Here is a 137,010-nt window from a genome sequence, read left to right on the forward strand (position 1 = left end):
ATGGCTACCCGGCCAGCCTCTCCGCTTACAGGGGGGACGGGGAGGCCGCGCGAGGCTGAAGGACTCGCCCGAGGTTACCCGAACAATTCGAGACCGCGTTCGGGACACGGGACAGCTCTGCGTCTCAAACCTCTAGGTCCCCCGGTATACCCGACGGCCGCCTCCGCGGCGTGGCTTTCAGGGCACAGGGTTCTCCAGAGAGAGTGGAAGGGAAAGATTTTTAACGGAGAAGTTTGTAGCGAAGGGGAGAAGGCTCCCATGTGTGCGCGCGCGCACACACACGTGGAACAGAGAAACTGATACAGTGTCCCATCCCACGTTGCCTCATCATGTTGATGCTACAGCCATACGACCTTTTTTTGCAGGGTACAGAGCAGTTTTAAAGGACGCCCCGCTACGTCCCTGGGAAAACCATGTGGGGAGAGATGCAGGGGGGACAGTTACCATCTTTCAAGGGAAGAAGCCGTGAGATCTGTGCGGGTTGAAGGACTTGCTGTAAACACCTGGGCAGGGGCGTCCCTGGGGGCCACGGGCACAGCCCCCGTTTCCCCCCGCAAGGCTCCTCCCCTCGCCCCGCTCCGCCCGCGTCCCTGTCGGAGCGCCCGCCTCAGCCCCCGCCCGCCGCACCCCACCGCCAGGGGCGCTGCGCAGCCTGCCCTCGGCTCAGCGGCCGTGAATTCTCCTTGCGGGTTCTATGCCTTGTTGATTAAATGCTCTCTTAGGGATTGCATGGCTTTCTCCTCCTGTTGTGAGTGGAATTTTCTGTCTGTTTCTACTTGAAATTGGATATTTCTGAAAACCACATTCTTGTTAATCTACCTTCTCCTCCAGTTACGTTCCCACCCTTGTGTGTCGTTTTCATCGTGTTTCTGTGCAGTCTTTCTGGTTTTCTAGGAACGTGATCTCAGCACTGGCCACACGTATGAGTCCTGTCTGTATCGTTCAATACGTTTCTGTGTCAATTATATGTTTAATAACATTCCGACAGATGCCTAATGGGGTATTTTGGGGAACCCGCCAAAGTGATTTAAACTGCACACAACAGATAGACCCTAATGAGTGCCATTTTTTAAGTAAAGTGTAAAGAGCTCCTTCAATGAGAACAGTGTGACATTTTCACAGACCGACCGACAGGCTACCGGGGCGTGCGGACACAGGCAGAACCAGCCTCTCCGACGGTCAGCGGCGCGTCCACTTGGCCGGGCCGCGGCGCCCAGCTGTCGCACCGAGCGGCGACTCGGGGCTGCTGTGTAGGCACCTCGTCAGCGGGGCTGACGCCCGCGGTCGGTCCACCCTGAGTCGGGGAGGTGAGTGCGGATGGGCCCCACCTGGTCCCCTGAGGGGCTTGACAGCCGGGTCGGGGGTGGGGTCTGGGGAAGAGGAAGCCCTGACTCGCAATGCCAGCGTCAGCGCCTGTCCTGCGGGGTGCGGACCCGCCACCCCCGGCGTGTTTCCTGTTTGGTGTGTTTCTCTGCGCAGCCCTGACTGAAACGGCGGTTCCTGGAGGAACAGACCCTAAGGGCAGTTCTCGGAGTTGGTTCCTGACTGCGGTGTGACGTGGAAGCGGGGGTCCCCACCAACCGCCCCTGGGTACTCCTGACCTCGCCTGCACGAGACGCGGCACTGCGGTGGCCACGGATTTAACACTTCGGGACCTCGGTGTCCAGCTAACGATGACAATAAGGACTCAGCCGAGTGGGCACCACGCTCAGGACCGGAAAACTCGTCTGCCCTGCAAGGGACCCTCGCCCACTGCCGCCAAACTGGGATTTCCGGAACTCACACTAAGAGCCTCCCCTGCCCGGGCCTGACGAGACCAGCTGGGCAGGGACACGCACACTGAAAGGTGGTCTCGCTTCAGGGAGGCTGAACGGCCAGGCCCTCCGTGGTGTTGGGGGAGGACTGGATCCAGGCCTGCGAGGCCGGAGGGTTGGAGCGGGCTGACCGCGTCAGGCCTGCTCGCTCTTCCCGGGGGGCCCCGGAGAGCACCCCTGCCCCCGCAGCTGTGGTGAGCAGAAAATGCGTTCTCCCAGCCTCGGGGCAGCTGGTTTATATAGACAAAAGTCCCCGCCCCCGGTCCCCGATTGGTCCACCCTAATGCAAATGAAGACTCCAATCTTCACAGCTTGATTGGTCCAAAGGGTATTATTTCCCTAATAGGTCAGAATAGAGCCGTTCTGATTGGTTGGTGAAGATGTTGATTAGGGAGGGGGGGGAGAGAGAGAGAGAGAGAGAGAGAGAGAGAGAGAGAGAGATAGCTGCCCAGCTCTGATTGGCTGGGAGCAGCCCTCGAGCTATTGGCTGAGACGGGATCCGGGGACTCCTCTACCCTGGCTGCCCTGCTAGCAGGACGCAGTGCTGGAGGGCGGCTCAGGGCCAGCGGCTCCCGGGCGGCAGGTTGGAGCAGCTGTTTGCCTGGGCCGTTGCTGACCTCTGACAGGGGCCAGAACAACACGAAGACCGTCCGGTGCCCTTTCTAGGATGACCGAGAGGGGCGAGGGGGCGGGGCTTGCTCGTGGGAGCAGCGATGAGGAAGGCGGACCCCTCCGGCGGAGTCCGCCGAGGCTGGCGGTTCTGGTCCGGGAGCAGACTCCGCTCGTCGGGCGCGGGCCATCACCCTAAGTGGACGCCGGGGGGCTGATTTCATCTTTACGTTTTATTGGAGATTCTTGCGTCTAGATTTGGCAAGGAAACTCGCATATGCTTTTTCCTGCCTCTGCTCATACTGTCGAGGCCGGGCGTCATGTTTCCCACTTTGCGTGGGACCTGGGATAGTGTCAGTGCCCTAGGAAGTCAAGAATAGCTACCATACCCTTCACAGTCACTCACTCAAGGGTCACTCTCATTAGGCAATACTTAAACCATTCCTGAGCTCCCATAGTGTGTCAACAGGGCCGAAATCTTCCAGATGAAGGGACCGAATTCTGGATGCAGAGTTGGCGTCAGCTGTTGCCTTAGGGAGGGACTGGGAGAAAGAAGCGGGGCCACAGAGCACACGAAACGTTCACTTCCTGTCTTGCCTACCTATTTATTTCCTCGTTTCAATTATTTCCAATGTGAGACAAGAACCCAGCAGGAGAAGAGCGCTTCTTGTAGCCTCAGCTGCGGGTCCCGCGACCTCGCGCTGCCCAACAGTGAAGACAGGAAAGGGCGCAGGGCCTTCTGGGTTTTTGGGAGCAAAACACACCCATGTAACCAAAACTCCAATCAGGAAGCAAGACACGACCGTCCCCCAGGAGGCCCCGTGTCTGCTTCACATCGCTGCTCCACTCTTGACGGGCACCCGCCATGCAATCCAGCCGGTGACGGCACGAACGTCCCACCCATTTTACACGCTCTGTGGATGGACCCAACACGTGCCACTGCGTCCTGCTTCTGCTCCCTCCACGGCACGTTTGTGAGGTTCCTCGTGTGTTCCCTGAAGCCGAGTCCCGGCCGTGCCGGGCGCCCTCCGGATTCCTCTGTGTGACTCTGCGTGTCTGTGCTCCCAGCCTGCGGTGAGTGTGTGCGCCTCCTGGGGGCGCCTCTGTGACTATCCCAGGCCGTGGCTCTTGGCGAACACGCGTCCCCACGTCCAGGGGTCCGTACTGGGAATGCAGTAGTTGCCTCGCCAATGGCGCCGGGCTGGGCTTCGCTAGACACTGCCCAGGGGCGTCCCACGGGGGGCCGCGTGCGTCTCCGCCGGCAGCGGTTATGAGGTGGGCTTGCGCCATCGCCGCACCCGTTTGGGGCGCCTCCCCAGCCTGTCCCCATTCTCACACACAGTGAGAGCCCCCTGAAGTGGCACGTGGGCTGCTTCCAGGCCATCTGCAAATCCCTCTTGCCCTTCCTTCCCGAGAATCAGCCCCTGGTGCCGCGGCCTTTGTAGAAGAGGGGCCGTCTCAGCTGATGCGTTAACGGTGAGCCCAGGAGGTCAGCGATCCGACAGGCTGGCTCACATTTCCTGACTTTTGAAAACACGACTGATCCCTCAGTCCGGGGGCCACCTCCCTCTGTTTCTTAGAAAACGAGTTCCATCCACGTGTCTGTTGTTCGCAGTCTTTTAACTTTTTGTTTTGTTTTTGTCCTGTTTTGCCCCCGTCGGTCCCCTGACCGGGCCAGCCGGGGGCAGATAGCCAGCCCACTGCCTGGGAGAGGCCGGCATCTGCCGACGGACGCCCCTGTTTTGTGAAGGGTTTGCTCAGGTGTTTTGCCCACGTTCTGTTGGGTTGTCTTTTCTCCCTTGTTGACGGGAAGGTTTTTTACAGGGTTTGACTCTGCGTCCCATGCTGGACACACGTGCAGTGCATGTCTCTTCTCTGTCAGTCGCCTGTCCTTCCCCGAAGGGTGTCTCCTGGTAAAGGGAGGCTCTGAATTCTCTGCGACCCGATTCCCCCCTCCCCCAGCGGGAGCCTTGTGTGGGGAGCCTGCCCCCACGCCGGCTGCGCAGCAGTGTCCCCGAGCCTCGGCTCACGGCTCTCTCGTTTCCGCCGGGAGCCCCGTAATCCACCTGAAACGGGTTTCTGTGGGAGGGAGGAGCGGGGCCGCGTACCCCGCCCCGATGCCCACCCACCTGCCGCCCCGGGCGCCGCCGGCTCCTCGCGGCCCTGTGGCGTCCGCTGGCCTCACGTCCGTTTCTACCGACGGCACCCCGGCCTCGTCACCGGTGTGCCAGGGACGCCCCTCTCTGTTCCGGGATCTGGTCCGGGGCCCCACGTCCCCGTCGGCCATCGTGTCTCCTGCCTGCTCGGGGCGCCCGCGGTTTCCCAGCCCTTTCCGTGTGTCGTGGCCTCGAAAGCCGAGGAGTCTGCCGGAGGCCGCTGCGCCTGGCCTTCTCGGCTGCGTTTGTCTCAGCGGCACTGTGGTTACAGGCCTGGACACAAAACCGCGGAGGGGCCGCGCCGGGCTCGTGGCATCGCCTTGGCAGCGGTGACGCGCACCCGGGGAGGGCGGCCCCCGCCGCCCGCGCGACGCGGCGTGTGTTCGCCGGGTTCCCCGCCGTAGAGTGGCCGCTCTTCCTCGTCAAGCCTATTCTTCGGAATCCCGTCCTGGAACCTCGCGCCCCCCCGCCCCCCGTTGGGACAAATTGTCGCCCCTGGAGGGAGGGCAGCCACACACAGGCTCCAGAACCCCTCCCCAGCGGGGACCGGCTCCTCCGTCCCTCTGGCCTCTTTATCCAGCCGTTCCTTCATATCCGCACGGGCCCATGCGTCTTCGTTCTCCACACTGTCAGAGCCTTTTAAAAATTCAGCATTCGACACAGAAGTGATGTTCACGCTGACAGAGATGAAGACGAAGGGGCCGAGTTTTGTCTCTTGCCTGAAACAACGACGACGACAGGCAAAGTGCGTGAAAAATGAAAAATAAAGGTGATTTTAAGACACTGGACATCAGGCAGTGAAGGACCAGGAGCCCCGAGGTGGGGACCAGCGAGGTGACTCCTGTGACCGCTGCCGCGGCGGCCGGAGCACCCCAGCCGCACACAGGCTCGGGGCTGGGGACCGGCAGGCACCGGAGCTGGGCGGGCAGAGCGGGGGCGGGGCAGAGCGGGGGGGGGGGGTCCAGGCCGGCCGAACGGCGGGCGTGCGCAGGACAGAGTGTTTGAGAGAGGGCTGCAGGGTCCCGGAGGCGCCTGCAGGGAGGGCACCCCCCACTCAGGAAAGAATGACCCCCAAATAATAGAGGGAGCAACACGCCCCGCGCGCACAGGGCTGGGAGCCCATGCTGGCCGGCCCAGTGAAAGTCTCCGTGAGCCACGGGACGTCGGGCAGGCTGCGCCCAAGGTCGTGCCTCAGTGCCACGGGAAAATGCGCCCTGATCGGACGTTGCTCAGGTCCTAATAAACGTGGAAACGTCCCTAAAAGGGTGAAAGTGTTCCCAAGTAGCATAGTTGCATGTCAAAACAAAGCTCAAAAACATTTTATGAGCATAAAAATATTCAACACCCAACACAGTAAAACTAACGATGCCTGGCATCTATTCAAAAACTGCCAGGCGTGCAAACAAGCAGGAGATTTCAGCCCAAAATAAAAGGGGAAATCAATTAAAACCAACCGATACCTGACACTCGGGGTCAGCAGAAAAGGACTTGAAAATAGTAGTGTCCTGCACATCCTAGTTCCGAATACTAACGACCAGGGGTATTAGGTAGAAATGGGGGAGATCATTTTTTAAAAAACCACACATGTAAAGATGAAAACTACACTACATGGGGTTAGTGGCAGATTAGACCTTGTAGAAGAAAATATTAAGGAACTTGAAAATAGAGCAATGCAGTCCACGCTGAAATGGACGGAGAAAAGAACAGAAAAAGTTAACAGAGCGTCGCTGGCCTGTAGGAGAACTTTGAGTGGCCTGAGACCATGTGCCTGGGGTCCCCGGAGGGGCAGGGTGGCAGGAAGGCGCGCCGGAAGAAACAGTGACCGAAATTTGCGCACGTGTCATGGAAACTATAAACTCACAGGTCTAGGAAGCCCCAAGGAATAGGAATAGAACTACAAGATGAATCCTGCTACAATGGCTCAAAACTACTGATAAAGAGAAAGTCTTAAAAGCAGCTACAAATAGTCATACACAGAAGAACCGCGGTGGCGATGACAGGGGATTCATCATTGGAAGCCGTCCCGGCGAGAGTCGGTAGAACAGCATCTTTAAAGCAGCAAAGGAAAGAACTCTCCGCCTTGATTTCTATATCAAGTGAAGATGGATTTCAAAAATAAAAACAAAATGTATTTTTATCAGATGCACTAAAGCTTGAAAGAATTCATCATCACCATGAAATGCATTGATGAAACACCCCCCGAGCAGCAGTGAGCTTAGCCGGGTTGCCGACCCCAAGGCACACACGCACAAAACCACCAGCAGCGACCGAGTGTAAACGGAAATTTTCAGGTACCATTTACAAAAAAACCAAAAATACACACTCCTCAGGCAGAGCGATGTATGTGAACCGCTGCGTTCTCAGAACTATATCATCCTGGTTAAAGGGACCTAAATAAATGGACAGACACACGTTGTTCCTGGACTGAAAGAGACGTCACTCTCCCCAAAATGACCAAGAGTTTTAGGTGCGCTTTCTAGTTCTATGCCCGCAATTTCTGTCTATACATTTTTGTAGCAAACAAAGGGATCAGGCTAGTTAAAATTCTTTGGAAAACGATAAAATGAGAGGAACCGCACTGCCTGGCCTTGTTGCGGACTCGCTCTGGGGCTGCGGGCGAAGACAGCGTCCTAGTGGCAGAGGAGCTCCAGGACCCCCAGGACGGAGCGGAGCCCAGGGGCAGGCCCGCACGCGCAGGCGCAGAGCGCGGCGGCGGAGGGGCCGTGAGGGGGAGGGCTTCCGTTCATTTTCACCACAGAGAAATTTAACCTTTTTTCAAAATAAAAAATGTCAGAAAGGATGACAAACACAGTAAGAGTGGTACGTCTTTTACAAAATATATAACAAACAAATGGCCGTCCCTTAACTTACAAGGAGCTGGTACAAGTGAAAAGCCAAAAATAACCCAGAAGCAAACCAGACAAAGAAAGGCAACAGTATGTAGATAAAAGAGATACAAATGTCCACGGACCATGTGACAGGATATGTTGCCATAAACAGACATCTTCTAAAATATTTAAAATTTTGCTTTTTAATATTTTGTTTTCAACCCGCCTGGATATTATTTTTGAGTATGACATGAAATAATGCTACATTTTTCTATCGATAAGCAGTTCTCCATACAGCAGTCAGTGACTCGCAATCTCCGCCTCTCTCCCCGTGGCCGCGGCCAGCCCTGCTCTCCCTGGGAGCCGCGGAAGCTGGGTCCGCCCTGGCGCGTCTGTCTCTCGCCGTGTCCCCGACACCCTGTCTGGACTCTCCGGCTCGCTCACGCAGTCTGAGCGGGGCCTGCGGAGCTTCGCTGAGTTGCGGGTGATTTCCTGTGCACTTTTGTCCGCTCCGCCACCTCCCGTTCTGACTGTGTCCAAGCAGATGACGGCGGAACCCCTGTCTTGCTTGAGTGTGACCTTTGTTTAGATGACTCTTTAAAGTCATGTTTAAGTCTCCAACTAGTTCTTTTTTGCTAAAAGGGGTTCCGATAGTATTCTGTCCGTTTTTTTCCATTTTTTTTTATTCAGTTGTAAATGAAACTGTACCTTCAATTATTTCTTTAAACGCTTTGAACGCTTATTTTGCTGCTTCTGTTTGTCTTTATTTAAAGGCATGAATAATTTCACCTAGAGTCAAATTATATTCCAGAAGTTAATTTCCTTGGCTAGATTTCTTAAGGATTACGTTTTTATGTGGATAAATGACTCTTTGATTTTTATTTTAACTACAATGACAATAATCAACAGTATATAATAGTTTGATAGATTGAAGAGACAGAAGAATAAATTAATAATTGTATTTAATAACTAGGCGATTTTCTTAGCTGCAAGAAATAGGTCAAGCTACAGGCAGCTGGGGCACCGATGAGAAGAAGCATAGCATTCATAATGGGGGAAAAAAACGAAGTAAATAAAAACATTAGCATTTGAAATGGAAAAGCTTTCTGAACAAAGGAGTCGATGAAGGCACAGGGGCCCTGGGGGGCTGCTGGGGGGCGCAGCTCAGCCCCAGGGGGGCAGCCACTCCCCGAGAAGGGGACCGAGGAGGGCGGCCCAAGGTCACAAAGGGCAGAGCAAAAGCGGGCTGATGGCTGATGGAAGGTGGGGGGCAGGGCCTTGGGCGGAGGGTCGTGAATAAAGTCCCTCGCTTCTGCCGCGGGGCAGAAGCCAGAAGGCCACTGGACACTCAGGGGGCATTCCGGGCGGCGAGGCGGGCAGAACGCCGTCCTCTCGGTGGCCGGTGGCCGCCCCCTGCCTGATGCCCCCGGCCTTCGGACGGGTATCGGTGGGACCCTCTGCCCGTGGTGAGGGTGCGTCAGGGCCGCCGCACGGGCAGTGGCCAGGGGAGGCTTTGCCTGCCTCCGCACATGCTGGTGGCAGGGCCTTTGGCCCCTCACCCACGGCCTCCCCAGGCCCCACTGGCGTCCGCGCTGCCTGCCGGCGATGGAGGGAGGGGCCCGAGAAGGACCACGGTTCTCGGCAGGCCACGCACGCGCCGGGGCCGCGAATCTCCCCGGTCCCGTCCCCGTGTCGGTCTGTGTGTGGCCCGCGTGAGCGGCTGCTCTGAGCACCAGGGATCGGCGGGCAGTATACCCGAGGGTCGCCTCCCACAGGCCGCGTCGCCTGGCTCTCCGCAGGCCCCGGCTGCACCGCAAGCCCGGGTCTCCGGTCTCTGAGGGGCTGTCGCCTCCGGCTCAGCCTGTCCCGGGGCGGCCGCCCACCCTCGGGCTGGCCTCGGCCAGGCCTGGCCAGCGCACGGGCGGTTCTCGGCGTGCATTTCGCCGAGCATCTCCGCTCGGGCCTTGGTTAAGAAGCTGCGCTCTGGGCTGGGTGGAGCGGCAGTGGGGGACCCGCAAGGCCCCCGAAAGGAAGGGCGGCGGTTATTTCACTCCGAAGGAAATGGGTTCCAAGTAGAAGACTTCCCCACAATTTATTCGCACACAAAACATTAGCGAGCATTACTAAATTCCTTTCCAATGTAACAAAAAAAAGGTGCAAACAGTGATTTAAGGAAAGATTTTGCTCTCAAGGCTATTTTCCTCCGTAACAAAGAGGACAGTCTTACCACCCAGGAAGCAGTCGGACCTGGCAGGGAGGCTCTGTAACAGCCAGCGGCGCCTCAATTCTGTGATCATTCAGAACACAGCTGTCCTGGAAAGGGCTTTGGCCCATCAGTCTCCTGGTCTCAAAGTCCGAGAAGTGAGGCCGACTTGGGGGCTGTTCCAGGCCCGGCCGAGGTCCCGGGATCGGCCTTCCCGGCCGGGGAAGGTCTGGGCAGCCGCAGCCCAGCCCAGGAGGGGCCTGACGGGAGGGCCCGGGCTGAGCACCAGGCAGGCAGGCAGGCACCCCGGGCCCTCGGCCGGGACGGGTTCTCTGGGTGCCACCCTCTGTCCTGGAGAAATCCTGGGATCGATGGCCTTGTCAGGCCAGAACCTTCCGTAGGAGGTGACAGAGCTCACTCAGCGTCCTCGGCCTTGGGCTTCTCTTCTGGCAAAAGCTCAGGGAAAACAGGGTGAAACCGACTGATGCGGCCTCCCCCAGCGGGCACGCACACAGCCGCGACTGTGGGGGCGGCCGCCCCAGTCCGTGGCCGGATAAAAGCGCCTGCAGCCTGGGTCCCGGGGACGCTCGCCGCCGACCCCGCGAGCGGCCCCAGCGGCCGCCAGTGCGCCCCGGCCCCCGGCTGCGTGCGGCCTGCCCGCCCACGACGGGTCGGGGGCCCACCCTGGCGTGCCGAGGGACAACGCGGGCAGCCTGCCCTCTGCGCCCGTGGCCGGCTCCTCCTGACCCCGCGTGCCGGGGAGATCACAGGGGTTTCTCCCGCGGACCCACCTGTCCAGCACGGCGGCCTCAGGGGCCGCCACCCAGCTGGGGGCGCGTGGCAGCCTTCGCCTGTTCCCCGGGCTGGGTGACGGTCGGGCTGTGTGCAGACCACGTTTCCTGTCCTGTCCGGCTACCCGTGCGTGGACGCCTCGGCGGCCCCTGTGGCCTGGCTGCTGGGAACGGCGCTCCGGGGATCGCGGGGTGGGGGGCTCCCCCCGGTTCCGGCCCCTTCGCTCTGCGCCCCGGGGTCAGTGGCTGCATCAGGGTGGCCCCACTTTGAAGTTTCTGAGGAGCCTCCATGTTAAGAGATCTTAGCATGATAATCATTTTTAATGTATATGTACATAAATCTCTACGTTGTACGCCTTAAACGTACACGTTGTATGGTGATTAGAGCTCATAAAGTTGGGAAAAAGCTGGCAGAAAGCAGAACTTCCTCTGCAGGGAGGCTGCCCAGCCTGTCTGAGGGGTCGGCCAGCCGCGGCCCCCGGGGCTGCCCCGACTCACTCGGCCGCGAGGCCCCAGGTCGCCGCCCCCTCGCACCGCCGCCCTGCTCGGAGCCGGAGCACAGGGAAGGTGCCTGAGGAGGGCGCAGGGTCGGGCGCGACGCCCGCTGCGGGGAGGGTGTGGCGGCAGCCGGGCCGGGGCGTCCGTGGTCCATTCAAGCGAGGAAACCCACCAGAGCCATTAAATCCCCCCGCCGCGTAGAGACCCGGAGTCCACACTGGCGTAAACCATGGGCTGGGAAAGGAAGAGGGAGAAGGGGCAAGTGCCCCGTGCGGAGGAAACCGAAATGACTGGCAGACGCCCGGCTCCAGGCGTGGGGCCGGGCCGTCCTTCCCAAGGGGACAGGTGGCCAGGCCTCAGCCCGGCGGCCACGGTCGACACTGCGGCCCCCAGTCTGGCCGAGAGCACGTGCCCTGATGGGACGTGAGGCGGGGAGGGTGTCGCTTCGTGTCTGTGACCTTCTACCCCAACCGTGCGTGACCCGTGCGTCCGTCCCGAGAAAAGCATCCGACGAATCCCAAGACCCCGGCTGCTCCCCCCGCAGCTGCCGGGCGCCCAGACAAGCCGCGTCCGAGTGGCCGGCGCAGCCCGGGGGGCTCAGGAGACCCAGTGACACAGTGTCGTGGGCTCTGAGGACAAGGAAGTAAGAAAAGGGCACCGTCGACGACAAAGGAGGCAGAAGAAAGCAGGGTTCGCGCCCAACATGAGGGGTCAGGGCGAGGGCCAGCGCGCCCCGCGTGTTTCGACGCCGTGATGGGCACAGCGGGCAGGGTGGGCGGGGACGCTCGGGAACAGTCTCACCATCGCTCTGCAACTCAAACCGTCCGAGAGGAAAAGTCGATTTTGAAAAATGGGTCACGAGAGCGATTTGGGGGAGAAAGTTCTCGCGGAGCCAGCCGGCCCGCAGCTTCCAGCACCCCCGTCCCGCGGCGGCCCACGCCTTCAGCACGGTGGAGCCATGGGTGCAGACGCGTGCCACCGCCCGGCGCGGGGGCCGCCGCCCGGCGCGGGGGCCTCAGGGAAGGCCGGCGGGGTCATTGCAGCGCCGCGTCTGTGTACCCGCGGGAATGTGCCCGCTGAGAAAGGACGAAAACCAGAAGAAACGTCCGTCGCCCCCTGGGGCTCCGAGGTGACCCGCCGTGGAGGCCCGGGCACCTGAGGCTGTGGGAGTCTCGGCCCGCGGCTGCGACTCGGAATGTGTGCGGTGGGCTGGGTGGGGGCTGGGGGCGGCTCCCCCCGGGGAGGCACGGCAAGGCCCGCCCAGAGAGCAGGGCTTCGGGCGGAGCGGGCGGCCCTCAGGGCCCTCGTCCCCCAACGCAGGACTGGCTGCAAGCCCCCCGGGGGGCCTGGCCCGTGGCGGGGACCGGCCCGTTCTGGCCAGGCCCAAGGTGCCCGGAGTGGCACGACCCACCCCGCAGCGTGGCCAGCAGTGGGCGGGCCTTCCCGTGGCCTGGGGTCCCCCTGGGGCTGGGCCATCTGGCCTGGGCTGGACTCAAGAGCCATCAACCTGTCTATTCCCATCTGCTTGTTTGTTTGTTCGCTTGTTTATGTGTTTATTGGCTTTATTTTCCCCTGGAGTACTTTCTGTGAAATCTCAGGTGGCGTGTTAATTTACCCCTAATCAATTCAGCGGGCCTCAAAGGTCATGATGTATTTATAACAAAAGGAGAATAAAACCAGGCACCCCCCCACCCCCTTGACAGAAGGAGCAACCATCCCAGAATATCATGCCATACCTGTCGAGACAGAGGCTCCCCAGTTATCTAAGAATTGCCTTTTGGCTGCTGGCTTAGGGGGCCCTCGGCGGGGAGAGCCCCGCGCCTGAGCCCCTGCAGCTCCCTGCTCCGTCCCGCGTCCCCTCGGCTGGGACCCCGACACGGCCTTCTGCCTGCGGGTGGGCGCCCAGAGAGAGCCACCGGCTTCCAGGACGCCCCCGCCCGACGTGAACCACAGGCGCGTTGCAGCCCCGAGCCCTGCCCTCCCTCCCAGACGCGCTGAGCCCGGTCTTGCCCCGCGGTTTGCCTTCTCTGGACGCCCCTCTGCCCCTGGGCCTTCGCTCCGCTGCCGCTTCGCCCTTCTCTGCCCACCCAGCTCCTGACGGGCTGGGGAAAAACTCGCCCGCTCCGGGGCCGCCCCGTGCAGCTGCTCTGGGGCCCTCCCCCTGCGGACGTGGCAATGCCCGCAGACTCCTGTTCCCGTCCTCACAGCCGGGACTGTCCCCAGCTCGGCGGGCGGAGACCCCGGGGCTGGGGGCTGGGCTGGCCGAGCCTCCTCCGCCGGGGCCGCTCGGGAAAGGCCGTGGCGGGGTCCCGACCTTTGAGTTTTGAGTAACTGAAGGGATGGCTATTTCCTCACCTATTTTACAGAGTCAAACAGTTTTAACTATAAAAAAAATCCAAAGAGAAAAAGAATTTTGCTTTTAAAGATGTTGGCATAACAGTGACTGACTATACCCTCCCGCCTGAATCAGCCAAACATGGGTGAAGTGTATGAAGGATAGTTTGAAGGACACTGGACATCAGGCAGCAAAGGACAGCGGCCCCCGAAGAGCCGGAACGCGACCCGGGGACCCTGGCCATCTCCCTGCCGAGAGGCCCGGCCGCAGTGCAGGGCGGCGGTGCCGCCACAGCCCCGCGGGCCTCGGGGCTGAGGCTGCAGCCGGCACGCGGGGAGGCCGCGCTGGCGAGAGGTCGCCTGCAGGCGCCCGAGAGGCAAGACCCGTGTTGTGTGAGGGCGCCGAGGCCCGCAGGGGACCAGTCAGGGCATGCGGGGACCTCTGCCCGAGCCAGAGCGAGCGGCCCCCGGGACGAGGGGGCGTCCTGTGGTTTGCACACGGCCGGGCAGCCCGCCTGCTCCCGCCGCCCGGGAGACAGGGCCGCCAGGGCCGCGAGCGCAGGCAGGGACTCAGACGCGGGGGGCCCCCTCGGGGGCGGGAGGCGGGCCGCCCTGTACCGCACACGGCTCCTGTCCCGCGACAAACACCTCGGACAGCAAGGCCCCGCGACCAAGCCGCGTCCGTGTCAGTTCATCGTGACCTAGAACGAGGCTCAAGAACATTTGGAGCCGTCACAACACCCGGCAAGGAAGACCCACCGTGTGTCCGCTGCCCAATCAAAACCCCCAGGACTCCTGAGTGGCAGGACACCTATCGCGTGACAAGGGGCTACAGGAGCCGGTGGAGGCCGGGCCAGCGCGGACACAGGTGTTCGAAGGAGCAGACACAGGAACTTTAAAAGCTGCTAAAATGGTGTTCCAGGGGTTCCCGGAGCTGGCTGGAGACAATGGAAGACATTTTTTAAAGGCCCACATTAAAATTCTGGAGATAAATCTATAACGTCTGAGATGAAAACTGCACTGATAGGTTTAATAGCAGATTAAAAATTACAGAAGAAAAGATTGATGAATTTGAAGACGGCAATAGAAACTATTCAAAAGGAAACAGCGTTAAAAATAGAGCATTATTAAGCTGTGGGATAATTTTAAGCAGCGTGTAATGGCAGCCTGCAAGGAATATAAAAAGGGAAAGTATTTGAAGAAATAATGGCTTAAGTATTTCAAATTTTATGGAAGTATTGTGAACCCACAGATCCAAGGAGCTCAAAGAACACCAGTCACAGGAACCTGCACCCAGACACACGGGATTGATCTCCCGGAACCGCCGATGAAGACAAACGGTAAAAGTGGCCCGGGAGTCGGGACACGTAACACACAGAGGAACACGGAGACTCACGTAGGAGACACGGAGACACACGGGTTTGCGCCGCGGACGTAGCAGAACGCGGACACGCCGGCGGGGCGGAGGGCCGGTTCCGGGGGCGCGTGTGTAAGGAATGTGGCGGACCCCTGCTGAGAAGAACGCGGGGTGGGGGTGCAGGGGGGCGGCGGTGATGCACCGTCCCCAAAGCCCCGGAAGAGAAAAGCAGCGCAGACCTGTCACCCTGGAGCTCCATGCTTAGGACAAGTCGGTCCCCAAAATGGAGGCAAAGGAAACACCCGTAAGGGCAGCCAACAGGTGCAAGTTCTCATTGCCCGCACACCGGGGCCTGGAGAACTGCTGCAGGCGGCCCTTCGAGCAGGAGGGAGTTGACGCTGACTGGAACGACGGACCTGCCGCCCCAGCGACGTCAGAAGCAGCGGGGGCGCGGGCGACTCAGGCTGCGGCCACCCGGCAGGGCAGTGCGCCCGCCGCACGGGCTGGAGCGAGGCCGCGAGGGGCGGGCGCCCAGGAGGTTGCAGCGGAGACGGAGGCGGCAGGAGGGAGTGCCCCGTAGCACGTTCCGTTAAACCACGGGAAGGCGGGAAAAGAAGGAAACGGGGAGAGGCAGGCGGGACGAGCAGAAAACATTTAGGGCCGCGGGAGATTTCAATCCAGCCAGCCAAATAATCCCATTCCAGGTAAACTCTCTACACACCCCGGTAAAAAGCAGAGCCGGTCAGATTGGATAAAAAAAAAAGAGTCCCAACTGGCTGCCTTTTAAAGTAATTCACCTCAATAATAAAGACACAAATTGGTTAAATGTAAAAGAATGGGAAAGTTACGCTATATTAGTGGAGTGGATATATTACCATCAGGCAAAGTTGATTTCATAGAAAAGTATGGCCGGTTATAAATGTGGTCATTTTGTAACAATACAAGGAGCAATTCATCAGGAGAACGCAACAGTCCTGAATAACAGAGTTTCAAGATACGTGGAGCAAAACAGGATACAACGGCAAGAATAAATAGAGAAACCCACAGTCACAGCCAGGGAGTGCACGGCTCTCCAGAACTGACGGGACCGGCAGGCCGAGCGCCCAGGGCGCAGGTGAGGCGCCTGGCGAGGTCGACCGGCTCGCAGTCAGAGCTCATGGAGCGCCCTGCCCCCGGCAGACGCGCTCAACCTCTTCCCCAGCGCACGCGGGACCCTGCCGCGGAAGGCCGTCCTCCGGGCGTTAAACACGTCTCAGGCAATTTTATTTTTATTTTTTCATTTTAAAAAAGATTTTATTTATTTACTTTAGAGAGGGGAAGGGAGGGAAACATCCATGTGTGGTTGCCTCGTGCGCCCCCTGCTGGGGACCTGGCCGTCAACCTGGGCCTGAGCCCTGACTGGGAATCGAACTGGTGACCCTTTGGTTCTCAGGCAGACACTCAATCTACTGAGCCACACCAGCCAGGGCTTTCGTGATTTTTTTTTAAATCCTCCAAAAGTGAGGTGCATCGGGAACTTCCTCAGCCTCAAGCAGCGCCTGTGCAAGACCAGGTGCCATCACGCATAACAGCGAGAGATGGAAAGTTTTCCTCCTGAGATCAGAAATGAGACAATGATGTTGTTCCCCACCACTAATATTGAACACTGCGCCAATGCAACAAGGCAAGAAAAAAATGTATCCAGATTCGAAAGGAGAAATGAAACTGTCTTTACTCACAAACGTCAGGCCTACTTATGTAGGAAATTTGATGGAATCAACAAAAAAGGTACTATATCTAGCTTATCAAGTTTCTGGGTTACAAGGTCAGTATAAAAATCAAATGGAATTTTCTATTCTAGGAGCAAACAATCAAAATTGAGATAAAAATTATTTAAAACAATACATAAAATACCATTTAACATAGTACCAACATATAATACATATGGCGAAGATGAGAAATACCTATCCACTGAAAACTACAAACTGTTGCTCAGGGAAATTAAATAAGACCAAAGTGGAGAGAGATACGGAGTCCGTGGGTCAGAAGACTCAATGCTGTTAAGTGACAGTTATCCCCCAAATTGATTTATATAAGACATTAAACTCCAATGAAAACTCCACAGTCTGGGAATGGACAGACTGATTCTAAAATTTATATGGAAATACAAATGATTGAGAAAAGTCAAAACATTTTTAATAGAAAAAATGTCTGGCTACCACCACCAGATTTCCAGACTTACAGCGACAGCAGCTGGGACAGTGTGTGTAGACGGCCAGACAGACCGGCGGCCTAGCGCCCGGAAGGAGACCCCCGGATAGGCCCGCTGGTTTTTGACCAAGGTGCAGGGAAAATTCAGCAGGGAAAGGGCACTCTTTTTAACACAGGGCACCAGAACAACTGATACCCATATTGACAAAAAATCAAACCGGTCTCTACAACTCATAGCAGGTACAAAAATGAACTTCAGATAAATCAAGATCGAAATGTAAAACCTAACACTGTAAAACTTCTAGGAGAAGACATACCTGAAAAATTTATGGTCTGGGACTAGGCAAAAATTTCTTGACTCTGACACCAAACGAGGGAACTTGTAGAAGAACTAATTGATGAACTGGAGTTGGAAACTCCGGCGCTTCAGACGGCGCCGCCGGCAGCGGGAAGACCGGCTGCAGCCGGGAGGGAACGCTGCGCACTCCCGGCCGCGCGGCGACCTGCGCCTGGGACGAGCAAAGATCCCCCGAAAATTAAAAAGAACTCGGTGAAACACTCGGGGCACTTCACCATAAAAGTGCCATTTGCATATGCAAATAAGCACATGAACAGATTCTTAACATCATTAGTCATTATAAAATGCAAATTACAGTCCCCTGGATACCACTTCACACCCGTCAGGAGGACGATCGTTAGAAAGGCCCTGACCGAGCCTCGGGGGCCATGGCAACGGCGGAGCCGCGCACGCGGCGCGGCGCGCGCACCTCGGCGAAGAGTCCCCGCGCGGCTCGGGGGACCGGCGCACATTCGGGCGGACGCCCCGCTGCTCGACGCTCGCCCCCGGCAAGGGGCACGTGCGCTCCCTCAGCGGCTCCGGCCCGGATGTGCGCCCCGGCTTCATTCGTGGCCGCCCCAACGGCCCACCCCCCAAAGCCCACCAAGAGGCCGAACTCGTGCCCGAACTGTGGCGCCCACGCACTGGACCCCTGCCAGCAGCAGAAAGAAATGGCCGCGCGGGGAGACGTGGGGTGACAGGGGTGGACCGCCGAGCTGTTTCCCCGCGGGGCTCGCCCAGAGCGGGGGTGGGGGGCGGCCGGCCGGCCTGCCTCCGCGGGCGCCCAGCTCCGGGCAGCGCAGGCTAAAGCGCCGTGACTGGAGCCGCAGGGGCGCGGCCACGGGGCAGGCAGGAGGGCGGGGGGTGGGCAGGGCTACACGGGGCCGTGGCTGCGGCTGGAGGTGACGGGTATGGTCATCCTCTCGGGGGTGGTCCTGGGTTCACAGGTGCAGACGTGCCCATGCTTAGGAAACGGCCCCCCTGCAATGTGTGCCGTCTGTGACAGGCAGTCCCGTCTCTCCCGCGGGGGACATGCTGTGTGTCCACTCGCCGGGGCCGCGGTGCCCCGCTCCTCGGTCCAGCATCCGTTTACATGTTGCTGTGAACGTATTTTTAGACACGACTAATATTTAAACCGGTAGACTTTGAGTAAAACTGATTAACTTTCACGAGGTGGACAGGCCCCCTCTTCTCCACGGATGGCCTTCAGAGAAAACAGGTCCCCAAGAATTGGGAATTCGGCCTCCAGAGCGCCCTCCACACCCCTTTCCCTCCTTCCTGTTGCTTCTGCTTCCCTGGAGAACCCCGAGGAGCCCCCGCACAGCCGCTGCAGGCAACGGCGCGGGCGCCGGCCCCCGCCCACAGGCCCGCCGCCCGTGGCGGCGTGTGTAATGCCACGGAAGGAACACTTGGCCCGGGATGCACGCGACAGCCGGGAGGATGAGATGCACGGTATGTGAGGGATTGTTAGCACCTGTTGTTGTCTTATTTACACCTTTCTGTATTTTTTACACTTCGAGAAGTGAAAAGGAATTAATTCCAAAATTTAAGAGTTCTTACTAATCAATAGTACCAAGACAAACAAACATACCAGGAGGAAACTGTGAAAGCATAGAAACGGTCGGTCCACAGACGTTAAGGGACATCGTGCACCCTCATTAGATCAGACAAATGCAAACAGACAACACCGACAACCAGGCGTCGTCGGAACAATTGTCCACCACGCCGCGGTCCTGCCCAGACGGCGCCCGCGGCAGGCGCTCTCCGCGCGGGGGGCGGGGCGGGGGGACTTTAGGGTGACGCTTTTGAGAACTTCGTTGGGCTATTCACAGCAACGCCCTCGAATTGTGTCCTTATGTTGACTTAACAATTCTAGTTCCATAATTTTATTTTTACACAGCACTGTAACTACAGAAAAAGGTTTAGGTACCCGCATGTTCCCTGCTTTAATGTTTAAAAGGGAAAAATAAAACACTGGGAATAGTCTCAATGTCCAAAAAATAAGACGTGATTGATTAAGCGAACGGTGGCCGTAGGCGTCACCCACCTCGGCCCACGGCCCACGGAGCAGGGCTCGCCCCAGCTGGGCCGGCCGCTGCGGGCGGGCGGGGCTCATGGGCGGCGGGGATGTGAACGCCGCTGCCCCACGCCGGGCGTGGGTGACGCCGGGTGGCAGGGTGAAGGGACGTTTTGTTTTTTCTTGTCTCTCCACTTTACAAAATTCTCTCTCCATGGACTTAATGTAGCGACGGGAGGCAGGGCCGCGGCGGTGACTCAGGGCACCCCGTCCTCCCTCAGCCGCCCCGAGTTGGCGTGACCTCCTGGAGCAGGTCCCGACCCCTCCCCTCAGCCTGCGCACCGGTGACGGACGACAGGTGCTGAGTGTCCTTGAGGCTCCTTGTGAAGATGGGGAGCCACCTCTCCGCGCCAAGAACTTGGAGTCAGCCTGCACGCAGCATGGAGTCCGTACGCACTGCGGCCATTACTCGGGCCGCGTCCATGGTGTGGGCCCCTGTGCTTGGAAACGGCGCTCTGCTCAGACCGGCCCCGCCGGGCGCGGCTCAGCTCGGCCAGGGCGCTCCTGTCCTCACGCACCCCCGCCGGGCGTGGCTCCCCTGCCCCCGCACCGCCTCGGGGCCGCCGTCTGCCCCCGCCAGCCCCAAAGCCCCCTCAGGGAGCGGCCGGCCTCCCGGCTTCGAGGTCCGTCCCTTGCCCCTGTGGGTGTCACTGCCGCCTTCCCGTTTCCAGCCAGAAGCCCGGAGCCCTCCGGCCGCCTCTGCCGTGGTCCGCAGCGTCCCAGTTCCCGGCTGGCCAGTCCCACCCCCCAGGAGCTCCGGGACGCCCAGGCGCGCCTCCACCCTCACGGCTGCCCCGCAGAGAAGCGGCCGGCCCGTGTCCCCCTGGGCCGCGGCGCCTGTGGGCAGCTGCTGTCCTGCCTTCCCCACCCCTGCGGCCCTGCCTGGCCCCGCGCGCGGCAGGCAGCACCGAGGCCGGTGGCGGCCCCTGGAAGGGGGGCCTGCGACTGTCTCCGGGGGGATGGCAGGGCCCGCGACAGTCCTCCCTCCCGCTGCCTCCCGTGCAGAGATGAGGGCAGATCTTCAAGCAACAGTGGCTGCCTTGTCCAGAGACGCACGTCCCCGCCCATGGCCCTGCAGCGGCCCCAACGTCTGCCCCCAGTGAAACACTTGCTTGGGACTCTGGGTGCCCGGGAGCCCCAGTCAGTGCGGGAGCCCACCCCTACGGGACTCGGTGCCCGGTGACGCCGCGCGGAGGAGCGGGAGGCCAGGAAGACCACGCCAACGCGCCGGAGGTGAAGGCGGAGCAGGCAGAGAGATGCCCATGTCCTGGGAGGGGGAGCTGGGAGACCCCTGCCCAGACTGGGACTGAGGGCCTGGATGGCCACCCCAGGGGCCGCGCCTCCTCCTCCGAGGACACCCCTTCCGCGGGCCGGGTCTCCGCCGCCAGTGACTGGCGTCTGGGTGTGGGGCAACACTCACAGGCTTTCTCAGCGGTTGACTCAGTATCGTCCCTTGTCTGCTCAGCTCGGAGCGAAGGTGGCGCTGTGTGTCCCTCGTAAACTTACACAGGTTTCAAAACTGAACGTCCTGCCTGTTCTGGCGCGTAACCAAAACCAGCCATCAACAGCAACACATTGTCAGTCCGCGGTTCGGCGGGGATCCAGGACTCGGCTTTCTGTTTCCTAGCAACGGCATCCAGCGCTCAGCGGCCCACCCCCCACCCCTCAGTTTCCATCTGCATCTCTTCCCAGCCCCTAGGAGCCACCTGCAGCCCCAGCCTCCGGCCGCACCCTGGCTGTGCTTTGGCAACGGGCAGGGTGGCCAGCGTCCCCCGTCTTACCCCTCACCCCAGCCCCGCCCCTCCCCGTCCTCCCCGCCGCCCCGGGCTCCGAGTTGGAAGCGCCCAGGAGTTTTCAGTGCACAGCGCGAACCGGCCAGCCTTCCCCGACTTCTCCCCAAAGGGAGACTTGCGCGATGCCCCTCCTGGGCTCCTGGGCCTTCTCCGCAGCCCACCTGTGCCCGTGCCCCTTCGGTTCGGTTTTAGCAAGAACCGCGCTGCGTCCGTTTCACCAGAACGCCCAGCCTCAATCTCTGATCTGGCTTGTACCCCCCCCCCCCCGCGCCTGGTGACATTTTGGGCAGGGGGCAGCTACCCTGGCAGGCCGGTTCAGCCCGAGCCTCCCTCTCCCTGCCGCACCCTCCCACCCCACCCATGCCCGGCAGCCCCCCGCGGCCTCCCTGCGGCGCCCAGAGCGGGCGCGAGCTCTCTGCCCCCGTGTGGCCACCGCCGTGGTCCCTGCGCCTGTGCTGATGCCCTCGGTAACATCTCTCATCAGTATCATTGATTTTTTTCCCTTTAACATGTCAAACCCCTAACGTTGCAACGCCAGAATCTCATGGTCCGAGCTCCGAGATTGAGTCACTGGCCATCGAAGCGGCCATGCCCGCCCCGGGCCGGGGCCCCCCCAGCCTCCGGCCCCCCTCCAGCCTCCGGCCCGTAGCCCCGGCCCACTCTCCCAAATTCCACACTGAGCCCACAAAGAACAAGGCAGTAAACAAAAGGGTTGGGGGGCACCTGCAATTTTAAGAAGTGAGTTAGGAGAGTGTGGAACGGCAGGGACAGTCGAGAGAGAAGTGTGGTCCGTAGCGACTTCTGTTTCAGTTGCACGCGTGTGCATGTGTGTGTCGGGGGTGGGGGGCGCCAGGAATGTCCGGAAAGCGCCGTCCCAGAAGCACGTTCGTGCACCCCACAGCCGGACTCGGGGCCACACGCTCCCCCCGCCTCCTGCCCCGGGGGGCCCCGTGCCCCCGCCCACCGCGGCGCTGGCCACGCTGGCCCCGGACTCCCACCTTCCCCGTGGCCCCCGACCGCCCTCACGACCTGTGGCCAGAACGCGCGGCCTGCTCCCTCCCTGGCCCAGCCCCCCCGCATCCCGCAGGCGCTCAGCGAGCAGAGGCTCAGGGAGGTGAGCCCAGGACGCGGTGGCGCCTGCCGCGGCCCGAGCGCGGGGACGGGTCCAGCGCCGCGCCATTTGCAGTGGAGGGGGGGGCAGGAGTCAAAGCAGGGGCCGAGGTTCGGCCCGGGGCTCCCCGCCCGCGGCCCCGCCGGCAAGGGAGGCGGGAGGCTGGTCCGGGTGCAGCCCAGGCGGGGAGTCAGAGCTCGGATTGGACAGAAATAGAATGTTCTGGAAAACACCAGCCTGCGCACAGTCACGTTACGGCAGGGATGCCCCCTGGCCCGGGCCCGCTCCCCTTGGCCCTGGCCCGCCTGGGGCCTCCGTGTGTGCGGTGTGCGGCATGTGTGGAAGGGCGTGCTGAGTGCTTGTGCTATGTGTAGATACACGCGAATGATGTGTGCGTGCATGTGTACATGTGTGGTGCGTGGAGGGGCTGTGCATGGTGTATATGCATGGGTGGCATGTATATAGTGTGTGGCATGTAAGTGTGTACATGTGTGTGGTGTGTGGCGTCTGGGTGGTTGCCGTGTGGGTGTGTTGCATGAATGGTGCGTGCCTGTACACACGTGTGTGTGTGGCATGTGCACGCAGTGGACATGGGCAAGTCCGGGGCAGCTGCCCGCCCGCCCGCAGCAGGCCGGGAACAGCTCTCCCGGCAGCCACGTGGCCCCTCGGAGGCCAGGCCACCAGCGTTCACAGCGAAGGGGCGATGCTGTGACCGTCTTTGTCTCTCCCCAGTGTTAGTCCCCGGCTCGGACCCTCCAGTGGCTCCTGCGAGGGGTTCCGGGCCCCCTCACGGCGGGGCTTCAGGGCTCCCCCGCCTCACGCAGGCCCGGGAGGCCCTCCGAGGCGAGTTTCCTTCCGCGCGCCGGTTCACCTGAAGGCCCCGCAGAGGCCGAGCCCCCGGAGCCGGAGCCCGAGCGGGAGCAGGAGGTCTGGGAGCACGTGGCCAGCAGGCGGTCTCGCTGAGGACACAGGACAGGGAGGGCGGCGCTGGGCTGCTGGCTGGGTAAAAGCCCTGTCCCCACCCTCTGCGTCCTCAGAGAAGTCATTGTTACCCTGCTCAGGAAGCCTACCCCGGAGAGACAGCCCTGGACTGGGAGCTACAGCCACAAGACCGGGGCCCGACCAGGCCATGCGCAAGGGACAGCTCGCCAAGTCCAAGCAGGGAGCAGAGGGACAAGGGACAAGTGTGTCCCTGCCTGGCAGCGCCCGGCCTCGGGAGGGGACAGCCCACGGCGCCAGCTGGTCCAGGTGTTCTCCACAGGGTCACCAACGCACAACCAGGGAGAGGGTGACCGGATCCAAAGCTCCCTGTCCAGGGACTGACTCTGGGGGTCCCCACCCCGCGCGCGATGTCATGTCTCCACTTTGCAGGCCCTGCAGGGGTAAAATGGGGGGCTGGCTTCGAGGGCCGCGGGCCCCGGAGCCCAAGACCATAAACTTCCGGCTGCCCTGGCCCGGCTCCCTGAGAGGTGCCCAGGCTGGGGGTGCGCCGGGCCACCGCGGTCACCATCCTGAAGCACGGCTCGGGCGCGGCGTCCCTCCGCCTGCCTCCCCCGCCAGTCCCGGGGTTCGCGTGGGGCCCCCGCCGCGCGCCCGCGGCTCCAAGCACGCGCGTCGGGCGCCCCGCTCGCATTGGTAGCAGGCGCGCCGAGCCTGGGCGCTTAGCGACGCCCAGGGCGGCGGGGCCGGCGTCCCCGGGCTCGGCGGGCGCGGGCGCGGGCGCGGGCACGGGCACGGGCACGGGCGCGACGCGGGGTGGGCCGGCGCGGGGCGCGTTGGGCCGGAGCCCGGGCGCGGCGGCGGCGGCGGCGGCGGCGGCGGCGGCGGCGGCGGCGGAGGATGGCGCGCGCGGGGCCCGCACGTGGAGGCCGGCGCGGGGGCGCGGGCAGGGCCGGCTGCTGAGACGCGCTGCTGCCCCCCGCGCGGGCGCCGCGGCTTCAATGGCGCCATCGCCCAGGACCAGCAGCCGGCAAGATGCGACCGCCCTGCCCAGCATGTCCTCAACTTTTTGGGCGTTCATGATCCTGGCCAGCCTGCTCATCGCCTACTGCAGTGAGTACCGCGCGGCCGGGCCGAGCGGCCCCCGGCCCCGGCCCCGGCTCCGGCCCCGGCCCGGCGCTGGCCCGGGCCCGGCCGGCGCCTCGCGGGCCGCCCAGAGTCTGCGTGGAGTTGCGATCTCGGGGCGCACCGTCCCCCGCCTCCAGCCGGTGCCCCGCGGGGCCGGGGGGGTGAGGGTCCGCCCGGCCTCCCAGCGCTCGGGCACTTCGGAGGCGGGCGCAGCTGCCCGAGCCTCCCTCCCCCGATTCCGGGGCAGGGCCCGGGCACCAGGCCCCGGGTGGCGCGGCGCGTCCCTGAGCAGCGATGCCAGCGGCTGCCCGGCACGCTGCCGCCGCCCCAGCCGAGGCTGGCGATCCGAGACGAGCCAGAGAGGTCCCGGCCGCGCCCCGCGCTCAGGAGGCGGCGGCAGGTCCGAGGAGGGCGGCCAGCGGAGCGCCCTGCCCCGCGCTGTCCTCCGGCTGCTCTCCCGCCGGGAAGGGGGGGCGGTGGCCGGGCCCCGTGCCGGGCGCCTCGGGCGGGAGCGGGGCTCGGCCGGGACGCGGGCGGGAGCTCCCGCCTTCCTGGGAAGCGGGCTCTGCGCGGCGGGGAGGGGGGCGCGGGGGTTCCTTACAAAATGCGAAGTGAGGGGTGGGCGGCCTGGGAAGGGGGCGCCGCCACCGCGGGCATTTCTTGAGTTGCCTCCGAGCGTCTGAGTAGGTGACCCCGCGGGCCCGCGAGGGGCGGCCGGCTCAGGGCTGGCGTCGCGGGGACTCAGGCGGGGGTGCGAGGTGCGCAGGGCCATGGCGACCCGGAACCAGGCTCGGGTCAGCGGGGGTGAGTGGGGCGAGCGGGTACCGGCTTCCATCTGGGAGAAGCGGGGGGGGGTCCGGGACACTGTCCCAAGGCTGGAGTGCAGTGGGCGCCAGTGCCCCAGTCTCCCGGCGGCAGCGGGTGGGGCGGGGGGTGGGGAGCGGTCAGCGCCCCCAGCACAGGCTTGCCCGGATGGCGCAGGCTGCTGGGCCCCCGGCTGGCCGCCTGGCACCGGCTCCTGGTGGCCTCGCATCGCAGTGGGACGGAAGGAGGGTTCTGGGGAACACCTGTCGTGGGCATGGGCGAGGGAGGCGGTGGGGAAATATGGATTCTTTTAAAATGAGGGAAAAAAATAAGGCGAGCGCCCAGCCTCCCTCCGCAGCCAGCACCTCGCAGCCCGGGCGTCCTGGCTCGCAGTCTGTGCCTCCCTCTTTCCCGCAAATGAGACGGCCGCAGGCCCTCACGCCGGGCCCAGGCTCAGCCGCCGGGGCAGCCCGCCCTCCGGGTCCGCGAGGTAAGCCGGCGCCCGTGGCTGGGACCGTCCCGCGCGGTCCGGGGTGGAGGTGCGCTTCCCTGCAATTGCCGGGCACCGCGCGGGGAGGGTCACGGAGCGGGAAGGTCCCCAGCGGCCGTACCGGGAACCCCAGTGAGCACCGTCCCGCCCCGGGGTGCATGCTGTGTCCCTGGGAAAGCGCTCCCAGCCCGAGTGCCTTGAGCGACGTTTGCTCCCGCTCCCCAGCCCCGGTGCCCGAGCTCTGCGCTCAGGGGTTTGGAGCGGAGTCTTGGCCGACGGAAAGGGTTAACAGCAGGTAAACTGCCGCTGCATGGAGGAGGTGCCATTTGGACGCCCTTCCTGGTGGCGTCCTGGGAGGGGGCTCCTTCCTCGGTGCTCCGGGAGGCCGCTGTGGCTCGCTGTCCATGGCCAGCCCTGGCGGGGGCAATGTCCTTGGGGCCCAGTGGGGGACCTGAGACAGCAGGCAGGCGGCAGGCTGCCCACCAGGTGGGAAAAGAGCAGCTGGTGGTCGTTGTTAAGTACAGGACAGCCATCTCCCCCGCCCCACCCCCGCCCTGTGGCTTCTACACTCCACCACCCCAGCAGGCCAGCCCGGCCCCCCATCCCCACCTCCTCGGGGGGAGCGCCTGCTCTCTCATCTCCCAGGAAGCCGCCAGGCCGCTCCCTGTGAGGGGTCTGAGCCAGCAGGGACCTGCCAGCCGCTCAGGTGAGGTGTGGAGCCTGAGGAGGCCTCGCCGGCTTTCTGGAAATGGCTCTCCCGCCAGGACAAGGACATTTGGCAGCAGCCGTGTCCAGAGGAGCCGAGACCGCTACCGACCGGAGCACGGGCCACGCGCCCTTGATCGGTGCCTTCCGATCCACGCCCTGGGGTGCGCGGCGCACCCCTCGCTCCAGACACACACTTGGAGAGATTAACATGTTTCACTAAAACGGAAAATAGACATAATAGTGATTTACAGCTTGGAGCGGCAGTGCTGGGGGAAAAAAATACTTTTTTTTTAAAAAAAGCATTGATAAAGCCAATAAAACGCAGCTGAACCGGTTCCTGTGATTCCCATTCTCTCTCCTAGGGTATCTGGGATGAAGAATAGACAGCACCCTTGTTTGTAAATTGTTTTTGTTATCAGTCGGGATTTTTATTGCTGGCAGGGAGCAGATACATTTGTATCATATTAATGAGGGAAAGTGATCTGTCTCCTTCAGGATTCAGTCGCTGGGCCTAGGCAGCCTGCGCCTGTCTGCAGCGCGGAAGGCGCGCGCTTCCCGGGGCGGCGGAGAGAAAACCGGATTATTCTCGGCCTGGTGTTCGGGAGCGGGTGGTGTTCGGTTCTGGGCCCAGGGACAGGCCTCCCTCCCCTGCCGGCGGGGCTCCGTCGGGAAGGCGCTGGGCTCCACCTGCTGGCCGGAGAAGGACCTGCAGGCCTCTGATTAGGCCGGTTGCTATAGTGACATCGCCTTGTCATTTTCTCCAATTGGGGAAGAATTGCCAGGAAAAGCAGAAGCAAGGTGCGGGGCGGGGGCGGGGGACAGCTTTCTTCAAGACGCGTCCTCCATCCCTGGACGCATCCCCGTGGCAGCGGGGATGGGCGCTGGGTGGAGCCGGCGCGGGCAGCGGTGAGCGCGCCGCCGGAGGCGTCCCGGCCGCGTCCTCCTGGTCCGGGACAGCCTCCGCTGCGGTGGCTGGGCGGCGCGGACTGGGGCCCCGTCCCGTCGGCGTGGCTCGCGTGGCGCAGGCATCGGGGACGTGGCCTTGGGGGCGGTGGGGCCGCGCTGGCGCCCTGGGCTCTTCACTCAGGCCTCCGACGGGTGGGCTGTGACGAGGCCCGGGGCACGGGCAGCGATGGGAGGGCAGAAGCCGCTCCCACTCGGCCGTGGTCCGGACAGTCCCGCGCCGCGTTCACCTCGAAAGCGGAGACACAGGGCTTCGGGGTAGGCGGTGCGTCCCCTGTTGGGAACGGCCGGGGGAACGATGTCCCTTCAGAACGGAGTAGCGTCTTTCCATCGAATCTCACGCCCTCGGCAGCAGCTCCGAGAAGAAATTACAAACAACTTCAAAATTGTCTTCATTCATTAGAATACTAACCGAGCGTAGGCCCCCGATGTCGCATAGCCTTTATAAATACAATTTATTGCATGTTTAGGAGAGATTAGGGTTCGTCACTTCCCTGCTGTTCCCTTCGGATTCCTGGGGCTCTCGGGGAGCTGGGACGGGGCGCGCGGACGCTTAATGGAGGGGCACCACGGACCACTGTTTCTCATCTTGTTCTTTTCCTCCCACTGTGTTCCTATTGAAGGAGGCACGGGCGCTGCCTGGGTCCCCAGCCACGAGGAGACGCGCCGCTACCCCTGCTGCCGTTGGGTGGCGGGGGTGTCCCTGCGGGCAGGACTCTGTGGCCGGGACCAGTGGGCAGAGGCCCTTGGGGAGGCTTCCAGGGCGCGTCTGGAACAACATTCTCTAGGCGACGGCCCCAGGCAGGCCGCCTGCCCTCCACTGTCCCCTCCCTGGTCCCGCTCTGTCCCCTTCCCTGGAGCTGCCACGGGAGAGCCCGCGCACTGGCAGAGCCGGAGGGTGGCGTACTCACAGCGTGGCCGGCGCGCCCGCCTCCTGCTGGCTCCTGCCCGGGAACTCCCCACTGAGGACCCGCCATCCACAGCCACGGATGAAATACGTAGATCAGCTCGTGTGGCCTGGAGTATTTTCAGGTGATTTTTATGGCGTAATTATGGGAAAATGTTATGATAATGTGGCCCTAGAAAAGGGCACAAAAGCGGAACATTAAAGCCCCCGTTCCTTCACAGAGCTCCACAGCCGTGCTGACTTAGAAGGACTCGCTCTTCGCACTAAAGTGCGGCGCTCTGGAGTTCATAGCCTCTCGGGGACGCCACCGGTCTCCCAGGGCGCCGCGGGCGACCGCGGGTGATGGGGAGGGGACTCGCGAGGTGGACCCCGATCGGCTGTGCACCAGGGCACTGGGCGCTGAGGACCCAGAGGGCGGGAGGCCCGCCGGCTGCGGGCGTTGCCGGTATGGGGCGGCCGCGGCTGTGCTCGCGGCGCCGCACATGCGGGCGACTGTGTGGAGTTCCTCTAAATGCTGCCTTGCCCGCCGTTCACGGACCCGCCACCTGGGGCCTGGGTGGCTGCCCCAGCCGCCGGTGGCTTCTGCGAGGCCCCAGGCTGGCCCGCCCGCCCGCCGCGGCACAGCGGCCTGGGTGGTGCGGCTTCCCAGAGCTGGCGAGCAGCTGGCCGCGGACCGGGCTCTTCTGGTCTCTCTGATGCCCGCGGGTGGGGTGGGGTCCCCCGAGGCTCTGTAACGTGTACGTATTTATTAGCGTGGTTGGCGGGAACTGAGCGTGGAATCGCTTCAGCCTCGAACGAGGGGAGCAGAGCCCCGGAGTCCCCGCCCCGTGGCTCGCGGGCGGCCCGGCTCCAGCTTCGTGTGCCCGCGGCGTCCAGGGAAGGCGGCCTGGGCCTGGGGGCCGGGTCCCCTGGGAGAGTATCCCTGGAGGGGCCTCTCTCATCTCCCACAGCCCCTGCCCCTGCCCCCATGTGTCACCCGCGGGGGCTCCACCAGCGTGGGGTAGAGGACCTCGCCTGGGCACCTTCCCTGGCCGGCGTCCCCCGCCTGACTTCCCTCCGCCCAGACACGCTCCCGCTGTCTGCGGCCGCTCCCGGGCCGTGGGCCGTGCCGTGTGCTGGGCGCGGAGGCCGTCTCCGCACGTGGCCATGCGCTTCTTGTCGCGGAGGTGGCCTGCGGGCCGGCGGGCGGCCCCTCCTCTGCACCTTCGTGTCTCCTCTCTCACACGGGCTGTGCTGCTGGTGGCGACCCTGCCTTTTAGGGGCCTGAGAAGCCACTCAGGGCGCGGGCCTGGGGCGCACTGCGTTTGCATGGGTGCAGCCCCTGAAGACGTGCACCCCGGGGTCAGCCGCACCCCTGCAGGCGCGCACGTGCAGACACGCGCCCACATGCTGGCGGTGGGGGCCCTGCAGCCCGGAGCAGCCTGCACACAGCTGTGCGCCCCCAGACCGTGCGCGTGTCCGCCAGCCCCCTCGTCTGCACCCCGAAGCCAGCGGCCCTGGGAAGCCCCGCGTGGCACCGGAGGGGAGGCCCGGACTCGGTTACCCCCATGGGCTCCCTCCCTGGCTGGGTCGTCCCCCGCGGGGCAGGCGCACAGGTGCGGCCTGGCTCCCTTGGCCGATGGGGTGGGGCACGCCCGGCGCGGGGGACGGGTTGGGGCCACTGCTCGGTTTCCCTCTCTGTGCCGGTGCCTCCGCTGCCTGTTCTTTCGAGCCGCGTCTGCGTTTTGCGCAAACACGGACGTGCACACGCCAGACACACACCCTCTGCCTCCCGTGCGTGGGCCTCGGTTTCCCCACCAGAAGTCGATGGGGCCTGTGGCGATGCCAAGAGGATAAATACAGGCCTGAGTCTCGCGGGCGCCCGGGGTCTCAGCTCCGCGATCCCCACGTGAGACGCAAGGCCGCAGGCGGCAGCCCGTGCCCGAGACCCCGCCCCGTCGGCGGCCCCGGTGTAGTGGCGCCTGCTCTCTCCGCTCGGATCGTGAGCTCTGGAGCCCGCGGGGTCTCCCTGCGGTTCACACGATGAAGCGGAACCCCCCTCACAGACCCTTCAAGAGTGTTTCAAACAAGGGGCGGAGCCCTCGGCGGCCGGGCGCCGCGCGGGCCGGCAGGGCGAACGGCGGGCGGGGTCCTGGAGCGCACAGCGGCGGCCTCCTCGGGCAGGCCCTCCGGCGGGCGGGGGCAGCAGGGCGGCAGCGCAGCCCCGCCCGGCTGGGCTGGAGGGCGACCCTGTGACTGTGCCGCAGACTCACAGGGCGCTGCTTGGCAGGTGCCCCCCACCCCCGCTGACCCTGGGCCGGCAGGCACGCCTCCCGCGAGGGCACAGCTCCTTGGAAGTAAGTCGTCGGTGGTCTGGCCGGGGGTCGCCCTCGGGCCGGGTCCCAGCTCCCTGCAGCCCTTCCCGTGGGTGGCCCCGCCTCGGGGCTCCCGCTGCACAGACAGGGCTCGGGCCCGGGGAGGGGGGCCTGGGCCGGGCTGGCTGGTGTCCGGTGTGGCCCACCCACCCTGGGGCCCGGGCTTGCGGTCCTGGCCGGAAGGTCCAGCCACACCGTCCCGGGCCGCTAGCTGCCCAAAGCCCCTCCTGCGGGGCATTGTTGCTCTGACCTGTGGCCTCTGCCCTGGGCTCATCTGGCTGCAGCCAGCCAGCCCCCTGGGGCCCCTGGTCCCGCCTCCCTTACAGGCCCCTCTCGGTCACACGCCACCCTCATGCCCACCCGCCGGGCATTCCGAGCAACTGGTTCCTTGGGCCGCTGCCCCATCCCACCCAGGCCTCCTGTGAGCCTGCAGCCCTCGCCTGGCGGCTGTCCCGCCTCCTGACACGGCCCCGCCCCCGGGGCTCCACTCACGTGCCGCTGGGTGGGTGACACGCGGCGGTGGTCAGGACCCGAGACCTGGGGCGTGTCTGGTGTTATCGATGCTGAGGGCCGCGGTCGCGTGAGGCCTGCCCGGAGCCGGAAGCCTGGGCGCTCACCTCGGGGGGAGGCGGAGCTGCTTCCTGGAGAGCTCTCACGTCCCCGTGTTGCAGCGCCTGAAATGCTGATGTCTCGGGGGCTGTCTGAGGTGGCTGGACGTGGGGAAGACACCGTGGCTCTATTTTTCACTGGCTTTTGCCCTGCAGCATCGCCTTGCCTGATGGCACTTCTGGAACACAGCTGACGACGACCGTGAACAGGCGGCATGGACGCGTGCCGCGGAGCCGGCGCCCGTCGGTGTCCTGGGCGGCAGGGCCGCCGCATCCTGCCTCCCGGGCGGAGGCCCGGGTCCCACCCCCCCGGTCCCCCCAGGCCACACGGGCCCTGCGCAGGTCTCAAGATGCAGAGCCCAAACACGCGTGTAACAGTGAACTCCCAAGGCTTCTGAGCACCCCCCCTTGCGAGTCACGGGCCCTCAGGCTCAGAACAAAACTCATCACCAAAGATCGGGACATCGGCGGTGGGCAGCCAGTGGCCTCTGCAGCCCCGCTCGGCACGCTCAGGTTTGGGGACGAGCCACTGCCACATGGCAAACCACGTGTCTGTCTGAAAGGGCTGCACTTTAATCAAGACAGACGTGGGGCACGCTGGGAACGCATTGCGCCGGCTGGTGGAGGCCGGCCTTCATGCCGGCTCCGCTCTCGGCTCCATCTCAAAGTCCCGGGGGTGAGGGCCCCGTGCCCGCGGACGGCAGTGGCTGGAGCCCACGCCGCACAGCCGGCGGCCCAGCGGCCCGGGGAGACGACGTAGCGTCCGATGCTGTCCTCGTGGAGACTGTGACAGGCCCCTGGCTGCCCCACCGGCTCCGGTGGGCCGACGGCTCCTGTCCACCCGGGGAAGCAAGCGGCCAGGACACCAGAGACGAGGGGTCTCTGTCCGCCCTGCACACCAGCGCCGCCCTCCGGGACCTGGGGGTTGTGGGCAGTGCCCACGCTAGGGGCCGCCCAGCATCCAGCGGTCCCCACGCCGGGCTGGGGACCTCCCTCGGGTGTCACCCGACGCCCGGTTTGGCCCCCGCGACGATGGGGGGAGCATCCCAGAAACGAAGGGGTGGGGGCTGAGCGCCATCGAGGGGACACGCGTGGGAGGCTACGCCGGCGGGGGGTCCGCGGCAGCCAGGCCCCCGGAGGCTGCGGACGCGCCGCACAGCCCCGACCCGCCCCCCCTCGCCGCTCTGCGCCGTGTGTCCCCGGAGCCTTCACAGTCTCCGCGTGTGACCCTCGGGCGGACGTGCTGAGCTGACCCGCAGTGGGGGCCAGTCCTGCCGGCCCCATGGCCCTGCGTTCTCTGGGCTGCCCTGCGGTCAGCGGGGCCCACGCCCGTCCCTGTTGCCCGTGCCCACATGAACCCCCCCGGGGAGGCGGGGCCCTGCCCTTCTGTCTCCTGCCTCCGCGTTGGCTCAGGTCAGCTGCCCTGTCAGTCATTTACACTTGAGTACGAACAAGGCTCCGACGCTGGTTTAGCTGACGAGGGCGGTATGTCCACAGGGTGCGGACACGGGCTGGCGTGACCCTGACTTTGAAGACCAGCTGTGTCCGGTGGCTCCACCTGGGTGTTCGAAGGCCCCCAGCCGCTGTGGCCAGTGCGGGCGCCCCCTGGGCGCCGGCGTGGGGTTGGAGGTCTCCCGAGCACAGTGCCGCGTGAGATGCGCAGCAGCGATCTCGCATCCCCTGGGAGCGCGCTGGAGTCAAGGGGGCGCGCGGCCCACTGTCGTCCCGACGACCTGGCCCAGCTCCTCGGGGCACGGTGGCGAGGGTTCCTGATTCCCCGGTGGCTTCGTGCTGGGCCCGTCCCCTCGCCGTTGTCAGGCGGGGGACTCATCCCGGGCGAGACGCATCAGCCAGGGCTCAGGGAGCTCCTGGAACCAAGCACAAAGCTCGGCCCTGAGCCTCCCGGCAGACGCCGCGACATGGGAAACGCGCTCGGAGGGCGGCTTTGCCCACGGAGGGCCGTCCGAGAGCCTTAGACGGCCGTCGCGGGGCTGTGGTGGCGCCTGGGCCGTCGCCTCTCACCGGCACACCGTGCGAGGCCGGCCCTGCTATTTCCACTTTCAGGGGTTCAGTGGGGTCTGCCCCAGCCCCCGATCCAGCGTGTCCGCCCTGCGCTGAGCACGGGCATCGGCATATGGAGGGAGAAGTGACCCCTGCCAAACCGGACAGGCCCGGGCTCCCCGGGGCTCCCCGGGGCTCCCGTCCCAGCGCCCCAGCCCGGGCACCTGAGGCCCCCATCAGCCTTTGTGGGCGGCACCCTTCCTGCGGGGGGGTTCGAGCATCGAGACCCTCACCCTGCCCCGGCCCCCCGGCCGCCGCCCTGCCGCCCCCACCACGCCCCGTCCGTCCGCCGGGAGACAACCTTGGAGAACGCCGGCGCTGCGGCAGCCGCTCCGCGGCGGCCCGTTACCGTGGTGGCTGCTACCCGAGGACTAATTAAACCAGATGGCGGCGGAACCCGAGTGCAGGCACGGAGACGTTTTACATCTAAGTTGATCAAAATTAGGTGGAACAGCATATGCTCGCGGAGATTAAGAATTTTTTAACTGCGTATTAACGGCTTTTCCTAACGCCCTTCCCGGGGCTCCCAGCCCCGCGCGCCCCGCTGGAGTCTCGCTGTCCCCACCGCCCGTCCCTGGGACCTCGGCCGTGCGGCGCGGTGTAATTTCAGTGAGTGTGATCCTCCACGCAGGCAGCACGCCGTGGGGCGGCGTGGGCGGCATGGGAAGGGGCAGCCCCTGCCCCCTGCCCCGCGCCCCCGCTCCCGGCAGGACCCCCGGCGCGCCGGCGGCTCTTCCTCAGCCTGGGCGCAGCGCCTGGAGCTTCTGTTGTCCTGCTTTGCCTCCGTGGCTCCGGGGCTTCGGGCCAGAGGCAGAGCGGGCCGCTCAGGGATGCCGACCCCCACGGTGGCCGGCGTTTCCTGGGGGACGGCGGCCGCCTCGCAGGCCAGACCCCGGCATGGAATGCGGGACAGGCTGGGGCAGGCGGCCATCGGGACACACCCCCCGCCCCCATCCCTGCCAGAGTCTGGCTGCGGAAGAAACTGCATGTTGAGAGGAGCTTCACACAACACAGCTGCCCTTTTTAAAGCGTGCGTTTTGGAAGCACTTAGCACATTCACCGTGTGACGTGGCTGCCGTCTTGGTCATGTTCTGGAAGGTATTCGTCAACCCAAAGGCGCCCTGTGCCTAGGAAGCACGCGGTCACTGCCTGTCACCTCTTCTGCCGGCCGCGGAAGCCCCCCGGAAGCCCCCCACCTCACAGCTTTTTTAGAAGCAAAGGCCAAGAGACCACCTGGACCAGGCGTGGGCACATCTAGAGAAGATTCTGGAACATGTCAACAAACGCACGGTTGTCTCTTCTCACCCTGTGCAGGAAAACAGACCACGGTGCTGCTGCAGGCCGGGCCCAGCCGCCCGGCCCCCCAGGTGTCCTGGCCTTGGGGGCCCGCTGGGCCCAGGGAGGTAGTGCTCCCCGACCAACCCCCCGCCTCTGGGGACGTGCTCAGCCGGCCCTGCCTCCCCCCGCCTCCCTCCGGGGCTCTGAGGGCCCACGGCCTCACAGCCCGTGGCTGCGCCCAGAAGGCTGGTGGCTGCCGTGACGGCACAGACCTCCGGGGCTCCTGCCGGGCTTGGCGTGGGGCCCCTGCGGCCGTGCACTGTGTCCCCGCGGGAGGCAGCCCCTCGCTGGGGGCGGCCCCTCCTGCCGCCCAACACCCGGGTCCCTGCGCCCAGCGGCAGCAGGGAGGCCGGAGGGTGTCATTGCCCGGCGGGCCCGGCCGCCTCCCTCCCCCGCTGCCCGCCCCGGCCCTTTCTTCCCTGCCCCTCGTCCCTGGGCAGGCCCCGCGGGGGGAGGCCCCGGCAAAGCCCACTGTGTTTGCAGCCCAGTAGCGCTCACATGTGGCAGCGCGGGGGACAGCCCTCGTGAAAAGCCCCTTTGTCTCCTCACCTCATTAAGAAATAGCAGCAGGCCTCCGAAGGGGCCCAGGCCCCGCGTCCTCTCTGGACGGCGGCCACGGCTCTCCGGGGCCGGGCGGGCGCATCCTGCGGTTGAATAGGACTCCGGGACGACCTCCCAGGCCGCGCACCGCGTCCTGCCGCTCCCCGCGGCCCGCGCTGCGGCCTTCCTGTCCTCCGGAGCCCGAAGCTGGGCCGGCCCGGGGACCGGCTCTGATCTGGGCACTGAGGACACGGATTTCAGACCCACCACCGGGAAGCCCGGGGGAGGGGGCGGGGGGGCGGCTCCCTGGGGCTGCTCTCTTCTCCGCGAAAGGGGGCCGCGGAGCCGCTGAGCGTGCTGGGCTCGGGGCTGAGGGGCCGCGGGGCCCTCTGAGCAGACAGTGTCCGGGCCCACACATCGGGGCCCCAGGCTCCGCGCCTCCTGGGGGCGCCCTGACGTGGCGCGTTGAGCCGTGCCCCTCCGGTCCGGCTGGGGTGCCCCGTGTCCCCCCGCCCAGCTGCGTGAGCGCTCGGGCTCGGGACGCGGCCCGGCGGCCCTCGGGGGCTCCCACGGAGTGAAAGGCCCTCTCTTGGTGACGGTGGCCGGGCGCCCGCCCCTCCTGCCCGGGGCCGTCGGGAGCAGCCGCAGGCGGAGGGGGGCAGAGGGCCGCTTCCCTGGGGCCTCGGGGCTCAGTGCAGCCGAGTGGCACGGTCAGAGGGCTGCCGGGCGCTGTCACCGTCCGTCCCCATCGCCCTCATCGCCACCTGTGACCTCACGGGGACGTGGGGTCCCAGTAGTGACCCTGGTCGTGGGCAGGGCGGCCCAGGCACCTCAGCACCCCCATAGCGCCCCGCCCAGGCGCGCCCACAGCCTCAGGGCGCCCATGGGGGGCTGGCTGCCCTGGGGGCCACAGCAGTTTACAGGTGAGGAAAGTAAGGCCCTGAAGATGTTCGTCTGAGGACCCGTGAGGTGAAGGGGGCCCCCCGGCCCCCCCAAGCAGGGCGTGGACGGTCCCGGGGGAGGGGAGAGCGCTCCCACTCCTCACGGGGCGCGGGAGGCCCTGCCTGCACCCCCGGGACGAGGAGAGCCCCGCGCTGCTGCCCTCTGTGGGGAGGGGGCCGGCAGCCGGTCCCCCGACACCCGGCCGGGGCCCGGGGGGAGGCCCGCGGCCCGCAGTGCAGGCCAGGGGCTCCGGGACGGCTCGGACCTCCGCCGTCCACCGGCCCCTGGGGGCTGACCCACGCCGAGGGCCCTGGGGTCCTTTAAATTTGAAAATTAACACAAAATCAAAAGAGACAGAGTAATTTTTCATTCTGCTTGAAAGGTTATTTGGTTTCCCAGCCGATGCGTAGTGTACTGATACACGATGTCAAAAGGTAAATGATTTTAAACCAGATTCAATTTAAATTTCATTACGTGTTTGTGGGGGACAGAGCCTCCGCGAATCCTCCACCTTCTCCTGGAAGATTTTTCACTTTTAATAACTCTGGTCCTAATGCCCTGATCCACTTGTTACGCGATCGCAGGGCGGGCGGCGCTGCTCGCGGCCCCGGGCCCAGCTCGGAGTGTCCGGGACGCTGTGGCCCCTGGCCCCGCCACGGGAGGCCAGGGGGAAGCCGGGTCCCGGACACGGTGTGACCGCGGCGCGCCCCACCCTCCTGAGGCCTCTGTCCCCCACCGGCCACATGACTGGCCCGCAACCTAATCCCCGCGGGCCTTTCCAGACAGTGAGGTGGCCGGAGCCGGAGCCGGTGCCTGCCCGAGGCCAGCCTTGGCCCGAGCGCATCACCGCTATGCATACTGGGACCAACCTCCCTGTGCGTGGCTGCTTCCCGGAAACGGGCGACGGACGACTCTGTCCCCCTCGGGCCGCAGACGCGACCGTATTTGGAAATACGGTCTTTGCCCGGCTGACACCTCGACCTTGGACTTTCAGCTCCAGGCCCAGAGCGAACTCCGGCTGCGGGAACCGCCCAGCGTGAGCCTGGGTCCGGTGGACGGGGAGCTGCTAGGCTGCGCCGGTGTGGGGTGAGGGCCCCGAGCGGCCGTCTCTGTGGCCGCAGACCGTGCCCTGCCCCGGCGGCGCCGTGCCTCGCGGGGGACAGGGTGGGGGCGCATCCACCCTTCCTTTTCCTGACTCACCACGTCCGCGCCTTCCTGCCGCGGCCACGGCCGGCCAGCTCCTCTCGGACCCCCGTGTCCCCGGCACGTGCGAACGCCGCGGGGCCGCAGGCGGGCGAGGTCACGCCGGCGAGCACAGCCTCGGGTCTGCGCGGCAACATGGCCGCTGGCGGCCCGGCTCTGCGGGGTGAGAGGCACGTCACAAGGAGGAGTTCGTGAAGAGCCCGGGTGCGCGGCGACGAGGGCCGGAGAGGCCGGGGCGCCGGGGGGCAGGTTTCCCCGACGGGGAGCGGGGCGGGCGGCCGGAAGGTGCCGGCGCATCGTCCTGTCAGCTGGGGGCCTGCGGCCTGCGCTTGCGGAGGACGCTGCGCGGCTCCTGAGGTTCTGCTTCAGAGAGCGCCCGTCACCCCGCTGGACCACGCCGACCGCGGCGGCCCCCCAGGCGGAGGCAGCCCCGGCCTGCGCGTGGGCAGCGGGCGGAGGGCCAGCCCCGCTCCGGGTCGCCGGGTTTTCAGCCAGGCTGTGGGGGGGCCGCTGCGGGGGCCTACGGGGCCGGCAGAGCTCCCAAGGACGGGGGAGCAGAGAGCGCCGCGGCCCGGGTCTGGAAGGTTCTGTCGGTGGGACCGCGCCCGTGGGGCGGAGCTGGGCGGGGTCTGCAGCGGGAGCACCCGGGGGCGCGCCGGCCCGGCGGGTGTGAGGACGCGGGGCCCAGGGTGGGGAGGCCGCTGTCCTGGGCCCTTCTCCAGCCGTCGCCTCCTCGTCGTCTGCGGGCTTCACTTCCCCGGAACCACGGTGCCCGTGAGTGCACGTCCTGGCACTTTGAACAAATGGTGTCAGTGCCCCGGGGGCTCTCTGCCCCGCCCCCCGTGTGGGCTTCTTTTATTTTGACAGTCAAGCGGTGGGGGATGGGAGGTTTCAGACCAGGGACGGCCTGCAGGCCGGGGTCGGGGTGGCGGCTCCCCCAGGCGCACGTCCCGTCCGTCCACCTCTGCCCCCCGCCCCCGTCTGCGGTGCCCCGGCAGGTCTGTCCCCGCGCCGCCTGCGCAGAGCCCAGGGCGGTCGCCAGGCGCTGGCCATCCCCGAGCCAGGGGCTCGTCACCAGCCCAGGCGTCAGCAGCTGACGAGTGGCCCGCCTGTATTGCACTTGTCACTGGAGCGCCCTGTCCCTGCCTGGGTGGCCTCGGTCCTCAGGGGCACGTCTGGGAGCCCAGGCGGGGCACCGGGCGTGTGAAGCGTGGTCACTTGTGAGACGCCGCGGCCGCTGCTGGGGGCGGGGTGCGGCGCGGCCGGGGAAGGCAGAGAGGGCACGGGGGGGCCCTTCACGCTGCTGTCCCCGCCATGTGTCCCTGCGGAAGGGCCAGTCACAGACCCGAGGGGAGTGGGGCTGGCGTGAGCAGCTGATTCTTTTCCCGGGAAGGCGCTGGAAGGGGGCAGCCCAGGGCTGACCGGTGACCGGGACGCTGACCCTGGTCTCCACGCCCCGCTGGGCGCCGGGAGGCGCACGCGCAGCTCCGGGGGGCTGGACCCGCAGAAACGGTGGGGGCGTCCCAGAGGCCGCGCCCTGCCCCCTCCGCGGGCCCCCCACCGTGAGTCTTTTGGGGAGGGGGGCCTCGTCTCTCCCCGCCCTCCCTCCTCTCTCATTACCATCTTCGTTTCCATCGCTTCCAGCCCACGTCCTCCACAGAGCGGAGAAGGCCCTCCAGACTCCCACCCCCGCCGGCTACCTCCCTGGGGCTCCCTCCAGGCCCGGGTGACACCTGGCACTTCTCACGCTGCGGCCCGTGACCCCTGGTGGACATAAAATCAATTTGGTGGGTCGGGAGCACTTCTAATAACGTAGAAACACTCACCCACAGTGCAGTTCCCCCTTGTGGGGTTCCCTGCGGTTTGACACCCGCGCAGACTCCTGCGGACACCGCGGGCACACGGCCCCCCCGCCCCGAGAGCCCCCTCCCGCGGCCCCTCTGCCGCCCGGCCACCCCGCCCTGCTCGTTGTCTCCTGAGCAGCGGCCCCGCGAGGCCATTTCCAAAGACGTGAGATGCAGCTGGAGGCCTCAAAGCGGCCGAGCCCACGCGGCCCGAGGCTGCCCCTCGTCACCACGGGTCCATCGAGACCGCGCCCCCGTCCCTCAGGCCTGAACTGGCAGGAGAACTCGAGTCTGAACCCGGAGCTGTGGACTTGGCGTCATCGCAGGATCGGAGATCAGAGGCTCGCGGGGTCCAGGGCCAGCGTCACCAAGACCTGCATCCGCCCGCCCTCCCCGCTCTGAGCCTGTCCTCCTGCCTGCTCCGCCGACCGGCGCCTGCCCGCCCGCCTTGGCTCCCCTGGGCGTGGCCTGGACCCTCTCAGGCCCGCGAGCTGCACTCTGACCCCGTGTGCTACATCCCCGCAGGGCTGGGCGGGCACAGCGTCACCTGCCGGGGTTTCTGATGCAGCAGGTCCGGCTGGGGGCTGCGAATGCGCGTCTCTGTCGTGATCCCACGGCCGTGGCGGCGGGGTCCCCGTGGAAGCAGCCTCCAGGCTGCACCCCGACTCGCCCTCCTGACGCCCGGCCGCCTGCTGCCTTGCTCACCCCACAGCGCCGCCCACTGGAGGGCTCGCGTTCCTGCGGCGTGCCCTCCCGGGTCACAGCCGGGCTGGGCGGCCTCCAGGTGGCCCTGGATAGGCGTGGAGGGCGCCCTCGGTGAGCCCCTGCCGCGGGGCCCGCAGTGCACGTGAACAGCTGACTCCAAAATCCTTCTCAACGGGCACAGTGGAGCCAGGTCCTGTGGGCACCCAGCCCCCAGCCGCACTGTGCGGCGATCACCTGAAGTCCGGAGCCCCAGGTCCTGGGCCTTTGTCCTGCTGAGCTCACCGGCTTTCACAGCTGGCCGTGGGGGAGCCCCCTGGGAGGCCTCTCTTTCTTCCCCTTCCTGGCCCTCCCGAGAAGGCCAGGCCCCCTGAGCACGTCGGCCCCTGTCGATCACGCCGCCCTTGTGAGCCTGCGAGCCTCGTCCGGAGAAGGGCCGCCACGGTGCGCACTGCACGGTGCAGAGGGGCGGCCCGGCGCACGTGCCGGGGAAGAGGGGGACTCGTTTAAAAATACGCTGTCACAATGTGTCGCTGCAAATGCTGAGTCGATGGTTACTTTGTTTTGCTTTGTTTCTTGAATGTGTCATTAGGAGACAGTAACAATGGCATCAGCTGCAAGCGCTGGGGGAAGAAGCTGAGGGTCCTCAGAATTTTTGAAAAGGACTCCTCTGCCTTTAAATTTTATTTCGCTCATTCCGAAGCCCGGCCTAACTTTGTTTTTCTTTGTTTGTTTGTTTGTTTGTTTTCTGTTTTGTGAATGTCAGATGTGCACGTTTGGAGGAATCAGACATAAAACGCAACGAGGTGGCGGTCGGCCCCGGGGTCCCTCCTCAGACCCTGCCAGCCTCCCACCTGCTCCCCATGCAGGGGACCAGCCCGGCCGGGTGGGACTTGGGGCGGGAGGCGGCAGGTCCACGGCCGCTGTGGGGCTGCTGTGTCTCGGGGCCCAGCGGAGCCCTGCCCTGGGTAAGCGCGGACGCTTACCCAACGAGGCAGTGCGGACGGACACCGTGGGTGAACAAACGAAGGAAGGAAGGAACGGTCGCCGAGGCGGCCTGGGAGCTGCGGCTCTGCGGGTCCGGGGGCCCCCCTGCGGAGCCCAGGCTGGGCCTTTGCCCCCCAATGTTTCACCGCCTCCTGAGAAACCACTTGGGTGTCCAGGTCTCCGGCTGGAATGGAGCTTCGCGCTCACGGGCATGGGGCTCACTCCTCCTGTGTCCGGGCACAGGGCAGCCGGAGAAGCGCGGAGGGAGGGCGGCCTGCCGAAGGCTTTCCCTGCCTGGAACCAGGGAACGCGTGGCCTCCTTTGCTCGCCAGCGAGTTCCGTGTCCCTAGAAGGAGTCAGGAGCCGCTGCCCCTGCGCCCCGACAGCTGGCTCACAGTGTGGCTTGGGCCAGGCCGCTGGGCCAGGCTGTCAGAAAGCTGTGGCCGAGCCTGTGTGGCCAGACATTTCACCGCAGAGCCCAGGGCCTCTGGCCTGGCATTAAAACCTGCCGCCGTGAGCTGGCCCAAGGGGCCGTCAATGTCCAGGTTCCCGCGTCGGCTGCAAGTCAGCCTTCACGGAGCTCGGCTCCCGCCACCGTGGCAGGCGGCCGGTGTGTCCTCGGTGACAGGCACATCGGCGGGGTGCGCATGCAGGGCATGGCACCACGTCCTGATTTGGGGACGGCGCAGGCCACATCAAGGCTCTCCACAGTGGAGGGGGCGTCTCAGGGACCCACTCCGCAGTTTGGGGACGCCTGGGGTGGGGGAGGGTGGCCGGTGGGGAACGGCCCCCCCCACTGGCTCCACCTGGGACCCCCTGGTGGGCACGTGCCCTGGAGAGGCGTCAGGGGGCTCGGGAGCAGCGCCGCCCCGTGGGGCCCCGCCTGGCGGGAACCGGGTTCCCATGTCCTGTGTCTGAGTCAGCCAGTGGGGCTGGGGCGGGGGTGCCCCCGGGGCCCTGTGGCCGGAGGACACTGGCTCCCGCCCTGTCTCCCCGCCGCGCCTCCCTCTGTGTGACTCCAGGAGGGACCAGCATGAGTGTGAAGTGGCGTCTGGCTGTGGGGACCCTGGCTGTGAACACCCTCCCTTCAGGGCTGTGGGTCTCGTATGGGGACGGCCCCGCCAGAGCCGAGACCATCCACTCCCGGGCACCGGGGACACTGTGGGGCGGAGGGGGGATCGTAGGGTCAGATCCTGGCCGGCCCCTTCCCGGCGGTGTGGCCAGGCCAGCGTGGCCTCTCAACCTTCGCCGGCTGCGATCACGATGGAAACCAGACACCTGGCTCTCCTTGGGTGTGAACTGAAGGTTCGCAGCCTCTTCCTTGTTCAAGGAGAAGTGCTGAGCAGGGGTGCTTCTCTCGCTGCCCCCCAGGTTCCCCCGAGGGAGAGCCATGGCCTGCACTGCACCCACCGAGGGCAGGGCCTGCTCACCGTCGCATGCCCAGAGCGGAGCCGCCGCCCGCTGGTGAGCGTGGGGGGTGCTGGGTTGGGCCGACAGGACGCGGGGAGTCGGAGACACGGCCCCCGCCCCCCTCGTGGGTCCTTCTGTGGGTCGGGGCCCGGCGGGCGTGGCCCTCGGGGGCAGACCTGCGGGGCGCACGGGGAGCAGGGGAGCAGGGAGGGCGCAGGCGCGGCGCGGCCCACGATGCCATCGTCCCCCCCTGCGGGGCACCCCCTGCCGTGGGCTGGTTCTGTATTTACAGGGAGTTGAGTGTTGTTTTCATGTTCTTAGAGGGTTCTGACAACAGGAAGGAACGGCACGACGTGGCGGCGACCTCTGTGGCCGGCCCAGCCTCGCTCGGGGGGGACGGAGATGGACGGGGTCCCAGGCCGAGCAGGCCACGGGGGAAGACCCTCGGTGCGGGGCCGCCGGGCCGGCGCGGTGTGACCATCCAGGCACCCGCTCTCCGGCGCAGGGCGATTTGCGTCATCACAGAGCGGCTGCTGGACATTCCCTCTCCTGAGCTTCTTGACGTTCACAGTGTCCTTCATGGGCGTCGTGGAGGGGGTGGCATGGGCTGGCCGCAGGCTGACCGGTGGCCGAGGCCAGCGCAGCAGCGAGCCCACGCTGTGGCAACGCGCTGACCCTCGGTGCTCGCTCGGCCTGCAGGCCGGCGGGGCGCCGGGCAGCTGGGCTCCAAGCAGCGGGCGGGGTCAGGTCCTCCTCCCTGGTCTGCGCCTGTTCTCCTTGGTGACTTCCCAGCACGTCTTCCTCGCCAAACACAAGCATGTGTGCTCAGGTCGGGCTCCTGCCGCGGTCACACCTGCCACCCGCCAAAGGGACCCTCCTGGCCCGCCCCGACGTCCGTGGGACAGAGAGGCAGCGTCCGTCTGCTGCGCGGTCGTGGGCGGTGGACGGCAGCCTCCCGTCCAACCGCAGCAGCCGCCGCGGCCCCGGGGGACACAGGCCCAGCCGCTGGGGCGCCACAGGAGGCGTGAGCTCTGCTGTTTTATGGCCTCCTCCTCTCGAGGGCCCTTCAGCACGCGCTGTACAAGATGTGCGGCTCCTGCATGCGCTCGGGCGCGGACAGACGCGTCCTCGGGGGCACTCGCACGGGCCTGTCACCGAGCTGCTCCTCCAAGGCCCCGGGGCGTGAAGCATCGCAGCGTCTTCCAGCGTCTTCCAGCGCCGCTCGCTCGGCCTGGCCGGCTTCCGGGGCGGGGACACCTCAGGGCCTTCCGGGGACCTGCCGAGTAATTGCCGTTCCCGACCTCGCTCTCTTGGTAAATAATGACATTTCCCCGTCTCGCAGAGGGGGCCGGCTCCGCGGAATGGAGTCGCGGCCGCTCAGTCAGGGCCTGGAGGGGTGGCCACAGAGGCCCTGGCGGGCCCCGAAATCTGTTTGTTTGCCAAGTAATCAGAGGCAAAGGCGGCACTGGGTAGGGCATGGGCTCCCGGGGACCCCGCGTGTGGCCGAGCCCTGTGGGTGAGCTCAGGTGGGGGGGCGCCGCTCGGCCAGGCTGGCCCCGCCTCCCAGTCAGGAGCTGCGGCCTGATTTCCCCGTCAGCACAGGGTGTGAGACAGAGAGTTACTGTCTCGGCTTCTCCGGGAGACGCGTCGCCTGTGGCTGGGCACCCTTTGTCTGTGCGGCACTTCTCCCGGCTGCTGGTCTGGCTTGTCGGGAACAGGCGGAGCCCCGGGGCCGCCGCAGGTGCGGAGATGGCCACGCGGAGGCGGCTGCTCGGCGCTGCCAGCCTTGCCATCGCCGGCGGCCGAGGTGGGCAGAGCCTGGGAGCCCACGCACCTCGTGATGAAGGCACCAGCTGCCCAGCCGCTCCGCTCCTGTGTCCCCCACGCCAAACAGGCACTCGCACGGTGGAGCCACCGGTCTCCTCCAGCTCCGGCGAAGCTGAGCAGTCCCCCTCACCCCGGCCGCCCGGGGACAGGTCTGCACGGCGCCGCCTCGGGCAGGCCTTTGCTCCCTGTGTGACACCGAGTCCCGGCTCCCTTCCCTTCGTCCCTTCTCAAGTGACTGTTGTGCTGAAGTGACCCATCATCCACGGATTCTTCCTTCTTTACCAAACAGCAGTATTCAGAATTTAGTCACCGAGGTGCTGCGAAGCACATGACCCCGCCCCCGCGCCCGCTTTTGGGGGGACCTGTGCGCTCACTGCCGCCGGTTTGTTCTCCATCGGCCTGGGACCATTTTCCTCATCAATAAGGAAAGCCGCCGTTTGTGACGCGCGGCCGGGCAGCGCCTGCCGACGGGCGGCTTATGTGTGGACGTGCCTCGAGCCCCCTCAAGAACCCCGGGAAGGGGCTCGACCCAGCCGGGGACGCGCCCGAGGACGCTTGGCCAGGGAGAGGCAGGGCGAGCCCTCGCGCCCCAGCGCGTCTGAGGCCCAGCTGCCGCCCTTCCCGCGGCCCGAGCCTCCTGGCCTTGGGCCCCGGCTCCCACCCCAGGCTCGGTGTTGGCAGAGGGCACCTCCCACGGCGGAGAAAGGCTGGCGCCGGACGAGGAGCTCAGGGCCCCTGCCTGCCGTCCGTGGGCTGGACTGTGCTGTGGGTCAGGCGGCCCCCTAAGAGGAGGGGGGAGCTCAGAGAACAGGACCCTCTTTGGAAACAGGGAGGCTGCGGATGTAATCAGCGAAGACGAGGTCACACGGGGTAGGCGGAGCCCTGGTCCAACCCGATGGGGTCCTCACCGGAAGAGGAGATGGGACAGACAGGTGAACCCTGAGGGGACAGAGGCAGGGACTGGGGCGACGCAGCCACCGCCCGCGAGCCCGGACGGGGGCGGCCCCAAGCCCTCGGGCCTCGTTATGGCAGCCCCAGGCCCCCAGCACGGGCTGGGCGGGGGGGCCCCGGGGGGGTGGCACACTTGGCCCAGGCGCCTCCAGGCCCACACCAGGTGGCCTGGGACCCCAGAGCCACCCTCGGAGCCAGCCGGGCGGCCCCGCCCCGCCCCCGCCCCCCGCCGGCCCTGTCCCGGCAGCCGGCACCCCCCCCCCCCCCGCCGGGTCTGGTATTCACAAGGAAGCGATCAAGGTCATTTCTGCCTGTGCTTAATGTCTCCTTCAGCCTCCTGAACGTGCGGGCTTGTGAGCGGCGTTCGCCTTATTCCCAAACACCCGCTGGTCGAGGGGAGCCCCTTTCCCGGGCAGGAGACGGGCCTCAGTCGTGTTTTGCAAAAACATTTGTAGAGTTTAAAGAAAAACCTTCATCAAAGGGTGATAAAACGTAATCACGGCTGTGCTGCCGGCCCCAGGACGGGGCGACCTTCCCGGACAGTTTGGAGGAAACGTCACCAGGAGAGGAGAGCCCTGGGCCAGGCAGCACCGCCCGGCGCCCCCTCCTGCGGGGACCGTGTCCGAGGCCGCCCCTGGGGCTGAGAGCAGCGGGGGGCGGGCCGGGCTCACTTGGACCTGGGCTCTCGGTCGGGGCCCAGGGGGGCACTTCCGGGCACTGGGTGTGTCCTGGCTACTGGGCTTCCCCCCGGGAGGGGCCGGGAGCCCCCAGGACTCCGCAGACCTGGGGCTGGGTGCACACGGGGGCCGGTCCCCGACAGCAGCTACCCAGGCTGGCCTCGAACCTCACAGGGACCTGACCCTTGAGGGCTCTGGGCTCTGACCAGGGGTGTCTGGGGTAGGGGAAGCCCCCGCCCAGGGGGCACACGCCAGCGGGCGTCCGACAGGGACGGCCTGGCCGGTCCTCGACAGGATCGGCGGCTCGGGGCCCCGTGCACCAGACCGGTCGGCCGGGGCTTGTGGTGGTCTCTCCTGCCAGCCCTGGGGGGGAGATCTCCTCCAGGAAGTGCCCTCGTGGGTCCCACAGCTTCCCCAGAATCCCCAGCCCTGGACCCTGGGCGATGGGTGGGAAGCCCCCCGCTGGCCGACGGGGTCCCCAGCCTCCCTGCCCCCTTGCTGTCTGCCCACTCATGGGGGGACGGCCGGCACAGGGCAGCGGACAGCACGGGCTCCGGGACGTCCGAGCCCCCCGACGGTGTGTGGGGGCGGCGCCTGAGAGGCGGGGCACCAGTGCACCGCGCAGACCTGTGCGCCGCAGGCTCCCTTGGGTTTAATTCACGTGAGCAGCGCCCGGAGGGGTTGGCAACAGCACCAAGGACACTAACTCCACGCGGCCTCCTCGGCGGCCTCCTTCCCCCACATTCCCGCCTGCGAGCGTCCGGCGTCGGCTGGGAGGGTGTGCGGCGTCTGGTGGGGCCGTCACGTCTCCCCGCCGTCCCGTGTTGTGCCCCCTGCAGTGAGGACGCCCGTGGGTCTCGGAGCCTCGGACGAGCCACCTGCCAGACTCACCGAGTCCCCGCTGTGATGGCATCAGCACCCCGGACGGGGCGAGGCCGGACACAGGCATAGCCGGCGGGGGGGCTGTGTTGAAACCGGGGTTCAGAGAGCTGGGCGGGGGCAGCTTCCAGAAGGGCCAGGCTCGGTGCTGAAGTCCCGCACCCGCCTCCGTCTCTCCCAGTCCCTGGAGGGTCAGGCCAGACGTGCCGACCGCGCAGCGTGGCGGCGGGCGGGCCCCAGGAGGCAGAGGGACCGGGCACTGCCGGCGCCTGTTCTCGGCGCTTCTGTGCGCCGGCCCGCGCTGCTGGGCACCCGGCCCGCGGCAATCAGGCGCCCCTCCGTGGTTCCGGAAAGGCCCTGGTGCCGGTGCGGGGCCAGCCCCAGAGCTCTGGCTCCGGGGGCCCCGCCTCGGGGCGGCGGTGGGGCGGCCGCCCTCCAAGCGGCTGTGCCCGCCACCCGCCTCTGCGAGGTTGGCCGAGGACGGCCCGGAGCCAGCTGGCCAGTCTCCGTCTTGGTCTTGTTTTAAAGGAGTTTGTTTTCCCAGACTCCGTCCAAGTCTGTTTCAATTCACCAAAAGAGGAGCTCAGTTTGATAAATAAACGAAGATTAAAAATGGTAGAGAAAGACGCGTTTCCCGGCTCCCAGGAGGGCGCTGCCAAAACCGGGCGCATCAACGCAGACGGGAACTGATGGCAGCGTCTGAGGGGGGCTCCATTGGCAGAGGGGATGGCCCACGGCCCGGCCACCCCCGGCTCCGCCCCCGCCCTCCCCACCTCCCGGGGCCTCCGTGGGGGAGCCGCCCCCGCCCTCTTGTCCACGGAGGGCGGGACTCCACCCTGCCCCTCGGCCCCGGAGCCAAGCCCGGGGACCCCTGAGCCGTCAGCAGCGGATGGCAGGACCCTGCGGTTTGGGCCCGCGCGGGGAGCTTCCTGGGCTCCAGGTGCCCCCGGGGCCAGCCCTGCCCCCGGCATTTCCATCACCTTGCCTTTCAAGAGGTGCCTTGTGGGCAGGCGAGGACCAGGTGCCTGTGGCGTTCTGGAACCTGAGCGGCCAGGCGAGAGGCGGGGGGCCGGGGGGTGTCCTTGGACTCAGCCCGGATCGCGGGGCCAGCGTTGGGACAGCCGGGGGCTTTAATCAGGGGGCAACAGTACAGAAGCCGACGGCACCTTGCGCGTGGAGACACCGCGCCCTGTGGGGGCCCTGCGGGCCGGCTCGCAGGCCATCTCTCCTGTGATCCTCACGGCTCCTCTCGAGCCGGCCGCCCTCGGCCTGGGCTCCCGGGACCAGCAGCCTGTGCGTGGGCCGGGGGCGCGTCAGCAACACAGGCTCCGGCCCCCCCACCGACCCCCGCGCCCAGCTCCCGACTCTGAAATTCCTGGTGGGCACAGGGCTCCCTTCTCCCTCCCGGGGCCCGGGCTTCGCTCGGGTGCGGAAACCGCGGCTGTGGCGTGGCCGTGTGGCCCTGCCCCGTGGAATTGAGAAAGGGGATGTGACCAGGCCCCTGCGTTGGGTGGCGCTTCTGTGACTGCACCGTAGCCAAAACGAGGTGAATTCAATCAGAAACTCGCCCGCACCCCCGCCCGGGCCCGTGCGTGCTCGTCCCGCACGGTCCGCCTGTGTCCTAGCAGACATGGGGACCCTGAGGTCCCCGGGGCTGGGGACGTGGCCCCAGGCGCTGTGTGTGTTGGGGGGTGACAGCGTCCCGGCCCAGGACGTCCAACCCCTGAGCCGGGCTGGGCTCCCGCGCCCCGGGATGGGGCCCCCGGTGGGCCGTCCCTTCCACACGTAAACCAGACGGGGCTGTGGTGGGCGTGGCAGGCGCCTGGAGACACCACCTGCCACCAGGGTCCTGAGGGTGTCCCCACCTCCAGCCGCCCTCCCCGCCTCCATCTGGAGGGCCCGGGCGGCGAGGCCCAGCCTGCTCGCCCCTGCTCCAGGCTGGCCGCCCGCACGTGACGTGAGCGTCCGTTTCGGCCGGCCACCGCCTCTGTGGTGCGGGGCTCAGCGGCTCACTAGCCTTCACGTCGGTGCGGAGCCGGTGCCTCAGCCGCGGGCCCCTGTGTCGGCCACGGTGGGCACCAGGCTCCAGGGCAGCCGGGGGTCTGGGCGGCGGGTGGGTTCTTCATTCTTTCAGGACAGCAGGCGGGAGGGTCCGGGACCCTGGAGTGCACCCTGGAGCCCGACGAGGCCACCCAGGCTGTGTGGGGAGGGGTGTGGGGGCCCTGATCCCCGAGAGCTGGGAGCTGCCCTCGGGGGGGCCCTGCTAGCTGGAGGGAGGGGCTCACGTCACGGGAAGGAAGGTGTCGGGTGGGGCCTCCTTTCACCTGCAGAGCGGTGGCCGGACCGGTGAGGAAGGACGGGGTCCTGCAGCGCGAGCCCCGCCTTCCCTGGGTCAAGGTGGGACTCCCCATCCCCGTCCGCATGTGCTACTGGAAGGCGGCGTACGTTGTGCCTAAGGAGCCCGCCGTGGGGACTTCCCACCCAGACTCACAGACCCAGCCCGGCGGTGGCGTCTCTCCCCGTTCCCCCACGGCCGGCCGCCCGGACCCGCCTGCGCTCCCTGGGCCCCTGGGGGGGTCGGCGCCGCGCACGGGCGGCTCAGCCAGCGGGACGCGGGGGGCGGACGGCTGGGTCCCGGTCCAGGGCTCTGTCCTCTGACCGGCCCATCCGGAATTCCGCTCCAGAACTCTTTGGTGTTGGGCGTAAAGTTCGGCTCTGAACAGGACCCCCAGGCCCCGTCACCCGGTGTTTCCTTTGGGGTGCGGGCGAGGCGTGCGGCACAGTCGCAGGCCGGACAGCGCCCCTGCACCTTCCTCACCTCTGCGGTGCTCCGGACGGGGGGCCCGGCGTGCGGGGGAGACACGGGCGGTGGCTCGCCCCGCCCCCCGCCCTCCTGAAGACCCTTGTCCACTGGAGCCAGGCCACCGCTCCCCGCTCCCCGGGCCGCTGTTGGCGGCAGACTTGCCACACCAGAGGAGGGGCCTTCCGGGCCAGCTGAGGGTCCAGGGGCACAGTGGCAGCAGTAATGAAGGACAGGGGGCCGGGGCACAGCGCCACTCGGCATGGCCCGCCGTGGCCCGGGTTCTGTCCCTGCCCACCCCGCCCCGGAGGGTCCCCGTCTGAGGGCAGCTGGTCTAGCGGGGCGTGGGATGAGGCTGAGCTGCCCCAATGGGGGACTGTGTCCCTGTCTGTCCTTTCCAAAGCCCCCGCCGTGACCGGGTCTCCGTTCCGGGGCACCTGCCCGCGCCCGGCGCCATCCCGGGCCCTGTCCCTCTGCCCTCCCCCGGCCCGTGGCGGGGACGCGCAGTCTCTGGCCTAGCGGCCTGCGCCCTGGCTCACCTTCAACCCCTCCCGGAGCGCCGAGGGGCAGGCAGCGCGGACGCGCCCTCGGGGGGCTCCTGTAGATGAGCCTGGCTCGCCCGACTCACCGATTTCTGTCAGGGGTCTGTGTATCACGCGGGCAACTGGGGAACCTCAAATAAATACTCCTCACGTGTGGAGGGCCCGGCCGGGCTCCTGGGCGCGGGGGAGCAGCTGGGTCGCAGCAGGCGCGGCTCCCCGCCCGCCCGCCCGCCCATCCAGCCACTCCACATCCCCCGGGCGCCGCGCGAGCCCGGCTCGGCGCTGGGGCGTGACAGGGGTCCAGGGGCGCCCTGTGGGTGGGGAGCGGGGAGAGAGACCCTGTGCACACGCTGGAGAGGCCCTTGGCCAGCGCCGGCAGGGCCTGGCCGCCCCTCCCAGGTGACGGCGGCACACAGATCGTCCCAGGGCCTGCGCGGGGAGGGTGCCGGGGCCTGGGGGCGAGGCGGGGGCCCCTCTTCAGCCGCCCCGGTTGGGATCCCCGCGGCGTCTCGGGGGCGTGGGCTGAGGCTGTGAATGTGTGGAAGTTTGATGGGCCAGTTTAGTTCATCATTTTGTTTCCATTAATAAAAATTAGGATGGGAGGGAAATTATCCTAACCCAACATCGACAATGAAGCTTTCGATTTACTTTTCGTTCTGTGAGTTTTTTTTTTTAATCAAAATGATTTATGATTAATACAGTGCCTATTAAAACTTTTAACCCGGTACCTTCGTAAAGTAAAAAATGTTCCCAACATATTACATTTTTAATCACACGCGTTAATTACTCTTCAGGGAGGCTTTGGAAGGGCTGGGAAGGAGAGCGTTTCGGATTTCCAAGAATGAGGCAGAAACTGCCACTTTAATGAGAATGCAAACGAGAACGGCTGAGGTTCGGTGAAGGTCACCGCAGCCTAATCGTCACATTGTTACGGCCGTTTATTGCCGGTAACAAATGAATATTAAAAGCTATTGTTTCAACACATTAGGCCCCCCACACTGCCATTGTCTCCAGCCTCCCCAGGTGTCTGACGCGCCGGCTCCGGGTCACTAAATGCTGAGCCAGCGCCCTCCCCTGCGCCCCGGTGACGGTGCGTGTTTCACAGACGGGCAGCCGTGCCGCTCCCCAAGTGCGGGGCTGGGAGGCGTCTCTGCGAAGGCCGTGTGGTTGGGGGTCCGTCCACCGGGGTCCCTTTTGCCGGGGACACAGGGCAGCTGCTCTGCGTCCGAGGACAGTGCCGCCGGTGGGGCCGTGGGCCCCGCGTGACCCCGAGGCCAGGATTCCCGGCAGGAGGGCCCCGTGTGGGGGGCGGCATCGGCGGGGAGCGGGAGTCGCGGAGGACCCCCGTCCGGGGGCCACGGAGCCCTGGGGCAGCCCCGCGCCCCGCACACGGGGCAGGGGGGCGGGGAGGATGGCAGGACAGGGCCGGCCGCGCTGGTGACTGACCGTGCCCCGGCGCCCGGTCCCTTCTCGTCCCTCCCCGGCCGGCCCTGCTCGTTCTCCCTGCTGGTCGCCAAGCGGGCCCTTCCCGCCCCGGCACAGCCCCCTGGCTTGGTCTCGCCCCCTGCATTTCACGCGCCTCTGTGTCCTCGGCAGTAGGCTCTTCATTGGAGACAGAGAAGGAGACCTGGACAGGAGGAAACGGTGGACCCCCGAAGTGCCCGGGGACCGCGGGAGCCTCGCCATGAGCAGACGGCCAGGAGCCGGGGGTGTCCTGCAGCCGGGCGGCCCCCGCCCTCCTGAAGGGTCCAGGGAAGGAGGTGACTTTGCCGGGGCGCCCTTGTCTAAGCCCCCTGCCCCAGCCAAGGAAGCCAGGCCCTCGGGGTCCCCCCGACAGGATGTATGGCAAAGCAGGGGGCTGGGGCTGAGCCACAGGCTGCGGCCCCACCCACTGGGAGCAGCGCCTGAGGCCGGGGAGGGCCTGGCCTCCTCTCCGCACCCTCAGCGCCTGACGCTGCGGTGGGGCCCACAGTGAGCGTGGGGCCCAGGAGCCTGGCTGAGGCCCTGGACTCTGACGTCGGCTCCTGGAAGGTTCGGCCGGGGGACGGGCAGGTTTGGAAAGGGGACCATGGCACCGCCCCCGGGAGGTGGCGTCCCCCTGAGCCGCGGGGTGGCACGGTGGGGGTTTGGGCAGAGGAGCTGAGTCTGCCCTGGGCGCTCAGCTCCCAGGGGGACCTCGAGGGCCGGGGGAGGCGCCCAGCCCGTGGGCTCCATGGAGGTCGGGGAGAGCGGCCGCCCTGCAGAGCAGCCCTGGGGGCCCAGGCTCTGGGGCCGCGCTGGGACCTCTGCGCGTCGGCCCCGCACAGCGCAGGCAGGAGCGAGGACGTGTCACAGGTGTCGAGCTTCCGAAATTGCGTTATTCAGGGGCTGCAGCTCACACGCACGCACGCTGAGCTGCGGGTCGTTAATGGATTCATTTCGGTCGGCCCGTGCCACCTGCGTCCGTCGGGGGCCTGCGTCCCAGGCAGGCCCGCGCGCAAGGCCCCCGGTCTGGAGAGGGAAGGGGCCTTTGGCCCGAAGCGGCCAGCTCAGGGCTCTTTCTGCGCCCAGGCCCCAGAGCCCGTGAGCCCGCCGGGGCCCGTGTGTCCCGGGACGGCCGGCCGGGGACCCTGCAGTCCGTGGAGCCCCCTCCCTGACTGAGGCTCAGTCGCGCCCCTGCGCGGTCCTGGCAGAAGAGACAGAGGACCACCCACGCGGCGCATGACAGCGGCCGGCAGGGCCCGGCGGGGTCCAGGCATCCCCGGCCCCGGCTCACGGGGGACGGGTGCCAGGTCTGTGGCCGCAGCCAGTGGCAACAGCCGCGAGAGCCCTGGGGGGGCGCCTGGGTCGACTGCGTCCCCAGACGCGTCTGCTGACGCCCCCAGCACCTCCGTGTGACTGGGTTTGAAACAAGGGCTTTGAAGCGGGGATGTTGTGGCGATGAGGGCGCTGGCGCAGCCCTGACCCAGCACGACCCGCGTCCTCATAGGACGAGGGGTCAGGACGCAGACGGACACACAGGGACCGTGTGGGGACGCGGGCGGCCGTCCGCACACCCCGGAGGGAGGCCTCGGAGGAGCCCGCCGTGTGGACGCCCAGCCCGGGACCTCTGGCCTCCGGGACGGAGGGGGCGTGAGTGTCCGCGGCGCTCGCCCTGGTCCCCAGCCGGGGCCCGCCGGTGCCTGGCAGTCGGGGGACAGCGCGGGCGGCCGGGGGAGCCTCGCCAAGTCACTGCGCTGCTTGTGCACGTCCCGACCGGCAGGCCTGGCCCCCGCAGTCACGGGCGCCGCACAGACGACGGCCCCACGCCACCCGCGGGCCCAGACGGGCGAGGCCCCTCCAGAAGCTGGCAGCAAAGGCCCAGCGGCTGCAGTGGCCGGTCTCTGCCCCTCCCCCGTGGGCAGAGGGCGGAGGGGACCGTCTGTGTTTCCTCGCCCCCCATCCCCCCAGACTCTGCACGGCAGGCCAGCCCCACCCCTGGCAGAGGGACACTGGCAGGCTCCCCGGGGGACAAGACCAGGCCGGAGCCCGTGCGTGCGCCTCCGGGGTCGCCCGCGCCACATCCCAATGCGGCCATTACCGCACAGCCCCTCTCTGCGGCTGCATCGTAATGCGCGCTTATGTTCAATTTGCGGGCAGCCGGCAAATCGCCGCCCGCGTCTCCGCGGCACACACTCATCCGCCGCCGGCCCGGGGGTCTCCCGGACGCCCGCCGCTCGCTTGTAGACAGACTGAACCCGCTCCAGATGCACCCCCGCCTGGCCTGCCCGGTGTTTTAACAGCCTGGGCCCCTCTCGGGGTCCTGGGCCTGGGAGCGTCTGCATTTCCAGGAGGCAGATCACAGGCAGGGCCGCGCCCTCAAGGACAACAGTGACCTTATATAATGGGGTCAGGCCACGCGGGTCCTCGCACGCTCTCTCCTGCTACCTGTCGTCTGCAGCGGCCATTGGGAGAGACGCTGCTGCTTGCCCTGGGTTCGTCGATCCATTGGGCCGACCGGGAAGCGTGTCCGGAGCAGCGTCTGTGCGCCGCCGCTGGGGGACGTGGGCAGGACACGTGGACCGGGACACGCGGCCCAGGCGCTGCAGACATGGGGACCGGACCGTGAGGAGCCCAGCGCAGGGGCGCGCACGGAGGGCTGACCATTCGGGAGGTCCAGAAAGGCGCCCCGAGTGCCCCCGTGGGCCAGACGGGCGGGCGAAGCATGTCCGCCTCTGGGCGTCCGCTCGCAGCCCGCAAGCGCCCCGAGGGTGCACGTGGCCCGGGGCTGTGGGCTGCCTACCCCCAGGTTCCCGTGTGGGGACAGCGAGCCCCCGTCAGCACATCGGAAACACGGCCTCCGGGGGATCAGAGTGGGGCCCCGCGGCAGCGTGAGTGGTGGTGGAAGAAGAGACGCGGGGCAGGCGATGTCTCCGCCGCGTGGGAGCCTCTGCACCCGGGGCTGCCGACTCCTGCAGGCCGAGGGGGCCCGCGTCTGTCTTCAGGCCCCGCCGCGGTGCGTGCCGCGCCCGCCCGCCCGCCTGGGGCCCCGGCAGGGCGTCTTCTTAGATGCCGGTGGCACGTGGGTGGCCTCTCCGGACTCGGGCCGCAGGGCGGGGACTGACCCGGGCCCCAGGCGGACAGCGAGGTCTTCAGGCAGCGGCCCTGGGCCTCGGCGCCCCGTCCCCAGCCGACCCCTCCAGACTGTGTCCTTCCTGACGTCTTACGGTGGCTGCCCCGACGCTCCTGTCCGTGAGTGTGGCACACGTGTGACGGCGGTGACAGAAGACCCCCCGCCCCGTGCCGGTGCCTCAGGACAGCGGCCAGCGCTGCGGCCCTGGGGCTGCTGGGCGGATGAGGCCCTGCCGGTCAGGGCTGCTCGGTGGCTCTGGGGGCCCGGGGGCCGGAGCCATGGGCAGCACTCAGAGGACCCCCCCCTGCGCGGGGACAGATGACGCGACTCGACGGCACCTTCCGTCCGTGGGCTGCGGGACGCCCTCAAAGGTGACACGGCTCCACCACGTGACGCCGCGACCATCCAGCCGCCTGGAGGACAGGGCGGCCGATCGGAGTGCGTGCGAGGCTGCGGGCGTGTCTCCCCTCGTGCGGTGGTGGGAAAATGCACCCAAAGGCGTGGTGGGCATCGGGGCCAGGCCCGGGGCCGAGTGGATGGAAGGCACTTGGCAGCCACCTTCTTCGCCCGCCTGCCGAGGACGCCAGCGTGGGTCCCCGGCGCAGGGATGATTGACTTTTGTTATTATTGAGGTGGCTTCGGCCACAGAGACCTGCCAACCCTGTTAGAACGTTCCAGGCGCCGGCCCTGGTCATCAACCGCTTTCACAAACAGCGCTCCCCCCCGTTTTTAAAATCAATAAGCCATTTCTGATGTTCTGGCTAGGGCTGCGACCTTATTTAGAAGTTGATGTTCTCGGCGCTCGGCGCGGCTGCTCGGGGTCGGGCCCCAGGCCACACGCGCTCGGGAAGGTGGCACAGGACCAACGTCGCTTCTGTCCCGTGGCCGGGGGCCTGCGGGGGCGGTGGGCGGGGCTTCCGGCGGGATGCCCCCGGGGTCAGGCCCGGGCGGGGCTCAGGCTCGGCGACCCAGGCTTCGTCCTCAGGAATGAGCGACAGTCACCCCTCCGAGGGCCCTCCTGGGGACAGGGCCAGCCCCTGGCGCCGAACAAACGTCCGCTGCCACCATCGTCACTAGTGTTCCGAACCCTCACTCCCCTGGCCCTTTGTAGAAAGGGGGCGGGTGGAGTGCAGGGGGCTCTCGGGGCAGCCTCGACGCAGCAGCCGGGTCGGCCGCACGGGAGCCAGCAGCCCAGCCCCCCGCAGGCCGGCCCCCGCGGGGGAGGCGTGGCCTGGACCCTGGACGGGGCCCCCAGGGCCAGCCCCACTCTGGACGCCGCGGCACCCACACTGCCCGTCCCTCCGCGGTGCCGCCCTGGGCTCACGGCCTAGTCTCAGGGCAGCGGGGGGCGGGGGGCGGGAGCCCAGGAGAGAGGCGGGCAGAACCCCGACGGCACCGCGTGGAGCCACGGCCGCCGGGACCGCCTCCTCTCCTGCCCCGGCCTCGTCCTCCCGCGATGCGTGGCGGGGGGGCGGGGGGCTGCAGCATAGCACGCCGCCCGCCCCGGCGGCTCCTGATCTGCCTGCCTCCGGCTCCCCGAGCAGCCTACGGGCAGGGACGCTCCTGCCGGCGGCCTGAGGGACCACTGGGAGGACTGAGACCGGCGAGAGGGCGTCCACAGCGCGGTGGCCACTGGTCACTGCGGGGGCAGCTGGACCCCGCCCCAGGGCACAGAGGGAGCCGCCTGCCCAGTGGGAGCAGCCGGGCTGTCAGCTGGAGCTCGGGGTTGGGGGGCGGGGAGCATGTGCAGGAGGAGGCGGGGCTTGGGCCGTGCAGCGGGGGCAGCCCGCAGGTGCGCGTGGGCCAGGGTGGGGTGTGCTGGACTCTCTGGCTGATGCTGAGTGGGAAGTGGGGGCGGAAATGCTGCCACGGACACTGTGGTCACCTGGGGCCAGGTCCGTGGTGGTTCACGCCCGCCGTCGCCGACGTTGCCTCTGCGGGGCAGCCGGGGGCCGGGCGCCCGCATCTGCACAGCCTCCGAAGCCCTCTCAGCGATGGCGGCCTCGGGAGGGAGGCAAACGGGGGAAACTGAGGCCGAAAGAGCCTGAGCATGAGTCCCCAGCCGGGCAGGGCGCAGACGAAAATCCGAGTGCAACAGGCCGCCGGCCCCACCTGCCCCCCGTCGGCCACACTGCCTCCCCCTGGCCGGGCAGAGGGGGCGGCGGAGGAGCAGGAGCCAGACCCTCCTGGGTGGGGCTTCCCCGCGGGCCTCCGGCCACAGCCAGGGGCAGGTGGGAGGCTGGGCCGGGCTCCGGGAAGGGCACGCGGGCTCCGGCCTGGGGTGGCCCAGCGCACAGGTGAGGACCTGGGCCATGGCCGAGCGCCCGGAAGGCGGTGCGGGCGGGCACTGCTCAGGGCGGTGGCGGCCGGGCGGTGGCTCTCTGTTGCGGGCCGCCGACCCTTGGGCTGCACAGACAGAGCGAGTTTCCCGTCACGGCAGCTGCGGGGCGCGGGGCGGGGGGGCCTGCAGCTTTGCCAGTGCGTGACGCCGGTCCCCCCGGCCTGCCACCTCGTCCTGCCCTGCTCGGCCCCGCCTCACCGACGGCGCCTGCCTGGAGCAGAGCCCGGCTTCCTCTCCCTCCCTCGGGTGGGCGCCTGCGAGGGCGGCCCGGGAGCCGCGTCATCCCCAGACGCGCGCCCCGAGGGGCCCCCGGCACGTTGGGCCCCTGGCCTGCGCCCTCGCAGCCCCGCGCGCGGCTCTCGGGAAGCCTGTGTCGGCCCCAAACACGGCTCTGGCCTCCCGGGCAGATGGGTGGATGAAGGGAAGGATGGATGGACGGATGGACGGATGAGCGAACGGACGGACGGACAGACGGACGGATGGGTGGGTGGGTGGGTGGGTGGATGAAGAACGGGCGATGGGTGGATGATGGATGGTGGACGGCGGCTGAGTGAGCAGCCGGGTGACGGATGGTGGACGGATGGAGGGATGGACGGATGGGTGGACGGGTGACTGATGGGTGGACGGGTGGGTGGATGGATGTGTGACGGCTGGGTGGCTGATGGATGGCCGGCTGGACGAATGGGTGAACAACAGACGCATGATGGATGGGTGGATGGACGGATGGACGGCGGGCGGGTGGATGGACGGACGGGGGCCTCTGAGGACACAGCTCCTCCCCGGGGGCAGCAAGGGCGGCCCCGGTGGACGTGGCACCAGCCCAGCGGCTCCGGCGCGGCCGCGGCCGCTTCCTGACGCCCCTGGGCCGCAGCGCCCTCTGCAGTACGGGTCCGGTTCACGTGTCCTCCTCTGCTGCGGGGGGCCCTTCCCCCGCTGTTTCCGAGGCTTTTCTGCAGAGAAGCTGCTCTGCGTCTCGGGGGGCACAGGCTCCGCTCTGGGGGATGCTCTGAGGACTGTGGCTTCCAGGCTCGGGGGTGGGGGGACGTCTTCGGTGATCACATTTCCGCAGCGAGGCTGGAAGGGAAAATAATTGTTTTTAAACAAAGAGAAAATCTCAGTGTCTGTTTCCAGGGTGGGGGGCGTTGGGGAGCCGGCTGCGTCCCATCAGGGCCGGCTGCGGGGCAGGCCCGCGCCCCCCCCTCCCCGCCCCATGCCAGCTCACAGGACGCGCACCAGGAGCCCTGCGGCCCCACGGCCCCCTCACAGGCCCCTCACAGGAGAGGCAGCCCCCACTGTGTGCGGCACAGAGACACTCAGTCCCGGTGAAGTATGAGCCACTGCGCGCAGGGCAGGAGAGAGGAGCACTTCGCGGTCGGGGGCGGGGCAGAGCGGAGCAGATGCTGCGGGAGTGGCCGGCGGGGCGCAAGCCCGGGGACTCGCGTGTCACGTCTCTGAGCTCCCTGGGGCGCTCAGCACGGCCGCGTCCGCAGGGTGCGAAGCTCCGCTCCGAGGCCTCGGCCGTGGCCGCCGTGGGGCACAGGTGGCCCCGTGCAGGGGTCTCGGGGGGCAGGCCAGTCGGGAGTCCCTGCTGAGTGTGGCAGGCTGGCGGCCTTGGGGAGCCGCACAGGTGCTGGGGGGCTGCAGGGCCCGCGCATCCCCGGCCAGGAACGGGCAGAGCCCGTCGTGGGGAGATCTGAGTGCTGCGACGTCATAGCGTCTATTTTCTGGGGGTGTGAGAGGGGCCCCAGAGAAGCGAGAGTGACGAAGGGAAAACTGCAGGGCGGCCCAAAGCCCGCCTTCCTCCGTGGGGCTCCGCCCCCGGGGCCCCCGCGGCCTCTGCCCAGCCGTGTGCAAGCACCGCCGACAGGCGGGCGCACCCGAGGCCCCCCGCCCCACGCCGGCCTGAGCCTCACACGCCCCATGCGCCTCCTCATGGAGTGGCCTGTCCCTCCCCTTCTCTCCGCCACTGCCCTCCGAGGGTGGGGACCCACTCTCCCCGGGGCACACAGGACTGACGACAGCTCGGGAGACTGGCCGGGGACCTGGCCCTTCCCGCGGAACCCGGCCTTGCGCGCGGACCGACAGGTGCCCTGCGGGGCTTTCCCCGGCCCAGTGCTGCCGGCCGGGGTGTCGCCGGGGACTCCCACACCCGCCGTGTGCCCCCGCTGTCCCAGGGATGACGAGAAGACCTCACTTCGGGGCCAGCTGTGTGCGGCGCTCTCTGCCCGGTGACTCCGATCACTGCCCCCCGCACAGGGGGCGCCCAGGTGAAGAGACACCCACAGTGGCCGCGGCTGGTCGCACAGCAGGCCCGTCACAAGGCAGCTGGGCCCGCGGCTGCGCCTCCCACGGGGGCCGGGCCCTGTGCCTCGTTCCGCGCTGTCCAGCCCCCGCCCCGCCGCCTCCCGCTGCGTGCGGACCCGTCGTCCTGTTCGAAGTGGCGTCTGGCTGGTGGGGGCCGCCGTGGCCGGGCGGGGAGGCCCCGCCTTGGGCACAAGTCTAGGAGGCGCCGGAACCCTCCGTCATCGAGATGAGTAAGATCTTCACACAACATTTACAAACACTCCAGCACATGGTGGCCCCCGGCCGAGCCTGTGTGTGTAAGCGAAGCGTGATTGTGACCCAGCTGTCGCCCGGCTGCCTGGCTCCGCCCTCGGGGGGCGGGGGGAGCACCGAGGTGACTGGCCCTGCGTCCAGCGTCTCCCCGGGCCCTCGGGTGTGTTTACGCCAGAGCGTAGTCCCAGCTGCGCGCTCTGCCAGCCCCGTGGGCCGCAGCCCGGGCAACGCGGCCCCCCAAACGGGTAGGCGGGGCTTGTTCCCCCTACTCTTCGGTCGGGGGCACTGGGGTGTCCCCCGCGGTGGCCTTCGGGGCCCAGCGGAGGCGGAGCTCCAGCGGCGCACAGCCCACGACCCCCGCTCCTCAGAAGAAGTCGCCTTGGAGTGTAGCCCAGCCTCCTCCAGTTCAGCCCAGCTGGGAAGGCTTCAGCCTGCGAGACAGACTTCAAAGCGCAAGAGCTGGACCCCGCCCCCGGGAAGCTCCCCTGCGGTGTGGTGGGGCTGGGGGGGGGCCTGGCCCCTGCGCCGCTTGCCAAGCGCCCATCCTGTGCCACCTGAGAGTCAGTGCCGCCACGAGGCCCCGTCTCAGAGGCGGGAAAACGGGGTCTCCGGGGGCTCAGCACTCAGCCCAGCTCTCATGCGGGTGGGGTACAGGGTCCGCGCCCATGGGGGCCAGCTCGGTGCTGCCCAAGGGGCCGCGAGGTCGCCCGCCCCGAGCCGCCGGCGGCCACGGACAGGACGCCGCCACGCTGGCCCGAGCTCCAGGAGGAGGGGACCTGTCGCGCCCCACGAGGCCCAGGGGGCAGGCTACGTGATGCCGGGTCTGCCGTGTCCCCACTGCAGCCGGGGTGCCCAGCGCCCTGAGGGAGGACCCTGCCGTGCGCAGGCCCTGTGTGCACGTCTGCCACGTGCGTGTGCTCAGCAGCAGCAGGGGTTCCCCGGGACTGATGTTGACAAACGGTCTGAGACTTGAGGCGTCAGGAGCACCCACGGAGCCCTGGGGACGCGTCTTTGCTTTGAAAGGACCTTCTGAGCATGACCGCAGGCAGACACACAGCCGGCGCCCCGCCCCTGGTGAGCTCAGAAGCACATGCACACGCAGCACACACTGTGCACACGCACACAGCACACACGTGTCCAGGACCTAACCTTTTCAGTCACTGTGGCCATCTGTCACCCCCATAAAATGCTTACACGCCTCTTGCTTATTTCTGAGACGCATGTCACATGCCCCCTCCTGTTGCACACGTCAGCTGCCCTCCTGCCATGCACACTGCGTGTCTCCCTGTCAAGGTGGTATGTGCATCATCTGCCATGCATTTACATGCGCCATCACACACATTACATGTGCTTGACATGTGTGCACCACATATGTCTGTGCCATGTGTTCTATGTGCCCTTGCCACACATGTTACATGTCTCACCACATGGCGCCAATGTCGCAACTGCCCATCATGTTACGTGTGCCTCCTTTGTGCACGTGTGATATGTGCTCCTGTCTCGATGCTGCATGTGCCCAATCGATGTGTCATGTGATCGCAATGTTCCTTGTGGCACTAACATGTATTGCATGTACCCGGCCATAGGTCTCGGTGCCCAATCACATGCACCATGTGCCCTGTCTGTTGTGCCCGTGTTCCGATCACACATCACATGAGGCCCCTGGGCTCAGGCTGCCGCTGCACAGACGTGAACAAGCAGGACACGTGAGGGTGCTGAGCGACCGTGACCCCCGGGCTCTGACAATCACGCCCGGGCCTCTCCCGGCTCGCGACATCACCCCCGGGGCGGCCCCGCGCGGGGCGGCCACTGCCTCTCCCCGCCCCGCCCCTCTGCCCTCTGCCAGCTCTGCGCGTCGGCTCGGTCTCCGCAGCCTGGCGGGTGCGGCTCCGCGGTCCGGGCTGCCCAGCTCCTCCACGCCGCACGGGCGGGTGGGGCGCTCGGTGCCGCCGCCGAAGGCCTGGGGCGCCAGCAGGGGGCTGCTCGATGAGGGCCTGCGGGAAGCTGCCTGCCATGTCCCGGCGGCGGAGGCCCCCGAGGCTGGAGCCCACCCGCACCTCCGGCTCCGGGGCGACTGAGGCACCAGGGCAGCGTGTCCGTGCGGGTCTGCATGTGTGTGTGTATGTGTGTGTATGCGTTCGTGTGAGTGCATGTGTGTAGTCAGCACGCGTGCAGGCATGTGCAAATGCTTGTCTGTGCCTGTGCACGCACGGCTTTCCGCAGGCAGATTCCATGCCCTGGCTGTGCAGATGGCACCCAGGAGGCGATCCCGCTCCGAGTCCTGGCTTCTGCCTGGGCAGCCAGGGACCTGGAGCCCTGCAGGGAGGCCGGAGAGGCGGCCGCCCTGGGTCACCCTCTGGAGCCTGTCCCCAGGCCGGGCCAGGGCACAGGTGCCCCGCCTGCCCCCCCCGGCCTTCTCCAGCCCAGGTCAGTTCAAGCCCAGCCTCACGGCATGTTATTTTCATGATGCTGGTTTTTCTCAAATCGCAGAAAATGGTAAGACTCACATGTTCATAAATTCCAATAGCAAAGGGAGCCTCAGAGTGAGAAGCAAGGCTCCGCCGCCCTGCCTGCACCCCAACTCCCTCCCCAGGGACAAGCTCCTCGCAGACCCCCCCCACCGGGGCCTCAGCTCCTGCATTGTCGCAGGGACACCCCGACCCGGCGTGGCGACCGGAGGGGCTCCGTCAGGCTCCCTCCCGACGCGCCGCTCTGGCCAGTCCCGCCGCGGCCTGAGCCGCGAGGCACCCACCCGCCCTCACCCCGACTCGTGCCCCGTCTCCTGCACTGAAAAAATAATGGAGCTGGAAGTATCTTTCATCCTTTTTTTATTTTTTTGCTTTTAATCTTATTTTTCATTCTAGTTTTCCTTTTACCCCGGAGTCTCCCGCGCCCAGCTCACTGTGGCCCTGTCCTTGAGCCCTTTTCCTCTTTGGCTCAGTCTCGCCCCCCCGCCCCACCCCCCACTGGCTGCCACCTGCTCTCCAGCTAGGAGTCTGTCCCCATTTTCCTTGATAGTCCAGTTTGTTCATTAGATTCCACATACGAGTGAGATCATAGGGTATTTGTCTTTCTCTGCCCGGCGTACTTCCCTCAGCACGATGCTCCCCAGGCCCACCCACGCCGCCGCAAAGGGGGAGGCTTTCTTTTCGCACTGACGACGACCCCATCGGGTGGAAACATCCCACCGCGGTTTTATCCGCTCGTCCACCGATGGGCACCGCGGCCGCTTCCGTTCCCTGGGGTTTGGAGATGGCCCTGCCGTGAACACGGGGCGCTTCTGTGCTTCCGAATTCGTCTCTGGGTTCCTTCGGATGTATTCCCTGCAGTGGGATCGCTGGGTCCAAAGGCGGATCCATTTTTAATTCTGGGAGGTGACCCCACACTGCTCTCCACAGCGGCTGCACCGCCTGCGCTCCCGCCACGGTGCACGAGGGTCCCTGTTCGCCACGTCTGCACCGGCCCTTGCTGTTCCTTCCTTTATGGGTGGCAGCCATTCTGACCGGTGTGAGTGATGTCTCACTGCGGTTTGTATTTTTTCTGTAACTGTTTTTCTGACCTTTGTCCACATGCTCGTTTTAAAACGTGAGATGCAATAGGTGGCGTCTACAGCATGAACCCGGGCATGCGGTTTTCCGGAGACGTCAGGCTTGTGACCAGGACGATGGGGAGGTCGGCGGGCCATCCAGGCCTTGCCAGCTGAGGGGGAGTCTGCCCGGTGCGCTCAGAGCAGCGGGGGCGCCAAGGGGCCCTTTACGGCACAGCCCGTGCCGGCCTCCTCGCCGGCCTCTGCTGGAGCGTCGTTCGGGGCCTGTGCCTAGTGAACCGCACCAGGAGTGCCCGCGTGGCAGGCTTAGCTGACAGCGCAGCTGGGTATGCAATTCCAGGTGCCCTGTTTCTTCCCCGAGAACTTAGAGCCCCGGCCCCCGCGTCCGCCAGGAGTCAGCGTTGCCCCCGCGACGTCCAGACGCAGCTCACGGCTGAGGTCGGAGGCCACGGCTGGCGTGCGGGCGCCGGTCCCGTGTTCCCCCGGCCTGTTCTGCGTGCCTGGGGCTGGGCCTGTCGTCCGACCTGTCCGGGACGCCGTGGGCCCGGCGGCGGCGTGGGACGTGCGTCCCTTTCTCGGGCTGTTTCCTCCTCCTTGTGGCCTTTCAGTTTCTCCTTTGGAATTTCTAACAAGCGGAAGGTGGACACCCACACTTCCCTCTCATCTCCCTTTCCATGTCTCTTCCCCCAGTTCTCCATTCGGGGGGCCGTCCTGGCATCTTATTCCGCAGCCTGGTTTTCGGTCACGCTAACGTCACCCCTCAATCCCTCGTCCATCGCTTAAAACTAGTCAGTCATGTTAATTTCGACAAGTTCCCTCTTCTCTCCTCGTGTTTTCCTTTTTATCTTGGTGGCCTTTCGCTGGTACTGCTTTCTCTTGAGTTTCTTTGAGAAGAGCACCATTTAGAAGTTTTATTATTACTACCATTAAATAAGTAATTAGTATTATCGTTGCGCTTGCCCCTGAATCATTTCTGGGTTTTGCACCACAGGGTCACATGTAAGGTGCACCTGTCCCGCCGCGCCTGCTCTCCCCACCGCGGCCTCTGCACGTTCCTGGGGGTCCTGCCTGCCAGGCCCCTCCCTCGGGAGGCAGGGTGAGGCAGGGCGCTGGCTGGTCAGGGGCCCGGCGGGCCCTCTGGGGACGGGCAGGGCGTGGGACAAGCGGGCCTCCCTGGGCGAGGCGACGGCCCGGAGGGCAGCCGCTGCGCCGGCACATCGTGCGCGCCGCCTGGGTGCTGTCCTGCCTCCAGTCCCCCGACCCCCGTCGCCGACCCTCCCTCTCTCCATCGCGCGGGGCCCCCGGCCGGTCCGGCGCGAGCCGGTGGGGCCCCGGGACCCTTCGCAGACGAGAATACAATGTATGGGATAACTGAGAAAACCCCTTATATCGGAAGCAGTTTCATCAAATGTTGAAAAATCTTTTCTGATAAGGTAATACACTTGCTTCTTTATCAAAACATTGCACAGAATGTCTCGTGGGGGGACGGGGGGACGGGAAGTGAGGGGCACGGGAGTGCTGTTCCGAGATGGTCACGAGAGCTGTCACCGGGCACAGAGGTTCCTGCCACGTCTGCTGTTAGTGACACAGTCTCACTCACACCCGAACCACGACGCTCGCTGTCTGTGTGCTCCGTGGCCGTAACGTCGGGGACACGTAAACAAGAGGCCATCTCCGCGCTCCTCGCTGCCCGCCGGGCCTCTGGGCGCCGACCGCACGGCTCCCGCCCGCCCCCCGCGCCCCACGCCGAGAGCGCCAGTCATGCCGCGGGCACGCCCCAGCAGAAGCTGTCGGTGCCGGAGGGAGGGTGCCCTGGGCCCCCAGCGCGGACAGAGGCCCCGCCCAGCCCCACCTGGGGAAGGTACATCGGGCTGTGCTTCTCTGTGTGAAAGTTCTTTTTTTTTTTCCAATTCCCTTTTTGGAGGATCCCCCACACGGTTACTTTTGGAAAGTTCTGGTAGTGAAATTTTCAAAATCTCACATCATCTGCACTTGACCAGGGACACAGCAATGTCAGAGACAGGCTCCGTGTCCGGGCTGGCTGGGCCCCACCGGGGTGCTGGGCGGGCCTGTGTGCCGAGCACCCCCACGGCCGCCGGGTCGGCGGTGAGCGCCGCTGCAGGCGCGCTGCGAGGCTGATGACCTTGGTGGAGGTCAGGCTGTGGCTGCCGGGCAGGGCGGCGCCCGCGGGTCCCTGCAGCCCGGGCATCCCAGCCAAGTGCCCAGGGAGGGGGCAGAGGGGTACGGCGAGGAGCTTACGGGGAATGGGGCTCCGAGCCGGGCCTGCAGGGGGGTGCGACCGCCGCGCCGGACCCTCGGCTGTTGGGCGCCGGAGGCTGGGGCCCAGCGTCTCCCTCTCAGAACACGCCGGGGCGCAGGGGAGCCTGGGAGCGATGCAGCCACAGGTGCGGTGTTGCTTCCAGGTGGCCTCGCCTCAGACCCGGGGCTGCACGCCGCAGAGTCGGCACCAGCCCGGCACGAGGGGGCCCTTACGGCTGGGATGGGTGCCATGCTTGTGCAGGCCTCAGTTTCCCCAGATGGACACGGCGTGTTTGACCTGTCTGACCTCCAGGAGCCCTTCCAGGCCTGGCCTCTTCCCCTTCCTGGCGCGTGACTCTGCCCAGGAAGGACACCCAGTGGGAGCCCTGTGCCCAGCTCCCCAGCCGGCCTCCCGTTCACAAGGGCCTTGTCCCCGCCCACTCCACGCGGGTGGGGGCACAGGCCCCAGCAGAGGTGCCTCCCTGCTCCACCTCTTGGCTGGGCATTGGAAATTGAAGTCGAAATGCAGCTCAGAGGGACCGCGAGGCCCACGACTGTGCTCCCAGAGGCTCTGAGCATGACGGGTGCCGCTCAGGGGCAGGGAACACGCAGAGAGTCGCCAGAAACAAACGCTGGCGCCCCCTAGAGGAGGGGCTGAGGCCGAGGCAGGACGTGCCCGCGGTTCATCTGCCGCAGCCCCTCGGCCTGAACTGTGTGCCAGGAGGCCGCTGGAGGATGTCGCACACGAGCCGGGGCCGGTGTGTCCGTTCCCAGCAGGAGGTGCGGTTTTCCAGGAGCCACCGCGGGTCAACGCTGGGCAGTGCGATGTCGGGGCCTGATTCCCGCCCCTCCGGGAACCGAGAGGTGCGAGGGGGCTGGGCGCCCCGAGGCCTCCAGAGCTCCGCTCCCCCGCCCGCGCGGCCGGTTCTGCAGTGAGGCCCCGGCGCACCTAGGTGGAGCCCGACCCGCGGTTTTCGGCTGGACCGGCCCCGCCAGCCCCGCCAGCCCCGCCGGCGCGCCAGGCGGGGGCGCTGCAGGGCGGCGGGGATCCCCCGGGTCCCCTCCGCGGCCCAGTGCGCATCGGCGGCCGGGCGGAGCGCGGAGGGCGCGGGCCGGACTCAGATCGCCGCGCGGGCCTGGTCCCCGCTCCCCTCCCGGAGCCTCCCCAGGAGCGGCCGAGCCGCGCGAGCGTCGGACGCGCGTTCCCGGGCAGGAGCAGCGGCGTCCTGCGGGCGGCCGGCGCGGAGCGTCGCCGGCCCCACCTGTCGGCGCGGCCGCCCCGCCGCCGCCGCCGCCACAGCCACCCGCACCGGCAGAGCCAGCAGCGCGAGCACCGCGGGAGCGCCGGCCCGGGCCTCGTCCGGCCGCAGCGGCAGAGGCGCGGGCTCCGGGGAGCGCGGAGGCCGGCACCGTCCCGGGGGGTGGAGGGGAGGGAACCGGCCCACCAGCCCCGGGCCGCGCAAGTTCGATCGCGGCGAGCTCGGCCGGGCCGCACGGGCCCCGGCGGCGGCGATGGTGCGGCAGCCCCGCGCCCTGCGCGCAGCCCCGGCCCCGAGCCCGGCCCTCCGCGGAGGTGGTGGCGGCGCAGCGGCCCCCTGAGCCCCGGGCCGGAGCGAGCGCGGGCGGCGGCGGCGGCGGCGGCGGCGGCGGCAGCGGCAGCGGCAGCGGCGAAGGAGGCGGAGGAAGGCGCCGCCGAGCAGCGAAGGGCCGGGGCCGCGCAGGACCCCCCAGCGCCTGGGCCGTTGCGCAGTCCGCGGCTCGCCGTCCCGGCCCTGCTGGCCGCGCGGCTCCGGGGGCGGCGGTGGGGCTGATTCATGGGGCCGCGGCGGCCACCCCCCCGCGCCCGGGCCCCCGGCGCCCCGCAGCCCGCGATGGTGGCCGAGTGGCCGGACCGGCGGCCGCCGCGGCCCGAGACTTTGTGCTAACCTCCCCGCCCCCGCCCGCCCCCTCCCCGCGCCCCCCCGCTCCCCTCCCCCTGCCCAAAAAGACGCGGATCGCTGCCCGGAGAGGCGCCTCCAGTCGCGGCGGAACGCGGCGCCGGCGGCGGATGGAGGGCGCAAGCGGGCGGCCGCGGCGGCTGCACCCGGCGGGGCGCTGATGCGGCGCCTGGACCTTCGCTGCGCGACTTCGGGGGCGTCGGCCGAGAGGGCACTCCGCGATGCAGCTCTTGAAGGCGCTCTGGGCACTCGCAGGGGCCGCGCTCTGCTGCTTCCTCGTCCTGGTGATCCACGCGCAGTTCCTGAAAGAAGGTAATTGTCCGCGGGCGCCGGCCCTGCGCTCGGCCGGGCTTCCAGCATCTTCCGCCGCCGCTGCCGCCGCGCTCGGCCCGGGCTCGCCGAGCGCCACTGCGGGGCCGGGGGCCGGCAACGGAACCCTCCCCGCGCTCCGGAGGCGCCCGCCGCCCGCGCACACTGGGGTTCGCGGGCGGCCCCGGGAGTCGGGCCGGCGGCGGGCGGCCTCGGCGCCGCTCGCACCGCCGGGAGCCCGGGCCCGCGCCGAGGCTGCCGTTCCGTCCCCTGCCCCGCTCGGTCGGTTGGCGGCGGCGCCCTCCCGCTCTACGCGGGCCTCAGTAGATGGCACCAGCGCTCCACGCTGGCGGGCCGGGAGCGGGGCTCCGGGCCGGCGGGCGTCCAGAGCGAGGCCTGCGCGCTTACACCCCACTGCCGCGTCGCCTTCCGGACCCGGCCTGGGACCGCGGGTTCGGGAGCAAGGACTTCACCGCCTGAGCGCCAGGGCCCCGCACGAAGTTTGCCGAGTCTATCAGCCCCTGCGGAGCGCGGGGCTTTGAGATCCTGTTCTGGGGACTTGATGGGGGCGCACATGTTGATGATCAGACCCTTGCACCTGGAGGTGTCTCTGGGACCGGGAGCCCCGCACCGAGGGTGCAGGAGTGTGGGGGCTGGGATGGCAGGTGGGCACTGCAGTGACCCGGGCCCTCCTGGAAACTTCCTGGTCCCCGGGGCCGGGTTCTTCCGGAGCACCGGAAAGCTCAGGCGGGCCAGCCCCGGCGGAGCGGCGCCCGGGGCCCCCGCTGCCCACGGCTGGCCTGCCCTTGCCCTGAGCTGCCCCCGCCCCCCACGCCGTGCCCCCCACCCCACCCCACTCCCCACCCCACTCCCAGCGCAGAAGGGAGTTGGCGTGGCCGGCGATGCAGGCACATCCTCATTAGCTGTGGGTCCCTACAAAAGCAGGGTTGCAACATTCAGCTGCTTCCCTCCTAATTAACGCGCTGCTGGCTTCCTGGGAGCTGGGGGTGCGGGAGGCCAGCCAGTGCCTCGGCACCTGCTTCGTCAGCCTGGTGTCTCTGTCCCTCTCTTGACTGGGCCCAGGCCCTGGAGGGAGAGGCGGCTGCGCGCGGGGCTGTGCTGCAGGCCTGGCCTGCCCTCTGAGGGATGGACGGGGCCTGCCTCAAGCCGAAGCTGGCCCGGCTCCCCACGGCTTCCTGACCTGCTTCAGCACAGGCTGGCTCTGTGGGTCGGTCCCCGGGGCTGGCAAGTCCCCGGAGGGCTGTTCCGTGCCCAGGGGAGCCTGGACCCACCCAGTCACCGGGGGTCCCTTTGCAGCTGGGCCTTGCCTGGGACACAGTTTTTCACCCTAACCTCCCTGACCTTTCCCTTTGGGGGTCTGCTGTGAACAGGGGACCGGTGCCGGAGCGTCAACGCTCCCTGTAAGGCCCGCGGTGCCTGCGTGCGGGGCTCTTCAGCGGCGAAGGCGATTGTCCCTGGTTTTAAAGCTGTGACCTGGTGGGAGAGTAAAGCTCCGGGGCTGCGGCCAGATGCTGCCCGGCGCCGGCCCGTGGGGGCTGGCAGCTCCCGGAGCCCTTGGGGGCGCTGCCGCCCGCTGGCCCCGGCCTTGTGGGGGGTGTGCGTGGGTTAGGAGGGAGGAGCGGCCGTCTCTTGGAGCAGCAGATGGCAGGTGCAGGCAGGTCAGCGTTCAAGAGTGGGACGGCCCTCAGGGAGCGGAGCCCTCCATGACCAGCCCGGGAGACCCCCACGGACCTCGGCGCTGGCCCCGCAGCAGACACGGCGCGTCCGTCCGTGGTCCGGAAGGCGGGGTGGGAGCAGAGCTGGGGCCGGGGGAGGGGGCAGCTGTACTCGGAAGGCCCAGGGTCTTACAGGCCTCGCCCAGGGGGCGGCCTGGCCTCGCCCCACTGAGCCCTCGAGTGTCCTTGGATGTCCCGTGTCCACCCTGCACGGCTGCATTCGCTCCACGGACGGGGGCCCCTCTGTCCCGTCTCTGTGAGCGGCCGGGATGCAGCGGCTTCCTGCCTTCTTTGAGATGCCCCTTCCAGCCCCGGGTAGCGTTGGGACCAGCCCCGGTCCTGGCGGCCCTGGGCTGCAGGCTCCAGGCCACCTTCTCCCAGCAGCGTGCCGGCCAGCGGGGGGACGGGGGGTGGGCGCGGCGGGCGGCAGCAGCCGGGACTTGCCTGCGGAGAGTGGGAAAGAGCCGCTTAAATGGCCATTTCCGCGGCTCCAGCCTGTTCAGAGGTGAAGAATGGGGAGCACAGGGAGCCGCGGGTGCACACTCCGCCTTTGTCTGAGGATGCGGGCCGGCCCCCGGCTAGCCCGGCCCCTCCGGCCAGGCTGCCCTCAGCGTCTGTGGAGATGAATGGGGCAGCGGACCGGAGAGAGGCGCCTCGTGGCCCCTAATTGTGGCCTTGGCTGGTGTGGCCTTTGTGAGAACGGTCCCCCTGCTGAGACAGGCCCGGCCCGCCCGGCCAGGGAGAAGCCCTGGGCAGAGCCGCAGGCGGGGCGTGGGGTGCGGGGCCGGAGGCCAGGGGTGGGCTGTGCGCCTTCCCTGACTTGTCCCTCGGACACCCCGATAGTCCTCTGCAAGCGGAGCCGCGACCTTTGCAGTGAATGCTGATGCCATGTGTTTGTGAACTACAAGGTTGGGGGGCGGGGGGCCTGAGGGAGCTGGTTTGAGATCTCGCTGCCTGAGCAGGGAGCAGAGTGCGCGCCTGAGGGGAGCCGGGGGGTGCCGTTCTCTGCCATTCTCTTCTCTCCTGCGCTGTACTTGGTCTCAGAACACAGAGTTAAGGAAACAGCTAGAATTACTGTTTTTCAGCTCCCTCTTCTAAAGACTTGACGCTGTTTCTCTCCCAGCTTCTCCATCACCCACGATCACAGCGCTGTGCAGGTGGACGGCTTTCATCTCGGTCTTGATGTACCAGGAGGAATAAAGGAAGACGGTAGAGCAGGGGACGTGGAGGCCGACGCGCCGTCGGCCCGCCCCTCGCACAGCCAGGGGGTGAGGCTCTCGGAAGTGGGAGGCCGGCTGGGGCCAGGCCCACGGCCTGGGGTCCCAGTCTCTCTCTAGATCCTTCCGCGGCAGGGAGCGCGCCCACTGCAATCGGGAGGGCCGCTGCCTGGGCAGACCCCCGCGGGGAAGCGCTGGGGACGCGCGTGTGCCTCGGGCCACCGTTGCAGGGACCCGGCCCCCCTCCCAGACCTGCCCCTGAGTCGCCTGCTGCTCCCAGGGCTGATGAGTAAACAGGACTCGACTTCCGTGTATTTACTTAGCTCGTGACCCTGGAAGGGAAGTGTCCTTCGGCGGACCCGTGAGGGCGCGGGGCAGGCCTGGCCTGCGGGGCCGCCCTGGGGCCTCTGTGAACGGCCGTGCTCTGCGCTGACCGCTGGCGGCCGCCGTCCTCACGAGACAGCAGCCAGCAGAGCGTTGGTGTCTGTTGCCGCTGTCAGCTCATTTGAAGGAAGGGACTGAGGTCTCGGGCTGACACAGCGCGGCTGCTGGCACGGGCCTTGTCAGGAACGTCTGCTGAACGCAAGGATCATCGTGGCTGTAGCCCCGCGTCCGGGGGTCCGCAGGGCAGCGCTGCGGGCGCCCGCCCTGTTTGGTGAGGGTGTGGTGGACCCCCAGGCCCCTGCCGACGCTTCAGGAGCAGGAGGCACTTCTCTGTGGGTCCAGGCCCCGGGCTGCCCTGCTCCGTCCTCGGGATCAGTGGCTTTGGAGGGAGAAAGGCCCAGGAGCTGGAGATCTTTGTGCTGCTCCCAGCCATGCTGAGCCCCGCCCCCCCCCCAGCCTTGCCCTTGGGCTGCAGGGCTCCCGCCGGGGGGGCCTGGCTGCCGATGGCCCCGAGTGGGTCTCCAGGCTGCGTGCAGAGGGGCCGAGTGGGTGCCCCGCCCCCGCAGACGGTCTGAGAGGCCAGGTGCCTACGGGCGGCTGGGGGGGGGGGCGTTGCAAAGGCCCACAAAGTAACCCTTTTCATCATTTGCTGTCATTTCTTGTGTGACGAGGACTCGCACTACAGCCCACACACTGTAACGGGGACCTTGCTGCCAAGGGTCTGACGACTGTAAAAGTTAAAACCCAGAGGGACTGGTCCTGGGCCACCTTTCAGGCATGACACAGTCGCCACAGGCCTGCACGGCGACCATCCCTGTTTCCAGGGGCCCCGGGGAGGACAGACGCCATTCCTGGGTCCGCCGCGCCCTGTCGGGGACTCACGGCGCGCTCCCCGGCTGCTGTGTGGGGCGTCCGGAGCCGAGGGCACCGCGGAGAAGAAGGCAGGGACACAGTGTGTGTCTGCTGACGTGTGTGCATGTGCACATATGTGGTTCTATTGATTCTATTGGTCAAACGTGTTCATAGTGGCATGTGAGGTCCTGGGGCATGTGAAGGACACGGGATACACTGTGAACGTGATTTGAGGCGCAGCCCCTGGGTTGGGGAGCAAGGGCGGGGAGCCCCCTACTCCCTGTCTACGTGCGGCGCTCACACAAACGTGCACTGCAGGAAGTGTGTTGCAGGATGAACTCTTACAGCATGTAACGTCACATGTGTGAGGGTGTGTGCCCAGCACCCGTGGCTGCCTGCACACGGCTCCCAGCGGACAGACACGGTGCCTCAGATGGACACTTGCAGGGCCCTAGGTGCCCCCACCCCGGCTGCCGCGGGGACAGCCCTCCGCTCGGGGCTCCCTCCTCCACCCCGCGGCCATCTGTCCTTGGACCCGCCTCTCCGGACATGTGGCACAGCTGTGTCCTCTGCTCTCTCACACACACATGTGCACAAATAGAGTGTACACACCTCACAGGCATACTCATGTCGCAGCCCCGTGCACACATACATGCAAGCTCACACACCACACACAAGGCACTTACAAACAATATGTGCACACATGCCGTGCCCGCACCTACACACACACGTGCACACACCCGTGTGCCTGCGGCCTCTTGCCTGGGGGAGGCAGGCTTTGGGCGCGGCCCTCGCAATCAGTCTCCTGAGCCTGACTCCCAGCACGCTGGTCTTCTAGAAGTTTCCACACACCCAAGCAGCCACGCCACAGCCTGTGGAAGGTGCGTGTCCACAGTGGAGGCCCGGCAACGTCCCAGGCCAGCAAGCCGGCGGGGTTCTCTGTTCTGCTGTGCGGGCCCGGGGCGGCCGGGGAGCTGCCCGGCTCCTGTGCGCCCACCCCCGCCCCGTGCTCCAGGGCCCGCCGCAGGCTCTGTGCCAGGCGAGGTCGCACAGGCCGGTGCAGGGGCCCCTTGGGAATAGGAAGCCGGGTTCCAGTGACACCAGGCGAGTCAGTGGGCCGCCAGCAACCTGAGTCTCCTCAGTGGGTGCGAAGGATGGGAAGGTGGGAAGAAGCTTGGGGTGGCCGCGGGGGCACCTGACAGGCGGGCCTGGCACCTGGTTGCGAGGGAGCTGCTGTCAGGCTCTGCCGGAGGAAACAGCTCACGGGGACGGGCAGTCCCCTGGTTACTCACAGGGGCCGGGGGGTGCGCGGGGTGCTGGGGGTGGGCCGAGGGCGCACGGGGCGGACCCCGCCCGGACTCCCGTAACTGAAGAGGCGGGTAGCTGGTCTCTTCACAAGCTCGTACCGGGTGTCTGGGTCCCTCTGCTTCCGTCCCCGCCGCCCCCCCCCCGCCAGGTGCCTGACTGTCACTTCTGAGTTCGTCCCTGTGCCCTGTCCCCGAGACCAGGCTATTTTCCCTGGAGGCTCGGCTGTGGCTGCCAGTGGCTGCCCAGGACGCAGGATCCTGGGTCCAGGGAGCCCCCTGAGGATGGCTGGGCTCTCTCTCCCTCCTAAGGGCTCTGACCTCTGGCCTGTGTTCCAAAAGGGAGCCCCAGGACCAGCGGGAGGGGGAGGGGTGGATGCGGGTGAGGGACGAGGCCCCCGACGTGGGGTCCTGGAGGAGGCGGCCGGCCAGGTGTGGGTGCTTAGGGCCCGGCGCCGGAGCGGCCAGGGCTCGCCGGCCTGGGCTGGGGCCCCCGGCCTGGACCCGGCCCCTGAGTGGCAGAGGCAGGTGCAGGTGGGCTGGGATCCGCCGGCACCCCCACCGCTGCCCAGCGACTGAGCGCATTCTCCCGGCCACGCCCCCGCGCCGGAAGCCGGAAGCGAGGGCATCCGCGCTGTGGTCCTCCCTCCGCGGCCTTGCTTCCAAACGGGCCCCGGCCGCGCACCCCAGGAGGCCCGGCCGAGGGCTGGGGTGTCCCGGCAGGAAGGGGGTCTCAGGCAGGGTGGGTGCCACCTCGACGTCGCCCGCGGCCCTGCTCTGGGCTCAGGCGGAGAGCAGGGGACTCAGCTGGGGCCTCTGGCGGGTGCCGGGCCCTGGACTCCTGGTATGACAGCGGCATCCGGCGGGGCAGCCGGGCTGGACGTGCCGGGGGCGGCTCCCCCCACCGTGGCCCCTGCCCCTGCAGCCTCCGGCTCCCCGAAGGGCGCCGTCCTGCGGAACGTCCCGGAACACCCACCCCAGACCGCGCCTCCCCGCCCCGGACGCTGCTGCGTGGTCCTGCCCGTGCGTGTCGAGAGGGGGCCACGCCACCTTTAAAGTACGCACTTTTCAAAACCATTGTCTGCCTGGAAACGGTGGGTTTTGTCAGTGATTCGCTTTCTCCTGTGGCTCCAGCCGCCACGGGGCGGGCCCTCGATGGACACGCTCCCCGGGGAGGAGCCCAGGCCTTGCTTATAAATAACCCGGGACTTTGTAGACGGTAAACCCCGTCTCCAGCCTGCGCAGCCGCAGCACCCCGCTCCCCGGGGCCGTTGCCTGGGTGACAGCTTCGATAGGCAAGCAGGCCCCAGCTTGACGCGCATGTATTGGCTGCCTACTGTATGCAGGCCGGCTGTGTGCGGGGGCAGCTGGAGAGCCGGTGGGAACCGGAGGCTGGGCTGAGCTCAGGTGTGTGTGCTTGTGAGCAAAGCCCAGCTGTGGGGACCACGCGAGGACCCCCAAAGGACAGGTCCGCTGCAACCCGTGGGCCTGGCCGCCTCTGGAAGCCCGGGCTCCGCAGGTGTGGTTACGGTAAGGATCTCCCGTCGAGGCCTTACTGGTTTGGGGTCCCCCCTAAATCCAAAGACAAGAGAAGAGCCACAGGGAGAGGCCACGTGGAGCCGGAGGCAGAGGCTGGGGAGTGATGGGCCCCCAGCCAAGGGACACCAGCCGCCACTATAGGCCAGAGACGTGGGAGGGACCTCCCCCGAAGCCCCCGGAGGGAGCGCGCTGGCCTGCGCCTGCCCGATGCAGGGCTTGTGTGTGGCTCCAGGACAGCATGACAATGTGTTTCTGCTGTTTGAGGCCACCGATCTGTGGCAAGTGTTCGGCGGCCCCAGGGCGCTGGCAGGACACACGCAGGTCACAGCGGTGTTGCCACCCGTCTGGCGGGTCTGTCTGTCCTCCCGCCCCCGTCTCTGGGAGGGCCTGGTGGGCAGGCAGTCCCTCAGGTCCTCCGTCGGGGCGTTGGGGCTCTCGGCAGGGACGGCCCCCGCGCGGCCGGCTGAGGCAGGAGCCGGTCTCCCCGGGAGGCCGGTCCAGCGGACACGCTCCACATGCCCCATGCATGTAAATCCACCGTCTCCCCGAGCGAGGGCCCGCGCCGCTGCCGGCGTGGAGATGGCTTTATGGGGGGCGCGGACGGGCATTTCTCACTTTAATGGCTGTGTGTTTATTTTTATGGTTACCTCCTATTTACAGCAACAGCCCTGGCTTTCCGTTTACAGAGAGGCCGGCGTTTCCTTTCGCGGGTGGAGTGACGCGCGATACGGGGAAACCGTGACCGAGATGCCCTGCTGGCGGGACCCGTGTTTACTGAGCACCTACTGAGTGCTGGGGGCGGGGGCATGGGCGGCGGGCGGTCTCTGGGCGCGGGCCCGCGAGGGGCCCTGTCCCTCCCTTGGGTATCCGGCTGGCGGAGGAGGAAGAAGCCCTCGGAGCAGGGAGGCGGCCGCAGAGAGGGCACAGCCAAGGGGGGCGAGGCAAGGGCCCGGCTGCCTGGGGGCCGTACGGAGGGCCGGGGTGGGGGTGCTCGGGGCGCCAGGCACCGCCAGCTCCTAGTCCTGGGGTCCAAAGGTCAGACACGGCGTTGGCAGGGTCGGCTACCCCGGAGGCTCTGGGTCCTTCCAGGCCCCTGCCCACCCCCGGGTCTGCCACCGCCTCTCCGCAGGCTCTGCCCGAGGTCACACAGCCTCTCCGCTCCCTGAGTCCGGCCTTCCTTTCCGCTCACGTAGGAGGACGCGTCCTTGGCCCGCCCAGCGCCCGGTCGATCTCATCCGAGATCCCTCATTAAATCCGCAGGGTCACTCGCTCCACGTAAAGCTGCTTCGGAGGTTCTGGAAAGACCCAGCTTTGGGGACCAACGTCAGCCTGCTGGGCGGGGGGTGTGCCCCCAGGGCCGAGACCCCGGTCTCGCTGATCTTAGAGTGACAAGCTCCAGGCCCCCTGGGCCAGCCCCACCGCTGTGTGGGGGTCTCCTGGCGGCTGTGGCCGGCGTGGTGTGGGGGCCGCCTGGGTGACGAGGCAGTGGCTTCCTCCCTCCTGGGGACCCAGCCGCTGAAAGGGGCTGGACAGGGAGGCCCTGTGCCCTGGGCCCTGGGCACCTCTCCCAGCTGCCCTAGGAGCCCGAGGGCACATGCCCGTCTGAACGTTAACATTTCTTTTTTAAGAAAATCATGAAACCAGCTTGACATTGGTGCCTGGCTCCCCCAGGCACTCTGGGTCCAATCCGAATAGGCTGCTGCCGACTTAGCAGTTACCTGGCATGGGATTTTGAATGCATTTCTAACATTCTCTTTCTTCCTGATTTACTCCAAATGCGTTCACCCGGCACCGCTTGAGCCTCATGCAGTTCCCCCTCCCGTGGAGTGTGAGGCAGGGCCCTGAGGGCAGAGTGCAAAGTCCTGTCCCTGGAGGGTGTGAGCAGGGGGAGGGGGTAAGGAACCTTCTAGAACGGAAGGTGCTTCCTCCTGGGTGGAAAGCGCTGTTAGGGCCAGAGGCTTGGGGAGCGGGGCGGGGGGTCCCCAGGCCAACTGAGGCTGCCCCAGGGTCCTGCCCCTCGTCCCCTCACCCGAGGCGCCTGACCCGGGGCCGCTGCCGGACGCAGTGCCTGTCAGCAGGGCGGCCCCCGACCTGGCCGTGGGAGGGGGTTAGGGTTAGAGTTAGGGTTAGGCGCTCAGGGTCCGGGAGGGGGCTGAGGGGCCTCACCCTGGAGACAGGCCTCTTATTTAAGGGGGGGTCATGGATGCCGGGGGTGGCCGTGGCGGGTTCCAGATAAGAGGGGACAAGGACAGGTCGGGGCTGAGCTGCGGGGCCAGGGACCCCGGAATGGACCAGTGGGGGCGCTGGGGCGGGTCTGGCCGGTCACTGAATGGCAGAGAAACGTCTCACGGGCCCAGCCCGATCAGCTCCCCAAGTGCCCACCGGGACCGCCGCTTCCTCCCTGCCCCTGCCACCTCCAGGCAGAGCGTTCCGGGCCCAGGATGGCCCAGCGCACAGCAGGGGGTCTGCAGGCTCGGCCGGTGCCTCTGGGGTGTCGGTCCCCAGAAGCTGCCGGCAGAGGTGGGCAGCGCACCGCGGCGTGTGTGTCTCCCGAGCGCTCGGCGGTCCACGCAGCAGTATTTTTAGCTACTTTTGTTGGTATTTTCCTTCTCTCCTGAAGCCCTTCTTTACAGAGCTGTGGTTTCCTAGGAGGCAGATTATGATAAAGTCCAGCAAACAGGAGCCTCTCCCCGCCCGCCAGTGCCGGCATCTGCAGGAGTCCCAGGCCTCGGAGCGGCCCTTCTCCCTCTGAGCAGCAACGCCTGTGCTCGTCCTCGGGCTCCGGGGACTCACAGGGGTGACGTTGGGGCCGGGGCCCTGCCCGGCCAGGGGCTGCACATGGCACAGGGCATGGCAGACCTCTGTGTGACGGACCCCGGAGACACACGACCCAATGGGACGGCGGAGCCTCGCAGGCTGCGTGGGCCAGGGACCTCCTGGCTTGTGCCCGGCCCAGGCTTGTGTCTATCTCAATATAAGTTGCCACCTGGGGGCCTGGGGCTCCCAGGAAGAGGGAGCGAAACCGGGGCCTCACACAGAGACCCCTCCAACATTGGCGGACTCCCTGCTCCCAGAACGACCACCCCAGGCCCCGCCGTCTCTCCAGCCCCCTGGGGGGGAGGTGCCGCGGTCAGTTCCAGCGGGAGGGGGTGGGGGACACAGCTGCCCGCGCAGGGGTGTCGGGCTGTGTGAAGAAGTTGCCGAGATAGGTGCGTTTTGTTCGCACATCGACGTGCGGCCGCCAACAGCAATGAGAAGCTTTCTGCCGGGCGGGGGCCCGGAAGCTGCTCTCGGCCCAGCTGAGCCGAGCGGGGTCCAGTGGGGCCTCAGACACCATCCCTGTGTGCCGGGGACAGGGAGGGGCGCGGCTGAGGGGGGGCGTCGGGCTCGCCCTGCAGTGAGCAGCCCACCGGCCGGCACAGGGCCCGCAGCCCTGAGCCTCGGGCCAGGGACGACCCGCGGGCGAGCTGGTAATTAGTGCTGAGTGTCCCCGGCGTCGCGCCCTAATCCTTTAAGAACCGAGATCGGCTCCATCGACAGCTGAGTTCCAAGCCAAGAAAATTAAAACCCCTACGTGCTATCGTGTGGCCTTATTAAGTGGCAAGATTATACAAAAAAAACCCTCCGGTGTGATCATGCGGCGTCCGGGCGACGCCTACAGGACCCGCATCACCCCGTCCTCCAGGGTGGGGGTGCCGTTCCCGGGAGTTAGCGGTTAGTGTGGAAGCCTTAACTTCACACTCACAGGGCGCATTCCTGAGCGTTTGAAACGCGGGTTGAAAGCGGCGCCGGCCTTGCGCAGGCCTGGGGGTGGGGGGCGTGCGAGGAGGCCTGGCTGGCCTCCTGGGGGAGGTGGTCCTGGCGCCTGGCAAGGGAGCCTTGAGGACGACATGGCGCTCGGGGACAGAAGCCAGGCACCGAAGGACAAACCCTGCAGCCCAGGATTCACCTGCACGAGGCACCGGAGGGGCCCCGTCCACGGAGACGGGAGGGGGGGCGCCAGGGGCCAGGGGGGAGGGAAGCGCTGGGGAGAGTGTTCACGGGGACAGACTTTCCCTTTGGAAGACGGAGAGTTCCAGAGGCGATGGTGGTGAGGGTGGCTGAGCTCTGCGGGCGTCATCAACGCGGCTGTGCCCCGAAAACGGGTAAGGTGCCTGGTGTTCGTGTGCTTTACCACCGTTTGAAAAGCCACGTTCTCAGTGTGTCAAAGGGCAAGGGCGGTATGGCTGGATTACCCTTTGGAAGATCACAGGCTCTATTTTCAGGGAAGTTTTAGGGTCAGCAACAAGCTGAGCGGAAGCGCAGGCCCTTCTGAGGGCCGTGCCGACGCACTGCGCTTCGCCGACGTCGGGGTCCGTCTTGGTGGTGCACGTCCCGGGGGCCCGGACGCCCCGGGGACCGCCATTCAGTCTGTACCCAGCACCAGGGGTGCACACTGCTCATCCACTGGCGAGGCAGGAGGAAGGGGGGCGTGGGGGCGACATTGAGCCCGGGGTCCATTCCCCGTGCGCCTCCGGGAGGGCCAGGCCTGTGCGTCCAGGAGGACAGGGCTGTGCTGGGACCCCTCACCTTCGGCCTCAGACTCCGCCTCCGCCGGCACTTCCTCCCCCTCCTCAGTGGGTGGGGTCACACCTTCTAACCTGGCAAGAGCCCCGCTCCCTCCAGGGGACACCGTGCCCGCCTCCTCCCAGAGTCCCGGGCGTCCTCAGTGATTCTCGGGCGTGTCCACGAGGGTCACGCTGCGTGGCTTAGACAGGCGCATAACTCGCTGCTGCCGAGGCATCCAGAGAGTGGGTCCCGGCCGACCGATGCCTCCCCGCCCCCGCCCCGGCCGCCGCCCCTCCGTGCCTGGTCTCCTGGCCCTGCCGTCCCCAGCACGTCTCACCCAGGGAATCAGGCCGACGGGGCCCTTCCAGACTGGCTTCCTTCATGGAGTCGCACGCACCCGAGGCTCCTCTGTGGCTTTTCCTGGTTCAAGAGTTCGTTTCTTTTTGTCACGGGGCCGCTTCCCGGGCTGCAGGGACCACGGCTTGTCCCCTCACCTTCTGGAGGACGCGCGGCCAAGTCCGGTTCAGGGACATGGTGAGTAAGGAGCTGCCCTAAACGCCCGTGTGCAGGTTGCGGCGTGGACGCAGGCACTCGCCTTGGTCAGGGTCGACGCCAGGGACCGCGGCTGCCAGGTCCTGTGGGGGCATGCGTCTGGTTCTGTAAGGAATGTCCGAGGTGGCTTCCGTGGTGGCTGCGCCCTCTGCAGGTCCCCGGTGGTGGGCACACTGTCCCCGGGCCCCACGTCCTCGCCGTCCCTCCGTGACGGGCAGGTTTGGGGCTTTCGGTCACTCCAACAGGTGTGCAGTGCCATTCGGTTGTCGTTTCCGTTGGAAATTTCCCGGTGACTGTGAGGGCGAACGTGTTTTCAAACACTCGCAGGCCATGTGGGGAGAAGCGCGTGCCCGTGTCGCTTGCCCGTTTCCAAACGGGGCCGTTGGCTTCCCCCTGCCGAGTTGCGGGGGCTGCCGTGGATTTTGGGTTGGGTCCTGCACCGCACGCTGGCCTGCGGGTCCGTGTCCCTGCCCCGCGGCTCCTCTTTGCATCGACGGCGGCTTTTGAGAACAGGAGTTTTTAACGTTAGTGAAGTTTGCTTTACCAATATTTTAATTTTGCGGATCATATGTTTGGGGTCTTATTTGACCGCTCGTTACCACACTGAAGATCATGTAGACTTTCTCCTGCTTTTTCCAGACATTTTCCATTGCGGTGCTTTCCCTTCCGGTCCACTCTGAGCTGACTTGTGAAAGGCATCAGGGCTGGGTCCAGAGCCGTTTTTGCACGTGGGGGTCCTGACCCCCCGCCTCCCCAGGCGCCTCGAGCGGGACCCCCCACCCCAGCCAAGAAGCCGGTCAGCCCAGGGGTGGGGCAGCCTCAGGAGCCCTCGGGTGCCCATCCCAGCTGGAGACCCCACCCCACATCCTGCCGGGGGGTGGGGGGCAGGGGGGGCAGACGCTGGCCACCAGCAGCGGTGGAGGCGGGGCCTGCGCCAGGCCAGGGTCCGCCCTGTGTGTCCGGCAGCCACCATGGGTCCTCCTGGTACCAGAGGCCAGGAAAGTGGGGCCACATGGAAGGTCCCTCGAGGGCCCCGACAGGGTGCCCAGTGCTACCTGCGGGCAGGGGCTGCGCCCTCCCAGGGCCCAGGTGCACCGAGGGGCCCTCCCGCAGAGGCGAAGGGGAGCTGTGGAGGGGGTACTGGCTGCGGGGGCAGGGGGAGCCCTCGCCTGCCAGCGAGGCTGGACCCCAGCGCCTGGAGGGGGAGGTGACTTGTGGGGAGCCACGAGGGCCCTGCGAGGTCCCAGGAGGGGCCCCTTCACCGTGAGCCTCACATCACCGGGGCTGCTGAGCGGGAGGATGAGCCAGGCTCTGCCCGACCCCTCGGCCCCCGCGTCTCCCCTCTTCTCACGGTCTGTCCCCCAGCCAATAAGGAGCTGCCTCGTTGTGCAGGCCCGCAGCCGGCCACGGGCCGTGTGTCCTCAGAGCCACGCCGGGCACGCCTTCCCCTGACCTTTGCGAAGCCACAAACGGCAGCGTAATTACCCCGCGTTCACGGCGTTGAGCCAACAGTGTCGCTTGGGGCTCGGGCTGTGGCCGGCCGTCCCAGTGCCTGGTGGGGGAGGGCAGGGGAGGGTACGCACGGTCTGCGGCCGGCGTTCTCCACCTCTGTCCTTCCCGGTCCTGAAACCAGGCGGCTGGGCCCCGGAAGCGCCCTCCCTGGCTGACCACCGGGCTCAACGGGGCCACAGCCCGGAGGGGCCACCCATCAGCCACAGGACACACTTGCTCCTGGGCAGGGCCGGGCTCCAAGAGGACGGGGAGCCCGGCCCCCCACCCCGCCCCGCCTGCAGGCCTGTCCCGCGCAACGCACGTGGCTTCGTGAGCCCTCTCGGGAATGTTCGGGAGGGTCTGGCCTCAGCCGCCCCGTTCTCCCCGCCGCCCTCCAGCGGGCTCAGCCTCTCCTTAAGGTTGGGGCAGACTCAGCTGTGCGGCTGGCCTGGCACCCGCTGTGACCTGGGGGACCCCCCGCGCTGCGTCACGGCCCAGGTGCCCGGGCAGGCGCTGCGTCGGCCCAGGCGAGCGGGTCCTTCTGGGCCGGCCGTTCCCCCCTGCGTGGGTCTTCCCCGCGCAGACCCCGTGGCCCCGGAAGGGAGCCGCCTGGACGGACCTCCCCGACGCGGAGGGAGCCCCCATCCCTCTGGGGTCCCAGGGCCTGGAACCCCAACAAAACCCAAAGCAGGGCGGCCCTGTTGACTGGAGGTCAGCCAGGGGGTCTCCGAGGCTCAGCATTAATGTAGGAGTGGGGGGGCCGCCCACAAGCGGCGCCAGGACCTGCGTCCGGGCACGGGTGGCCTCTCGTGCCCCCCGGGGCCAGCCCCCCCCACGCCGCCTCGCCTGCCCCGCGCCGCTGCCCCGTGGCCTGGACCAAGGCAGCCTCCGGGCCAGACCAGGAAGTCAGGCGGGCCGGGCGCCCCCGCCCCCGCGAGCTGCGTGGAAACCTGGCCCCCGGCCCCCCGCACCCGAGCGTCCCGGCCGCACCCCTGGTCTCTCTGATGCCATCCTGGCGATGAGCGGGGAGGGCCAGCTGTGTGGACGGAGGGCCCGGGGGTTAAGGGCCGAGTTGAGGCTGGGGGCCCCAGAACCCCATGGAGGCAGTTTCGGGGGCATCTTGACCCGGGCCAGGTTGGGCCTGAGCGCAGGCTGCCAGCCCAGCGGGTGGCGTCCAGCAGGCAGAGGCCCAGGGAGCCCCCGAAGAGGGAGGGTGCGGGGCCCCGGTGGCCGCGGCGATGGCGGCAGGTGCTGGTGGGGCGCGCGGCCGGCCCTGAGTCTCTGGAGCGGGTGGCCCTGCCCCGCACTTCCCATCGGCATCTCCCCTGCCCCGGGCCCGCGGGGGCTGCCACGAGCCCCCCGCCCAGCAGCTGCAGCCTGCCGGCTGGGGTCCAGCCGTGACCGCCCACGTGGCCTTCCCTCCGGGCGGGGCCAGCCTGGAGGTCGGGGACCATCCGCACAGCGGGATGCGCCGGGCCGACCTCACACCAGGGGCTGCCCGGCCCCCCGCCCCGAGGCCTGGGCCGCAAGGGCCGGGGAAGGGGCCCCCCGGTGGGGCCTGAAGGCGCGGCATCGTCTTGTCTGCCTCACATGCTGTCCACTCAGCTAACCCCGGCCGTCCCGCTCTGTCCCTCAGAGAATGGGGGCTCGGCGAGCGGCCACACGTGCTCAGCCGGCTCTGGGAAGTCACACCGAGACAGAGAATTGGATGTCAGGGTCTAACAGCAAACTCAATCTCCGTGTAACTCAAATATTGAGACTGTAATACTCCATCTGATCTTAAACAGTGTTTTTTTCTTTAGTTTTTAATCTTCATGCTAAGTGTCTATATGACTAGGGATCAAGTTAAACACTGGTCACTTAATTGGCGAGCACAGTGTCCGGGGAGGGGGCGGGCAGCTCTGATTGAGGAGTGACGTCTCCTACGGTGGCCGGAGAGGCTGGCGGGGGGTCAGGGAGGCCCCGTGCCGCTGGGGACGCAGCCTCCTGCTGGAGCGGGAGCCCCGGCCCCTCGCTGCGCCCGGGCTGGAGACGGGACCCTGGGTCCGCAGCCCGCGCGCGGCCCTCGTGGGGGGCAGCTGGAGCCGCGGCTGGACCCGGGTTGCGCCGTCACCGCGGGCGTCGGGAAGCGGGTGGGCTGCGCCCAGGCCGGGAGGGAGCAGAGGGCCCCGCGCCGGGTGCCGGGGCAACGCCTGTGGCTGCCGTCTTGCCGTCCCTTGGCCAGGCGGGTGGCGTGTGGGTGAGGGACGCCGCGTGCACAGGGAGAGGACCTGCCTGGGCGGCCCCCCGGGAATGTGGGGGCCGCGCGCTCACACGTCGCCTGAGCTGGGGCGCCCGCGGGAAGGGGAGCACCGTGCCGTGGAGGTGTGCACACGCGTGTGTGCCCTGGGCAACCCCCGGCACACTGAGGCCTCCCCAGCCCCTGCCTCCTTCTCAGGGGCTGTTGGCCTCCGGCCAGGCTGGCAGGTAAGTCCTGCCCACGGCAGAAGCAGGACAGTGGCCTCATCGCGCGGCCTCGCCGGGCTGCACCGGCTCCGCCTCCGCCTGGGGCTGCTCCAGGGTTGTGAGGAGGTGCCCGAGCACACAGAGATCTGTGCAAGGAGAGGGGAGCCCCCCCCCCGTCCCCGACGCCCTCCAGGCTGAGTGGCTCCCCCGCCCTCGCCCACGGTGCAGGTCCCATCCTCTTTACTACCGGTGATCCCTTTAAATGGTTTCCTCCGGATTTTGCAACTTACGTTTCCTCACGGCGTAGGGCGTCGGCAGGAAGCCCAGCACGGACGTGGGGCGTGAGTCAGGAGGTGCCCGGCCGTGGGGGGAGGCTGGACGCATGCAGCGGGGAGGCCGCGGCCCCTCAGCACCGTGGACAGCGCTGGGCAGCCTGTCTGGCCGCCCTGTCCGGCCCAGGGAGGGAGGTGGGGCCCAGGACAGCGCCCGAGAGCGCCGGGGCCCTGCTGTCCGCTCCGGCCTGGGACCTGCGGTGTGGCACCCTTTCTGCCGTGAGGTTTGCCCCGGAGTTGCCTTGTCAAGTGCTGTCCTGTGACTTGACAGTTACTGATCAGCAGCGGGGACCCTGGGCTCCCCACCCGCCCGGCCCCCCGGGACCACGCCCCGGGGCGTCCTCAGCTCGGGGGCAGACATGTCCAGGACGCAGTTATGTTTCCAACCCTGATGTCGCGACGTGTCCTCTGCTGGCGCGAACGGAATCCGCGTCCGCGTAACCACGACGTCGTGCCTCCCAGAGGCCCTGCGAGGCCCAGGACGCTGGCACAGGTGCCGGATCGCAGCGGGTGGGGGCGCGTGCCGACGCGGCCTGTGCCCCGGGCCACCGGGCTTCCCGCGTCCCCAGCGCCGCGCCCTCCCCACCAGACACACACGCACTTGGTTGCAGGTGAGGTGCCCCAGGCATCCCTTCTTCCAGAAGCTTCCCCTGGCCACCCCGCCCTGCCCTCCGTCCCTCCCAGTCCCCGTGCTGCCTCCACGGGGTGGCCTCCTCGTCTGGGTTCCCCGGCTCCCCGGGCCCAGGGCCGGGGGCTGTGGGAGGCAGAGCCCCCCTCCCTGGGACCCACGTTTGGGACCAGACTGGGCCCCACGTGCTTCTCGGGAAGCGTCACTTCTGAGCTCCGGGCAGGTCCCGCTGGCCCCCTCTCCTCTCATCCAGGCCCTGCCCAGGCCGGCCCCGCCCGTCTGCGCGCCCCTCGTGTTCGTCCCCCGCCGGTGACACGTGGGACTGTCAGCTACCAGCCTCGCGTGCCCCTGCCAGGGCCTCTCCGAGTCCCTTCTGCCCTCCGGCCGGTCAGATGTCCTTGTAGATTTGGGTCATCGCCCAGGGATTTAACGGCTTGTCTGTGGCGCCCCGAGAGCACAGGGCGCTGCACGGGTGGGGGGCCCAGGCCGGACCAGACCGCCCCAAGCCACCCGCCCCCGCCTGCCCGGCGTCCTCAGGGCGCCGGTCCCCAGAGCCGCCCTCTGCCGCGCCGCCTGTCGGAGCCGAAGGGTCGGAGCGAAGGGTCCGGGGCAGAGGGACGCATCCGGCACAGCTTGCATTTAAGACACTGTCTTGCTGGTCGCGACCCCTGTTTGGGGACCAGGTGGGCGTCCTGAGGGGCCGGTGTCCGCACTCAGCCTGCGTCCCCAGTCTGGCTCAGGGAGTCAGCCGAGTGTGACAGGGCATCACTCAGCACACAGCAGCCGCGCCGGCCCGTCGGCCTCGGCGCTGGGCCCTGCCACCTGGGGCCTGCTGGTGTGGCCGCGGGGACGTCCGGCCGAGGCCCAGCGCCCCGAATCCTGAGCCCCCGGGGGCGCGACCTGGCCCCTGGGGGCGGGTTCTGTGAGACCTGCCGACACAGGCCGACGGGCACGCTGGCCCGTGGCGGTCAGGGAAGCCGGCGTGGCCCTCGTCTCGTCCGGCTCGGCGGCGGCCTGGGGCCCCAGGTGACGGAGGCAACCCGACCGCGGCCCTGGCTCCTCCCGGCGAGTGTCCTGACTGTGGGGGCGGGTCATCCTGTCCCCGCTGCCACCTTGGCCGGGAGCTGCCGGGACCTGTCCCCCCGCTGTGGCCGGGCTGGCTCTGCCGCCTGCTCTGAGCCCCTGGCTCCTCTTCAGGACGAGGGGGAGACGGCTGAGCTCTGTTTGGCCCACACTGGGAGGCGCTCAGCATCCTACGCAGTGCGGACAGACGGGCAGACGGACAGGCCCCTTGAGGGAGAGCTTTGCGGCGCCCGAAGCAGGCGGCTGCCCTCCGCGTCCCGCTCAGCGGGGGCCGGGACCCAGATTCGGCGCCGGGCTCCCCGGAGGCAGCAGACGGCCCGGGCGGGGCGGGCAGGGCATGGAAGCTGCCTCGTACCCAGCCGGTTCTCCTTGACATTGAGCGTCTGCGCAGCTTGGAGTGACCGCCTGTGTGGCACCTGATCCCATCTTCCGCGGGTGACCTGCCACTGAGTGGCTGAGGACGCCGCCTCTTCCCAGCCCCCCGGGGGCTCGGGTTTCTCTGTGCCTCTATTTCGGGCCGGTCTGCTGCCACCCTCTCCCACCCCTGCCCTTCACGGTGGACATGTGCGTCCAGGCCCAGCCTGAGGACAAGGTCCCTGCGCAGGGCGGGGAGGATGTGGAGGCCGCCCGGGGCGGGGTGCAAGGGGCAGCCCGTCCGCAGAGCCCCCCAGCACCCGGCACGGAGGGCAAAAGTAAGAGGGGCCCGGAGGGGGGCAGCCGCGCCGCCATGGGAGCGCCGCGGGTGTGGAGGGGCAGCGGGGGGCTGGCGTGGCATCCCAGCTGGAGCCCGAGCCTTGTCAGCCAGTGACCAACGGATAAACGAGAGCCGCAACGTCCCGAGCGCAGCTGCGCACCTCGCCCTCGGGGCGTGGGGGCTCCCCCAGGCCGGCGCCTCCCTGCTGGCTCTCAGAGGCCGCTTTGTACCCCTGTAAGCAGCACGGTGTCCCCGCGAAGGTGCCCTCGGGCCCTCGCTCCCGCCCGCGGATGGGGCTGCGTGTGGGACGAGGGTACTCGCCACTGCGGCCCCGGGGAAGCCACGTCGCCAGGGCGCACCCGACGCCAGGGCGGGCCGCTCGGCGCCTGCTCCCCGTCACATCTCGGGGCGCCGGGCGGTCTTGCCGTGTCACACCCAGGCCCACAGGCCCACCGGGTGCGGCCCAGAATCCCCGTCCCCAGGGAGGGCGGGACGAGCTGACAGCTGCGGGCTGGGGGGCCACCTGCGTGGGGGCGCCCTGGACGAGGACCCCCGCCGTGCCCAGCCACCGCTTCCCGACGGGGTGCAGCCCGGGAGGTGGCCGTGTCCGGCGCAGGAGGGCCTCCCGGCTGAGTGGGCGCCGATGCTGCAACACCGGTCCCTTCGTGCCTTCGTGGGGGAGGGGACGCGGGGCTGGCTGGCTGCTTAGTTACTTAGCGACCAGGGCCCACGGTGCCCCAGGAGACGCAGCCCGCCGGCCGCAGGTGTCTGTGGGTGGGCGGCAGCGACGGCCAGGAATAGCAGAACAGCCCGTGGCCCAAGGAGCTCCCACAGCAGCCCGGGCGGCGCCCACGCCGCTGCCCGCCGGTCGAGGTGTCACCAGCCCCTCCCCTGCGACAGTGGACCCCCCCCCCCCAGACCCAGGGCGACCTGCCCTCAGGTCCCTGAGGCTCTAACTACTACTGTCACCCGACGCACGGCACCTCGCTGCCCCGGACACTTCCCTGGGCTACGTTTGCTTATCTGGTTATTTATTTATGTGTCTCTTTATTTTTGCCCTGTTCTCAGCACAGCGTGTAGCCTTGTGTGTAATTAAGCCGCGGGAGTCGGAACCTGCAGGGCAGCCTCAGGCCCGCCCGGGCGTCGGCCGCCCGTGGGGGAGGGGCCGCCTTTCGGAGGCGGGGTCCTGGGCCCACCACGTGCCGTCCACACGCACGGCGCCCCAGCCCCCGGCCCAGCGTGGGTTTTCTGGGGAGACTGGCGTCTTGGGGAGCGGAGGGCCGTCCCTGTGCTGGGAGACTGGCCCCTTTCACAGCGGATGGGTCCCCTCTCTGCACACTGGTCCCAGAGCCAGACCAAGGCTGCGGGGCTTGTCCCCGCCCTCCAGTGTCCTGGGGTGGCCGGAAACAGGGCAGGGACAGTGTCCGCCTGGGGCAGCAGGGGCGGCAGGCACGTCCAGGTCGCCTGTGTGCACGTGTGTCTGCACAAGTCATGTGTATTCTGAGCATTTCCATGGTGTATGCATGGGTCACGTGTGCAGTCTGTGAGCACCTGTGTGTGGACGCGCACTTGCCGGCAGGGGACACGCGCACCGTGTATGCGGGGGCCTCCGTGTGTAGCTGTGCACCTCGGCCTCACCGTGTCCGTGCCTGGGCCCCACCTGTGTGGACCCGTGTCAGGTGTGCTCCCTGTCCTCCCGCGCTCCCCGTGCAGCTCCTGAGCACGTGTGCGTCTCCTGAGCACGTGTGTGGCAGCAGCCCGTGGGGGCAAGGAGGCCTGGACGGCCTTCCGTGGAGGGTCCATGCTGCCTCCCCCGCCCCCACCGGCGTCGACACGGGGGGCCCAGGCCCCGCTCGGGCTCAGCCTGCGTGCGCGGTGCAGCCGAGGGTCCCTGCATCAAGCTGCCTGGGGGCCTCCTCCGCGGTGCGGCCCTTCACATCCAGGTGACGGTGACGAGGCCACATTTAAGTTCCTGCCGGTCCAGGCGGGCCGTAGACACCGTAACCGTGCAGCTCGGAGCCTGCCGGGGGCTGGGCCCGGGGGTGGGCGGCCGCAGCTACTGCCGGGCGTGTTTCCGACAGCGTCACCTGGGCGGCCGAGGACAGCGGCCTCCGTGGGCCCCTCTGCTGGGCGGGCGTGGGCGTGCGTCCAGCCGCATGGCCCGGCCACTCAGCGCCCCGTGGGTGTCTCTCTTGCAGGTCAGCTGGCCGCCGGCACCTGTGAGATTGTGACCCTGGACCGGGACAGCAGCCAGCCCCGGAGGACGATCGCCCGGCAGACAGCCCGCTGTGCCTGCAGGAAAGGGCAGATCGCCGGCACCACGAGAGCCCGGCCCGCCTGCGTGGATGGTAAGAGCCCGCGGCCCCGGGAGGTCGCTGCGGCCGCATGTGGGGCGTCTGCCTGAGGCAGCCACGCCGCCCTCCCAAGAACGCGCTCTGGGTCAGGCCCCAGGCTGGACAGTCTCGTCTGGCTCACTGGGTCCTGCGGGGGGCGGTGGCCTGTGCGCGGGGGGCGTGTCCCGGGTGCGGCCGCGTGGCGGGGAGCCGGGCCCCAGCGAGCGAGCGGGGCTGCCTTGGGCAGAGGGGAGCGCAGGGTGTCCATCGCTCGTCATCTCCGGCTCTTCCCTGTCTGGTGTGTGGTGTGGCTGGCGTCCGGCGCGCCCAGGCCCCGTGCGCGGCTCCTGGGCTGTGAGGACAGCGCGGTGGGCGGGGCCTCAGGAAGAGGGGCGGCCCCGCGGGCGAGAGGCGCAGGGTGGCGGCCTCGCTGATGGACGTGGGCGGGGCCTCAGGCGTCTGTGGGAGGAGGGGCCCCTGCAGCCGCTGTCCGGGCGTCGACGCCAGTCTGCGCGCTGTGGCGAGGGCTGCACCCCGTGCGGGCGCCCCGGCTGCTCGGGTGCCGAGGGCTGGGAGCCACGTGGGGAGGCACCGGCCACCTGGGTGGGGCGACAAAGGCCCCCGGGAGGGATCAGGGGAGCCTCGGGCCACCTCGAGAGTGGGGACTCGCCAGACCGCGGCAGCTTGCCAGTGTCACCTGCGAACGTGGCCTGGGGCTGTGGATGTGACCGGGCCGGGAGCCGGCCTGGGCTGTGCTGGGAACGCGGCCCTGGGCTGCCCTGGTGGAGGTGGTGCCCGCGGTACCCGGTGCCCGCACAAAGTCCCAGGCCGGCCTCACTTCCCCACGGTCCCCACAGCCAGGTGCCACCGGCCCGGAAGGGTCACCCGGGAGCCCGTGGAGAAGCACACCTTGCCCGGGGGTGAGGAACGTCCTCAGGACTGGGGGTGCGTCCCCGCGGCTGGGTTTGTTTCCTTTTCCTTTGATGACCCTGTGGCAGCCAGGTCGGCTCCGAACGGCACGTGACCGTCAGGCGTGCGGCGTGGCCCTTCATTCTCTGGCTGCTCCACTGCGTGCTCGCCTGCCACGGTCCGTGTTCCTTCCACGACCGGCGCAGCCACCGTGGGGCAGGCTCTGCTGCTCTGCAGACACCGCCGGCCTCATTAAAATCCCCCCGCCACACCCATCCGTCAGCACTCCGCGCCGAGGGTGCGTGAGGACACAGCCCGCGTGCGGCCCGCAGCCCCCGGACGCCAGAACCTGCCCTGCCTGCCGCATTCCGCGGTCAGTGTGGCCCGGGGGGCGGCCGTCTCGGTTCCCGGCGAGCTGCATTAATTCTCGCCACGTCCCGCCCGCGTCGCCGGCTCCGGTAATTGCCGCAGGCTCACCCTCTATGGCAGGAGCGCCGGGGCCGAGCTGATTGATCCTTCCCCGGTCAGGCGGGAGCGAGGCACGCAGGCCAGCCCGCGGAGCCGCCGTTCCCTCCTCCGTCCTCATTAGCTCCGGGGGCCGCGGGAGAGGGGGTCGCAGTTGATTACTAATTGAATCCGAGTCTGCTCATCCGAAACCCCGGCCTCTCCCCCTCCCCGGAGCCGGCCGGGGCCCCAGCTGCCGGGGCCCAGAGACCCAAATTAAAACCTGGCCGTATTCAAGGGAGGGTGGACAAATTAGTCCGCTCGCGCTTTTTGCACAGTGGGCACTTTCCAAGGCTGCTACCTAATTTAATTTTTGCTTTTCTGTTTTCTTGTGCTGTGTGCATAATAAGTTGACTCGCGTGCGGGCTGGGGCTGCTACAGAGCAAGCCTGGGCCCTGCTGGGCGGGGTGGCACCTCACGCGAGCGGGGCGTACGCCAGGCGGCTCCGGCTGACCCCGCTGCGTCCGGTCAATGTGTGAGCAGGGCACAGCTGCTCCGGTAATTGGCTCATCGCTCATTCATTAGCTAACTCACTTGTTCATTAATTCACATGAGGTGCATGCTCGTGGGGGCAGGGAAGGTGTGAGCGGAGGCTGTTCCTAAAATACCTGATCCCCCAGCAGGCGTGGCCTTGGCGCCGGGGCCACCTTGCAGGGCAGGGGCTGTGGGACCCCGGGGCTCAGCCGCTTCTTCCTGCCCAGGACCCCAGAGACACTGCGTGCAGGAGGGAGCGGTTCAGTAGGGTGCTGAGGGATGAAGAGGAGCTCGCCAGGAAAGCGTCGCTTCCTGAAAGGGCGGGCCGGTGGTAGGAGGGAACCTCCTTGTCGCGTCCCCAAACCCGAAGCATTTTGGGTGAACCATTCCCCAGCCCGTGCGCAGTGGACCGGTGCTGTTGCAACTTGGAGACGGTCGGGAACGAGGCTCCCCGGCCCCCCTGCCGCCCGCCCCGTGAGGAAGAGCCTCTGACCATCAGGCAGGATGTGGGGAGGGCAGTAGGGGGCAAACTTTTTCGGGAACAGCTTTTATGTAGGTCAGCGATTGGTAGGGCGTGTATTTGCGTGGGTTTAGAAACACGTGCGTGTCCCCAGTGCCGCTGCACGGCCTCCGCTCTGAGCGTCGGGCAGAGGCAGCAGAAGGCAGGAGAAGGCGCAGCCCGCCGGCCACCTGTGCCAGCAGCAACCTCCTCAAGGGGGCGTCTCGGGCTCGCGGCCGGCGGCAGGCCCGCCCCGGGCGGACTACAGCCGGCTGCGGTCACGAGCGAGAGTCACAATGAGACGTTCAGAAATTCAGTGAGCTCACTGTCACATGCGGCCAGAAATTAAATGACGTGAACTGCCCTGTCATCAAAGGACGTTAGTATCAAAGGCGCCCACCTGAAGACGCTCGGACGACAAGAGCCAGCCGAGCCCGAATCAGCGGCAGGAGGGATTAGAATGGAAACAAAGGAAACGGAGCACAGAAGACCCACGCGTATCAACCGAACCAAAAGTCAGCTCTTTGAAAGGCGAACCAAGTGGGCCGAGGTGCAGCAGGGCTGGTGGGAGGGGCGCGGGGGGGCCTGGCCCAGGGAGGAAGGGCAGACCCCTCTGGATGGCCTGCTCCCGGGACACGCCAGGGGATTCGAAGGGTCCTGCCAGCTCCTGTGCCGAAATAGCGCCTCAGTCGGATGGACGGACGGACGGACGGACGGACGCGTCCCTCCAAACCCACAAAGCGACTCAGGAGGAAATAGAAAGTCCGAACAGACCTGTGACGAGTAAAGACTGAGTGACGCGGTGACTTCCCCGCCAGAAGAACCCGAGCCGGGCGGCCGCCCTGGGGAGCCCCCACACCTCAAGAAGCGTGAACCCCAGTCCTCCTCCGATTCTCCCAAAGAAACAGAAGGCGAAGCCCTTTGGAATGCAGGCTGTGGCCAGCGTCGCGTGCTGGCAGGTGTCGACGGAGGCAGCGCGAGAAAACCTCGGGTCTTAAGAACGTCAACCCCAAAACCCTCCGCAAAGCTCCCGCGAGTGGAATCCAGCCGCCGAGGGACACGGTCGCCCGTCCTGACCAAGTGGCCTTGCCTCCAGGGTGCAAGGCCGAGTCGCCACAGGAAAGCCCGCGCGTACGGTATTAACAGAATGAAGAGCAGATCCACACCCTCACCTCAATAGCTGCAGACTAAGCATTCGCGGAGCCCCACGCTTTTTCCCAACAAAAACGCAGCACGCGAGGGGAAGAAGAGCGCGCAGCGTGACTCAGGGTTTCGGGGACCCGGCGGGCCACGTCGTGCCCAGCGGACGAGCACCAGTGCTTCCGCCCCAAGATTGGGGACAGGCTCTCTGCGCCCCGCACTGCTGGTCCGCTGGGCCCAGGGGGCGGAGCGGAGCGGAGCGGCTGGGCGGGGAAACGAATCGAAGCCGCGCTGGTTGAAAAGGAAGACTCTCCCCAGATGGCACGGCCATCGATGAAGAGCATCTCGCGGGGGTCCACGCACGGACCTAGTGAAGGAGGTGGGGAGGTGCCGGTGCGTGAGCCGTGTGCAGAATCGGCCGCCGTTCTCCACAGGGGTCGCAAATGACCTGAGGAAGCGATTCCATTTACAGCAGCCTCAGAAAGAAGAAAATGTCCAAGAACAGATGGAACAAGAGACGCGTCCGCCTCACACGTGAAACGGGGCTGAAACAGCCGGGGCAGGGTTCGCCTGAGCGCCCTCTCCTGCCCGGCCAGCTCGAGGCCACCTCCCCCCGATGCTGTTGTCCTGCCAGCCCACCGGGGGCCCGGGGGCGGGACGGCCTCACTCCTGCAGGGTCCCCAGCACACGGCCCACCGCCCGGGCCGTGACAGGTGCCTGGCACCACCTGCCGCTGAGTCCTGACACCCACGTGACACCTGGCCACCTAACAGCTGCTGGAGCCAGTGGGCCTGGGGGCCCGAGCTCTCGTACCCGAGGGGCGCTGTCCAGGTTCTTAACAATCACTTGAAGTGTCGGGAACACGCTGTGCTAATAAGGCCGCCTCCCTCTTCTTGCACATTTTAATCAGCTTCTGAGAGTCATCAGCTTGTGCGAGAAGAAATGTGCTGGAGATGTCTTTCAGGGAATTCTCTCCAGGAACCCGGGCGCTGCCGCGCCCAGCGTGGGGTGGGGCCCGCGAGCGCTGATGGCGACCTTAGCGGGGACGCTCCTGACTTGGCTCGGGGACGGGGGTGGGGGCTCTGCGCTGGACGCTGGCCCTGCAGGCCCCTCCGCCCCGCCCCGCCCCCGTAGCTCGGGGCCATCACTGAAGTCCCCGGTGGGGGCGGTGAGGTCTGTCACACGACCTCCTTCCTCGGGGAGCCCCCGGCTCTGCCCTCTGACTCGGTCTGTCCCGGGGCTCCGGGTGAGTGGGGAGATGACCCCGTGCGCCCTGGCCCGGCTTGGGGACCCTGCCTGGGTGTCCCCGGGACGACCCGCGCCCTCCCAGCCGCGTCCAGGCTGAGGCCCAGGCAAGGGGTCCCGTGCTCTCAGCAGGTCAGATCCTTCTTCCTGGGGAGTCGGCTCGGCACCGGAGCAGCCCCAGTGGGGGGCCAGGCCGGAAGTGGGGGGAGGTCTCCTGCCCCGCTCTTAACCGGGGGCCCCGCTGGGAAGGGGGCACCGAGGCGGCAGGGGCACTGCTCACCCTCTGCGCGCCCTGTCCTCACGACTTGAGGGCCCCTCCGCCCTGGGCCTGCGTGGGGCAGGTCCGGCCCGGGTGGGGACGGGCCTCGCCGAGGGCGGGCGTGGGGCTGGGGGCGGGTGCGGGCTGGGGGGCGCCCAGCGGCGTCCGCACCTCCCCACGCAGGCCGTTCTTTGATGCGCTCGGAACCTTGTGCCGCCTTTGATGTTATTTGAGATTTCAAACTAAATTAAACAGTGTGATGAAGAACAAATCAAAGCCAAGGAAATTGGGATGAAACAATGTTATTTCGATCTCAGCAGATGCTTTGATCGTGGATGTGGGGAGATGGGGAACGTGCCCTCCCGGCTCTGGGCGAGGACAGAGGGGCCGCTCTGCCCGTTTTGGGGCCTGTGGGGTGTGGCTGCTCCCGTCCCTGTGCCAGCAGAGCCTGCGGGGGAGGGCCCGGGGACGCTGAGGCCGCAGAGGCGGCGGGGACAGGTCCGCGTGCGTGGACGGGCTCCCCCAGCCCCGGGGCAGGGACCGATGCCCACGTGCCGGCAGCCTGCGTGGGGTGAGACAGCCTCTGGAAAGACCTCTGCTGCTCTCTGGACACTGCGTCCCGGGCAGTGGCAGTGAATGCTGGGAGAGGTCAGGCGGTGGCGGAAGCAGCAGTGACTGCGGACGAGCAATTCGGGAGCGCGGGGTGGGAGCGGGGGGGGGGTCTCTTCACAGGTGACGAGGACTCTGTGGAGGCAAAGACCTCCCTCCCCCAGCAGGTGTGCGCTGACCTGCGGGCCTGGGCGCGGGTGGGCGACGGGGTCGGAAGGCAGCCCTGGGGGGTGAGGTCAACCAGCCACGAGAGAGGAGGGGCAGCCGGGGGCACGGGCCAGGGCGGGGGCCCTGGGGGCAGCGCTCCAGCCCGGGGCTGCCGCTCGCTCGGAGCCGGCGCAGAGGCAGCAGCTGCAGGGGCTGCGACGTCAGCGTCTTTGGGAGGCTGAGTGGGGAAGGCAGAGGCCTCTGGGGCGGGGAGCGAGGGGCGGGTCCAGTTCCCCGTAATGAATTCCTCAGGGCCGGCGGCTTCTGGCGGCCGGGGTGCATGCGGGGGGGCCCCCGGCGGATGGGAGGGGAGGCGACTGCGCCCTCGCGGGGGCCCTTGGCGAGTCGGGGCCGCTGGATGGGGGCGGTTTCCGGGGTCCGCGAGGGGCCCTGCCCAAGCCGTAGCTGTTTTTCGTTTGGCTTGTACTGCTTGTCATTTTAAGCATCTCTGGCTCGTAGTCCAGCTGGCGGATTTCACAGCTTACTTGTGACGGGAAGGGTGAGAAGCTCACGCTCGAAGTCCATCAACTCGTGAGCAGGGCGCCGTGCCTGGAAGTCGGGGTCGAGGCCTCCGCGGGGTGAAGTCGCCCTGCAGGTTCTGTGCCTGCTCTGGTGACCTTGACTGGTCACCTTCCCCTGCCCTGTGCTCCTCTCCTGAGCACCAAGTGTCCTTCAGTATGGACTTGTGACAGCAAGTGGGAACTGCAGGCAGAATCTGGCCCAGAGGCCTAAGTGTTTCCCCAGGTGACTCCAGCTCCACCGCCTCCCGCTGGCAGCAAACAAGAATTGCAGGCGCATTTTTTTAATTGCTGGATCTCCTTTGAACGTGGATTCTGAAACCATTATTGAGGAATTAGCCCAACACATTGACTACAGAAATGCGGTCACGTCTCACAAAACGGTCCCTTCGGCATCAGGCCGCCTCCCGGGACCCAGTGGATCTGTCTGTGCAGTTCACACAGAGTCACAGAAACGCCCGTGCAGGCGCGGTCGGAAGAGTACGGAATCCTGCGCAGTACTTAGAAATGCGAAAGAAGTGTGATTCTTTTTTCAAAAATTGAGCTGTAACATGCGCACCGGCACGCACACAGATGGTAAGCGCCCGGCCCAGTCAGGGCCTAGTGCCCGACCTCTGTCCCAACCGATCTGCCTGCTCTGGAATTTTGCAGGCGCGGAACCAGGCCGTGTACGGACTTTCTGTTCCTGGCGTTTTTCGCTCCTGTCTGGGAGATCATCAGTATCGCGTGCAGGGGTATTTTGTTTTTCTTTATGGCCGTGCAGAATCCACTGTATGACTGTACCACAGTTTGTTCTGCAAAATGCAGGCATTCGGGTTATTTTGGGTTCTGGTCACTGTGAACATGGCGGCGGTGAACGCACGGGGTGCGCGGTGGGGTCGGTGGGTGGGCTCGTTTGTCGCAGGCTCGCACCTGGGAGGGCAGAGGTGCCACTCAGCTGCGGGGGCTGCTGCCACAGTGCCCCTCAGAGGGGCTGAACCGTCGCAGCTGCGCCCAGCGGGGCAGAGTCCCCTGTGCTCCGTGTCCTCGCCAGCACTTGCTGTTGTCAGGCTTTCTAATTTAGCCGCCCTACCAGGTATGGGGTGTTTTCCTGCAGCGTCGACCTGCCTTCCTCCGTAGGGGAGCAACCCTGAGCGTGGCCGGACAGGCTCCTGGTCAGCAGGTCCGCCCCTTCTGCGAGGCGTCTGTTCAGGCCTCTGCCCGTGTTTGAGGGGTTGTGGGTCTTCTTTCTAAGTGGTTTGCAGGAGTCTTTCTAGTGAGCGCATCTGGGCCCCTTGTCCTGCCGCGTCTTCTCCCAGCCGGGCCTTTCCATTGGCTGATGGGCGTGTGCGACTGGATGGACAGGGGTCAGAAACTCTCAGTTCTCTCTGCGTTGGCTCCGTCAGTCTTTCCTTTGTATGTTTTGTGTTCTGTGTCCTGTTCAAGAAATAGAATGCCAGCCCACGGTCCTGGGGGCGTTCTCCGTGCTGCCCACGCAGCACCGCCTTCGGCCTGTGACCCACTTCTGATCGCCGTCCCCTGTGGCCTGAGATTGCTCTCGCTGCATTTTTCCTCCCACGTGGACGTCTGACAGATCCAGCGTCGCTCAGTGAGACGTTCTAGCTCATTTACTCCTCGTGACTTTGCGTGAAGTTCACGAGGCGCTTTGCAGGCAGAATGGAAGAGAGGGGCCTCGTCTTGGTCCCGCCGTGCCTACCCGGCGCGCCATCGTCCCCTGGCATCCCGGCGGCCGCGAGCTGGGCAGCCGTCGCCCACAGATTCCTGGGGCCGCTGTGCCCCACCCCCCAACGCTGACGAACCCACGGAGTCTCTCCTGCTTCCTCCCACCTACACGGGTGTCTCGGGCCGGGATTCGCAGCGAGGAGGGAACAGACGCCGCCCTGGCCCTGCCGCCCCCGGCCTGTGTCCAGCCAGGCCTGGGGGCCTTCCCGGTGGGCAGCCTCAGACGCCTCGGGAGAGGGCCGCGCGGGCGAGGGAGGTGCTGTGCGGCGCCCTCCCTGTGGCAGAGGGGCCCGCGCCCCCCTCACTCGGGCCTTCACATGACGTGAGCAAAGCCCAGGCTTTGAGCCCCGGTCGCCCAGACCCCAGGCTGGGCTGCCTTTGCTGGAACTGGCCTCCGTCCAGTGACTCGGATGTGGGAAATGGGGCTCTGGATCTGTCCTTGTGCCCAGGCCTGGCCCGCTGTCTCGGCCTGTGCGAACCACACAAACGCGAAGGCGGAGTCTCGGAGACACGGGGACTCTGCTCTGGGCCATTTAAATCCCGCGGACGGGCAGGCGCCAGCGCCCCTTTGTGACCTCGCTGTGGGCCGCCAGCGGTCTGGGGTGGGGCCGGCGGCCCCCCCGGCACTGGCTGCCTTGTCGCTCTGCACATCGCGCAGGTTGCCATCCTTAAGGGAGGTGTTGACGTTGCATGAACGCAGCGCCTGTTACCGTCCTGTGGTGGAGGGCATTTCCCCCTGAAATGGTCCTTCGAGGATTTGGTGTTGGAAGCGCCTCGGAACGCGCATCAGGGATGGGTCTTGCTGGAGGAGGGCTGGCGGGCCGGCCACTCGGGGGCGGGGGGCGCCAGGAGGCCGCGTCCCGTGGGCACGCGGGGAGCCTGCCCACGTCGGCTCCGCTCCGCAGCGCTGTGGCCACGCCCGTGGCTGGCTGTCGGCCCAGGCCTGGGAGAGCCCTGGCCACGGTCAGGCCCACGCCCCGGCAGGCCCCTCGGAGGTGGCTGCAGGGCCCGCGACGGGAGGGGAGCCACTGGGCAGGCGCCCGGGGTGGCCGGGCCGAGGCGTCGTGGCCCGGCCCTGAGGGCAGGAAAGCGCCTCCCGCGGGGGAGGGGGCGGCGGTGCAGGCCGGCGCCAGGGACGCACAGGAGCGTCTCTGTGGCTGCCCCGTGGGCCTCCAGCGACTGCGTCCCGAGCAATAAGTACACCAGCGGCCGCCGCTTCACGGGGCCGGGCAGTCAGCACTAACTTACTGTCCGAATGAAAACCCTAAACCTCGTTAGTCAGGCTGGCATTGCTCGTTGCCCATAAATTACAGGCCGGGGAACATCGCCCACAGGTATTTATCAGGAAGTGCCAGGGGACCCTCTGCGTGCTGGGGACACAGTCCCCCAGGAGGGCTGGGGACACAGTCCCCCAGGAGGGCTGGGACGTGCCAGGCAGACACCCGGTTAAATCACGCCTCGACGCGCACGAGGCACAGAAGCGCAGAGAACCCTGCGCTCCCCCCTGTCAGCGGCATCCGGCTGAGCCCCCTCCCCCCGACGGCTCCCTGGGAGCCGGAGGAGCCCAGAACCCCCAGTGGCACAGACGGCCCCGCGGCGGCGTCCTGCGTGAACTCCATGCGTGTGCCAGGGCTGCACCACACACGGGTGGCCTGCACCGTGTGGGGGCCCCAGTCCAGCCAGGGGGAAGCCAGGGGCCTGAGCTCACTGTGCCGTGTCCTGGGGCAGCAGGCGTGGGGGCACCTCCGGGCGCGAGGAGCCATGTCTGCCTCCCGCCAGGCGGGACGTGCCGGGCACGGGGCAGGGCACCAGCCACGTCTCCACGCAGGGCCCAGGCTCCCGGAGGGACTCAGGCTGTGCGCGGACCGATGGCCTCAGACTCTGGACATCGCGGACGTGTCTCCTGTCCCCAGCGTCTGTCTTGCCGTCTGGGGTCCTGTCCCCTGACACGGCAGACTGCCTCAGCTCGCCGGCAGGTGCTCGCCGGCACCGTGGCACAGGGCCCGGCTTTGGGGCTCTGGGGAAGAAAATCGGGGAGGCCGTGCGCAAGGCCTCGCCTGAGCCCAGCGTTAGAGGTGACGGGGCCGCTGTGACGCAGAGTCGTAACCATGGAAACCACTCCAGGGGCCCCGAAGCTCATTTGCCCCCAATTTGAACACAGGCCCTGAGAGCAGACTGGTCCTCCGGAGATTTCCTTCCGCCATTGAAAGCGGTCTTTGCAAAGTGTGAAACCCAGGCGAGAAGCGCCCGCAGAGATGCCTTCCTCCGCGTCTAAGACCAGACGCGCGTGCCGCGCCCCTGGGCTCCGCGGAAGCCGTGTGGCCCCGCCGCAAACCCGGCAGGTCGCAGGCCGCCCAGCGCAGCCTTCCCCTGGCCCCTCACAGGCGCAGCGGCCTCGCATCGGCTCCGGGGGAGCGGCTCCGGTCCTGGACGCTGGCGGCCTCCCCCTCACAGCCTGGCCCCCTCTGCTGGAGACGCGGGCCTTTGCGGGTCGCCCCCGAGTGTGGGGCACGGACCGTGGCGTGCGGGCCGCGCCCTGCATCGGGCTGGCTTGGCACGTCCCCGCTCCGCCGGCTTCCGTCATCTGAGCAGCACCAGCTGTCACTGGCTCGGCTGGGTTTGGGAGTGGACGCGGCTCTCCTGGGGCCGCAGCGAGTGACCTTGGGCAGGCAGGGAGGGCGGCGCTGGAGAAGATCCTCCAGGATTTGGATGATTCTCGGTTTCTGATGCTGACCCCAAGCCTGCCCCCCTGAGTAGGGTGCTCATCGCATCTCTGTTTTTATTTTTTATTAGAGGGGAGGGGAGGGGGGAGGGAGAAGAAGAGGGAGAGACACACCCATGTGTGGTTGTCTCGCCCGCGCCCCCTGCGGGGGGCCTGGCCCCCAACCCCGGCCTGGGCCCTGACGGGGAATCGAACCCGCGACCCTTTGGTTCGCAGGCTGGTGCTCAGTCCACCAGCCGGGGCTCACGGGCTGCTGCTTTACAGCCCCCCTTTCAGCGCGTCACAGAACGCCCCGGGCCGTCCTGGCTCCCTCGGCCGCAGCCCGCCGCCCGCCCTGGCGCTGCAGGCGACGCTCGGGGGAGGGTGGAGGCCGGGGCCTTGTCTCTGCTACACACGTGGGCGAGTCAGCGGGGGACCGGCCGGGGGCCCCCCGGAAGCGGGCTGCGGGCGGGCGCCGCGGAGGGGCCCCGAGCCCTTCCCAGCGGGCAGGGCTCCGTCCGAGGCCACAGGCACCGCTGAGCCTGCAGGCCGGAAGGCCAGCTCCGGGTTTCCCCGTGCTGAGCACCCCAGAGGCTTGGGTGGGAGGCGGGGCCAGGGGGAGACCAGTTTGTGGGCGGGTGGGGGCACGGGTGGCGGGATGGGGGTGGGTAACTGGACAGGCGGGCGGGTTGGGGAGTGAAGTGTGGCTGGGTGGACAGACGGACGGACAGGCGGTGGGGTAGATGGACAAGGGTGGTTTTCTAAATGTGTCCTGGGCCTCACGGTGAGACCCAGTGACAGGGGGCAGGTGACAGGCTACGCTTCGGAGGGGCCGTGGCTCCCACGGGAAAGCAGGGGCCTCGGAGGCTCTTCGCCGCGGCCGCGTCGGCCCGGAAGGGCAGGACCGCGCTCCTGGGTTAGCGCTGACCGCAGCCCAGGCCCCGTCTCCTCCTCGGGCGCTCGGAGTGGGTGTCCCGTGACCTCTAAGTAAAGCCATGTCCCCCTCTGATAAAGGAAAGCGTGTCTGCCCTGAGGGAGACCCGACGCGGCCACGGCTGCCGGAGCCGCGCCCCCCGCACCGGAGGGCTGACGCCCTCCTCTCCCCACGTTAAAATTCGAAGCCAGCCGTCTCTCTTTCCTTCTTAAGTAGCTTCTGTCAATTTGTGGAAAATTACCTAAGAAAAATGATCGGAGTGGGGTTTTTCCCCCACTCTACTTACGTTGCTTAATTCTAATGAAATAATGAAGCAGGTAGCTCATGACAACTCTGTTTTCATTTCTCTCAATCTAATCTGATTACCCGAATTTGGAGTGTTTGTCGCTGCGCGGCTCCGTCCAGCAATCAGAAACCGAGCCTTTTCCCTTCTTGTGAGCAGAGGGGGGGCGGTTCCCAGGCGGTTAATGAATCGCGCTCATCAGAGAGCCATCTTGAAAATTAATACATTTCTACTGTAACTATTTAAAGAAAAAATAATTATCGAGACTGTTCCCACTAAATTATGCTGTCTAGAAGTTGTAGCAAGGAAATCTAGTCTGATTTTAAGACGTAATCTGGGTCCTGCAGATTCTTCTTTTCCTCGGTGATTGAAGGGTCCGGCCTGAGAGGAGGCGGCGCAGCCCTTTCCCTCCTGCCTTCGGGCCCCGGGAGCCGTCCGACCCCCAGGCCGCTCCCGGGTGGGAGGCGGGTCTCCCCAGCTGCCTTCCTGGCGGGGAGGCAGGAGTAGGGGGCTAAAGGGGACCCTTGACTCCCCAGTTCTGGACGCAGCCTCGGTGCCCCAGCTGACCTGTGCGGCGTGACGGAAGCGGCCACGAGGCGTGAGACTGTGGCTCGGGTCCTTGCAGCCGCCTCCCCCCGCGTCCTTGCCAGGGCCCCGCGGCGCCCACGGAGCTCCGGCTGCAGATCTGCGCGCAGGGCGCGGGGTGGGGGCGTGGGCGTCTGCGACACGCGTGGCCCTCCGTCCGCCTCCGCCCGCCTTCTCCAGGGGGGGCAGGCCTGCGGCAGGTGGGGGGCATTAGTGAGGGTCCCCGGTGCAGGGGCGGGCGCTGTTGCCCCGCTGCCAAGCCGGGCCTGCCGGTCCCCCACCTCCCTCCTCCCCGAGCACCCTGGGGCCCCTCGGCCGAGCCAGAAGGTGCAGACCCAGGGCCGGACGCGTCGAAAGGAAGAAAACGCCAGAGTCTCCATGGAGACACAGCAGCGAGGGGAGTGTGCGCTGCTCAGTCAGGACCTGCCTGGCCACCCGCATCCGCGCGGATGTCTGAGGGGGCGCGCCCCGGCTCTCCCTCGCAGAGCCGGGGTCACCCTCGCAGCCGCCCCGGCGGGGGGCCCCGTGCCGCCTCCTACGGGCCGGCCCGCAGCGGCAGTGATGGCCACGGCCCGCCCTGCCCGCCTCCCGTGGGCCGTGCCTCCCCCTCCCCCGGCTCCAGTGTCCCCTGGCCTGTCGAGGGGCTCCCTGCGCCCCTCCGGGGCCTGGCCCTTAGAGAGAGGCCTGCAGGCCCCGCCCCGGGCTGGCAGCGGCCTGTGGCCGAGTGACCTTCAGGGCCCTGCTGTCCTTGGTGATGGTGACTGTGACGTGGCAGGACCTGCTGTCCCCCTGACTCGCTCGGGCCTCCCAAAGCGCCGCCACAGAGAAGCCGCCAGCCCTTCGGGCAGACGGGGAGACCCAGGCACAGCGAGGGCCGGCGAGCGGTGCGGCGACTGGGCCCTGGGTCCCCTCACTGCCCCGGGTGAGCCAGCTTCTCCTGCTGCCCCGCCCTGTCCCGCCCACCGTTCCCGGGCGCGCGGCGGGGGGTCCCAGGCCGCGGGCCACAGGCCTGCGGAGAGCGTAGGGCTCTGTCAGGCCGGCCACACCGTGAGGCCCTGTGGGCACTTCCCGGCCGTGGGCCCTTGGCCAGGGCCCTGGGCGCCCGGCGCTCCCCAGTCCCCACCTGTGACGGGAAGACGAGGTGCTCTGAGTCCTCACACGTGGGACCGGCGGGGGTTACAGCACTGAAAGAGCGCAGGGGTCGGGGGGACCGGCGAGGGCCCCCCGCCCCGGCCCCTCAGCGGCTGCGGCGGCCCCCGGGCCGATGGCCCTGCGCTGCCCCACCGGCTCGCCCCCTGGTGCGTCCAGGCGTGGGCACCTCAGATGTGACTTTGGAGCTCGGAAGGTGCTCCGGGCGGGGGTGGGGGGAGCAAAATAAATGTCTCCCAGGCACGTGGGGCGTCCCAGCCGGCACCCTGGGTTTGGTGCACTTTCCTGAGCCCAGGGCGGCTGGCCCGGCTGGCGCGCGCCGAGTCCCCACCCCCACCCCTTCCCCGCGCCCCAGCGTGCCTGGCCCTCGTCTGTCCGCCCTCCCTGTCCGTCGTCCGGGGCGGTGCTCCCTGATCACTGTGTCCCCAGGGGCCAGGCTGTGGCTGGGTTCGTGGAGGGGCGCCCCCAGGGTGCCCTCTGACCCCCCCCACGAGCCTCCTGCCACCGCCGCTGCCGGTAGGCGGGGGCCGGGGCCTCGCGGGCCTCACGGGCCTCGCAACGTGCCTGCGGCGGTCCCGTCTCGGTCTTCACGCAGAGATTCCTGTGGAACCCTCGGGACGCCCAGCCCACCCATGACCCTGTGAGTGGAGGGCGGAGTGTGTAACCGGGTGTGCGGACGTGTCCACGCCCGTGTGTGTCCAATGAGAACGTCTGTGTGCGTGTTCGGTGTCAGCGGCCCCTCTTCTGTGCGTTGCCTGACCCCTCTGTCACCAGCAAGATCTGGGACAGTTTGGGGACATATCTTCTTGGGTCAGAGGCTGCCAGAGAGCCGCCTCCCAGTCCCGGGGGACCTCGTCCTTCGTGACCGTCTCTGAGGACGTGTCCCTGGCTCCCTCCCGGAGTCCCTCTGGTTCTGTTCTGGTGACTCATTTTCCAAGCTGTTGAGTAAAGTAAGCAGATCCCTGTGTTGATGGAAATGAAGAAACAGTTTATTCCAAAGGGAGCCGTGCAGTCTGTGCACAGCGAGGGCCTGGGCGTGCGGCGAGCAGCCAGCAGCCGTCCCCGAGCGTCCCCAGTGATCAGCACTGCGTGTCCCTGTCCATCTGTCCAGACCCAAGTCAGCAGCATGTGGGCCGCCTTCGCCACAGTGGCCGCCCGTGGACGTGGGCCAGCGGCCGGGCTCCAGGGCTCAGCAGGGTCGCCCCGATGGCCCAGTTCCTTCGGGTTGGGGGTGGGCGAGGCGTCAGGAGGGGCAAAGGGACAGTGGGAGACGCAGGAAGGGCTCTACCACCTGCGCCTGCCGCACGCACCCGCGCCCCCAACGCCGCGTCCACCGCACGCGCCCGCCCCCGCATGCCCCACGCCGCCGCTCGCAGACGTCCCCCTCCCCCGTCCGCCGCGTGTGCGCATCCCGACGCCTGCGCCCGACTCTGCCCACCGTCATTTCTCCCTCCCTCTCCGCTCTGTGCACCTCCCTGGAACGCTGGCTGCTCCTCGTCCGCCCCTCAAAGGTGCTCGCAGAGGGAGACACGAAGCCCAGGAAGGAGCGGGTCACTCTGGCCGGAGCCCACGCCCCTGGGGCCTCCCTTAGGGAGGAAAGCAAAGGCCGCAGGCCCGAGTCCTGTGTGCACGTTGTGGACACGTGTGCATGCAGGGACGTGTGTGGGTGTGCGACGTGTGTGCGCGTGCGCGTGTGCGGTGGGGGGTCCGGGAGGGGAAGGAGTGACCCCACCCCGAGCCGGGCCGCACGGGGTCCTGGGGCAGCACCGCCCCCTCGGAGGCCCAGGCGGCACAGACCTGCTCTCCGCTGGGCCTGGGGACAGAGACTAGGGACGCAGCCAGGAATGACCTCATGCTCCCGACCCGCCATGGGAGCCCGCAGTGTTGTGACCCATGAGCAGCCTGTGACCGCTGTCCCTAGCCCTCAGCCACCATCGCTCAGCACCATCAGCCCTCAGGGGACACTGTCCCCCGGCCAGGAGCTGCCACAAAGTCTGGGCCAAAGGAGATGAAGTTGTGACGTGTGGGCATGAAAGGCCCTTTTGTCTGCGGGACGTGGTGGCCCAGCGCTGTGCCTCCGACCGCCCCCAGCAGGAAGTGGGCTCCGGCTGTGAGCACCGGCTCCCGGGACAGACAAAGGCGGTGTGTGCTCGGCGCCGGCCTGCAGCGCCCTCTGCAGGGCGGGCCTGGCACACCCAGGTCGGCGCGCCCGGCGGGGACAACACTCGGGGGGCTCCGCGTGTCTGTTCATCCCGCGAGCGAGCCCAGCTGCCTGCTGCGTGCCAGGCAGGCCAGCCCCCCGCAGCCCCGCACACATCTTTGTGTGCACGCGCACGCATGCTGTGTCCGTGTCTGTGCGTGGGACGCACACGCCTGTGCGTGTGTGAGCCGTGTGGCCGCAGCAGGGGCAGGACCGGCCCGTGTCCGGAAAGCGTGAGGCCGGGGTCTCCCATTCTGTGCCCGGTCGGGGGGGTGGTCCCGGGCGGCAGCGGCCTGCGCCCGTGCTGCGCCCTCACAGGGCGGGAAGGGGCCATGAGAGACCCGGCCACTCCAGTGCTCTCGGACCGGCCCCCGTGCGGCCTCATCCCCCTGAACTGCTTCCTCAGAGGTCGTGCCTTCAAGCACCCCCGTGGGGCTCAGGGCCTCAGCCTGGGACCTGGGGGGCGGCGCACAGGGCTGCCCAGCACACACCCAGGAAGGACCCGGCCCCGGGTGACCCGCTGTGGCACAGCCTGCCCCCTCTGGAGGGCGGGAGGTGGCCGGGTTGGGCCGGAGTCAGGGCTGGCCGGCGTGCGCGCGCGCCCGTGGCCCCTGCGCGTGGAGCTGGTGGTCCTGCCTCAGGCGGCCCGGCCCGGTTCCGGGGTCGCGGAGCCGCGGGCCTTCTGTTTGGCTGCCTCCGTCCGGCCTCCCGGGGCGGCCCCAGGCCCTGCCTCGCCGGGTGCCCCCGCCCCAGGCTCTGTCCCCTTGCACCTCTGTGGCAGGGGCGTCCGGTGTGGGCACAGCGCGTGGCCCGTGGAGCGCGGGGCAGGTACATGAAGACGTGTCTGTCCCATCGTCGCCTGGTCCCGGGTTTCCTCGCTCCCCAGCGGGGGCTCCGTGGGGGCGGGGGGGCAGGGCGCTGCGTGTGTGTGTCGGTCACGTGGCCCTGGCCTGAAAGGCTCCCTGGCAGGGGCTGGCGTCGGTCTGAACGCCCGGCTCTGCCCAGAGCCCCTCCTGCCACAGACCCCAGCTCTGCGCTAGTGCGGCCGGCGCCGTCGGGGCGCTGGCGCCGGACACTGTCCTGGAGGGGCATGCGAGGGGGCTCGGAGGCCCTTAGTGACGGTGGCGGGAAGGCGGCCGGCGGTCGCCCTCAGGGAGCACTTGCTGCTGGAGGTGTCTGTCAGCAGCGCCAGCTGTCCCACAGCCGCAGCGCCGGGGAGGGGTCCCGGGAGGGGACGAGCTCTCTCCCGCCTGAGGACGCAGCCTGCCCTCGCTGTGCGGACAGGCTTGGCGGCCACCGGCTCTGCCCCGTCCTGTCCCCACCCCCGCCCCAGATGACCAGGACCCAGGGCCCTTGGTTCCAGGGTCTTGATGTCACTTCACTGGAATGGCTCTGGGTCAGCAGGGAGGCGGGGGCGGGGGACGTGGTCACTGAGACCTGCCAGAGGGTCGGCCTGGCTCCAGAGGGCGGCCCTTCCCCGCGGCCTCGCGCCCAGCACCGCCCCTGCGTCCGAGCCGCGTCCTGACGCAGAGCTCCCTCCTGGCCCTCAGGCAAAGGACAGGGCTGAGCCGTCCCCTCCAGGAAGGGGCCGCTGCCGCTCCCTGGACCGTCTGCGACGCCGCTGGCCACACCACGCGGAGTGGCCGGCGGCAGAGCCGGACGGGGGCAGCGAGCTCGCATGAACCCGGGCGGCCAGGGGGAGGAACGGCGGCCCGGCAGGGCCACCTGGCTGACACCGGGCCCTGCCGGCCAGGCTCTGCCGCCCCGGGGGCCCGGCGGGTCCGCGGCCAGCGGGCGACTGACGGCTGTCTCTTCTCGCCCGCAGCGCGGATCATCCGGACCAGGCAGTGGTGCGACATGCGGCCCTGCCTGGAGGGCGAGGGCTGCGACCTGCTCATCAACCGGTCGGGCTGGACCTGCACGCAGCCCGGCGGGCGCATAAAGACCACCACGGTACGTAGCAGCCCCGCGCCTGCAGTGCCCGGGGCGGGGGGGCGCAGGTCACCACCGGCCCCACAGCCCCCGCCGCCCCGCCTCCCTCCGGGGCCGAGTCAGCCTGCCCCCTGCTGTCCTGGTCCTACAGACGGTCACCGCGCAGCCGGCACAGCTGCCCTCCAGGCTCGTCCGACCGGGAGGCGGCCCCGGGCTGCCCCAGGCAGGGTCGCCGGCGGGCGCCGTCTTGTTTCTGGGGGAGATGTTAGAGCCCCGCCCCCCAGCAGCCGGGCTGCAGGGGTCTCCCTGCAGGGAGAGGGGACCTTTAAAGGACAGCAGAGGTGCGGGGCCTCCGCGGGCCCGTCCTGCGACCCGGGCTCCGCGCAGGGGCCGTCAGGACAGAGCAGGCAGCCTGCAAGGGTTATGGGGCCCCCCGAGGTCTCTGTCGGGACCGCCCAGGATGCGAGCGACACGGGCCGCCCCCGGGCCCGGCGGTGTCCCCGGGAGACCTCGGGGGGCCGTTGCACGACAGGGCCGTGAGACCGGTCTGAGTCGCCGCCGCAGGAGAGCCCCCCGCCTCCGTGGCCAGGCACGCACGGGGCTGCGCCCTGTCCTGGCCTCTGGGGACACATGTGAGGACAGGCTGTGATGCTGTGGCCTCGGCCACTCCCCAGGCTGTCCCCTGTCGGACCTCTCGGCTGTTGGAGACCTCTGGCACCTGAGGGACTCTGGGTCCTCGGCGCCGGGGGCGGCCGGTCCCTCGCAGGCCTGGGCGCCCCGTGGAGCACGGCGGCCGTGGGGCGCGCTGAGGGCCGGCTGGAGCCGGCCACCCTGGAGTCCGAGCCGCACGCCTGTGCTTGTCTGTCCGTGCTCAGCGCGGGCGAGCGGTTCTGTCACCCGCCTGCCGGGGGTGCCACCGGGAGCGGCCAGCTGGGCTTCTGAGGTCTGCCTGTGCCTGGGGGTCCCGTTTCCAAAGGGCACAGGCCTGGGGACAGGCAGACCCCTGGACCGCATGGCCGCCTTCCTCACATCTGTGGGCCCAGGGCCGCCCTGGACCAGGAGGTCCCGCAGGGACAGGAGCCGTTGAACGGAACCGGGAGGAGCGGAGGCTGAGAGCGGGGGGCTCCAGAGGGCGGGGGGCTCCGCCTGGGCCTGGGGGTGGGGCCGCAGTGGCCGGCCTGGCCTGCCCCTGAGGCTCCCGGGCCCCCGGCCGCACCCTTCCACGTTCCCTCTCCGGGCCGAGCGCTGCCCGGCTCCCCGTGCTCTGTGCCCAGCCCCCACCCACAGCCGCTTGCCGTGGGAACGCCCCGCGGGCCCTTCCTCCGCTCTGAGCGCCGCCGAGACTGGCCAGGCGCTCGCCCCCTGTGGCCTCACGGGCCTCGGGGCTCGCATCTGGGGCGGGGGGCGACCCCGGACGCCCGTGGCCCGTGGGCCCTGAAGCTGGGCGCCCATTCGCTGGGCCTGCCCGGCCCTGCAGCCCCACGGCCCTCAGCTCAGCAGACGCGGTGCGTGACTGTCTCAGGTGCGCAGGCCGGCGCGCCTGCTGGTCCAGGGGCAGGACGCACTCCGGCCACGCCCGGATGCCCACTCCCAGGGTCCTGCACGTCCCGGGGCGGGGGGACACTGCCCCCCCCCGAGAGGCACAGCCCGCCCCCCCCAAGGCAGAGCAAGCGCCTGAGCGGGCGCCGTGAGAGCCGGTGAGCTCAGCTTCTCCCCGCGGGGCCGGCAGCTCTAATGGAATCCCTGGCCTGGGGCGACCTGTTTTCAGAGCTTTCTTGAAAGGTTAGTTGAGCTCTTGACCCAAACACCTCATAATTGGAACACTCCATCCCATTTTCAGAGCCGCGTCTCGGCTCCCGCAAGCGGCAGATCAGCGCTGCGGGCCTTCTCGTTCGACCGTAAATTGGTTTTCTGGGAGATGGGCTTTCAGGAACCTCCTGGTGGCTCGGCCCCCCGACTGCCGGTTCCATCCCCGCAGCCACGTGCTCCGTCCGGCTCCGCCCCCCCCCCCCCCCGGCCACAGCCCCCTCTGGAGGGGCAGCCTCGTCCCCGCCTCGCCACCTTCTCCGTGGAGGCGGGGGCTGTCCGCTCCTCTGTGCCCACAGACTGAGCCGCTGCTGGGCGGGCACGAGGCCTCGGGGCTGCCCCTGCCCTGTCCCCGCTCGCAGGGCCCCTGGCATGTGTGTGACCGGTGGATGGATTGAGGCTCAGGGCAGGCCGCAGGCACGCGCCGACGTCCGCGTTTGCTGGAGCGCTGCTCTTCCCAGCTCAGGCCGTCGCCCGTTAGGGGTGGGGCAGTTAGCGGTGTGGGTCGTCGTCCGCCTCGAGGAGGAAGAGGAGGAGGAGGAAGACGCCGGGCGAAAACATCGGTACACATCCTGCGTCAGAGGGTGGGGGCCCTTCCCCGAGATGCATGCGATCCCCACGGCAGGGGCGCGGGGGACCTGGGCCTCATCCTCGGGGGCGCAGGGGACCCGGTGTCCCTGCTGCTGTCCAGGCTCTGCGTTCCCTCTGTCACTACTCCGTGGACCTTCATCCGCATCAGGCAGGACGACTCGCGCGGACGCTGCAGGCTGTCCCCAAGGTCAAGAGCGGCGACCCCCCCGACCCTCCACGCAGGCTCCCGCTCCCAGAGACAGGCTGCCAGCCGACCGCCCCCCTCGCTCGGCCCGGGACAGCGCCCCACACGGGGCTCACCGAGCGGGAAGAGCGGGGGAGGCTGGCCCGGAGCCAGGGCCTGGTGCCAGGCCGCGAGCGGAGCTCTTCCTGCCGACCCGCCGCTCGTCTCCGCGGGTGGGCACGGGCCTGGTGTTGGCGTTCTGGAATATTCTAATCGGCGCTCACTCCACCACAGTTTGCCATGTTGTACATTGCAAGATGCCCACAGTCGGAATAAACCACCAGGTTGAACTCCGTTTTCCGATGAGCCGTGAGGCGCCGCGCTGGAATTCTGTGCCGCGTGAGGACGCCGTCGTGGGGTGGGCCGGGTTCCAGGGCGTCGGTCTGGCTCGGCTCGGGGGCCGGGTTTTGGGGGAAGTCGTCACAGCAAAAGCACCCTTCCCCGGAGTGGGGACACCGTGGGGCGCAAGGCGGCAGCGGCGGCCCCTGACCCCGAGGACACGGGACACCCATGGTCTGCCCCCGCCTCGGTGTCCCCCGGGGCAGCGAGGCGCGAGGGGGCGGGGTCTCCCTCAGACACTGGGGGCGCCACCGCGGCCCGGCCAGCAGCTCGCCTGTCTGCCACACTCCTATATGGTAACACCCCGGCTGCTGGCTGGTGTGCAGGCCAGGAGGCCAGCAGGAGCCACGAGGGCCCTGCGGCCGGGGTCCAATAGCTACCCCGGGGGCCTGTCACATGTCGCAGCTAACTGCGGCGCGGCATTTAAAACACGCTTTGACAACGCGCACATACATGCATGCCCACACAGACTGATCGACCGACGCGGGTATGTGAGTATAACAGAATTTGTTAAAATCCAGTCGCCACAGAGTGGAATTTTTTAGAAAGAACTAAGAAACAGGAAAGGAAAAAATAGATGAGAAGATCAATCCAGGAGGTCTGGGGAATGTGACATCCGCAAGCAGAAAGAAACGAAGAAGCAGCTTTCAAAGAAACGGTCCCTACAGAAGTTCCCAGGGTTCAGAGGCATGGGTTCCTTCTGCGTGAGCGCACGGACCACGCGTGGACAAGTGGGTGGAGCCCCCCCCGACACTCCTGGGGCTGAGCAGCGTGAGGGCCAGGCCAGGACACAGCACGCGATTGCCCCCAAACCCTGGGGGAGAAGAGGTGACACCCACAGACTCTGCCCGCCGTCCTGCCAAGCTCCCTGAATCGCCGCCCGCATCCCCCCGGTGACGGCCGCGTTTCAGGAGCTGGGGCGTGTCCGGCTGGCGCAGTCACAACTGTGTTGTGAGCGTGACAGTCCACTTTCTCAGCGGAAAGGAGCCCAGGAGCAGCAGGTCTGGCCCAGCCGGTGCTCCTTCCGCAGGCACTTTGGCCGGTTCCGTCACAGCAGGCATTCCAGGTGACGGCTGTTTCCGGGAGGGGCGCCGCCTCCGTCTCCACGCGCCCCAGAGCGCCTGCTGCAAGAGGGTGCAGGGCGGCTGACCCGCAGGCAGCCGTGTGCCGGGGGAGGGGCCGGCGGCGGGGGCAGCCGTCGCAAGGGGCAGGGGTCCCGAAGCCACAGAGGGGAAGGTGGTGGGCGCAGGGGACACCCCCCCCGCCCCTCTGCCACTCCTCCCCGCCCCCACATCCCCATGTGACTCCCCCCTGGATGCGGATCCCGCAGGATGGAGCCGCTCTGCTCCGCCCCCGCCCCCCCCCCCCCGCAGTTGCCGGAGACCACAGCGCCCCGGGAAGCTCTGGGCGGGCCTTCGTGTGGGGGCGGAGGGGCCGGTGCAGTGGCCCTGGCACCAGGTGCGTTGCTGAGAACGGAAGGTGTGAGTGTTCGCTGAGGAACCGGACCGAAACACCGGGTGGGAAGGTGCTGGCCGGGCACTGTTTGCCGCAGCCCCGCCCGGTGGGCCCATCGGCAGCCCCAGAGGAGGCGGGGCCCTGCCGCAGAGGATCCCCCGGGAACCGCCTCCGGGATGGGGCGGGCGGGCCTTCCAGGCTCGCGGCGGCGGCACCCACCCTGGGCCCTGTCCAGTGCGCCCGCCAGGGGCCTCGGGCGTACCTGTGGCCGCCGCCCCCGCCCCCCGCCCCCTGTCCCGTGCCTTTGCTAGGACTGCCGCTGAGGTGCCGGCGTCGGGGTCCCCAGAGCCGCGTGCGTCCCCCACAACCTTGTCAGCAGTGAGCATGGGATGAGGACTCTGCGCGGCGGCCGTCCAGCCCCCATGTCCACGCGCCTGTGGAAGTGAGCGCAGCGCCTTCACGGCTCAAAGCGCAGGAGACGCGTGTAGGTGGCTGCAGCCGTCCCAGACGCCCCCCAAGAGCAGGGGGGACACCAGGAGCCCTGCTGTGTCCCCGGGCCCCAGCGGTGGCGCTGGCCTCCCAGGACGCATGCCGTCCTGTGCCTCCCTCCGCGGGCCCGCCCGCCCGCAGCGCCTGGAGGCGGCTGGGGCGTCTGAGCAGCCAGCAGAGCGTCCCTTCCCCCGGGGCGGCGGCCAGGGCCCAGCGTTGCTGGCAGGGCAGAGACGGCAGGCGGGGCATCCCACGTGAGGCAGAGAAGCCGGGGGACGGCCCCAGGCCTGGCCACCCCCTCAGCCCGCCCCTCTCGAGAGCGCAGACCCATGCAGCTGAGGACCTGGTCTCCGGGAAGGACAGGACCCCGTGGCAGGGCACCCGCACCCGCCAAGGGAGGCCTGGGGGGTGTCCCACAGGCTCGAGGCCTCTGCACACTCCCCCCACCTTCCTTCTGGCCAGCCTGGCTCGGGCGGGGCCTCCCCCACCCCCGGGAGCTGCGAGGAAGGGTCAAGACAGGCTCCCCGCCAAGCCTGCTGGGTCATTCTGGGTCCAGACTGGTCGCTGCCAGTTCAAAACGCATCAAAGCCCCAACTCCTGCAGGAGTCTGACGGTACCCGCGCCATCCGCGGGAAGGAAACCGCGGCGAGGGCTGGACGGCCGGGTCCGCTCCGAAAGCAGAAAACGGGCAAGGACGTGCACGCGGTCGTGGGAAAACAGGAGGCTGTGGCGCGTGTGCCCCGGCACCCGGGACGGAAGGGAAGCAGCACCCAGAGGAGGCAGGCGCCCGGACAGCTGTGGGCTGAGCGAGGCTGGCAGGTGAGGCGCCCGGGGCGTGAGAGCCGTGCCAGACGCGGCCAGTGAAGGGACGTCCCTGCAGGAAACCAGCGCCGTGACCGGGACAGCCTCCGCCGAGCGGACGGTTCGCGGGACGAGGCAAAGAAGCAGAGCCGCACCGCGGGGGCGGGGGGCGGGGGCACGGGGCACGGGGCGCCCCTCGCCGAAGAGGCGCGTGCCACTCCGGAAGCCGCCGCGGCGGGGGAGGGAACTCTCGGGGCTGGAGAAGACCCCCGACGGAAACCACAAAAAGCCGCCCAGGCCTTGGCGTTCCACACCCCCATCTCCGAGGGGAGGGAGCACAAGAAAGCCAGCGGCGCGCGTGGTAGCGCAGGGAGAGCAGGGAGACGGGACAAGGGTCCGCAGGACCCACGGCGGCGGGGACAGGCCAGGCCGCCCTCCGGACTTGAGGGGACCCCGAACCTGCGCACGGACGAGCGTCCCTCCGGGACTGGACGGAGAATGCTTGGACGTGCGAGTGTAGCTCTGCCGCTGGTTGCTGTTCGGACACAGGGAATGCGCAGGACGGCGGCCAGTTGCCAAGGATTTAGAAAGTACTCCACCCACCCCCGCGCCTTTCCGGGGGGGGATTAAAGGGGCGCGTGGGACAGTCGAAGCAGCACTGCCGGGCCGCGGGTGGCGGGAGGAGCCGCGCGGAGGAGGGGGCGGGGCGGTCGCTGCCGGCTGCACGCACGGAGCCGGGCGGGGGTCCCCGCTCTGACTGCGGGCGCAGACCTGCTCGCGGGACCCGCGGCACCGTGTGCTGTGGGGCGTCCTTGGCTGTGACCGTCAGCGGACCCGTAGCCACTGGTTAAATTACCGAAGGCTGGGGACGGGGGTGGGAAAGGCCCCTTCATGTCACTTCACGGACCGGATGGACCGTGGGACTTGGTCGGGACAGAAGCGGCTTCGCTGTGAAGGGGGCGTTTGGATCGCGTGCAGCCACCACTAGCAGAACAACAGGACAGGAGTTTCCAAAACCCCGGCAGGGGAAGAAGCAAGGGACACTCTGGCCGTGTGCGTGGCGCAGAGAAGCGAACCAGGAATGCCCTGGGACCTGCCGGCGGCGGCAAATGCACGCGGGTGAGTCATCGGTCCTGGAAGCCAGAGACTATCACATAGCGGCTTGTTTTGTTTCGTTGTTTGTCTTTTTTCCGTGTTTTGTTCTCAGCTTTTTTTTTTCTTCATGGGGTTTTAAAATAGCCAAATATGTGTCGTCTCCTAAGAGCCTCCCGCCGCCCCCAAGGGCAGCAGCGAAGCCCGGAGGACGGGAGGGGTCCTCTGAAAGGGGGACGCGTCCCTGTGCTCGCGGGTTCAGACGCCCTCGTTTCTAAATTGGAAAGGATGGGAATAAATAACTCAGCTGAAGAAAAGGCCACCCTCAGAAAAAGGAGAAAGTAGTAAACACGGAAAAGAAAGAGTCATGAATTTTAAGAAGAAAGCTACGGGATTGATCGTTGCATCTCCGGAAAAACTATAAAAATGCATCTTTATCTCTGTCATGTACAATTTTTTATAAGGTAGAAAATCTAAAAGGAAGACAAGACAAATCAGCATGTACTGGAGTCTCGAATTATCCAAGAGAGCACATACAGGGCTAGTGTATTGATTGCTAAATCTGGAAAATTTGATTCAATGTATGATTTTCTGGGAGGAAATTAGCGAAAATAGCTAAAGAAGTAGAAAAACGTTCGTGTCCTCCAGTAGAAGTTCCAGACTTGGATTTAATAGCCATGTGCTTGGAAACATTGACTGTAGGTATCTTTTCCCAAAATACTGGAAAAATGGACTAGTTCTTTGTAGGGACCAAGGAAGCCCAGAGACCAGAAATGGCCCCGAAGAGGGAAAGTTCACGACAAAGTCACCTCATTTGTCAGAGACCGTGAGTCTGTGTGGTGGCCCGGGCACAGTTCACCCAGCGAAGTGCCGGTGAGGCCCCACATGCGTGGCCTTTTGGGGGGTTGCTCATAAATCTCGGGGACCCCGCCCCCTGTAACATGCACCCCCCGGCGCAGAGGTGACGGGGACACCGACCGCCGGGGCCTGCCTGAAACGCGTACCGCGTCCTGCTGTCCTTCGAGAGGATGAAGGCGCCCGCGCCCGCGGGTGCCTGCGAGAGATGAAGGCGCGTTTTAACATTTCAGAATCAGCAGGGCGCCCGGCCCTCTCAGGAGATGAATAAAACACGTGTCCGAACCGGCAGAAGTCGCAGGCAGACACCAGACTCGCTTCCCAGACACACACCGACTGAGGGAGAGCACCGCCCGGCAGGAGCAGGCAGCTGCAGGACCGGACGTCCCCTGAGGCCCCGGGCCTGGAGGTCAGGCCCCGCCCCTGCATCCTGGTCCCCGGCGGCGGGCCAGCAGCCGTCCCACGACTGCTCTCCTTTGGGGAACCCCAGCAAAGGCTGCGATGCGAATGTTTGATTTGAGGAAATACACCGGAATGCCCTGGAGAGTGAGGGCGGAGCTTAGGACCACAGAAGGTTCTGCGCTCGGATTCAGTTCTGAGCGTCCTGTCTGCCAACAGCGCAGCCTAGATCAGAGGCCGGCAGACCCCGCCCCCTCCCTGTCTGTGTGAAGTTCTATTGGCGCACAGCCTTGCTCGTTCACGGACTCGTCGTCTGTGGACGTGTCTGCGCTGCCGTGGCTGAGCCGAGTCCTGGCGGGAGACACCCTGGCCCGCAGAGGTGACGGTGCGTATGGCGTGTCCCCTCCCGGGACATGTTTGCCCTCCCCACACAGGATGAGTGAGAGTCCACCCGCCGTGCCTCCTGGGTGTGCGGGGGGGAGCCACCCGGAGTGTCCCCCAGGGGTGAGCCCGGGGCACTCTGCAAGCAGCCCCGGGGCAGATGCCTGCGTCCCACCCGTGGGCGCGGAGCCGGCGCTGCCGGCCACAGCCGGAGGCTGGCCTGCTTCCGAGCGGCTGTGCGGGGCGCGTCAGTGGGTATGAGTAAAATAGAAGTGCGCGCGCAGGAAAGGAGAGAGCTCGGGAACAACAGCGGAAGGACGTGGAATACCTCGAAGACTGTTGAGAAAGGGTTGGTCCTTCCATGGAGAACTCGGCCAAGCCTCATGGCAAGAAACCGGAGAAGACGACCGGACAGGCGGAAGCCAGCCAGCCCTCTGCTGTGGCCATCCGTCCTCAGGTTTAATGCAGTTTCAGTCAAGTCTCCAGTGAGGTTCTCGGATGTTACAAAATGCTTCTGCATGTTACCTGCAAGTGTCAGTCACCATGTGCAGGAAGGCTTTGGGACGCTGGGGACCAGGGCAGGTGGCAGCTGCCCGGTCCGAGTCTGCGCCCCGCTGCTCACCCGCATCGGAGTGGCTGGAGGCCGGCGTCTGGCAGAGCAGGGGCCTCGAGTTCTGACGCGACATGGGGACCGCAGCGGAGAGCGTGACAAGAGTCGCCGCCAGGGCTCGGGCTGACCCACGGCGGGGGGCCGTCAGCAGCTGCTGGTAAGAACGTGGCTTGGCAGCCGTCTGTGGAGAGAGCCAGAGAGCACGCCCCCGCCCCCGGGACACAGCGCGGCAGCTGCCTGGGAGGTTGAGCTCTGAGTCACCTGCGATGCTGCCTTCCTGCTCCTGGGCGCGTCCTCGGCGGAGCCACTGAGGCCTGCGGGGCGGTCAGAGCCCCAGGGGCGCCCGCCTGCCAACGCGCGGGCAGCCGTCCCCAGGAGTGTCGTGCAGCTGAGAAGAGGGACGGGTGGACGCACGCTGCGGGGGAGGGGCGCCCGGAGAGCTCCTGGCCCGGCGAGGGCGGCAGGCATGGCGGGCCCCCCGCCCTGTGGTCCCGTTGCCTGGAAGCGTCCGGGGGAGGTGAGTGCACAGCGGCTGGCGGCGCCGATGGGGACGGGCAGCGGGCAGGGGGACAGGGGTTGCACAGCTGTGATAGTCGGGCGCCACTGAACGGACCCTCCGCAAGGCGGCCGCATGGTGCGTGACCGCAGCCCAGGGAACGGCGATCTGAGCCACAGGGGCCGGGCCGGCAAGCCCCGTCCGGCCGCTGGGCAACCCTGGCTGGCGCACGGGTGACCTCCCCGCCCCCACAAGGACTCAGACGGTGGACGGAGGAAGTGGCCCCGGGAAGGGGCTTTGATCCCAAGCTTCAGGAGCCCCTCGCCCGCCCCCGCGGCTGCTGAGAGCGCCGTGTGGGCCGGAGTCTCCGAGGCTCCTTTGAAGAGCCGCCTCCCGCCGGCTCTGCCGTCCGCGGTGCCCTTGATCGCGTTGCCTGTGAAGTGGGGACAGGAGGCCGCTGCGAGCCGCCGTGGCCAGGGCCGTGGTCCCCTGGGGCCACCGGGGACTGCGGCAGTCAGTGTGGGCGCGGGCGCAACCTCCAAGGCCGAGCTGGCCCGGGAGCCCAGCCCAGGGACAAACAGGACGTGGCTCCAAGGCCACAGAGCCGTCCGCACCTGCCAACACCCCCTTGCAAAGCGCTGCCTGGAGAGCCCGCGGTGGCAGGCACAAACGAAGCGTTGGGGGGGTGGCGGCCACCCCTGCCACAGAGCTGGGGCGGCCTGGCTGCGGGGCCACGCTGGGGGCGTCCCCATGGGGTGTGGCACCAGAGGCAGGGGGACGCTGACGCTTCCGGTTCCCCCAGCCCCCCGCCGAGGACATGGACGGGGCTGCGCTGCTCCAAGCACCAACCTGGAGGGGCTGGGACTGTGCCCTGCGGGGACAGGGCCACCCTCGGCTGAACGCTGCTCCTGCCCTCGTCAGGGCAGCATGAGACCGAGCCCGCGGCCCCGTGGCCGTCCGGGGGCCGGGCGCCCGGCTTGAGGTGGGGGGGTCCCCACCCTCCTGCTCGCTGCCGAGTGGGGGCTTCCTTGCTGAGCAGAGGGGGTGTTGAAGGACCCTCTGTGGAGGGGAGGGCGGCTGTCACGTAGGGGCCGCACCTTGAAGCTCCAAGAGCAGGCACAGGCGCGGCCGTCAGCCCGGGGCCTCCAGGCCCGGCTGGGGAGGGGCCTTGGCGTGGCGGGAGGGGGACACCGGGACCTGCCCCGACTGTCCCCGTTTTAAACACCGGGGTGTAACTCAACCGCGAAGTGTGCGACTCCTCAGACTGCGGCCCCGCCGGGCCCCAGCCCCCCAGGGTGCAGGCAGCACGTTTGCAGCCCGCAGGCTCCCCGATGGCCTCCCGGGGGCCCTGCCAGGGCAGCCCCACGCTCGCCGAAAGGAGGGGCGTCCGTCGGGGCCAGAGCTGGGAGCCGGGTCAGCTACGCAGAGGAGCGCACTCCCGGCCACTCCAGGTGAGGCCTGCGCGTCCCAGGGTCCACGGGCCGCCGGCACGTCCGCCGCCGACAACGAAGGTGGAGCAGCAGGTGCCGGGAACAGAGTGTTTTTCTTGAGAGCAGGAGCTGCCGAAGGAGGAGCGTGGGTGGGGAGACCGTCGGTTCCAAAGCTTCCAGGCCCTGCCCCCGCGCGCTCATGTCCCCGGGGCGCTGCCTTCGGAGGCTGGCAGCTCTGCCTGGGGCCCCCAAAGACACCCCCACCCTCACCCGGGTCTCCAGGGCCAGGTGTCGCTGCCAGCCTGGCAGGGCGCTCGGTCCCCTTCCACATCGTCCCCCGTCGCCCTTCCTCTGCGGGCCGGGACCGCGGGAGGGGACACACGCAGAGTCCGGGAGGAGCTGCGGGGGGCGCTGTGCCAACCCCGTGGGCTCAGCCAGTGCTTACGGGGGGTGGGGGCCCCTGGCTGCTGCCAGCCCCCGTCTTCGGGCCGTGCGTCCGGGGCTCGTCCGGCGCCGGGCCGGGGCTGTGTGGCGTGTCTGTGGCCCCCGACAAGGAGGGCCAGCAGCCCAGCAGGGCCACGGGAGGGAGCCAGACATGGGTCCCAGGGCGCGAGGCCCTGGGGATCTGCGACTCTTCTGTCTCTGCTCTTTCAAAGGTGGCATTTCCACCACCCCAGAGCTGTGACCTGGGACTGTCACTTGAGACCTGGCAGCTGTTAGCTGGCCACTCCGAGCTGGTTCCCAGGTTCTGGGATGCTGGGGTCCCACAGGCCAGGGGTGTGCCCGCCTCCCCAGTTCTGCAGTCTCCCAGGGGTTCCCCGGGCGCTACGCACCCCCCGCCACGTGCCCCTGGCGGCGCCTGCCAAGTGCGTGCGGCAGTGGGCGGCCCCATGAGGGAAACCTGTGGCGGGGACCGGACCCACGCCCAGCCGGTCCTGTGCCTTCCTGTCATCGTGCGCGAGGGGCTCCCACCCGGGACGCAGCGGGAGGCAGGTCCCCATGTAGTGTTATGTCCCAGAGGAGGCCAGCCGGCCCCGGCCAGGGCGCTGTCCCAGCCAGGCCGGCCCTGGGGACGTTGCTGGGTACACGCCGCCCCGACGAGGACCCTGCGTGTCTGGGGAGCTGACTGCCCTCTTCTGTTTGCCCCGCAGGTCTCCTGACAAACACAGCCCCAGAGGGGCCCGCGAGGGGCCTCGGCCGCCCGGAGAGCCCGCCCCTGGGCCGCGGCCCTGCTGCTGCAGAGGCCCCCCGCGCTCCGCCGTCGACCGGCCCTCCGTTTCCCCGCAGCCCGGCACGGACAGCCCGCGTCCCGGGCCGCCTGAGCTGAGTCTGCCCGGCGGCACAGGGAGCCGGCCCGGGACGCGGGCGGCAGGGGCGCCGGGCCCCTGGGAGCCCAGCCTCGCCTGCCCGCCCTGGCCAGACCCTGGCTGCGCCCCGCAGAGGACGACGCGGACGAGCAGGAGGCGGCGGCCGGAGAGGCGAGGACGGCGCCGGGCCCGGGACTGCCTTGCGGGCGCAGAAGCGGCCTCTCCTTGGGCTCCAGACTGTCCGAATCGCTTTTATTTTCTTACCCTTTCAGTACATACTCGATAGGCCAAAGAGCAAATCTATTTTAACGTGGACTCGCCCCCACGTCCGAAGCCCCTGGGTCCGACCGGGGGCCCAGGGGCAGAGACACGCTGGTGGCCCGGCGCGGCGGAGAGGGCGGCCCCGCGGAGGCCCCGCCCCACGGACACTGCGGCGCCCCCTGAGGGGGCCCGAGCCGCCGGGGGACACCGCCGCCCTGCGGGACGCCGGGCCATGGCCCCTCGCGGGGCCTGCGCGCCTCCCCAGGACACGGACGGCCGGGCGCGCCTGCGCCTCTGTACGTAGACGGACCTGCCCGTACTAAACCCGCTCTGTTTTAACCAGTTAGACACGCCTCTCCACGCTCCATTTCCGATAGTGGGATAATCCAGTATTCGCCACGAGCATGTTGGGTCGGCCTCCCGCGACCGCTGTCTCATCCGATACGCCATTTAGCTCCAGAAAGCAAATTAAAGGAAACTAAAGTAACACTTGTTTGAAAGAGATCATTAAATGTATTTTGCAAAGCCTAAAGTTATATATTTAACAGTTTTTATATGTTGTATATTTGTAGAAAATCCTATTTAACAATCTATGTGGCAGCCCCGGCCGCGGCCGCGCGTCCCCGAAGCCTCCGGGTGGGTGTGGCGGGGAGCGGCCCCCTTCCCCCACCCGGACCGGGGAGCCGGCACGGCGGGCAGGACGCGGGCCGTGCGCGGAGGAGCTGCGCCGCGCCGTCTCCGGCAGGCGGGGGGCGCCCCGGGGAAGGCCCGTGTCCCCACACCTGCCGTCCGGAGTCCGTCCCTTCAGCCTCCGTCGTGGTGGCCGCTGAGTGTACAATACTTTGATGTCACCTCTCCTGGTGAACCGTGTCCCTTTTTCTCACTCGTCACGTTCACAGACCTCGAGGGCAGCGTGCCGCCCTTGCCTCCCCGCGCGGGCACCCCGCTCCTTCCCTGTCTCCGTGGCCGGCGGGGTGCGGGGCCGGGCCTCGGCGCGCGGGAGGGCAGGCGCCACACCCCCCGCGCCCTCCCGGGCAGCGCGCGCCCCAGGCCCCCGAGGGGGACGGCTCTGTTTCTCGTTGCCCTGGCTGTCCCTGCCGGGCCGCTTCGTCCTCCTGAGTCCCCGGTGACGTTATACTACCTACGGGTCCGACCGACGGGAGTACTATGCTAGTTCTGTGCTACTAAAACGGGGGAAGATATATAGCGACTGTTCCCACCACCTGTAGACTACAGATAGGACAGAAAATCCATTTATTTAAGACCTGTCCTGATGCCCATGAGTATTTAATTTACCTTTCTGTCACCACGGACTTCGGCATGTGTCTTGGCGTGGAGGCGCCGGCCGCGGCGCGGGTGTCTCGGTGCGGAGGAGGCACGTGTGTGCGCGGCGCTGTCCCCGGCGGCCCCCGGGGGTTGACCCCGCCCAGCCGCCTCGGCCCGCCCGCCCGCGCCCCCACCCCCGCCCCCTCGCCTGTTGCTGGTGGCAGCGAGTGTAGAGGCCTTCGAGGGCAGAGACCGGGAGACTTCAGATGTGACAGCCATTTCTTTTCTTGTTTGACGGTATCCGATTTTGTGTTGATTCAGCTAAATTATGAAAATAAAGGAAAAAACCCTTTGATAAGTATGGCTTCTGTTCGCTGGCCGTGGCGTCCTGCACGAGGGGCTGCGGCCGGCGTGGCCAGCAGCGGGGACGGCACAGCTTGCGGGGCGGGGGCCCTCCTTCCCGGGCGCCAGCCGCCATAGGGGCTCAGCCCGCGAGCCCCCCGGTTTCTCCGGGAGCCCGAGGGCGCTCCCTGATGCACAGCCCGGGCGAGTGGTCAGCGCCCGGACCCCCACACCCAGGCCGCGCCCCGGTTCTTCCGCTGGTCAGCGTGCGGCCTCCGGGGAGAAAACAGTCCCCTGGCTCTACTTCATTCCCCCCTGGGGGCGGGGCCTCCCGGTCAGGCCACAGGGAAGGCCGGAGACCGCATGCGTTCACCTGTCCCAGGGTCTGTGGGTCCCACACACGTCCCAGGACACGGAGGAGCAGAGCCTGGGCCGGGGAAGTCTGTGCGTGAGTCGGGGCGACGTCCCTGGCCTGTGGAGCCGTCACAGCGGGGAGACGGGACCCCTGCGCTCTGGCACGGAGCCAGACGGGCCCCGAGAGGGAGGGAAGGGGCAGGGTGCAGGCCGAGCGGCTGCCACGGGGACCCCCGCTGCACCCCCGCCCCTCCCGGGCGGGCCCAGGCGCATGTGCCAGGGAGGGCGCACAGGGGCACCTGGGCACGCGGCCTTGGGCTGCAGTCCGCACACGTGGCAGGTGACGTGGCCGGCGGCGGGGCCCCCCCATGGTCCCCTGTCCGCCCGGCAGTGACGCGCCCTGCAGGTGTTACTGTGTGCGGGGAACGCAGGTCACGGGGGTGCTCGGGGGTGCCCCGCCGCCCCAGAGCCGCCCGTGGTCTGCTGGGCCCTCGTCGCTGGCCCAGGGCCGGGGGGGAAAGAAGCCGGAGGGCTGCAGGGCCCCGGCTGGGAGACCTCAGGACGCGCGGCACCCCCAGAGCCGGGCGCGCCCCTCGGAGTCTGGCCCCCGAGAACTCGGCACCGCCCGAGCCCCCAGCCAGCGCGGCCGGTGGGCGGTGTCCCTGGAGGGTCCCCCATCGCTGCGATCCGGGGAGACAGCCCCCGGCCCTCAGCCCCTGCGGGCGGGAGCTTCGGGCCTCGGTGTCCTCAGCCAGCAAACAGGACAGAGGTCACTGCGGGCCAGCTCCCGGCGGGGGAGGAGCCCCCCGTGGACGCGAACGCCGGGGCACGGAGCCAAGGTGCGAGGCCTGCCCACCTGTGGCGGGGACGGTCACGCGCGGCCTGCCCCGGGGGCGAGGCTCCCGCCGGACCATCCGCCGGACCATCCTCCCGGGCCGCCCTCCAGCCCTCTGCCCGCGGCCGCCTGAGCGGGCCACCGCCCTGCGAGGCTGGCGCCCGTGGAAAGGGCGCTTCTCCCGAAGGCCACGTGGAGCGTAAGGACAGGAAGCTGCCGCAGGTTCGGGTGCTGCTCTCAGCCAGGAGAAGCGGGCGCCCCCGTGCCCCGCCCCAGGCCGGCCCTCAGCTCAGCCCGTCCCGCTGACCTGAGCTGACGGCGGGCACCGCGCTCCAGGCAGGACTGGGGACCTGGCCCCGCCGTGGCGCCTGAGAAATGTCCCGGGGCCACCGTCCCTGCTCCTCGGGGAGCGGCCGGGGCCGACCTGCCCCCGGGAGAGGGAATACTGGGGGGCAGGAGGGAACACGGACGCTCGGACGGACGCGCAGAGACGAGGGCGGTGAGCACCAGCGAGGGACCGGAGCGGGCAGGCGGCGGGGGGAGGACGTGGACTCGGGCCTTGCGGGGCGGCGGGGGAGGGAGGCGCAGGGCGGGGCCGCGTCTCAGCCAGGACGTGTCCCGGCCCTCGTGACGGGTGGGGACAGCGGCCCTCCCTCCCCGCGCACCCTGGTCCTGGAGTCCCCAGGTCCGGCTCCTCTTTGCCTGCCCGGCACCGCGCCCCGACGCACCGACTGTCTCCCCGTGGAAACGGAAGTTCCCGAGGGCGCCCGTTCGGAGAGTGGTGCCCGCTGCCCTGTCCTCGCCCCGGAGTGGTGGCCACAGGGAGGCGGGGACCCTGGGGGGCTGTTCCCAGACTCGGCGCAACGCCTGCGCGCAGGTCCGCTGCTGCCGCCGCCTTCGCCAGGGGCGCCGGGCGCCGAGGGCCCTGGGTTCCGAGCCGCCGGCGGAGCCGCGCTCAGAGCCTGGGCTCTGTCCCCGGGCCGGCGGCTCGGGGCGGCCTGGCACGGATCTGGCGCCGGGGCATCAAGACAGCCCCAGCGCACAGAGCCCCGCGGAGCAGCCCTCTCTCCTGCGCCAGCCGCCCCTCTGAGAACAAAGAGCAGGGACGGCTCTCGTTCCCGGGAGGTGACGAGCCCCCGCGGAGCCTGTGGAGCAGGAGGAGGAGGCTCGTTCTCTGAAGGCGCCCGCAGCACGACAGCGGTCTGACACCGCCCAGCCTTGGGGACCCCTGCCCTTCCCGTCGGGGGCGGGGGGCGGGGGCAGGCGCGCTCTGCCCGTGAGTGACGGGGCCGTGGCCCCCGGGGTTTGTCCTGAGTCAGGCCCTTGGATGCCGCACCAGGACCCAGCCACCTGTTCAGCGTCGGGGGCCGCACGGCCAGTGGTTGTGAGACCCATCCAGGCTGTGAGGTTTCGCCCGGCCTGGCAGGCGGGGGTCTGGGGTGCCCTTGCAGGGTTTCCGGATGCAGGAGGGCGGGGCCACCACCCCTGCGGACAGGCTGCGGTGGGTCCTCTGCCTCTGTCGCTGTGGGCCCCCTTCGGCCTCCAGGTCCCAGGGGAGGCAGAGCAGGCTCGGAGCTCAGGTGTCACGGGCTCCAAGCCGGCACCGTGTTCCCCGCGTCTCCGCCGCCGTCCAGGAGCAGCCAGACCCGGCTGTGCGTGCGCGCAGGCCGCCGGCCCCCACCCAGACACGGCGCCGCGTGCTCTGGCGGCCCCCGCAGCGGCCTCTCTGCCCTCGGGCCGGGGCCACCCAGAAGCAGCGTCCGCTCGCGGGACCCCAGCCTGAGGGAGCCGCGGCCGCCCGTGTGTCTGGGGTGTCGTCCGCCCGCGTCCCGCGCTCGCCATTGCTCACTGCGGGTGGGACAGAACCGCTAATGAGTCGCTTTGGCCAAGTGATCCATTTAATTCCTCAGATGGGCCCCCGCGTTGCCGGCCGGTGAGCTATGCGGCTGGGCCGCCGGAGGCCGTAAGTCATCGGGAGAGAATGAGCCTCTGACTCTGGAATAATTAAACTCACTTTTCTGCTTTGGACTCGCAAACGTCCCGTTAATTACAACCGCAAGGGCTCCTAAATCACCGGGGGCCGCGCGGAGGCCGGAGGCGGCGGCCGTGGGGGAGGAAGTCCGCGCCACGGAGGGCGGGCGCGGGGGTCCTCTCACGGGGAGGCGGCGGGGCCGGCGCCCTTGGGTGCTCGGGGCGGCGGGCGGCGCGCGCCTCGGTCTCCTCCCCGATGTGCGCACACCGCCCCCACCTGCTCGCTTGTCCGACAGGCACACGCCGTGAGCAGCAGCCTCAGCAGCAGGGATCGAAGACCGACACCCCAGTACACCCCTAAGGGGCACGTGGCTACTTGAGTGGGCCCTCCTGGGTTCCTGGCCTCGTACTGTCCTGGGGCGTGTGACAAAGACAACCCTGGGGACCCTGAGCGGGCGCGCCCTCTACGCTGCCGCACAGGACCCTCCAGTAACGCCCCCCAAAGCACAAGACCCTCCGACCAGGAGGCGTGGGGGACGTCGCCCCGGAGCCCGGCCGCAGACACCCCTGGTCACAGACGGGGGGCTTTACCAGCCGTGCATTTCCACAGACATTGTTTAAAAAAGGGAAAGAAAATTTGACAAAGGGGGAAGATATTTAAGGAACAGAGGCACTTGGGGACGAACCATGCTCAGTGGCCGCTGGGCGCCTTCCGGGGGGCGGGGGGCTGCCCCAGTGCCCGGCCTGGCGCTCACCTGCGCCTTGGCCCCGACAGCCGCCCCTCACCTTCCCGAGCAGACACCGCGACTCTACACCGGCCGCCGTGTTTGAAGCCCCGTGGTCCCGGGGAGTCACGGGGCTCACTCCTGGCCCTGCCCACTCGCTGCGTGCACACCAGGAGGCGGCTGGTCCGTGCGTCCGCGCTGTGCGGCCAGGGGGCCAGGAGGCGGCGCCCCACAAGTGGACTGGTAGATGCCGCCCCCAGCCGGAACGCCTGGCCACGCGGGGTGGCCGGGGGAGGGGCGGCGCAATGGGCTCGCGGGCACACGGCGGGGGCGTGTGCGGGGTGGGGGGCAGCGTGCAGGCCTGCGGTGACCGGCCTGGGTGGTGGCCGCTGTGACACCGTGGCCGGGCGAGGGGCGGGGGTGGCCCCGCGTGCCAGGGTCTCCCTCCTCCTCTGGTCCGAAGGGGAGCGAGTGCGGCCTGTCCCCTCGTCCCGGACGCGCGCGGTGGTGCCCCGGGACCTGGAGGGCCGCCCAGGAGAGGGACCCCGGTTGCGAGCGGAGATGAGGCCGGGGCCGCTTTCTCGCACAGCGATCCCCCCCGTTGGCCCACAGATGTCCACGTGGCCCTTCCGGGAGGAGCCTGCACCCGCTGGCGTTCGCAGAGAGCAGAGCTCGGCCGTCCCGGCGACGCCACAGGCCCCGCCTTCGCTCCGGGGCGGGTGTCGCAGGCTCACGTCGGGCCCGCGGGCTGCGCCCGCTCGGGTTCCGGGAGACGCCATCGCGTGTCCGCGCTCTGGTTGCCGGCTGGCCTTGGCCGCGGTGCTGGGCACAGGACGCGCGTGGCTTCCTCGCACTCCAGCCGGGGGACGTGGCCGCCCCGGGGCAGCTCGGCGACCCAGACCGGCGCCCGGCGCTGCTACGGGCGTGCGTGGCAGAGACCTGCCCTCACACAGCTGCCTGCCCTGCGCCCCACGGAAACGGGGGGCAGGGGGTGCGAGACGCCGTTTCTGTTGGAGCCGCTACGGCCTCAGGGCAGCGCCTGTCCCCTCAGAGCTTGTCCTGGTCCGACTGAGACAGGACTTGAGGCTGCAATGCCCCGCTCGTTGGTGCTCTTACGCCCCCGCTCCCACGCGACCAGCCTGGCGGTGCCGCAGGCGTGAGCGCAGCCCACGGGGTCGCTGAGGCCGCCGGACGCCTGCCCCCTGCTGGCGCGCTCGGGGCGCCACCGCGAGCCCGGCGAGCGCAGCAGAGGGACAGCCCACAGACGCGCGGTGGCCGCAGGGCTCCTGCGGGCGCCTGGTGGCCCGGGAGAGCCAGGCCGCAGGAGAATGGCCCCCAGCGTCCTGGGCAGAGAAGCCAGCCTTTTCCAGCTTCAACTCCTCTGTCCCACCGAGTCCTACTTCTGGAGTGAGGGTAAAATAAAGAAACTTGCAGAAAAATAAAAACTGAGAGACATACTCCCAGAAGACTCCCACTCCAAGGGATACCGAAGGATGAGACGGAAGAGAAGGCGCCGCAGGGGGATCGCGGGGACCCCGAAGGGGCGGGCGACGGGAGGCGGGCGCGCGGGCGCTGGAGGGGCCCGGCTCTTCCCCGCGGCCCTTGGTGCCGAAAACGGGCGGCGGCGGGAATGCGTTGACAACAACTTACTTTTGAAAGCATGTGGCTCTGTCCAGGAGGGACGGCAGCTTTGTGGCTCTCTTACCTGGGGCTGCTCCCCAAACCCCAGCTGGGGTGACAGAGAGGGCGCGGCCCCGCCGGCTGCAGGCGGCAGGTGCCAGGGCCCCACGCGGCGGGGCAGCTGGAAGCGTGAGCAGAACGTCTGTGAGCAGAGACCCCCTGGGGCAGGACCCACGGTCTGAGCGGGACTTCGCCCGGACTCCCGGCCGGCGGCCAAGCGAGGGTGGGGGCAGGAGGAAAGGGGCAGAAGCCGGGGAGCAGATGCCTCCGGTGACCGCGACAGAGTTTGGCGCCTCTGACGGAGGGTGCTCCCACCCGCCCGTCCAGGCGGCGGGGACAGGGAGCTCTCCCGGCGTGAGGTGTCCAGAGGAAGAACGTGGAGGGAGGCAGGGGACTGGAGACTGAGGGTTGGTTTCAGAAGCAAGAGGCCTAGAAAGCGAAGCCCCGAATCCACGTGTAAACTCGTGCCAGGCCCCAGGCGAGCTCTGCCGCCCAGGCGCCGGCGGCACACACACACGGGGCCACACACAGCCGGGAGACGCACACAGCTGGAAGCGGGCGAGAAAACGCAATAGCGCGAAACAGCCATCGCGGGCGGGACGCCAGCTGCTGCACTGGCAGTGCCCGCAGTTCACAGCTGGGGGGCAGGCGGCTGAGAGCCGACGCGCCGAGGCCCGGCAGGCCTCCGACAGATGAGACAGGTTGCGGTGGCCGTGGCGTGTTACTTACAACCGCGTGTTCCCCACCAGCGTCGATCCGGCGTACAGAAACGGAGGGGAGTTGTCTCCCCTCTGAAAACAAAACTCCAGCCTAGAAACCAGCTCTTTGTCTGTGGACTTAGCGGGGGCCGCCCAGGAGCCACGGTGCGTGGCGGGTGAGGGTGTGTCGGTGCCGACCCCTGTGACCCCCGCGTGAACGACGCCCCTGGTCCCACCGTGACCCCCGCTCAGCCCTCGGTCCGGCAGACGCGGCCCGGGCTCCCCCAGGAGTCAGCCCGGCACGCGTTCCGCCTGCTCCTCCGCCCGCGGCCTCTCTCGCTGCAGCACCTCCGTCTGGTCCGCAGAGCGCGGTGCGCTCCCGACGCGCCCCCAGGCAGCGCCCGCGCCCCCCGCCGCGTGCCCTTGCACCTCCGGCAAGGCAGAGGCGTTTGTCTTGGACCCGCGGACACACGTCCAAATAGCCAAAGGAAGAATGTGATGTTGGTGAGTGGATAGATAGAGGATTCCAACAGAGAAATGAAAACTATTTTTAAAAAAAAGTAGGATGATATTTCTAGAGGTGGAAGATACAGTATCAGAGAGTAAACTGAGGCGGTCACCCGGGGGCCCAGGGCAGACTGTAGGGAGCAGACGAGGGAACCGCGCGCCCGAAGGCAGGCCAGGAACATCGGCCCAACCTGAAGCGCGGGAGAAAAATGGTGGGAGGAAACGCGAACCCCAGACACGGCGACAGCAGCGGGCGGCCCCGGGGCGGGGGGGGGGGGCCCTGGCCGGAGGAGAGAGCGCGGGGCGGGAGGGAGCCCTGGAAGGGCGGTGGCCGAGACTCGCCAGATTTGGTGAAAAGGCCAACACGCAGATCCCTACGGATCACAGCCCCAAACGGGGTCCGCACGAGAGGCACGTCCCCGAACGCGACAGTCGCACTTCGGAAAGACAAAGACGGAGGCCAGCTCTTCGAGCAGCAAGAGAAACACGGCCCCTTCCACAGAGGGGCCGGGAGGTGACGGGAGCCTGGCCCCGTCAGAAGCAGCAGACGCCAGGGCCGGAGGGGACACAGGGGCCCAGGGGCCGCGGGGAGAGCAACGCGAGACCAGCGGGGCTGCAGCGGAACCGTCCTGCCCCACGGAACACGGAGCAGAGAGCCCGCGGGTGGAACCGGGGCTTCGCCGCCGTGGGACCGCGACGCAGGCGGGAGGCGTTGCGGCGCTGTGAGTAAACACGGAGTGCACACGCGTGGGGACCGGAGGCGTGGCCCCGCGCCGTCCGACCGCCGCGGGCAGCGGCTCCGCTCTCCGCGCACAGGCGCGTGGCCCGGCGGGGAGCTCTGCGGCGCCGTCCCCGGCGTTCCCGGGACGGGTGCTGCCCTCGGATTGACTGAGACAACGTGCCCCCACCCACAGCTCGGGCACCGAGAAATCACGCGAAGACATTTCCCCGCCAACGCCGAGAGGGGAGTGCGAGTGGTGTGCCAGGAATTTCCGACGGCCACCAGCAGGCCAGAGAGGAGGGGAGGGGAAGACACACGAGACAGGACACGGACTGGAAACGGTCAAGGGCGAGGACGCCCACACGCGGCCAGAGTCGCGCTCACGGTAAACGCCGGGAGCACGCCAACCGGAAGCCGGGCCTCGGCCGAGGCGATAGCGTGGCGGGAATGCCATGCGGGTTCACGCAGACCCTGTCACACAGCGGGGCACACGGGGGGACAGGGAGGACAAAGGCGCACCGGGAAAGCCATGAAGATTAGGACCCCGCAGTGGGCCGCTGCCGGCGTTAGACAAGGGGGCTTTCAGAGCGGCCACGGTACCGCACCACAGAGCACTTCGCAATAAGGGAGCCTCCCTCCAGCAGGAACGTCAGAGAGCGGTGCAGGCACGTGCGCCCGAAAGCGAATGCACAGGGAATGAAGCGAAGCCTCACAGGGCGGCCGCCGGGGGCAACAGCTTGGCCCCGAGGAACGCAGATTTCGTTGCTCCTCACCAACAGTGAGAGAATAAACAAACCGAAAACTAGAAAGTATGCAGAAGACTTGGGCGATATTGGCCCACAGCTCATGGACATTTCTAGAACATTCCGAACAACCAGGGATGAACACCTACGGCTGGAATGACTGAAACTTATGGTAAGGATGGGCTTATATTACTTTACGTTCCCAAAATCTTTTTTTTTAAATATTGTATTTATTTATTGTTACAGAAGGGAAGGAGGGAGAGAGGGAGAGAAGCATCGTTGTGTGGTTGCCTCTCGCGCGCCCCCTGCTGGGAACCCTGCCCACAACCCAGGAAGGTGCCCCGACTGGGAATCGAACCGGCGACCCTTTGTTTTGCAGGCCTGAGCGCAATCCACCGAGCCGCGCCAGCCAGGGCTGTGCATATTCAAATCGATGTAAATGTTCGCCTTGAGCGCTAACAGGAGCACAGCATGGTAAGAGTCTGCGCCCTGCGCTGGCGCTGGGCACGGAGCAACGACGCGGCTTTAGAGGCGCATCCTGGGGGGCTGACGTGACCGGCGCGGGCCTCCACCCCCGAGGCTGGAAAGCGGTGCGGCGCGAACCCTGTGAACAGGGGAAGGGGGTCAACACAGGCACGCGCAGGCGTCCATGACACGGAGTGCGCGGCGGGTCTTTGTCTCGTCTCCGTGTGCTCGGAAAGGAGAGTGATTCCTCGTTTAGAAGTTCTACTTCTCCCCATCTCGGTTAGGAATCGCTGCTGTCTTTCTTCCCCAGCCTGGGTTATACGAAGGGTGTTATTTCAACAGCCCCTGAAATAATGGCCTATTATTTTTTCCAAGTGGTCCCCTAATTGTTTCTTTACACATGTGGAAGCTCTAATTTATTAAGAGTGTGCATGACAAATATCGCTGTATCTCAGCATGAAAACATTTCTCTCTGTTGCAACCTTCACAGTTGGAGACAACATTCCGGCCTTCGGGTTTGCGTTACGTCAGTCGTTGCTCACGCCAGGTTCCCGGGGAGCGGGGGTGGGGGTGGGGGGGGGGGGGGGGCGTCGTTCTGCCGGGTCCTTTTATGTCCTACCTTCCCGGGCCGTAGGTGTGGGGGTGACTCTTACAAACACCACACGTCTGAACACAATGCATTTTCATTTCAGTTTGTCCATTTCCTCCACAAATCTTATTAGAATTTCATGAGAATTGCATTGAATGGGTGGGATCATGTGGGAAAACCGCCCTTTGCCAGCGACCGAGCCTGTCCGTGGATCCCGATCTTTTTGTCCTTCGGTGGCAGGTGGCTGCTCCCTCCCCGGCGGCTGCTACCGGTCCAGGTGCTACCTACCCCCTTTGTTTTCCCACAGAGCAGCTTCGGGAAACCTCGGTTCATTTGGATAATATGTCTGTCGATATAGTTAAATTACCTGCCACAATGTCATTTTTTTCTTTTTAATCTTTATACTATTGTTTTCCTTCTCTTACTCAAGCTTCTTACCTTGTGCCAAATTTTAAAGAGATCATGTCTAGAAGGTTCATCCGGAAGTCGGTTACTGGCTGTCGATTTGTATAGAGAGCCTGCGTCAAGTTAAGTGCACGCGCTCCTAGTCTTAACTTTCTCACAACTTCCATCAAAAATGGGGTTACCATCTTAAAAAGCACTTCCCTGCGTGTAGTTCCACAACTGGGGGGTTCCACGCGGTGAATTGTAGCCTGTGGTGTTAGTGCACCTCTGACTCCCAAGAGACCCAGTTTGGTCGCGAGCAATTTTTAATGGGTTACTGCATTTGAACTGTTAATATTTTGATTGATTTTTTAAAATCTATGTTCATGAACTGTATCGACCTGTGGTCTTCTTTCTTTACGGTGTTCTTGCTTGGTGGGGATCAGGATTATACTCAACTCACAAAATGAGTTCTTTCATTTTTATTGTCTGCAAAGTCCTTTATGAAATTGGAATGACCTGTTCATCGACTACGTGGCGAACGTCACCCGTAAAACCACCCATGCCTCTCTGAACGGGAACTGCAGCGTGGGCGGCTCGGAGACGCCGAGGCGGGCTCTGCGCTGCCTCTAGGTCGGCGTAGCCTCACAATGTCTTTCGGGGTCTATTTTCTGAAGTCACGCTTTTCCAGACATTTTTCTAGCTTCCTTAAGTTTGCACATTTATCATTACAAATTTGTTTAGAGAGTTCTGTCATCTTTAATGCCTGTACCGGGAAATTTCTCGCGCGTGCAGCGTTGCATGTGAGCCGTGTAAAGAAGAGTGAAAACGAGCGTGCCCCTCCCGGCCCTCATGCTGAGAATGAGCCCCCGCCGCCCCACAGAGCCCCCCCACCCCCCCGCCGCGCTCCCAGTCCGCTCCCCCCAGAGCCCTCCTTGCCCGACCTTGTAAAAATCCCCTTCTTCGTCCCCTCTGGCTTTATGGAATCAGAATGCATGAGAAACGCTGCGTTGTTTAGTTTAAAACGTGCGCGTTAAAGACAGAGCTTCCTGAGGCGAGTGCGCGGGGCTGCCCCGCGCGGGTCCAGGCGCCCGAGCAGCTCGAGGCCAGGAGGGGCTCCAGGTGGGAGCCTGGGGTCAGGGCCCAGAGGGTTCCCTGGAGCCCGGAGCAGCTGCAGGGGTGGAGGACAGGCCAGCGGCCAGCGCCCCTCTGATGGGCCGCCTCCCCCTCCAGCTCCCGGGAGGAGCGCAAAGCGGACACGCCTGTGGCCCGGGACGCGGGGAGGGAGACCAGAGCGCAGGCCCCGCCAAGCCCAGAGACAGACCCGGACCTGGCACCCCCAGGGGTCCGGCTCGGGCTGAGGGGACGGGGCCGCGGTGGCGAGGCTGCGGGTAACCTAGAACCCCAGCTCCGCGGGCCGCTCCAGCCCACACGGGCATGGCCCTCTTTGCCGGCCCCGCTGGAAGCCAGATGCTGAGGCGCCGCCTCGCAGGCGTGGGATGGCCGCCCATGCGTTTCACTTCGTGTCTGTTGACAATGACTATTAGCCAGGCTCGAGGGCTTGGACGAAGAAGTTGGCTTGGAAACCTCTCCCTCCGACGCTGGCGCTGCCCCTGCCCCCGCGGCGTCCGGGCGGCCGCGGGGAGCCCAGAGCCCGGTGACCCCCGGTCTGCTGCCTGACCTCCCCCTGGGGGCGGGGCCCTGGCTTTCCCAGGGAGGGGCCTGGGCGTGGCCCGACTTCCACTCCTGCGGCCTTTGCGGGGCAGAGGGGCTCTCCTCAATCCACCGATTTAGGTCCTTTATTTCTGAGAACTTTCCTTGAGTTTTTTGGTAATTCCATCCCCTCCGTTTTCAGATGTTCCCTCTCCTGCGACTCCTAGAGCCTGGACGTTGGACCCAGGGGCGGGTCCCCGAATCGCGTTTCTCTTTGTGGTTCGTCCTGGCTCCCCCTCGGCGAGCTCGGCGGGCCTGCCCCCGCAGCCTGGCTGACTTGCTGTGCAGCTTCGCTTTCTCCCTGACGCGTCTCCCCCTCCTTCCCCCTCCCACGCGCCCCCTCCTGCTGCCGCGGGCCTCCGCTCCGGTCTCAGTTCTGTCTTTTTCTTACTTCTCGGGGGTCTGATGTCCTTCCAAAGGCCCCCTGCCCGTGAGGCCCCGTGTCCTCCGCATGGGCTGCTGGGAGGTTTTCCGACCTCCGTCCTCTCTCCGGGATCCGCGTCCCCTGGGGGGTTCCCTGTGAGGGGGCAGAGTCTGAGGATCCCGCAGGCCCCTCTCCCCGACCTTGAACTTTGCCGCAAGGAGACTGGGACGTGCCGTGGCTGGGAAGCCGGCCTGTCAGTTCTCCCGGCCTCTCCTCCTGGGCGGGCCTCCCCCGAAAGGCCGGCGTGGCTCCGGGGTCGCCTCAGTGTCCTGGGCCGCACACGTCTCCAACGCCCGTGCCCGGGAGATATGCCTGAAGACGCCCGCGGGGCAGGGACGGCTCGGGGCAGAGGCGAGCGCGGACCCTGCATGGCTGGAGTGTCGCCGGCTCCTTGGTTCGGGCCGAGGCCAGAGGGGCCTTTGCCCGGGCCCCCGCCTTCTTCCCTGGCGGCACCCCGCCCCACTGCTCCTGCGCCCCCTTCCCTTCCTCGTCTCGGAACCCTCTAGAATCAGTCAGCCTGGTTCTCGGCCTTCCTGAGGGTTGCCGGGAATCCAGGTTTCTCAGAGTCGCTCAATCAGCTATCGTGCTTGAGCCTGTTTCCTGGATCCCAAACTCTGGTTCCTTTTCTTTCCACCTTTGTATATTCTCTGAAAGGAGCACACGAGGCAGCATCTTCCTCTGGACGTTGCCTCGTCTCTGGAGAGGGGACACAGCCGGGCGAGGTCTGCGGTCACAGCGGCTCCTGCAAGGGCCACGGCCGCTCCGGCCACGGGGCGCCACCCCCTCTCCCGGACAGATTTCCCTGCTTTCACCTGCACTCGGTGTGTGTGTGTGGCGTGTGCCGCGTGTGTGGCGTGTGCCGTGTGTGTGGCGTGTCTGAGGTTCGTGCATCCAACAGCACCGTCAAGAGAGGGAGGGGTCCGCACCGCCAGGCCCCGCCCCTGCCCTGGCCCCTGGCGAACAGCGCTCTGTCCTCCATTTCCAAGCGTTGTCCTTGGCAACACTGTCCACGTGGGCGCGGGCGGCGCTCCACCCGCTCTGGCTCCGCTGCCTCCCCGGGGGGCCGTGCCTGTCGCTGTTGTGCGAATCCGTGGCTCCCCCGTGGCTGAGGGCGACCGTGGTGTGGATCGAGCGTGGTCTGCGCGGCCGTCCCGGACATTGGCGTTTCGAAGTTCTTTTTGTCACCGGTGACGTCATTACGTTCACAAAGTGTGCTCTGTTTCTTGGTGACGTCGCCTTTGGCGTTGAAACGCGCCGAGACTTGCGGTGCAGTCCGATCCTGCCGGTCCCCACGCGTCCTCCGGCACTTACACAGGAGGCTCGGCCCTGGGGAGGCGCGGTCCGCGGTCGGCGGCCCCGTGGCCGACCCGCGACTTGCGCTGCATCAGGCTTTTCCATGTCGTGAATGTTTCGCCCTCCTGATGCGCTGCTTAAGCCCCGTTATGGGGGGAGGGGGGAGGGGGGACGGTGGGGAGGGCTGCCCGCCCGCGCGGCTCCGTGGGCTGTGGGGCTGCAGCCTCTGCCGGTGCGCCCTGCACACGCGGCCCCCGAGGTGCATGTGACACTTTCTCTGTAAAGTCACTTGTTTTCCGTGCTCCTTGTTGTCATTTGCATCACCAGAGAAGGCAGCCACCGTGCGGTGACTCATGACACAGGATGTTCTTAACGGGTTTCTACGTGTCACAGGGAGGCACTCCCGGGACTCGGCGCTGAGCAGCAAAAACGCGGGGGGGCTCTGTCCCCCCCGTCCTGGGGACCGAGGGCGGAGCATCGAGTGCACGGCCCCAGACCCGCGGGCCTCCGAGCCGACGGCACCCCGAGCAGCCAGGGGGCGCAGGGCACTGTGGGGAGGCAGGGCCGACAGGAGCGGGGTGGGGGGGGGAGGGCCGCGCGGGCGCTGAGTCGGACCCGGGAGCCCCCAGCGGCAGGGATGAGGGACGGAGACTGGGGACAGCTGGGAGGGAGGCAGACGCGTGGGCCTCAGGAGGGAGCGCCCCCTGGGCTCAGGTCAGCCGGGAGCCGGAGCCGGGAGTGGGTGGGGGAGGTGGGAGACCCGGTGGGAGGCAGGTGCTGGGGACTGGGCGCCTGCAGGGCCGGCTGCTCCTCCCCGTGGGCGGAGACGGGGCGGGGCTGGATGCGGGGCCACGCTGCCCCCGCTCAGGGGTCACAGGCCGCTGGCCACGGCGGGGCCGACCGTGGGAAGACACTGGGCAGCAGGGAAGGGGGTGGGGGTCCTGCCGGACCAGCACGGGGCGCGGGGCACGGGGCGGGGCCGAGCGCCCTCGCTGGATGCCCGGGGCCGTTCCTCAAACAGGCCTGGCCCTCACCGACCAGGGCCAGGGCCGCCGGGCCGCCAGCGGAGAGGGCGCGCGAAGGCGAGGGCAGGCGCGGCTCCCGGGCGGGCACGGGGTGGGCGCGGGGAGGGGAGTCCACCCCTTTCCGCACGGAGGTGCCCGTTTCCTGTGTGATGGCGGCCGACGCAAAATCATAAAATGGACCATTTGCCTTTATTTTCTTGTAACCTTGGACTTTGCAAAATTCTCTGAGCAACTTATGTAGAATTTCGCTGGACATCAGCACAATGTCGCGCCACGGGCCCCCCGGGCCCGTCCTCTGCCCCCCGCCCGCCGAGCCGTGGCCCCTGGGCAGGGGGCCGTGCCCGCACCCCCGGGCGGGCTGGGGCGGGCGCTCCTGCGGGCTCCCCTCCGGCTGTGCGACGGCAGCGGGCCCGGTCCCTCCGAGTGCGGGGAGCGCCCGGAAGGGGAGGTGGGCTCGGGCCAGCGCGCGTCCGGCCACACCGAGCCCTTGGTCGAATCTGCGCGCGGCCTCCGTCTCCGAGGGAAAGGCAGGTTTGCAGAGGCGCAGCCGGCCTGGAGGGACGCCACCTGCCCCCGGTCCGCCAGACACCACACGCAAGGCCTCGTCACGCGAGGGTGCCACGCACCTTCACCCGGGGGCGCAGGGCCCGGGCAGAGCCGCCCGCCGCCTCAGTGCTGGGTCACGCGGGGTCTCCAGAGAGGCGTGTGTGGGCTCCTCCCGCAGCCTCGCTCCTGCGTGGAGGCACCCTCTCCTCCCCGGGTCCCCAACGGTCCCTCTGTGTGTGTGCCTGTGTGTGCGCCTGTGTGTGCCCTGACCTCCCTTCTTATCAGGACACCGGCCATGTTAGGTCAGGACGAACCCGAGTGACCTTGTTTTAACTCTGTTCCCTCTAAAACCTCTCCACACTCTGCCACACTCTGAGGCCCTGGCGGGGAGGGCTTCACCAGGTGAATTTGGGGGACACGATTCAGCCCCAGACAGGCACTGAGTTCACACTGTGACCCAGAAGTGTTGGGGGACCCAGGAAACCAGAAACCGGGGCGTCGGCCCACCCCCGGGGGCCGCAGGGGTCCGCGCTGCGCCCCGGCCCGAGGTGACCGCTGCAGCCCGGCCGGCCGCCGGCCAGGAAAGGGCCCGTCGCCCTGCCCAGCCGACTCACGCGCCTGTGCCTGCTGTCGAGTGTGAGCGTCTCTTCCTACGTTTATGGGCCGTTTATGTAAACAAGTTCTTAACATTTATGAAGCCATTAAAACGTCAGGCCGCCTCCCCCATCAGGGATTCTGAGAACCTGCCTGGCGCGGAGGGCGAGGCCCAGCCCGAGCGGAAGCAAGGCAGCCCGCGGGGCGTCCCGGTCCGGCCCCCGCCCCTGCCCCTTCGCTGCCCACCAGCCCCCCTCCGGGTTCAGCATCTCGAGGGTGGACCGGCCGCTTCAAGGCCTCAGCCTGGGGACACTCGCTCGCATGCTGACGGGACTCTGCCCCAGGCCGAAGGACGGAGGGACCCGGCTCCAACGGCCCACAAACGCCCGGTGGCAGGCGGCCGTCGGTCCCGGCTTCGCGGCGCCTCCGCTGGCCGTGGCCGGGGCGCCTTCGGGGTGGGGACAGAGTCCCCATCGTGTCTCTGCACCCGGGGCAGCGAACGGACTCAGGGGCGAACCGTTCCAGGCCATGATGTCAACAGCGCCCTGCGGTGCCCGCGGCCGTGGCTGCCGCCCTTTCTTGGTATGTGCTGGGCGCGGAGCCAGGGGTCAGCAGGACCTCGCGGGCACCCCTGCCGGCTCACCGTCTCCAAAGCTTCCCCGAGGCTGACCCCGAGGTCAGCTCGGCCCCAACGGGCCCACCTGAGCCTCCTGGCTCCGGTCCCCGCCGCTCTGCCTTCCGGTTAAGTCTCTCCGCGTTTCAGGGGTTACTTTCTGATGAGTCACCGGAGCTCAGTGGAAGATGGGGCTTCTCATAAATTATGTAGAAGAATCTTGGGTCGTTAATTCCAAAATTAAAAACGTAATAAGCCCAGCAATGAAATGCACTGTCTGTTCATAAAACTCTCCACTGTCTCCGGCGGCAGGTTACAGCCCCCAGGTCCCTGAGGACGGGCTCTTCCTCCCAATCTCGGGGCCTGTCCTTCGCGGCCCAGCCTCCCAGGGGGGACCCACCGAGCGGCCACATCCCAGGGGCCCGGGACCACTGCCTGTGACTGCCGCCACCGCAGACGAGGCTCCGGGGAGGGCTGTCCGGGCTCTGGGGGGCCCTGCCTCAGCTAGGGCCCCCCAAGCCCCGGTGCAGCGACTCCCGCGTGAGGGCGCGCTCCCTCCCACGGGGGACTTGGCCGCGCTGGGGATGCTGCCGGCTCGAGCTGGGGCACGGGGCTGGGAGAGCCTGACCTCTCGCCCCTTGTGCTGGCTCCTGTGGCCGTGAGGCCAGGGCAGGGTGGTCCCCTGCAGCTGGGCAGGTGCGCCCGGCCCCCATGCCCATTGCCCCCGGCGGCTGACA

General features: G+C 67.5%; 1 protein-coding gene across 2 annotated transcripts; it reads left to right on the plus strand.

Annotated features, from left to right (window-relative positions):
- Positions 1-24,032: 24,032 nt before the first annotated feature.
- Positions 24,033-119,317, plus strand: TAFA5 (TAFA chemokine like family member 5). 2 transcript variants are annotated; one of them, XM_054582601.1, is made up of 4 exons: positions 24,033-24,150; positions 88,246-88,395; positions 106,144-106,271; positions 118,369-119,317. In XM_054582601.1, exons 1-4 carry the CDS (start codon positions 24,039-24,041, stop codon positions 118,375-118,377), a joined length of 399 nt encoding a protein of 132 aa, XP_054438576.1. In that variant the 5' UTR covers positions 24,033-24,038; the 3' UTR covers positions 118,378-119,317. The 2 variants fall into 2 exon arrangements, with proteins under 2 accessions (XP_054438576.1, XP_054438577.1); XM_054582602.1 differs by lacking the exon at positions 24,033-24,150 and adding an exon at positions 67,021-67,245.
- The last annotated feature ends 17,693 nt before the right edge of the window (positions 119,318-137,010 follow it).

This window comes from Pteronotus mesoamericanus, unplaced genomic scaffold, assembly GCF_021234165.1.
Source record: "Pteronotus mesoamericanus isolate MK-2021 breed Mesoamerican mustached bat unplaced genomic scaffold, CSHL_Meso_final contig_702, whole genome shotgun sequence".
NCBI classification, from domain to species: domain Eukaryota; kingdom Metazoa; phylum Chordata; class Mammalia; order Chiroptera; family Mormoopidae; genus Pteronotus; species Pteronotus mesoamericanus.

Bases quoted from the DNA above. Each gene is read 5' to 3' on its own strand.
- TAFA5 (XM_054582601.1), top strand. From the start codon at position 24,039: ATGGCGCCATCGCCCAGGACCAGCAGCCGGCAAGATGCGACCGCCCTG. The intron at 24,151-88,245 runs GTGAGTACCGCG...TCTCTCTTGCAG, and splicing joins CCTGCTCATCGCCTACTGCA to GTCAGCTGGCCGCCGGCACC. The intron at 88,396-106,143 runs GTAAGAGCCCGC...TCTCGCCCGCAG, and splicing joins CCGGCCCGCCTGCGTGGATG to CGCGGATCATCCGGACCAGG.